General features: G+C 41.9%; 1 long non-coding RNA gene across 1 annotated transcript; it reads left to right on the top strand.

Moving 5' to 3' along the window:
• The first annotated feature begins 7606 nt into the window (after positions 1-7606).
• Positions 7607-105463, top strand: LOC143842772 (uncharacterized). The gene is made up of 5 exons (XR_013233355.1): positions 7607-7659; positions 15023-15140; positions 19067-19134; positions 21035-21133; positions 105332-105463. It is a non-coding gene; the product is annotated as an uncharacterized LOC143842772 (long non-coding RNA).
• The last annotated feature ends 17452 nt before the right edge of the window (positions 105464-122915 follow it).

Raw genomic sequence — 122915 nt, 5'->3', positions numbered from 1 at the left:
GAAAGAGAAGGATGATAAGAGTTGAATGAGAAGGTTTGCCCCATTTGGATGATTTTGGAGGGCATTTGGAGCATAAGGGAATGACCTTTATAGAAGAAAGAATATTCAGAGGCATTTTAGAAAGCTGGAGGCAGTGAATTGGCTGTTGTTGCTGAGCTGAAAAGAAGGTTCTCATTGTAGTCTGGAAAAAACATAAGAGTCTTGCTGGATTAGAGCAGTGGCCCATCTAGTTCATCATCCTGTTTCATACCTTTATTCCAAGGGGCCAACAACAAGGCATTGTGGCCAGGGTCTTTCCCTGACATAGGCTCCTAACAATGGTATTCAGAAGTTTCCTGTCTCTGAATGGGAAAGTTTCCTCAAGACACCCTGTCTTGTAGCCACTGATGGACCTGTCTCTGAATTGATCAAACATCCTTTTAAACCCACCTAGGCTTGTGGGCATCACTACATCCTCTGACAGTGAATCCTCTGACATTTTAATCAGAAATTGAATAAAGAAGTCTTTCTTTTTTAATCCATCTTGATACTTACCAGCTTCATTAGGTTCCTTGAGTTCTAGTATTTTGAGAGAGGGAAAGTTCTCTCTATCCTTTCTCTGTCCCATGCATCATTTTATAAAATGTCCAGAGCCTCAAGGAATGGGCAGTATAGAAATCCAAATAAATAAAATAAATAAAATATTGTCCCCACTTTTTTTTTTTTTTTTGCAAATTGAAAAGTCCCAGTCTCTTTTATCTGGGCATTACAATACCAGCAATTTTATTTTCAAACCCTTTCTTAATAATTCCTACTATGAAGTTTTTGTTTTTTTATAACTAATGCCCACTTAATATACATTCCCACTTAATTTACATTTCCACTTCCATTATGACCCTCTCAGCAATTCCAAACCCCACCAGCATATGCATACAGTTGGGATTTTTTTGTCCCATTGCAAGTTGCATTAGACTTACATTGAACTTCATTTACCACATTGTTTTCCACTTACCCAATCTAAATAAATCCTTCTGGAGCTCTTAATAGTCAGCAAAGGTTTTTACCATCCTGAATAATTTTGTGTCATGATCAGATTTGTCCACCACACAGCCCAGACCCAATGTCAATCATTATTCTGAAGAACATTCCCAAGAAAGGTTTCATTATCCTTTGTATGTGTACACATATTTGACAAAAGAAGAGTTGGCCCTGGGACCACCATTCCCAGCCGGGAAGGCTGTTCCCTTGCCTCTGCAGTTCTCCATGCAGGAAGCGACGTATATGAGGAACCAACAGACGCCCATCTCATTTGACTCTCCAGGTCACTCGGCTTTGAGCTCCTGGCCACCCAGCAAGATCAATCACACTCATATTAGCTGGTCCTTCAATGGGAACCCCAACATCTCGGGAGTCCAGTGTACAAACCGGCTCCCTGCCAAATGGGCTCCTCCTCATGTCCCCTAATCTGCAGCTGTGACAATAGAGGTTCCAAACAGTAACATAACCCATCGCACACTGTTTAAAACAGTAACACAAACTCATAACAAACATTCACCCAACAACCTACAGCCAGGGAGGGTGGGTGGGATGCTGTCCCATCGGCATCTCAGGTGAAGAGGCTGAGCCCACAGCACATGTTGCCTTTTAAGGCACCCCACGGCCCCACTCCCCAATTAATGCTGTTCATGCAAGCATTTGCCTGGCTGTCACATCCTGTTTGATGGCCCGCTGCAGTGTCAATCTGTGGCCACCCTTAATGGCGGCCACTCTTTATCTAATTGTTACTGGACTTTAACCTAAGTCTTTTACTGCAGACCAACGTAATCACCCTCTGAAACTAACACATCAAGTCTTCCTTTCACATGAGTAGTCCATTTCCTCTCAAAATAATTGGGCTAATTATGGTTGGAATACTGCTTTGGCTACAATTGAATATTCTATGGTGACCTGATGTTCTAGAAATGCTTGTGGTTTGTTGTTGATCAGAGATCATAGGAAAGCCTAGTCACACAGCTAAGTGACATATTAGACCCACAACCTTTTTCTGAGGACTTTCTAGGTTTGGAGGGCAAAGTTTTGCTACTGGGGATTTTGCTTCTTTTCCTTGACTATATATAATCATGACCACACTGCTTAACTTGATCACCTGTTTAGTCAGTTGTTCTTATTGTTAATATAGGGGCCTCCTTGGTGTCAAGAAGTTTAGTTTTGAATACAATCAAATTGTTTTGATTGAGGCAACTGGGGAAGGAGAAATGAAATAATATAAAGTTGACAGATAACTCTTACTTTTGCTTTCCTCTAACTCACCGATAGAGCCTCTTGTGGCGCAGAGTGGTAAGGCAGCCACCTGAAAGCTTTGCCCATGAGGTTGGGAGTTCGATCCCAGCAGCCGGCTCAAGGTTGACTCAGCCTTCCATCCTTCCGAGGTCGGTAAAATGAGTACCCAGCTTGCTGCTGGGGGGTAAACGGTCATGACTGGGGAAGGCACTGGCAAACCACCCCGTATTGAGTCTGCCATGAAAATGCTAGAGGGCGTCACCCCAAGGGTCAGACATGACTCGGTGCTTGCACAGGGGATACCTTTACCTTTACCTTTTTAACTCACCGATGCTTTCAGGCAAAAAAAGGGGGGGGCATTCAGGCACTGTAAAGATTAATGGGTTTATGATGATATAAGCTTATGTGGGTTGAGCCATCTTGTTCAGACTGGAGGGAAGTGCTGAGATGGGTGTGCAGTTGAATATTGCCAGTTCTAAAAGTCATCTCACTTACCTGGCACTGGATTGGGTAGGCTATATCCAAGGCAGTCAAACCCTTTGCAGAACAGCTCATAGATCTGTTAGAATCATGGATTGTCAGGAATTGAATGGAGCCTACCTGCCTGCATGCCTCCTGTTCCTCAGGAAACAGGATTTCTTTCAGCCTGTTTTCATCCTGGAACCATTCAGAACAGCTGCCTTGGAGGGCAGGGAAATTCTAAATGGTAGTCATCAGTTATATTAGCCAGTTTGTGCTCTGTATCAACAGCACTGATCCTCATGTCCTGAAAGAGACATTTTGCTTGGCTGGATGGATCCCACTTTTACTATATCAGACTCTTTTTCTGAACAAGCTGTTTGATTCATTCTGATTATTGATTTATCACTATTAGCTCATTTTTCCTCTGTCTTTTCCCTCCCCCAGAGAAGTAAGGGGGTGGGGGAGGAATAACAGTTGGGTGATGTATTTTCTGTTGTTTTGGGTTCTGTGAAATTAATCTCTTGTTTGTTTTGATACCTTCTCTTGCCTTTTCTGTGCCTCTGAGAAGTTTGTTTCTTTTTGCTATTATGGTTCATTATCAGTAGTTTTCCAGCTTTTCAGCCCTCAGTTCTACCTTTTCCACATGCGGAAATAGGCCTGGGCCTTTGCTCATCTGTTGGCGGGCTAATCCCTGCTTCCACGTGATGTCAGCAATGGCCCAGACCTGGCTTGGGCCTGGCCTGATTCAGGCCCTCTTGTGGAAAGGAAATGTGGATATTTCTGCATTCCCTTTTCTGCCCCAGGTGCCAACAGGGTCCATGCCAGAGCCAGGCTCCTCCCCCACTCTGGGCTGACTACAGTATTGCTACTGCATTCCTAACAGAAAAATAACATCCCCTGCCACTCCTCCATGCAGCAGAAACTTTCCACCCCAGCTGCCTTGTGTGGAGGCAGAAATCTGAGGCAGATGGGGATATGCCACCAAAAATGGTCCCCTGTGGGGACACAGGAAGTGGCAGGGCAAATTGCCCTGTTGCAGACACCCAACGGCAGCCCGGCATGGCACCACCAGTGCAGAAAAGTTATTAGTGAGTTATCCCTTTCCCCACATTTTTGTAGATTAGTTACTTTTTTCTTGCTTATGTTTGGATATGTTTACTTCATGTCCTTTTCTTAGATTACTTTGCAAAGAGAGCTCAAGGGATCTATTCCCCCCTTCCACGACAAATCAATTGCAATGCAACATGCACATTCCTCAGTTTTAAGAAATGCTTCCATTTCAATGCAAAATGATTGGTGGAGTGGGTGTGCACCTCATAAACTGACCCTCTGGAAGGACTATTTGTACTTGTGCCAGTCCAAAACTTATATCCAAATAAATATGTTAATCTTTAAAATGACACAAGATACTAAGTACAATATAATTGATTGTCTACACTCTAGATCATTCAGTCAGATGTCTGAAAAGATACCTGACTTCTATTCTGTTGTTAGCTTTGGAGAAAAGATTAATACATTGCTATTTACCGGAAGAGCCTCCTAAGAGTAGCTAACAACTACAATAGTAACACCATGTATTTATTCCTTCTAAGGTCATCCATATTCCATTCTCATGTTATAGGATGAAGTCACAATTTCTTGCATCCAGCTTTTTGTGTCCCACAAAATACATGTAGTAAAAATAGATCAAAGCAGCACCTTTAGATTTAGAAAGGAATGGAAGAAGCATTTGATATGTCATCCACTAAAATAAACCTCTTGTTCCACAAGCAAAACATCAGAGCAATGAGAGTGTATTGTGACGTAAAGTTAATGAAAAGGAATTGTTAATTTAGTCTTTGTCCTTGATTACCAGAATGAGATATTTTTATTGCTTCTCAGAACCCTCCTATTTCTTATTCCAAGCTTTTTGCTTAAGATGTAAGTGATATTATGAAAGCAGAATAACAAATAGGTGTTTCAGTAAACTGAAACAAATTAGCTTTTACTTACCAAAGAAATTCAGCTCTTCCTCTAAAGCTAATCCACTGATAGAGAAGTCATTGAATCTTTTCTGTCTCCCACACACACATTCTCTCTTTCCCCCTTTTGACAATTGCACACAGATGGGTTGCAGGACAAAGATGACAAATGAGTTGTGTTTGCCTAGATTAATGGGTATTATCATGTTAATAGATGTTTATGGTGTAGTTTGTGAGGATCACGTGTTTGTGCAGACATGCTGGTCTTTCTGCAGACCAGAGAGAGAGAGAAAGAGAGAGAGAGAGAGAGAGAGAGAGAGAGAGAGAGAGAGAGAATATGTACATATGTTATTAATCTTTTATGATGAGTGTCTTTTTAGCCTTTGTAATGAGTTACAATTAAACTGAGGGAGGGGGACATCCTAGACACCAGCTGAGATTTTGGAGATTTCTTTGGCATACAAAGTATAGTATTTCTGCTTCCTTTTATTGCTGCTACTTATAATGTAGAATTGACACTCTGGCCATCACTTTGGAAACCTGACGTATTGATCAAGAGTTTAGCCTTCCTAACTACCACACATATATCAGCTGCTGTTGATGATGTCAGTCCACATTTGATGGAAAGATCCTACAGCCCGCCAGGATAGCTTCTGCCTCTTGCAAGGCACAATTATTCTTCAATTTCAGTGAAATTAACACATGCTGAAGATTATATGACCCTAAGATTTTGTGTTAATTAAGGTAAAGAATGCTAAACAACTGAAAGATAAGCGTCTTCAAAGATCTTCAAATATATCCTCCAGCATTAGAACATATGTTTTAAGGCTGCTTCTACACAGGGACTTTTCCATGCATAGAACCCTCCAAAGTTATTGGGAACTGCCAAATGTTGTGCTCATTGTGAGCAGGACCTAGGGGCCTCCTGAGGCAGTTCAAAGGAAGACCTCCCTTGATCCAGCTCAAAGGAGAAACCGCTGTATAGTGATCTTCAAAGTGACCTTATGGAATAACCTGTAGCCAAATACAGGGCAGGAGCAAAGCAAAGGTCCACATTCAGAATTGCAGAGATAAGCTTTGCATTTCTTTCCCTGTCCTTTGGCCCTTCCAAAGTTGTTATTTTGTTTTTGTTTTTTCTTTTTCCAGTGAGCCACAAAGCATGATCTCCCTCATGCATGTACCTTTATACAGATGCTACAGAGAGAAAGGGAGAAGGGCAAAGACAGGCATATGAACACACTTGGATCCACCTCTATGCAATTTGCTACTGTTGCCATTGAGTAAGAGACCATTTTCACTCCTTTGGACAGAAGTAGTTTGAGTGAACTAAGAATGTCCCAAATGATGCTGAAGTTGCCATGTGACTAATTTAATTCCACAGGACTTGAAATATTGATTTTTTTTAGAAATCTGATTCCCTGCAATGTTTTCACACAGACAGCAATTCTATTACTGTTATATCTGGTGCCATGAAATTATTGGTAGATAGTTGATGCTTCATTCATTGGAGCATTCTGTGAAAGAAAATGGTGTAAAGTCACATAGCAGTGTTTCACTTGCTTTTAATAACCCCTGCAATCTTTCTTGTTACACTGTTTTGCCAACACAAAGTCAAACCTGTGCTTGAGGATGATGCTGTTCTCAGTCACTTAAAGTGAAATACAAAGGGCTTCTTGGCACACAACACAGCCATGATACATCTTCAGACAGAATGTTGGACCATGACATGAAACCGGAAGCATGAGTTTTTTCTCTTGCACTTGCCCTGTGACTGGAGCATAGCAGTAGGTCTGATCCTACACTGTCACAACAGTGTGGAACATTTCAGAGCATTTTCACATGCACCAGACTCAAAACCTTGTTGTTAAAGGTAAAGGTAAAGGTATCCCCTGTGCAAGCACCGAGTCATGTCTGACCCTTGGGGTGACGCCCTCTAGCGTTTTCTTGGCAGACTCAATACGGGGTGGTTTGCCAGTGCCTTCCCCAGTCATCACCGTTTACCCCCCAGCAAGCTGGGTACTCATTTTACCGACCTCGGAAGGATGGAAGGCTGAGTCAACCTTGAGCCGGCTGCTGGGATTGAACTCCCAACCTCATGGGCAGACAGATTCAGACAGCATATCGCTGCCTTACCACTCTGCGCCATGTTAATGTAGCACAATTAATTTCCTAAGCATTCATAATGGAAACTGATATTAAAGGAAAGTGTATAGTTAGTTTTTCAGTGATTCTTAGGATCACTGCAAATTAATGCATTTGGTTCATTTGGCTTGATGCAAAGTTAAACAAAATACTGTTATTAGTCATCTCCAGGGAGGGATGGCCAAGAAACAACAACAACAACAACATGTTATATTGTATTTATCAATAATCGATACCTTTAAAAGGGAGACTTGCTAGGCCTTGTTGGGGGAATCTCATTTCCCCCTCTTCTATTGTTTTCTCTTTCCTTCCCCTAAAGCTCCCATTAGCCTTTCTCCCCCTTTCCTGTTTTTTAAATCTCCTTCCCACCCACCAGCCAAACTACAATTATTTAGCTCCCTGTTTTGGAGCTTTTCCTTGTTCCTTCCCCAGGCAGCTTTTCCCTTAAAAAACTGTGACCCAGTTGTGTGATGATGACCACTAGGCTGGTCCCAGTTTTACAGGGATGAACATGCAAGGATTTGTGAGGAGCACCTCACTTTCTCCTGTATTTATCCACCCATGTTCTTTCTTCCTTCCCTTTTTCTGACAAACTTCCCCTACTTTCTTTTCTTCTTCCTACTCACCCACCTTTTATTTGACCTTCCATCAAGTCATCTAGTGGTTGCTGCTAGGCCTGGCCTCAATGAGTCCACTCTCAAAAGTCAAAACATCTCTATGATATTCCTCTTCCCATTTTTTCTGACAGAAACCAAGGTGTGAATGCTGGTAATGCTGTCATGGTTGCTTAGCAACCCCCATAATGACCACTAGAAAGGAAATTGGTTTCTTAAAGGTATGTATGTTGCTTCTATTATTAAGATAAAGGTATCTCCTATGCAAGCACTGGGTCATGTCTGTCCCTTGGGGTGATGCCCTCCAGCATTTTCATGGCAGACTCAATACGGGGTGGTTTGCCAGTGCCTTCCCCAGTCATTACCCTTTACCCCCCAGCAAGCTGGGTACTCATTTTACCGACCTTGGAAGGATGGAAGGCTGAGTCAACCTTGAGCCGGCTGCTGGGTTTGAACTCCCAGCCTCATGGACAGAGCTTTCAGACTGCATGTCTGCTGCCTTACCACTCTGCGCCACAAGAGGCTCTTCTATTATTGGGGAGGTATTAATTCCATGAGGGGGTAGTCACTGACCTGGAGCCAGACATCCTGGAATGTGAAGTAAAATGGGCCTTAGGAAGTCAACAATAAAACTAGTGGAGGTGACTAGTTGAACTATTCAAAATCTTAAAAGACAATGCAGTAAAAGTGCTACACTCAATATGCCAGGAAATTTGGAAAACTTAAAAGTGGCCACAGGATTGGAAAAGGTCATTTTACATTACAATCCAAATGAAGGGCAATGCCAAAGAATGCGGAGCACATCATGAGAAAGGCGGGATTAGAGGAGACACAAATTGGGATCAATATTGCAGGGAGAAATATCAACAACCTCAGATATGCAGATGATACCAGCCTAATGACAGAAAGCAAAGAGGAACTAAAGAGCCTGTTGATGTGGGTGAAGGAGGAGAGTGCAAAAGTTGGCTTGAAACTCAATATCAAGAAAACAAAGATCATGGCATCCAGCCCTCTCAATTCCTGGCAAATAGATGGGGAAGAAATGGAGGTAGTGACAGATTTTATTTTCCTGGGCTCCAAGATCACTGCAGATGGGGACTGCAGCAAAGAAATTAAAAGACGCTTGCTCCTGGGGAGGAAAGCTATGGCAAATCTAGACAGCATCCTAAGAAGCAGAGACATCACCCTGGCAACAAAAGTGCATCTAGTCAAGGCTATGGTATTCCCAGTTGCAATGTATGGCTGCGAAAGTTGGACCATAAGGAAGGCCGAGCGTCAAAGAATTGAGGCTTTTGAACTCTGGTGCTGGAGAAGACTCTTGCGAGTCCCTTGGACTGCAAGGCGAACAAAACTGGTCAGTCCTAGAGGAGATCAGCCCTGACTGCTCCTTAGAAGGCCAGATCCTGAAGATGAAACTCAAATACTTTGGCCACCTCATGAGAAGGAAGGACTCCCTGGAGAAGAGCCTAATGCTGGGAGCGATTGAGGGCAAAAGAAGAAGGGGACAACAGAGAATGAGGTGGCTGGATGGAGTCACTGAAGCATTAGGTGCAAACTTAAATGGACTCCGGGGAATGGTAGAGGACAGGAAGGCCTGGAGGATCATTGTCGATGGGGTTGCAATGGGTCGGACACGACTTCGCACCTAAGAACAACAACAAAGTTTTTCCTACAAACCTGGGGCTTTTCCAGATATGTTTCAACATCTGCCCTGTCTGTTTGTGGCTCCAATAGCTGTCTTTATGTATCCACAGACTTAGCCATGTTGAGAATTAGGTGTATTGAACAGTTACTTATGATACTAATAATTTGGATCATTTCATGTCCAAAGACTGCTTTGGACATCTTGATATAATATTTTATATCTAGATATTTTTGAAGGAAAGAGCAAAACATCCATGAAACAGCAAAACTACTACACAAATAATGTAACAAATGACTTTAAAAAATGGACTTTCCCTCTAAAAATGAAAGAAATGGAGGAAAAGCACTTTGACGTTTGCTGCTTAACAAAGAAGAAACTTTGCTTGAAGTTGATGAGCTCATAATTATTTTTCAGTTCTCTTTTGCATAATGTTTAGGATTTCGAGTTTCTGTACCCAAAATGACATTATTTTAGATTGTACAATGAAAAGGCATATCTGATCTGAAATCATTACTTGAGGGAATTTCAATGAACAGCAGATGACTACTCTATTTAGTTAGCATTCATCCACCATGAAATGTAACAGAATCCCTTCATTTCTCCTCTTTTTTCAAGAACTCATCATGCATATGTGGACCTCATAGGCACAGTTTTAATTGAAAGTACTGTAAAAAATCTGTTTTGATTGACTGTACTTTACAGCTCCTCTTCCAGGGGCTTCAGGGATATCTATTGCGTGTGTATTTCTTGTTCAGGAATTCATTTGGAAATGTGCATATTTTAAAGATTCTCTGCTCATGCAACTGAAGATAATAGTGTAAGCTACACACATACTCACAGGAACATAAGGGGGATATCAATTTTATGATGACATATTTGGGAAAGTGTCTGTGTGTGTTTGTGTTTGTATTAAGTCCATTTATTAGCTGTAGATGCTGTTGAAAGTACACAACCTGTTTCAGAACTGTGAAATACTCAACAATGTCCATTCCTTACATTTGATTACAACTTAAGTATAAAACTAATTTTAAGAGCATTAAGCTAACAGTCATTATTAGTAAAATAGAAGTAGACAAATTTATTTATTTATTTATTTATTACATTTCTAGAAAGGAAACTTGTGGCAGGTTGCATAACAGATAACCCGCCCCCCCTGAATAAAACCAATAAACTCCCTTTAAAACAGACATAAGAAAGTGGCATAATCCCCCCTCCCCCTTCCCAGCCAGCCAGCTGCCTTGAGGGGTGGGTTTGCAAGATGTTACAGTGTGGTCTGAGGAGGGGGCCCCAGTTGTTCCTAGCTCTAGCCTCAACCGAAGACCTGATGGAAGAGCTGCAGAACTTAGACTTCTCCATCAGGGCCTGCAGGTCTTCCAGGAGCTCATTCCACCAGTTAGGGCCAGGACTGAAAAGGCCCTGGCCTGTGTTGAGGCCAGGTGTACATCCCTGGGGCCAGGGACCATGAGAAGATTAGCACCCACAGAGTGCCTCACCTCTCCCCCATGCAACTATAAGTCCAATCATTGACTGAATATGATGTTTTAAACTTGATGAACATTATAAGTGAGCAGAAGACTTCATTTTCATGCTTAATTGTTGACCTTTTATTTTCCCCTAGTAATGTTCAAATTCTGCAAGTTGCTGTAAGCAGCCCTTCTTCCTGAAAGGGACCTCTTGAAACCAGAAGCATCCTGTTGGGGTTCTTCAAATCTTGCATTTTCCCCATCTGCAGCTAGGACTGCTCTAACACAGTAGCAGTTGGAAATTATCTGTTTATTTATGAGGATAGAGAATGAACTTCATTTTGAGAACAAAATGAGTTTTCCCCTGCCCTTTAATCTCTTAGTATTGCAAAATATGTGATGTGATATCATTGTGTGAAGCATTTCACTGTTCCTGTTCCATTTGATTGACTTCCATGATATCACATCACATACTTTGCATTGCTAAATATTATGGGAGAGGTGGTACAGGAGAAACTCTTTTTCCTCATGAACTGTAACATGTAGTTTCAGGCACGTTTGACTCTAACTAAATTGACAAGACAGAAAATTGCCAACAATATAATCAGTTTCTAGCTTTAGACTTAAGGCTACTTCATATGTATGAAGTGCAAACCTGTATCCTTCTACACTGAAGTGATAAAACTTTTATTTATTTTTAGACTTCTAGGCTGCCCCTCGCCAAAACTGTCTTGGGTTACAACAATTCAGATCCTGAAACAATAAAATATAATTTCAATGAATACTAAAATTAATTGGTTTAAAATTAATCAGACTAAGAACATGCTCTGTCATTTTCCTCCCAATAAGCCTGGGATCGCATAGGTGGAACTTGAATTTCCAAACCAGGCTCAGATGGAGGAAAGGAGATTTAGGAGGGGGAACGCATTCTGCTGGCAAAGAGTGCAGCCCTTGACCTCAACTAAATGCCTGGTGGAAGGGCACCATTTTGCAGGCCCTTTGGAACTTTGGCAGTTCCATAAGGGACCAGGTCTCTGCTGGCAGCTCATTCCTCCATGCTAGAACAAAGACAAAAAGGCTCTGGATGAGGTCAAGCACCATTCAGTGGGGCTGAGGACAACCTAGCAAGTTGGAATTTGCTGGGCAAAGTGCTCTTTGGGGAGTGTATTCAAAGAGGTGGTCCCACAGGCACGCAGGTCCCAGATTGCATAAGGCCTTAATACGGGATATGACTACATACTATGGAGAACTCTCAGTTGGTTGAATATTACTATAATGTTTACAGGAATATATAATTTTTCCCTTGCTACACATAAAATTCATTCATTCATTCATATAATCATAGAATTATCGAATCATAGAATCTTAGAGTTGGAAGGGGCCATACAGGCCATCTAGTCCAACCCCCTGCTCAATGCAGGATCAGCCCTAAGCATCCTAAAGCATCCAAGAAAAGTGTGTATCCAGCCTTTGCTTGAAGACTGCCAGTGAGGGCGAGTTCACCACCTCCTTAGGCAGCCTATTCCACTGCTGAACTACTCTGACTGTGAAAAATTGTTTCCTGATATCTAGCCTATATCGTTGTACTTGAAGTTTAAACCCATTACTGCATGTCCTCTCCTCTGCAGCCAACAGAAACAGCATCCTGCCCTCCTCCAAGTGACAACCTTTCAAATACTTAGAGGGCTATCATGTCCCCTCTCAACCTCCTTTTCTCCAGGCTGAACATTCCCAAGTCCCTTAACCTATCTTCATAGGGCTTGGTCCCTTGGCCCCAGATCATCTTCATCGCTCTGCTCTGTACCCTTTCAATTTTATCTACGTCCTTCTTGAAGTGAGGCCTCCAGAACTGCACACAGTACTCCAGGTGTGGTCTGACCAGTGCCGTATACAATGGGACTATGACATCTTGTGATTTTGATGTGATGCCCCTGTTGATACAGCCCAAAATGGCATTCGCCTTTTTTACTGACGCATCACACTGCCTGCTCATGTTTAGTTTACAATCCACAAGTACTCCAAGGTCTCGTTCACACACAGTGTTACCTAGAAGCGTATCCCCCATCCAGTAGGCATGCTTTTCATTTTTCTGACCCAGATGCAGAACTTTACACTTATCTTTATTAAATTGCATCATGTTCTCATTTGCCCATTTTTCCATTGTGTTCAGATCTTGTTGAACTCTGTCTCTATCATCCGGAGTATTTGCCAGTCCTCCCAACTTGGTGTCATCTGCAAACTTGATGAGTAGTCCCTCCACCCCCTCATCTAGATCATTAATAAATATGTTAAAAAGTACCAGGGTGAGCACTGAGCCCTGAGGTACCCCGCTACTCACCTCTCTCCAGTCTGATGAAACACCATTGACAACCACTCTTTGAGTGCGGTTCTCTAACCAATGCCCTATCCACCTATCTGAAAATCCAGATTGCAGTCCTTCAACTTATCCATCAGAACATCATGGGGAACCTTGTCAAAAGCTTTACTAAAATCCAAGTAAATGACATCAACCGAATTTCCACGATCCAGCAAATCTGTTACTTGGTGAAAAAAGGAAACCAGGTTGGTCTGGCAAGACCTGTTGGAGACAAATCCATGCTGACTTCCTTGGATCACCAAATTGTCCTCCAGATGTTTGTAGATCGCTCCCTTTAATATCTCCTCCATTATCTTCCCCACAACAGAGGTCAGACTCACTGGTCTGTAGTTTTCCGGGTCATCCTTCCTCCCTTTTTTGAGGATCGGAATAACGTTTGCTCTCTTCCAGCCCTCCGGGACATCTCCAGTCCTTAAAGAGGTCCCGAAGATGATGGACAAGGGCTGTGCAAGTTCTCTGGAAAGTTCTTTGAGTACTCTCGGGTGCATTTCATCTGGACCAGGGGATTTGAACTCATCCAGTGCAGCTAAATGCCTCTCAACAACCTCTCTATCCATGTTAACCTGCCACCCAGACAGTATCCTTTGGCTACTGCCATCTCTAGATTTGCCTAAATCCTTTGACCTGTGGGGAAAAAACAGATGTAAAATAGGCACTAAGCCTTTCTGCTTTCTCTGCATCTTCCGTTAGAGTTTGTCCATCCACACCCAACAGTGGGCCTATTGCCCCCTTTACTTTACGTTTGCTCCTCACATAAGTGAAAAATCTTTTCTTGTTACAATGGGCTTCCTTGACCAATCTTAGCTCACTCTCAGCTTTGGCCTTTCTGATGATTGATCTACAGTGCCTAGTAAAATGTAGGTACTCTTCTTTAGAGCTCTGTCCTTCCCTCCATTTCCTGAACATTTTCCTTTTCTTTCTTAGTTCCTCTTGAAGTTCTCTGTTTACTAAAATTTCTGTTTACTAAAATCTGTTCATCCAAATTAATTAATTAATTAATTAATTAATTCATTCATCTTTTATCCTGCCACTCCAATGCCGGCTAGCTTGTGATGGCTCACATCAGGAATAAAATATAGTAAAATAATAAAACATAATTCAGAACCTCCTCCCACCGTCCCCAACCACCCCAAAAGATCTCTTCCTACAACCACCACCAAGCCTCCAAATGGCTGTTATCTGTATCAGAGATAACTGAGTAGGTCATTGGAACATCAGGGGAGGAAGATCTCTTTTAATCTAGCCTCAACCAAAATGCCTGGTGGAAAAGCTCCATTTTATAGGTCCTACAGAACTGTGATAGGTCCCATCAAGGCTCTCAGCTTGTCTGTGAGCGCATTCCACCAGGTGGGTTCCAGTGCTGAGAAAGCCAGGTACACCTCATGAGGAACAGGGGTTACCAACCTATTTGACCCCACAGACTGCATGGCTGCAGAATACTTATAAGTTAATTCCTGTTTCAATTAATATTTAAACTATATATAATATAGGGTTTTTTAAATTAGATTTATTTCCCACCATTCACAGCAAGCTGTCTTGTTGTATAATGAATGAATTAGCTATCAATTCCACAGTTCTGTTATGATGTCACCTACCCATCATTCTATATCTTATTTTTTATTCTATTGTTAGTAAGTATCATAACTTACTTTACCATCACATGGAAAGTGGAATTATAAACAAAGCTAACCTTTAAAAGATCAAATGAAATCCATGAGATTAGAAAGATGGGCTTGAGTTTAGCATTGCACTCTTAAATCTTTTAATTGTTGTTCCAAACCTTTAAAATGTGTGTTAATGTTTTTCAAGAATAGTTTTCCCCAATAGCTTGTCTTGCTCAGTCTTGCATGTTATAAGAATGTGTTATGTTTTACTGGTGGTGATTTCATTTCTCTTTTGATATAAGGCAACTATTAATTTCTATGCTGTCAGCTTCATTACTATTAGTTTTCAATTCAGAGAGGCCTGTAGTATAGTACATCCAGCTTCCTCTAGATAAAATTAGGTTTGATCTTAGCTGTACTGTTTTGACCTGTTTTATATTTCCAATTTTTGGAAGATTATGGCACATGTGAGTTTAATGCCTTTTGCTTCCCCAGATCCATTCCAGACACTCCTGAACATGCACCTGTCAAAATGACTGCCTGTTGCAGGGAACCTCCACTGAATTCTCCTCAACATGTCTTCCAAGTTCTGCCACCATTGCTTTGAAGTTTGGTAAATATTTAGACTGAGCATAGATTGAGCATAGAATGTCAACAGTGGAAGGGGGGAGGTTTGGGTTGGGAGGGTATTGGGGTGGGTGGGTTAGATTTGTTACGGCTAGAATTAGATATAGAGTAGTTAAGGCTGGGGATAGGAACACTGCTATTCTGTGTGATAGGCTGCTAGGGGTGAGATATTATAGGGGATCTTAGGATAGTGACTTCTGTGTTGTGGATTGGTTGTTGACACCCTGTGTCATAGATTTGCCATCTGGAAGGTATCGGCTGAGAAGGGAGGGAGGAGGGGGGTAAGACTGTGCCTGGTGACACGATTGGCACAATTCTGGGTGAAGGGAGGTATAGTGGTTGGGGAGGTTCAATAATAGGGGGCAACATTGCACGTAGGTCCTAGAGGGCCTCAACCATGGAGTTTCCATGGTCAGTGGCCTGGTCGATGCGATCGTCACCCTTCAAACCTCTGTCCCTGCCCTAGATTTGTAGAAGAGAGGGCTAGGGTGGAACAGGTGCTGCTTCTATGCAATGCCAGGTCGATCAAGAACAAGTTCTTGACCCTTTGGGATTATTTCACAGGTAATGCAAGCCAGGGGTATTATAGGGGATCTTAGGATAGTGACTTCTGTGTTGTGGATTGGTTGTTGGTGCCCTGTGGCATAGATTGCCATGTGGAAGGTATCGGCTGAGAAGGGAGGGGGGAGGTTTTTCAGAAACCAAGCATGATTGCTCCAGCTTATCCAGCTACATTGCCAGAGGACTCATTATTTACCCACACCAATAACCAATAACACAAACCAGTACTTATATTAAGTACCAAATGTTAAACTCTGTACAATAGCTGTACTTAAATACAATCAATTGCTGCAGCCCCTTCTCCCATTTCTTTTCAGAGTCAGCCAAGAAGACATGTAGGAGCTCTAAGAGACAAATTAGAGCATAGGAGACAACCATTCTGGGAGTCTTGTTAATTCGCCAAGAGTAATAATTCACCAGATGCAAATATACTTCAGTCCTCTATGAGATTGTATTGAAAGATAATGTGGCCCCCTCTACAGAACCCCATGCTAGGACTAGACACAACTGACCTTTCAGCCACCCTTACTTCTCTGCCAGCCCTTGCATGAGAAAAAAATGTATACATAGGCAAGCTTAGAAACAGAGCTGATCTGTTTAGCTCTGTGATTAGGCTACATCCATGGGTGTGTGCATATGGCTATTGTACTCTTGACATCTGATGTTTTTTAAATGGATCTCTGTGTTCTGATCAGCCAAGAAGTTTTTAAAAAAGTAGGAGTTAAGGGAGTCCCCGCTTCCACAACTGGATGCTGTGAGACAATACCGTCACAGTAGAGGTCAGAAATAGACGACTCCTCTCTGTATTCTACAGCTATCCTGGCTAGCTGTCATGGTTAATCCACTGCAGGTGTTGTCCTCATTCCCATCCACTTTTTTAATGCTCTGTTGGTAGATGTGGGAAGAGGCTGTGTTTTGTGAAGGACACAGCATACTGTAAAAAAATAAAAAGGTCTTTTGCCAGGCTGGTTAAATGCTTGCGAGTAACGCAAACTATATATTTTAAAGGAATGTTCACTCTACAGTCTACAGTGAGCTTTATGTACTTTCCAACCCCCATTTTTCTCAGACAAGTGTTGTTCAATATTTTATTATATTAGCAATAGACGGTACATAATGAAATCATATCACTGTTTCATCCGAGACAGGTTCAGCTGTTGTCAGAATGATATACTTTGCCATAGATTTATTATTAAACTGTTGGTGTAATGGAGTCGAACAGAATTACAACAATGGAAATCTAACAAAGTTTTAATGGAGCAAAGTGGATTACTCCTCTGACAGACTGTTATTACCTGCATGGCTCCCAAAGCCAAATACACACACACCCCAGAGCAATACTTGGTGTTGCCCCGCTCAGCTATATTATTGTCTCTTTTTATTGTATTAGTAATTTGGAGTGCTGTAGAGCAGATCTTTAGCTGTTCGTGGAATGACCGGTGGCACCCTGTGTCGGGGATAGTGGCTTTCTTGTCTGACTTGAGGAATATAGAGTTCAAAGCAAAACTTGCCATCATTTTCTTAACTGGGATAATAAAACAGGGAACAATTCTGCATAAAAGCCCGTATCTTTTTCTTTCATGCCTTCCCCCTCTTTTCAGAAGGCTGCCTAAGGGTTTAAGCAATTTAGTTGTCTGACCTGCATCCTTTCTCTGCAGTCTGCAGTTCTTTTGTTTAACATTAGTATGTGGGCAAACAGCATTCAAAGCTGTGTGGAGCTTATCAGCCCGTGTTCAGTCAACCAGAACCCCCATTCTGTGTATCTAAGAGGGGCCACGTTTAATGCTTCACAGTAGGAGTTTCTGCTGGCTTCCAAAAATGACTTGTTTTTTCAGATCAACTCTGTCCTTGCACTGACACACAGTGGCTCTTCTTGCCTACACGAGAATTGGAAAGCAGAGTATGTGCAATGCATAATGAACAATGTCTGTGCATACAGCATGGTAACAATAGCAGTCTGCAACATTAGAGATGTTGCACTAAGTATACTTATATGGTGAAAGTAAGAGAATGTTGGGGTATCTTGTAGAGACAACGAAGAATGGGGAGGGACCTCACCCCCCCCACCCCCCACCCTCTGTCATATTTCTAGATTTCCCCTCCCTGCTTAGGCTGTTCAAGTAAAGTGAAAATAGTTTTTTTTTTAAATCTCACTAAGCATGCAGTCCAGAATTTCTAATATTAATACCAAGACAATTCCCAGAAGTATTCTACATCCCCGCCCCCACCAGTGCCAAGTCATCTATCTGCAAAATATGCCTGGCAAACTAAATCAAGGATAAATCTATTTTAAGAGATAGAAGAACATTCATAGGATCTGGAATTGCATTGTACTGCTTAAAACATGGGATTCTGATGTTTACCCATCCCTACCTTCCCCAGATTGCACTCCCAAAGTCTCCAGGAATTGCAAGTCTATCATGGTCAGTACCATTTAAAAAAAATCAGTGACTTCTATCTCATGGGGACCAAATCCTTATACATTCATCTTAATGGTCTCACTGGTTTGGAGGTTTGCTGGAGAGATTGAATATGTGACTAATTTTTAAGGGAAATATTTAATGTTGTAATCGTAAGGTTACAATTTCTTTTGAAAGAAGAATACAGACAATTATGAGTGTAGCACATTTGGAATCCCACCAACAAATGGTCAAATCAACATACAGGATGGGAGGGAGGAGGAGGAGGAGTGGGACCAAAAAAGCGAGTTAGTGTGTTCAAAGATTTTGATTAAGGTCCAATCTTAAGCAAAGTTACTTTGAATTTAATCCCATTATACACAGAAAGTAAACATGAATTAGAGTGGGCTATAGCAGCATTTGTATGGTGCAGGAGCACATGAACAATGCCTGGGGTTATGGGATTTTTTTTCTCTACACACAGTGTGAGTTCCTCTTCTGGAAACCTATTTCCATTACATGAACCCCCCCCCCCCATTGAACTGTAGAAAAAATTTCCAGATTAGATTTGGTATTAGCAATCAACATGATCAGGTATCTACTCTCAGACCACATTTTTTGTCAACTGCCTAGAGGGACTAAAAATGTTGGATGCAACATTTGCTCCTCCTCATCATTGTTTTTGCTAGTATACATAGTGGGGATTAGGCCCAGAGAGAGAAGGTAGGCATCCCTTTTCTTCAACATTTCTGCAGCCACCCTTATGGGTGATGAAAAGGGGGACAGTAAATGTTCTAGCTATTCCCCAGAATCAGGATGGGATGAGTTATGTACACTTTCCCATACTTCAGCATATGACTGCTTTAGGAAAGGAGCATCCAGGTGGACCTTTCAAAAGAATGATGCAGGGCTTCCATGGATCTAATGCCAAGACCTGTTTGTTTACTTCCAGAATGCAGCTATGGAACATACAAACTGATAAAACAAAGACTACCTCTGACCTTGTGCTAAGTACCAGAGGTAAGTTCTTCATCACTTAATAACACAATGATGCCAGCTGCTTGACTCCCCCCCCCCGCCCCATACACACCTCTGACATGAGACAGCAAGTGACATCCAGATCAGAGGGGGCAAATTTCAGGCAGGCATTATACCTGGCTGCCTTCTTTGCTAAAAAAAATAAAATGAAAACTCTGAACCAATAAGCGGAAGAGAAGACAACAGCTAATTACAAATAAATTCAGTGAATGACGCAAAAAGAGGACCCAGTAATGAACAGGTTACTAAAATTCAGAGAATTTTCTTCTAGAAGCTATAAAATGTTCACTGTAAAGACATGAAATCCAGTTCCACTTGCAAAATGGTCACTGGACAGCAGCCAGCTACCAGGGCTTTTAAGTGGTTGTGAAAATTCTCTGTATTATCCCCCCCCCCCTAAAAGAGAGAGAGAGAGAGAGAGAGAGAGAGAGAGAGAGAGAGAGAGAGAAGAATCCTGTTTTGAATCTGACCTGGCAATTGATTTACAGAAGGATCAATTATGATCTGAGATTGTGAAATCAAACCTACTGTGCTGCCTTGACAGTAAAATTAAAAAGTTTCTTTTGACCTTCCTTAATGATGATGATTCTTTTCTATTAAATTGATATGGTGGAATCCATGGTAGTATCCCAGAAGGAACATGCTATAATTAACTTATCTCAATAATTAGAGCTTTCAATATTTTTAAAAAGGTTGAATAATAGCAAGATACTCCCTCCCACAACTGTTTTTTTTTACATAGAAAGGTTGACTTGAAAACCACACATGACTACAAAGGCCTTACACCAGTTTAGTAGATGGTTGCCTCCCCCCCCCCCGCACACACACACCATATTCAAAGAATTCAGAAAGAATGTGTAGGTATTAATGGAGGTTAAACATTGTTCCCAAATGCCCTTTAGGATCAAATACTGTATTTATTCCCTAAACTTGCTCATTCCCACCTAAACGCTTTTATTCAAATTCTTACTCTTTTCTCCAATGACTAGATCTTTTTGCCTATTCAAATATGTTTTGCATTAGCTATACAGCTCACTATTTTCTTGAAACAACAACAACAACAAAAGTGCCATGTCATATACTTTAAATTGATGGAATGTTTTGGCCTTTTTAAACCTGCAGCTTTGGTTGGCCTTAGATGTGAAGAAAGGGACGTGAAAAAAGAGGAAGAGGGAAGGAGGGAGGTGAAGTTGGGAATCCTGAAAGGGGAGGGGGGGGGAGAAGGCAAGTGTTTTTAGCGTTTTCATCTAGACATGTGTCCCCTCACTCCGTGACATGGCTGCTCCAATGTTGCCATGGTGAGGATTTCTAATCATCCCTACACATGACAGGCTCCTATTTGTCTGCACTCCCTTGGGTGTAAATTTCTAGGCTTTAGAAAAAAAAAATCCATGTGAGCGTATCATCCGCCGTGCAGATGTTTCACTGCTTTAGAATACCAGGCAGCTGCTTGTGCCACCGTCGACAGCTAATTGGAGACTGCATCACAGGAACAGAGGCGTAATTATGGCATAAATACACATCCTCTGGTGCATCATTGTATCTCTATTAACAGAAAATTTTAAACAGTGTTCAGAGTGTAATTAGTGTAGTTGATAAAGTTGTAAAACATGTAAATAAGGGAAATAGCAGGTACGTGGCCAATCCACTACCCAGCGCTAGGGGATGCAGATTATTGCCTATTTAGAAATAATTAGCAAAGCTGCATTAGCAAAGCCTGTGTCCAACAGAAGCAATGCAAACATTTATTCTGGTAACAGCTCTTTCTGTGCTAGCCATGAAAATCTACTAATATTGGTAATTTAGCCCTCATTACCAGAGGATAAAGCATGAAAAGAGCTCAGACATGAAATATGACAAGTAATATTAATTTTTATTCCAGGGGAAAGGATGCTTTCTTGGGTTGCATGCTGATTTCTCGGCAGGGTCTCGGCTGTGCGCATGGAAGAGGCAGTGGGCTGCTGGGTAGTAGTGAATGCAGGTAATGGAGCTAGCTCCCTGCTGGAGCTTTATACCCTGGGGTGGCTATGACGGCGGCTGATGAGGCAGGCATGCTGCGGTTGGTGCCCAGTCAAAGCTGGGGTCACAGTTCAGAACAAGATTTCAAGCGTGAAACTTTTTTTGTCCTCATGGATGGGGGGAGGGGTCATTTTGCATTCTCCCACCACTCTCACATCACCTCTTCCCTTTTCCTCAGAAATGGTCTATATGGGAAAATGAACTTCTTTTGTCTTCTTTCAAAAGCATTTATCAGCATATCTTTGGCAATGTACTTTGCTAGATCTGTTGGAGATTTGAAGAACATCTGTGTGTGTGTGTGTTCTCTTGCTCATGGACTAGTCTTTGAAGAAGAATATATTGTAATTAATTTTATATTCCTTAAAACTACAAATTGCTTTACCAATATTACTTCCTGATCAGAAGCAAAGGGCAAATATTTGCAACTTTGATCTAGTGTTGAAATGCAAGAGGGAAATGAGCTGAAAGTCCACCAAGAAAGGGTAGTTTTTCTCAATTTTACTGTTTACCGTTTTTCTTTCTGTAAAGTAAAAATTGGAACCTCTGTTTACCTGTGAACACCAGGTGTTGTGTGGCTCAAGAGAAAGAAGCAACCACTGTGAAATATGAGTCACTGCACTAGATCTAGGGTTGCCATCACAAAGTTGGGAAATTTCTGGAGATTTGGGGTTCAGTCTGGGGAGGGAACTCAGTGGGGCATAATGTCATAGAGTCCACCCTCTGATGCATCCTGGGGACCAGATCTCTTTAGTCTGGAGATCAGTTGTAATTCTGGGAGAATTCCAGGTCCTAACTTGAGATTGGCAGCAGAAACTTGCCTCTTGTTTTAGGATGAAAGATGAAGTAACTTCACATTTATTTTACCAACTGAAAGGTGCATCTTGGAAAATTATCTATCTTCTTAATAATCACAGAGTTTGACATCTGTGCACAAAGAAAAGAGGATTCTTCCAGATCTAGTGGCAGTACAAAATGAGGCCTTCGGCAGGCCTTAATCTTAGCTAGATTCAATTGAGCAGAAAACAACCAACACAGTGAACTCCATGCCCTTCAGCAACTCTCCAAAATGACAGGAGTTGAAGTGGTTGCCATGTTATTCTCTCTTTTTTATTTTGTTTGCATGTTGTGACTGAACACAAATAAATGCTCACTCCAAATTAGCGGTATATTTCTTGGAAGTTTAATATTCCAACATAGGTTGACGCCCTTGGGGCTTTTCTTGGTTTCTCTTCCCAAGGTCCAGCAGGCCTGATGGTTACGGGAGCTTGACCAGATGGCTGTTCATCCACAAGGGCGGGCCTCCTGATGGTTCACTTCCCATGGGGCTGAGGTCTGCTGGCTGCAGCAGGGGAAGAGTGGTTGGTGGGATCTGCCCCCATTGCTGAGAAGTGTGCCTATATTCATCAAAGAAAATTGCTAGTAAAGTTGTGGTCCTATTCATGCCAAAATACCAATACTGTTGTTCTTGAAGTGCCAGAATTGCCCTCCTACCAAACAATTTCTATTGCCACTGATGAACCAGGAATATGAAACATGTTGATGGTTAGCATTCTCAAAAGTTGATTGTCACTATACTTACATTTTCTTCCATTAATATAACATTTTGTTGTTACTAATAATTTGACTGAATTTCCTTTCCTCTCAAAGGCTTTGTTTACATGACTCTATTCACTCATATTTATGATTTGCTTACAATTTAAAACAAGCACTATTTTGAGCATTTTAAAACAATCTGTGCAATTGGTGGCATTGAGAAAGGCAGGGGTCTGATTAGCTGCTGTTGATAAGTGATCCTAGTTTACTATTTTCCTTGAATTAGTTATACGTCAAAGTCATGGAGATCAAGCCATGATCACTTCCACACATAGGCAGCCATGCTCTGCCTGTCTATAATGAATTATTAGCTCCAACCGTGGAATGCTTGCAGTATATTATCTATAATAAGAAAGGAAATTCAGATGCATGAAGGAGAGAGTCCTAAACCTGGAATAGCTTTAAGCAAAAGGGAGATCAGAAAATCTCAGAGAAACTTGGGAAGTCCTTGGAGAGACCCAGAGACTAAGTAAGTCTACTTTGTCTCTGGTAGCTTGGGATGCCTTGGATACTCTTCAAAGGCCTCTGAAGGTCTCAGCAGCTTCTGCAGCCCTAAAGAGCTCTTCAGAGGCCCTGGTAACTTAACAATTTTGGAAGCCTTAAGAAATCATGATAGCCCCCAGGAAACCCTGACAAAGCATAGCGGCCTTTGGTAGCCTGGGTGACCTTTGAGGACCAATTACTTTCAATTAACCCCAGGAGAACCTGGGAACCACTGTAAATTGCAGGCAGCTGGGAAGATCTTGACTTGTGACAGCTAGTGAGTCATCAGATGATGCAGGACTTCTGGTAGCCCTCCAGAGATTTTAGGTGGCCTCAGCAGCTTTGGATAACCTTAGATACACTGGGGAGCCTTGGGTTGCTGCCAAAGCCATGTTTGGCTGTTCTACTGTTACTGGATCTCCTTTGTCTCAAGGTGACCTGGTGGCTTGGATGATCTTTGGGGTTGCCTGAGTGATTCCTGTTATGGTTGGATGATGCTCACTATCAGTTTGTTTCCATCTGTGGGACCTGAATTGCCACCAGACTTTGTCTCTAAATGACATCTCCACAGAGTTCGGAGCTGTTAGGCCACCTACCACTCTGATGCCCACAAAAGACCATTCATACCCCTACAGCAGTGGTCCCAAGCTTTACATCCCCCAAAGAGACTTGAGATCCTGTGAACAAAACTTAGCTGGATGCCCGGACCCAGAGAGATTAGACTGGCCTCACCCAGTGCCAGGGCATTTTAAAATTCTGCCCCCAGATTAGTGGAATGCAAATCTGCCCTAAAGGTAAGGGTAAAGGTATCCCCTGTGCAAGCACCGAGTCATGTCTGACCCTTGGGGTGACGCCCTCTAGCGTTTTCATGGCAGACTCAATACGGGGTGGTTTGCCAGTGCCTTCCCCAGTCATGACCGTTTACCCCCCAGCAAGCTGGGTACTCATTTTACCGACCTCGGAAGGATGGAAGGCTGAGTCAACCTTGAGCCGGCTGCTGGGATTGAACTCCCAGCCTTATGGGCAAAGCTTTCAGACGGCTGCCTTACCACTCTGCGCCACAAGAGGCTCTAAAATCTGCCCTACAGGACCTTAAATGGTTCTAAAGGACTTGCAAAACAGAGACATTTTGCTGAGCCTATGGTTGAGTCTTGAAACAACATCTCAGATCTGCTGGCCTCCCTGTCAGGATCCACCAAATTATACTTCAACTAAGGGGTTCTGTGTAACCCCCCCCCCCCGCTCCCCCCCATATAACAGAGATAACTGGGGAAATTCTCTGTTTTTAATATTTTAAAATATTATGCTTTGCATATTTTACTTAACTCTTATTTTTGTATTCTATTTTTATATGTAATTTCATCCTTCTTGTGATCTGTCATGAAAATACAGGAGAAAGGGCTCAAAATAAACAAATAAATAAGCAACACTTAATTATATTTGCTCTTTTAGGCCTCCATAGAGTAACATTCTGCAGCTAGTAGTAGTCATTATGTTGTTGACTGCTCAGAAGTAACCTTATTAAACTATAGTTCTCAGTGGCAGTTCAAGAATGTGCAAAGTATTTGCAATCCAATTTGAAATCCTCAATGAACACAAACAAACTCTATTTCAAGAGCCAGGGAATAAAATGGATAAACCTGGGATGCTAGAGAAACAAAGACATCACACAATTCTCCTGTTCTAGTCATCTGGAGACAATCAAGGAAACAACCTTGTTTGTAAGTTAATATTTTTGTTGGTTGGCAGGGAGGGGGGTAGAATAGCAGATATAGGGAAACAGCCAGTTGTGGGAAACCAGTGCAGGAATATATATGCCATAAACATTTGAAATACGCTTTAAAATGATTTTGAATGAAAAGTAAACACTTTTGAGTGTGTATGGAAATGCAGTCAAATTTTAATGTGAATGAAGCAGTAATTGTACATCAGTGATAGGAATAGAGAGATTTACTTTTCAATTGTCTCATCTTTTTGCATTTAAACCTATATTAATATTCTAGTAAAAAAACGGTGTCCAGCTCACTTTGTTTGCTGGCTAGAAGCCTACAGTAAATAGATATATTTTGTTCTGTGTTTTAGCTGCTCAGCTTTCTAGAATCTTGATTCCTGATAGGAAGCCTACCAAAGTCTAAGGGATAATTTCTTTTCCTAGACATAATAAAGATAAAGGAAAAGGTATCCCCTGTGCAAGCACCGGGTCATGTCTGACCCTTGGGGTGATGCCCTCTAGCGTTTTCATGGCAGACTCAATATGGGGTGGTTTGCCAGTGTCTTCCCCAGTCATTACCGTTTACCCCCCAGCAAGCTGGGTACTCATTATACCGACCTCGGAAGGATGGAAAGCTGAGTCAGCCTTGAGCTGGCTGCTGGGTTTGAACTCCCAGCCTCATGGGCAGACAGCTTCAGACAGCATTTCTGCTGCTGCTTACCACTCTATGCCACAAGAGGCAAAAGGAAATCCATAAGGTAAAAGGAAATCCAGCATCTGATTCAAATGAGATTAGTTAATTATGAGTTTTAAAAGCTCTGTTATAACTCCAAGAGATATCTAAAAGTTGCTTATTCCCCTCCCCGTGGAGAGAGGGAAGAACTAAATTTCATTTCAGCCCAAAATGAGCTAAATCTTAAACCTATTTTGTAAAGTACATCTATCTGCTTGCCTGCTTAGCTACTCGCCTTGCTTAACTTTGATCAGTAGGTCACATTTGTACTTGTATATTATTGAACAGTTCTGTCATTAATCTGGTGCTGGCTTTAAGTGTGTCTTCTCTGAGCAGGGCTATAAATCAGATTCACAGAGGGTGGTATATGGTATATATTTTCCTGGGTCAGAAACTTTATCATTTCTGAGAAGCATACCGCAGGTTCAGAAACCTCCTTCTTATTGTCCATCTGTTAGAGGGGAACCAAGGATTAGGAAGGGGAATATGATTCCAAAGCAATACACAAATTCTCCTCTTGTATTCTTCACTGAACTGAGTGCCTAGTTTTGTATGTGTGTCCAATTACACTCTCGTAATGGAATAGTATGTGGTAGGGTGGCTCAGCATGCAATTGGAGAACTCCATAAAATATTTATTTGATTTCCATCTTCAAACAACTTACTCTAGTTAATCTCTTTGATTTTAATCGGTTCAGCATTCCAAAACAAGTAGATCAAAGCTAGCCAGCTCAATGATTACTGTAAAGTGAATACATTCACTTTTTAAAATGTACTTTTAAGAAACATTCTAGTCAATGATAAGTATTATGAATCTAGGGTGCTGAAATACCAACAAGGGCAGGGATCCTACATCCTTAATAGGAGTGCAGAAGGTGGAATTTTGGTAGTAGCAGGTTTTCTTAAGGCTAACATGATTCAAATGGTTCAAGCATTGGAGTTTAATAAGGATTAAGGATAATTTAACCTGAAAAGTAAAAACATGTTTTACCACTAAAATCAAAAGTACCTAGATTTTAATTGTGTGTGCAAATACATGTATAATTTTTTTTAAGTTTACCGTATATACTTGTGTATAAGCCAAGCTTTTCAGCACAGTTTTTAACACTAAAAAAGCCCTCCTCGGCTTATACGCTGGTAATTGAAATAACAGCCTACTCCCAGCCAGCCATTCATAGCATAGCCTTTTGCGAAGGCAAGCTGAGCTTGTTACTCCCAGCCAGGCATTTGTAGAATTGCCTTCTTGAAAGCTGAATTTGCTCTGGCAGCTTGTAGGACATTAACAGTTTGACTGAGGGATTCTGATCTCCCCCCCCCTTCTTTTCCTAATCACTTCTTCCAAACTATTCTTTTGGTTTCTGTGGGTGTGGATGATTTTGGGGGTGCTTTGAGATTTACTGTTTCTTTCTCCTCGTGTTTCTTTCTTCTTTTATCTGAGGGCCAGCATTGTTTGCATATGAAAATTTCGAGTATTTAAAAGGCTGCCATACAGAGGATGGAGCAGAGTTGTTCTCTCTTGCCCCAGAGGGATGGACCAGAACCAATAGGATGAAATTAATGCAAAAGAAATTCCGTCTAAACATCAGGAAGAAGTTCATGACAGAGCGGTTTCTCAGTGGAACAGGCTTCCTTGGGATTTGGTGCGTTCTTTGGAACTTTTTAAACAGAGGCTGGATAGCCATCTGATGGAGAGGCTGATTTTGTGAAGGTTCAAGGAGGTGGTAGGTTACAGTGGCTGAGCGATAGGCTTGTGAGTGTCCTGCATAGTTGGACTAGATGACCCAGAAGGCCCCTTCCAACTCTGTTATTCTATGATTCTATGGTTCTATGAAAATGTTTGGCAGCAACGCATCCTTTAGTTCTCCCTTAACCCTGTGCCACTTCTAACAATCAAGGTATAGTCTGCATGGGGGTTTTTACCCACTCCCAGTCCAAATGAATTCCTGCCATCTACACTGAATTCTATTTCCACTTTGATTTTGGCTTCTTTAAATTTTCCCTCTGCAACATGCATGATTGATCCGGATTGACCCTACCTTTTCCCCGTAATATCCAGAAGTGGATATAACCCTTGATATTTGCTAAATCAGCATCAGGTAGTGTGCAGTTTCCTGCTTTTTGCGAATTAACTTCCTGCCTCGTGCCTTCAACACTTTGGTAAAACTGTTTTCCCTAATTGGCCAGGGCATCAGTTCAAAGATTTCCTGGTTCCCGGTTGCAAGGTTTGTCTTAAAGTGACTGTGCACCAGAAGCTCAGCAGAGATTTTCCTCTTGGATTTATTTTCCCTCCTCTTCTGTCCTCAATCCTCTCCTTCCCACTCATTCAAGAAAAGAAAGAGACTCCTACTGTGCTTGGCTTCCCCCCTTCTGAGCTTCCCCAATCAAGGGCAGAACACTTTCTGTTTCAATTCAGGGTGGGATAGAGGAAGACCTGAGTTCAAATAGATCTGAATTCTGCAGGATCCACAATGGTACGTGCGGAATCAGCCCAGTCATCCTTTAGGGATTATGTGACACATAGTGATACAGTACAGGTGTTTACAGTTAGAAGGGGGGAAGTACTCTGCTATCATGTACAACTGGTAGTAGATTATAAAACAGGTAGGGATGGGGATGAAATTTCTGTTGATTCTTCCTTAAGGTTGCAGTCATTCATTCTGGTATTCTACTGTTTTCCCATGGAACCCCTTTCCCCTAAGACAGGGGTAGTCAACCTGTGGTCCTCCAGATGTTCATTGACTTCAATTCCTATGAGCCCCTGCCAGCAAACACTGGCAGAGACTCGTGGGAATTGTAGTCCATGGACATCTGGAGGACCACAGGTTGACTACCCCTGCCCTAAGAGATGTTTTTCAGAGGAATACAGTGGAAAGGGGGAAATGGCAAAAAAGAAAATAAATCTGTTAACTTTTTTCATTCATGGTTCAGTAGAACTTAGCCCATTACCTCTAATTTCCTACATCTATAGTGTTATCTGGAGTCTCTTCCAATAATTAATCTAATTAAAATTGATTGTGTAAAAGGCTGTATCATGGTTATTTTAAATCATTTTTTCTGGGATTGATTGTTGATATTTCTATGTGCCATCACAGTTCAGATTACATCAACAGGGTCACATCAGGCCCAGAAATCTCTCTGAGACTTGTACGAATCATACATCTCCATATACACCTACTTTGTGTCACTTATCAGTGGAGGTCAATATCTTCTCTGTGTACCTCCCACAATCTTAGTGGCCTGTGATTCAATGTTCATCTATGATAAATTCTTAGAATTTTCAGTCCTGAATAAGGTTGTTACTATTTCCTCATCTTACAATTAGTAACAAAAAGAGTGCAGCAACATGGAGATTTTTATCCAGACCCTGAGGAAATGAAGAATTTTTAACAAGGATAAGTTCAGGAACATTTCCATTACATCATGTCATCTAGGCCAGTGGTCCCCAACCTTTTTATCTCCAGGGACTGGTCAACACTTGACAATTTTACTGAGGCCGGGGGGGTAGTGTTTTGCCGAGGGACATTGCTATCTAAGCCCCTGCTCCACTTGCTCTCCCGCCGGTGCCCCTGACTTCCTGCCTCCCACTGGGGGGCTCTGCCAGCAGCAGCAGCGCAGTGCCACGCCAAGGGGGAGCCCCAGCCATGGCGGCCGCTAGAGAGCACCAAAGGTGAGCAAGCGGCAGAGTGGCAGGGCAGCCCCTGAGGCAGCAGCCAGGGAGGAGGACAAGGAGGGGGTTGGGGACCACTGATCTAGGCCCAAGAATCCATTTTTCCTCATTTTGGAGTCCAGCTGTGAACTCAGAGATGTGGCTCCAAAGAACAAGCATTCCAAATCCAATAGACTGTTTATTCCCATCATAAATTTAAGCACTAGCTGAAATGTAAGCACTAGCTAGGGTTTCAGAGGCCTTTGTATAGTCAATGGAATATCCACACAGAAGTTTTATGGGCATTTTCTTCTGTCAGCTGCCATTTGTTGATACTTTTAGCCCATTATTCCACTGGAGGGCTTTTCAGGCTTAAAAAAGAAGTAATTGTTATTGCATTAGAGTGTTATACTGATCTATTGCCAGTTATAACACTATAGCTATCTGACAAGTACAATTTTAATACTTGAAAAGAAAAGCCCTCATGTGGCATGTAGGGTGGAAGTGGCAGCCACAGCGATTGAGGCATCAGAGGAAGAGGTCTTTATACCCCGCTTTTTACTAAGCAAAGGGGTCTCCAAGCAGCTTACAACCACCTTCCCTTCCTCTCTCCACAACAGACATCCTGTGAGGGGGGTGGGGCTGAGAGAACTCTGATAGGACTGCTGTGTAAAAACAGCTCTAACAGGACTGTGATTAGCCCAAGGTCACCCAGCTGGCTGCCTGTGGAGGAGGAGTGGGGAATCAAACCCACCTTGCCAGATTAGAGGTTGTTGCTTTTATTACCCCAAGGTGGCTCAATGTGAGTGGGATCTTCAAAATGTGTACGTTTCGGTTCACATGGCATGCAAATATACATAGACTGCTATCTTTAAAAAAATGTTTCAAACCAAGTTTTGGAATGATTGGAACAAAGCGAGGGGAATGTGGATGTTAGAGGATGTTAGTGGATGTATGAATGCCAAACTGGAGCTAAAACGCCATGTAGAAGCAACTTATTTTTGATTACTAAAATAATATATTTTATTAATCCAGTTGCATTTACACCGAGCTGTTTGACAAATACAGTTGTTTCCAGAAGAAATGCAACAGTTACAAAAATTCATGTATATCTAATGACTGGATTTGGTGTTTATGCTTGTGCACTTACACTTCGACTAATAAAAAATTGCTGAAATGTGACATAAGTCAATTCTACCCCTCAGATCTTTCTTGATAGTCAGGATGATGTGATTAAGCTATGCCAGTTCCTCAAATACAGAGAAAAAGCTATAGACAGAAATACATTTGGCTACCTTTGATTTCCCATTAGTTCCTATTATAGCCCTAAGGTCAGGAAGAAGGGGCAGGGAGAATGCAGGGTAGAAAAAAACACACATGCTACAACCAAAATGCTTTATTGATTACAGCTACTGCAGCACTAGCTTGACATATGGCATGGATCCAGTCATCAGGTGATTCACCTGCCAGCTGATGAAACCCACCCCTGGCTCACCTCCTGAGGGTAAACCTGGAATGGCAAGACCTTTGTGTGGCTGCCTTGCCACCTGTGCATAGAACTATGTGTCAGCCCCCAATCTTGGCATAACACAACCTAGCTCTACCCCTCAAGATATCTTGAGGTGGTCCTCACCTAGGGAAGGCTGCCTCCCTCAAAATGCACATGTACTGTCTCCCTCAAAATGGATTTCGCCCAGTACCTAAACCACCCAAAGCTGTGAAAAGAAAGAAATTTCAAGTACAGTCACACTACAAAACCAGAAAACGTAGGGATGGATGAATGGTCAAAACCAACACTTGGAATGCTTGGCAGCTACATGGCCTGAAAAGGGGGAAGAGCAGACCTGGGTGAGCAAGATATGGCTGCGCTTTGATGATGGAGAAGCAAGCAATCTGCTGTTTTTGGGCCCTCTCAGACTGTTGTGGTCACATCCATGTACCATGACACTGCATGGGCACAAAACCTACCCTCTAATCCTGTCCCCCATTTTGCTGCAAAATGGCCCTGGGTAAGTCTGGGTATGTGGCTTTATGGCTAGGCTGTTATAATTGTGCAGGAAATCACAGGAGTCGTCATCTGTGCATCTTTGGAGTTCAGTTGGTGGTGGGAGGGACAAAAACCTTTGGGGGTTTTTGTTGGAGTTATTTCATTGCCCTTCACTGAAATCTTGGTGGAAAAGCTCCATTTTGCAGGCCCTGTTGAATTGTTTTAGCTTTGGCAGGGCCCTGATCTCTTCTGGGAGCTCATTCCACCAAATGGGGGCCAGGAAAGAAAAAGCCCGGACTCTGGTGGAGGCCAGATCAGCCTCCCTGGGGCCAGGGATCACCAGCTTGTTGTAACTTGTTGTAACTTGTAGAGTGTAATGCTCTCTGAGGGGTGTAGGCAGAGAGGTGGTCCCTCAGATACTCAGGGCCCAGGCTGCACATGGCCTTGAAGGTAATTATCAAAATCATAAGTTTGTTCCAGTAACAGCTGTTTCCAGTTGTGTTACAGCTAAGCCTATTCTAACCAGGGTACACCCAAAGAACAATAAAGGTAAAGGTAAAGGTATCCCCTGTGCAAGCACCGAGTCATGTCTGACCCTTGGGGTGACGCCCTCTAGCGTTTTCATGGCAGACTCAATACGGGGTGGTTTGCCAGTGCCTTCCCCAGTCATGACCGTTTACCCCCCAGCAGCAAGCCGGGTACTCATTTTACCGACCTCGGAAGGATGGAAGGCTGAGTCAACCTTGAGCCGGCTGCTGGGATCGAACTCCCAACCTCATGAGCAAAGCTTTCAGGCGGCTGCCTTACCACTCTGCGCCACAAGAGGCTCTTTCCAAAGAACAATACTTTCCAAAGAACAATACTTGAGGGTTAAACAGAAGCCTTTCCTTCAAGAGCCTTTTGCTTGTTATTAGACTAACTTTCCTGGGATTTGAGAGGTGCCCTTTTCTTGATTGTGATTCCCTAGCAACCTCGTGCTCAGATGATGTCTAGCCAACAAGCTTTGACCATAGCTCATTTGAAATTCTTCATGAACCTTAGAATACATGTCATAGAACTGGCAATAAACTTAGCCAGCATTATATAACACCAAGCCAAGCATCTATTCCTTTACATTTTATAACACAGTAGCTGGGGTACAACCTGAATTGATCTAGCCCCAAAGTCTTTGTTCATGGAAGTGATCAAAGCTGATTCTCTGAAGCTTTTTTCTATAAAAGTCTGAAAGGCCAATGAATGTGTCCTTTCCCCCCCTCCCCCATTCCCCCGTAGGCGTTTTCTCTTCATTGTTTCTGGGGCTAGTATTTTACTGAACTGTTCACATTAAACTTGGTCTTTAAAGACGTGAACCTTGTCTAATGTTACATCCACTTTTTAAAAAGAAAACTATGTAGATGTAGTTGTAAAGTCAGCCATGCCTCAGCTACATCATCTTTTCATGGCTGTAAGTAATACTAAAAGTATAACATTTTTTAATGACCACCATAGACACTGGTGATTGGCTGAATGCCACTTAATATGGATATAAATAATTTTTGGCAGATTTCAGTTAAGTTAAGAGAGATGAGAACAGATAGTGAACATAAGAAGCAGCCTGCTGGATCAGATCAGTGGTCTATCTAGTCCAGCATCCTGTCTCACACAGTGGCCAACCAGCTTTTTTGGAGGGCCAACAACAGGGCATAGAAGCTGAGGCCTTTCCCTGACATTGCCTCCTGGCTCTGGGATTCAGAAGTTGACCATATCAGAATATGGAGGTTCCATTTTAGTCACCATGGATAGTAGCCACTGGTTGACTTGTCCTCCATTAATCCATCTTGGTTGCCCTCTTCTGCATCTCTCCTTTCTATGGTCAGGTTTCATCATCTATGGTCAGGTGTAGCTGATTCTGTACAATGGCCCCAGCATGCAGATTAAAATATAGAAAAACTCATCAAACCCAGACTTACAGGAAGAGGATGAGATCTTGGCTGATATTTTGAGAATTGCTTAGCAACCCTACAAATACATGATGGCAGTGGCTAGTTCTGGTTGGGTAAGGTAGGATGCAGTGGGGCTGTGAGTAGGTGAAGCAGGCAGCAGTACAGGCGAGTAAACTAGGCAGGCAGCAAAGGAGATACCAGTAGGTTGCAACTGTGAGATCAGCCTGTTTCCAGACCTACAAACTAGGATATTAAATAAATTTAAATTTTCACACTTTACAAAACCCTTTTTTGACACATTTATTTTTATAATTGAGGCTTTTGTATCCAAATTTGAGGCTTTTATGGTTAGGTGGCCAAGGCAGACCAAACTGAAGCTGACTCCAGAATAGATAGAGCTAAACCTGGTTGGAAAGGCTGATATTCTAGGGGGACTGAATCCATTTGAGCTAGAGGGAGTGATGTTGCTATTTCAGAGCTTGGAGATGCTCCTAGACTCTGCCTTCCTGTTGGAAAAGCAGGTTGTCATGGTGGCCAGGAATGACTTCTATCAGCTGCATTTGATTCACTAACTCTCTCATTGTCTAGACTCAAATGACCTGTTCGTGCTTCTGTAATCATATGGTTTAATTACTGCAATGTATTCTATGTGTGGCTACACTTGAAAACAACCCAGAAAGTGCTACTGGTCCAGAAGGCAGCAGCACAACTATTGCCAGGGTTTGACCATCAGGAACATTTGAAAAAAGCTATACTGGTTTCCTGTTTCTGAGTTCAATTAAAGCCCCGCACAGCCTTAGATCTACATGTTTGAAGGACAATATCCATCCATATGTCCCTGGACAACAGACAGCAATCTGTTGTGGCTCTCCCACCACTTAGAGTGGCCAGTCTGCTATCAACCAGAGTACAGACCTTTTCCATCATTGCCCTAACTCTGTGGAATGGGCTCTCTGAACAGATGAGGGAGATATCACTTTTTGGAGATCTTCAGTTGGTGCTGATTTACAGGGCTTTTGAGGGAGCTTAAATTGGCAGGCATTTTAAGGGGTGGTGGAAGAGATTTAGGTTTGTTAGTTTATCTGTTGTTTTAAAGCTGAAAATGTTTTAAACTATTATTGTAAGCTGATTGGATCATAAGGATAGGCAGATATAAATGTATGCATTCATGTATGCATGCATGCATGCATGCGTGCATGCATGTATGAGAAGAGAGACAATTCTTGTCAAGTCCTGCATCTTGCTGCAATTCCCTGTGCTGCAAGAGATTCTAGAGAATCCCTTGAAACTCAGCAACAACTCGAGGTGTGTGTGCGTGTGGAGGGGTTGTATATGTGAGCGGGGTCAGTAGGGGAAAGCAAATGTATCCAGTCATGGAAATACTGAATCTGGCTTTTACTCAGTACAGAATGGGGAAAATATAATTATTTTACTAGAGCAGTATTTTAATGAAACATTCTTTTAAAAGCTTAAAACACACAAACCAACTTCTGCTCACATTTTGAAAAATTGAACTTGCTTTTTAAAAGGGGCACATTGCTATAGGAAATGCTCCTATTAATATTCACTGTGCTTATGCACTGACACTGCAAAGGGCTATTTATCCTGAAAGGTTAGTGGCTTTTTCACTGTCTGACTAATGGTGACTAAGGGACAATGTCGGATTTCAAATGTCCACTGGTGTGTATCTTGGAAAATGTATTGAAGTGCAGAGGCATATTTTTTTTTCTGTGTTTGCATTCTGTAGAGTCTATAAACAGAGTAAACAAAACCTGAACGCTTCTCCCAAATTCTCATTGTTTGTTTACCAAAGATACAACTTAGAAAAGCAGCTCATTAGCTCAGGCTCTAATCCTAAAGGAGCTTTCCCAGGAATAAGCCCCATTGAATAACATGGAACTAACTTGCTCAGGCTTATTCTGTTACTCTCACATGCATAGAGTATAGCTTAGATGTGAAGTGACCTGGTGTCACAAACTCATGGCATTTGTTCAATCTAAAAAGAAAATTGGTTTTAAAAGCAAGAAAATACTGTTAAAATGGCAAATCATACAATAATACATCCTTTAGGATGATCCTATATGTCGTGACTTGTGATTTGGGTTCTATGTTTCCGGAATTTCCAACATTGAATGATTACTGAAGCAAAAAAACTACAGAAAAGTAGAACATTTACTTCACAATAAGTTCCAGTTGGAAATTTCCCACGAATACCCCAGATCTTGCCCTTCTATAGACAGAAATGATGGTCTGATGGGGAGACGTGATAGCCAAAAACACAATCTATATTCTTTTTTTCTTTTTTTGCATCCAGGTTTGTAAAATCCAGTAGGAGAAGCTAACATTATCTGCAGGGTTCCTCGTGCAAAATAAAATTATATTTGAACTATGAGCTGTTAAATTTTGAGTGATTATCCTGAATAAAGTGTGCTAAAGGTGCTCTTCAGAGTAATCTGACAGGAATTAGGAAATGCCCATATACTGGTCTTTGGGTGTTCACTTTGCTAACCACGTCCCTGCACAGTGCTTATCCCCGCTTCTATTGTAGGCTTTCCTTTGAGATAGTACCAAGTACAGTGAGAACTCTGGTGTGATTTGAAAGTTTAAGCTTCTTTCACCATGTCCCTGGACTTGAAAGTAAACTGCAATCTTCATTTCCCATGACCTTATTAATAAAATATTTGATAGAAATAATGCCATTAAAATGGATACCTCAGGAGGAGGGCATCAGTTGTGCTTAAATGGCATAAAATTGTTTCCAACATAAAAGTGTTATTTTTAAAAAGTGTAACTTTGATATAAACAAAAATGGAAATTGCTAATGATGGTAAATAGGCAAGACAAAACTAATCTTCCCAACCTTGTATGAATATTAAAAAAAGAAAATCATCATTATCTGTATATTCCTCACTCTTTTCCTCTGAGTCATTGCTTAATGGCAATCTCCGTGTCTCAAATTTTTGAATATCATTTTGCCATCTACCATAGCTGGTAGATCCCCCCCCACCTCACACAGACACCTTCTTTTCAGCAGATCTGCTCAAGAAACAAGCTATTTTTATTGTTGCATTTTAAAATGAATAGATTTCAGTGTGGTATTTGTTTATATGTTGTGTGTGTAAAATTTGAAATGTGGAATGTCCATATGATTGAGTTAATGCTTATTTTTATCACATTTTCTCAAGTCTTTTTTCATCCAGGAATGCAGCTATAATTCTTGGAGAATATTAAAAACAAGCTTTATTCTTAAACCTGGGAAACTGTCATCCCCTGATCTCTGCTCACTATTTATTACATACATAAGACTTGTTTTCAAGCTTTCATTTAAGGAAGGTATATTAACCCTTTGCATGACCTTAGTGCAAGTACACATATCATGGTTCACTATAAATCCACATTTATCAAAAATTATACGAAAACAAACAAAGGAACCATCAAACTCCTAAACTTCTAAAAACTAGGCAAGACTATATATAAAAGAACCATGTAACACATGGTTTACACTATGTTACATGGTTCTTTTATTTTCTTAAAATTGATGGCTTCATGGTTGCTAATTAATCACTGCCAACAAAAAGGTTGCCATTTCTTCCAGTCTGGTATTCTTATGCCAGTGGTTACATATATATATATTCCATATATAAAAAATGAATTATTACTACTAAAAGGATCAAAAACTCCTTCCGTTATTTCCTAAATGAACTGGAAATAGTAACCCTGTCAAATATAATACCAAAAATAGTGTTATCGGGCCATAGCACCAATTTATTACTGGGAACAAAAGCCTTCATCCATTTCCTTTAGAGAATGACATTTTTTTAATTCACTGCCCATTTCATTTGATCTAAAAAGGATGGCGTCGGTTGACAAATATCCCAGTGAAATGGCTTCTGATGTTTGATAGGATAATGTGCAGCCCCTTAGGACAAGGGCAAAGGCAGCAAACTTATCATCCTTTAGTTTAGCTTAGCATGGGTCAGTAACAGCGCCAGGGGTGACAGAGGATGTTAAAGTGTGGGAAGCAAGAACTAAGAGCTGTAGGAGGGTGGAGGGTTTAAAAAAAAATAGTCCGTCTTTTCTTTTACTATGAAGCTGCACAGACAGCCTGAATCACATTGTTGATCTGGTTCATTGCACGCCACACTAACTGCTCCTGTAGGAGGAGAAAAAGAAAAGAAAACACTTATGGGTCATTCTCACTAATAGCATGTGTCTCTTCATCACTTCTTCTGTGAAGGAAACATGCATGTTTCATAGTTCAGCCCAAGTTTATATTTGTGAAGAACTATTATCTCAGGCAAGAGTTCAGCTGCGGAAAAGCTATAGCTTATCACTCTTCTCTCAATATACAATATCTCAGAAAGCAGAAAGGAAGGGAAGTCTAAACACTCAACAGAATTTCTCTGTTGTGACCTGAAAGAATCGAGTGGGCAAAGAGGAAAACTGAACACGGGAACACAGACTCCATTGCACTAAATATGTTTTTGTAAACATGCATGCTAGTTATTATGTCTAAGTCCTCAAAGGCTGACAGGGAATTTTAGAAAAGTTCTTTTAGAAATGGGTATCACGTCCTGAGCTGTACAGTATTGTTTATAGCAATGCCTCTTTCAAACTTTCAGGCTACTCTTTTGATCTGACTGATTCACGAGGCCTCCCTTCTGATCTGTTATTAATAATGACAAAGTATGTAGGATTAAGTTATTCATTTTTATTTGAAGAAATTTAGACTTGCATCCAAACCATTTCTGTCAGCTATAAAATAAAATTGTGTGTGTGCAGACTTTGGGATCTTTCCAGATGCCCCTATGGAAGCCAATCAGAACTTCAAGGCTGTGGCCAGTCATAGTGTTCTGTTGGCTGAAGGGCAGTTCCATTGATGAAAAGGGTGGTTGGACACAATCCATTGTACAATACTGGATCAAGAATAGGATTTACAAATAAGGGCCAGCAGGGGATGCTCTGGTCACTTGTTCATCTCTTTTCATATTTCACATTTAATACACAATGCTGTTACTTGGTCACCTTACCTGGAAAGAAATGAAACTTTAATCATACCCTGTGTATGTGTGTGTTGCCATTTTACACATTAAACCAAAAGTGTAAAAAGTGGAGCAAATTACCGGTAGAGGTTTTGGCATTTCCATAAATGGAACGGTTTGCCACAAATATATCCACTGTATGCTAATAACATACACTTAACTTCACTGCAGTAATACTTCGGTTAAAATTATAACCATTTTGTAACAATCACTTATTTTCTATCTATCATGGGGGGGGGGGCTACATACAACATTTGATTTGAATTGATGTAATTTTAATGATCAAATTATACTGATAGGAGATCCCCTAAAGGGAATGATGTAGTGCACTAGGATTGAAAGTTTTGACATAGTTTAATGAGCTGTATGCTAACTCCACCTGAGTAATTAACAGTCTTGACAGTCCTTGTGAATAATACATCTTCTACAAGGACACTTAATGTTCTGAGGATCAGCAGTGTCTCCAACAAGGGTATGGACATATCTGGTTAAGGATTCCCCCCCCCCCCCAATTTTTCTCTGAAAAAGGAAAAGCTCGCATTCTCAGGCAACTAAATGATGTGAGCCCCATTCATCTAAATTAAGGTGACCAGATTTTAAGATTGATAAAGAGAGACACCATTGACCGGGGGTTGCCATGCCTCCTTCTCCCGGTCTCCGGTCCTCCCTCCAGCTTGGTATAGTGGTTAGGAGTGCGGACTTCTAATCTGGCATGCCGGATTCGATTCTGCACTCCTCCACATGCAGCCAGCTGGGTGACCTTGGGCTTGCCATGGCACTGATAAAACTGTTCTGACCAAGCTGTGATATCAGGGCTCTCTCAGTTTCACCCACCTTACAGGGTGTCTGTTGTGGGCAGAGGAAAGGGAAGGTGACTGGAAGCCGCTTGGAGCCTCCTTTGGGTAGAGATAAGCGGCATATAAGGACCAACCTTCTTCCTCCTCTTCTCTCCCCCCCCCCAGTCCCCAGCCCAAAAAAGATTGGGGACCACTGTCTAGACTCCAGTCAGTTCCGAGGTCTAGTTTGGTACAGTGTCACTAGAAGGAGAAACCTCAAAAATATTGCCAAATTCCATTTATTACCAGAATTAAGTGATAACTATGAATGACCAGAAACAGCTCCCCTCCCCTGTATAATATTATCTTTGATGTTCCCCTGAATATCCTGATATAGCTTCACTGGTGTCACATTTTTTCACCTGACTGACATTCTCCACTTCCTTGACATTTCCCAGGCATGTGGCCATGAGCTGTCCCTTTGGATGAGGTGGCTACCAGTCTCCCCCAGGTGCTGTAGATACAGGAGTACAGGACTGATTTCCTCATATTGCTGGACTGAGGTATCATCCTCTTCTTCTGGCTGTGGTATTTGTTGACAGAAGGCAGCAAATTCTTCAGGGTGCTGCAAATATTGTAGCATGGGACTAACCTTTTCTCATGTGCTTGCTGGGCCGCGGGGAAGTCTTCCCCTCCCCCCCACCGCCAGAGCCACTTCCCCACGATGTCATGGCCGGCCTCCCTTCTTCCTGCCTCCTCTCTCCTGGCCCCACCACTCCAGATCGTTCTTCTTTGTCTGGCTAGCTGTGAGTTGGCTGGCATGGGGCCCTGCTGCTCCCCTGCTTGAGAGACAGCGGGACTTCTGAAGAGTCCAGCGGGACACGGGACTTTCCAAAAATAGATGGGGCTGCCCTGCCAGAGTTGGGATGCCTGGTTAGTATAATCTAAATGCTCTGTCATAATCATAGTATAGGACTTTCTCTTACTTCAGTAATTTGTGATTCCTTAAAATTAGTTCTACACAATTTGAAATTAGTCATCAGTACTTAGGAATACTCCTGTACCATAATAAGCTTGGGGGGGAGGGGGAAAAAATCTTAATGGCATTATTTCTAGAAGAAATGTCTTGTTGGCTTAATCTTCCCAAAATATTATACACATGAATCTGCCGTATACTGACTCAGACCACTGGATCATTAGGATCAGTGTTATCTACTCTAACTGGAAGGAACACTTGTAGATTCAAGTTAAAGAATGATGTGGCTGCTTCATGTACTAGAGATTTGTGGATGCAATGACAGATGGATTACAGATTTTCTCCTTTTCTCGGTTTGTTGAATGGGAACTTGATAAACACTAGATAGAAACAATAGTTAGCAAGTCATTGCTTGGAATGATGCCTGTTTGGCAGTAATGTGAAAAAAAAACCTGGGGAAATGTAAATGTAAAATCACATCTCAAGTGAAAAATTACTTAGCAAGCTTGGCCCATGTTCAGGCCTTTGATATTATTTGTAGGGAAAAGCTGAATTGTTTCCTACCATCCCCCTGCAGGGATATTGCTAGGTCTTCCTAAAGTTTCAAACACCAACATTATCATCATGAAAGGGGAACTTTCCAAGGAACTAGATATTCCTTGAAAGACCATGCCTTGCCCACCCACTCCTTTTGGGAACTCTTGCATTTTCATTCCACAATAAGAACTTGGCTTCCTATAGCTGGGAAAATCTAATCACGGCCAGTCAAAATGAGAATTACCACAAGTCAAAATCATATCTGACAGTCTCCACAATGGAGGCTCCACACTGCACTGCAGGCTGGAGTCTGAACCAGGGCAAGTTGTCCCGCCTCTTCCTGCTCCTGCTTGGTGGAGTGTTTGGCCTGGTGCACCTCATCTGCCCTGGGTTTGTGTTCCTACATGGGAGCTGGGGCAGCTACATTCCCAGTGCGGAACAATGATGACAATGTTGATGTCACATAGCCAGTCAGATTTGGCTATATGATGATATTACAAAGTCATTCAATATAAAAGCAGGCCTCCAATCTTTAGTCTGAATGGGGTTGACATTGTTTTTGTCTTCACAAGCTCCTTCAAAACAGTTTGAAGAGTGGGCATTTTGTACAGGGCGTGAACCTTTTTGTTAAAATAGGCAAAAACAGGTCTCCCTGTTTAAACTCTGTTTATACAGGCATACCTAGGCTTCTGGATCACAGGATATTTTTTCCAAGCTTGAAAATGAGTACATACTTGGGCAATATCAGGGAAGACAGTGAGGGCAAAAATGCCTTATCTTTATTGAGCATGCAAAATTAATTGAAGAAAAAGTAGGAAAAAGCATATAGACAAAAAGAGCAATATAAAATAACAAATTTAGGGGATTCATGAACTGCAATTACCTAAATGGCATATTAAAAAGACAAGGATTTGTGGAGTAAGCAAAAACAAGCAAAATCAGGCGATTCCTATTTGAACCTGTCCTAAGTACATTAAATATTCCTCCCTCAGGCTGGCCACAAAGTCAGAACTCATCTTCAATGGTCCCAGGCTCAAAGGCCATGGAGAAATAAGACGGTGAAGGATTCAGGCTTTCTTTGAGTAATGCTTTGAGTGGTGGGATGAGATATGAGAAGGAAGGAAGCGTGTGCAGGGCTTAAAGAGCAGAAATATTTGTATGTTGCCTTATTCAACAGTCTTAGGAAGGCTCATAATATCAAAGAGGAGGGGTCTAGGTGGAAGCAGGATGCCACTGCTATTTTTACTCTGGGCATCTACTTTGGGCATTTACTATCAGGTCCATATCCAATTGATAGCATTTGTAAATCCCTTGTGTCCTTGGGCCAAAGTTCTGTCCATGATTTAAGAGCTTTTGCCTGATCTCTGATTGGAAGAATATCAGAATTCATTCTTTGACTTGCCCTGGGTGTATGCATCAGAATCCTGACTGTTTGGTTTGGATTTTTGTAAAGATAAAGCAGAGGACACCCAAAAAGGGTCATAATGAAAGAGGGAGGAATGATAGAGGCTAGGTAAGGTAATAGAAAAGAATGATTACATCTTCTGAGTTTTGATGACTGAATTGTCTGAGTAGCAAATCTGAATAATAAAAGCTAGAAGATGCCTGATAACCCTGGCTTCACTCATGATTAGGTTTCAGGTCAGTCTGCATTGTAAGATAGATACTTGAATGGGAGGGAGATGCATTAAAGGTAAAGGTAAAGGTGTCCCCTGTGCAAGCACCGGGTCATGTCTGACCCTTGGAGTGACGCCCTCTAGCGTTTTCATGGCAGACTCAATACAGGGTGGTTAGCCAGTGTCTTCCCCAGTCATTAATGTTTACCCCCCCCCCCCCGACAAACTGGGTACTCATTTTACCGACCTCGGAAGGATGGAAGGCCTTAGTCAACCTTGAGCCGGCTGCTGGGATTGAACTCCCAGCCTCATGGGCAGACAGCTTCAGACAGCATTTCTGCTGCCTTACCACCCTGCACCACAAGAGTGTCCTTTACACCTCTAACATTACCTAGGGCCCAAATGTTGATGAACCCTAAGGAAATTTTAATTTAATTTCTCTGCTTTAATGTAAAACATGAATTATCTTCCACAATCCCAGGCAGCATAAAGCAGTTGATCAGGGCAGCTTTTGGGATTACACTACTGTAACTATTATTAAGAAGATATTGTAATGGTAACAGAAGATGCATCAGGATTGATACTAGGAACTGAGGAAACTCACTTTATGGCAATAATAGCAGACTATTCCAGCATGAAGAATAATTATTTTGTTACTGAAAAGAAATTCTAAGGAAATGTCTTCATTGTTTATTTTAGAACAGGGGTAGTCAACCTGTGGTCCTCCAGATGTTTATGGACTACAATTCCCATAATTCCCAGCATTTGCTGGCAGGGGCTCATGGGAATTGCTGGCAGGGGCTCATGGGAATTGTAGTCCATGAACATCTGGAGGACCACAGGTTGACTACCCCTGTTTTAGAAGAAGAAAAGGAAGAGTTGGTTCTCATATAAGTTTTTAAAAACTTATTGTGTGAAGAAGAAAGGCGTTGTGTGGGAAAGGGGTTACTTAGTTCTCAAGGTCCACACATGTTAGGTGACAGAAGGAAAACAAATAAGCCAATAACATAAAAAAGGAAGGAGAGAAAGTAAGGATAATGTGGAGTTATGTCTGCTTTTATTGCTCTGAAAAGCAAGAATTTCTTTATGATCATATACATTTTGAATGTAAAAAACCCAAACAAAATGACTAATATGGGGCAGAGATAGTATGACATTCTTTATTATTCATTTTAATGTTTCAATTCTATAGTATTCTTTTTAATGCTCTCAACTGTTTGGAATATTGTTTTTCCGTATTTAATAACAATTTGCAAATAATGTTTCCTGCGCAAAAATAGTTGTGCCAGTATTTAAAAAAAATGTTATTAGGAAGGAACGCAACATAGCATTACAGGATAACTCTTTCTGCCATTGGCCCTCATAAAACTTCCCCTGGGAGTGGAGAAGTGATCAGATACACCCAAATTGAGAAATACACACACATTCACACACACACAAACAGAGCAAAGACTAAAGTTGCCAAAGAGCAGGTGAAAAAGCTCTAGCAGTTGTGTGAGGGGGAGGGGGGATACACTTCTCTCTTTTTTTAAAGGCCAATAACTTACATTGTATATTTATGTATAACAACAACATTTTATTCTACCAATAGCTGCAGTACAGCTCTTGCGTTCACAGTTTAACTCCTCACGAAGATTCCTATCTCCTGTATTTGAATCTTAACTCATCCAATATAGTTTGAATCTAACTATTCCCATAGCCAACAGCATAGGAGGCAAGGGTTAGGTTCAGGCCTAATCTCTGTTTTCCCTTTTGCTTGTGCTTTAGAAATAAGAGAGGGCCACTGCTTAGGTTGTAATGCTGGTCAATGCTGGAAGCCGAGAAATATATTTTATGTTATTGTGAAGCCTCTTGTTGCTTTCATTGGCAATTATTAATTGAAATTTAAATTTTTTCTTATATCTTTGCTGGTCTGATTGGACCTCAATAATCCAGGCAGCTTAATCTCCTGTAGGGAAGAAGTTTCATAATTAAACATCTACCTTAATATTTACACGGAAAAAAATGTGTTCAGGTAATTGTCAATTTTTTCCACTTATCAAGAGCTTAATAAATGTGATTCTTCTGATATGATCAGAGAGCAAATTTCAGGTCTTATAAGTAGAACAAAAGACAACTGGAATCCTTATTGTATACTTTTTAAAAGAAACAAGATTCAGTCACCTGTTTTGTTACTTAATTTCAGCTGGTCTTTATGTGAACAGCTGATTCCCCTTTGTCAAGACAGTCTCAGGGAAAAAAATGAGTGTTGTGGGAGATGGTTATGTTGTGTTTGATTTCCCTTTTGTTAGTGCTTTGGCTTTCCATTTCTGGAGAAAATGTGGAGTGTGATGCAGAGTCCCTTGATGAGGCCCAGTCCCAAGCATCAAACATCTCAATGCAACACAGCCCTCAAGAGCAATATATAACCAGCCCTGCCAGCCATAGCAATTTAGCACAGATAGCCTAGAATTACTTACTCATCTTGGTATTGCATTTTGTTTGTAATTTCTGTTCAGACCTCTGGCAGCTGTTCTTTCTGCTCCGAATACTTGCCTGCCATCCTAAAAAAAAAAAAAAAAAGCCAAGTACTTCCTTCTCTGATTGCAGCTGCAGCTATTCTAGTTGTTTTATGTGCCTTTACTCTCCTTTACATCCCCTCAATGCTGCTTTGGGTTTCTTTGGATGCTAATTTTAGCTGGAAGCCCCCCAAAATGCAGGAGGAACAATTCAGTCCCAAATGAAGGATCCTTAGTCCCTCTGCTTCAATAGGAGATATTTAAACACACATTTAATTCTCCACTGCAATCAAAGGGACTTAAAAGTGCTTAATTCTGCTGGGTCGGGCCTATGCTTTGTCATGCGAACAAAAATTAACTGGCTGAGTTTGTAATTGTTTCTCTCTTCATAATTGCAGCTCTTCCCTGATTGCTTGGTGCTTACTCACATGAACCTGCAAAGCATACTCCAAACACATTTTCTATTTTGCTCTGCTTGATTTCCCTCTCCCTTGTCCTTCATGGTGCTGTGTCGTGGTCTATTTGATCATCATCTTGGGGGAGGGAATGGATGCCTCACTGTAGAAATACATATTTTGGATATGCGTGCATGTCTTTATTCATATATGTCGTTGCCAATTTATCATGCCCGTATTTAACTATTTACTTAATTATTCTATTTATTGACAAAATGTATACCCTGCCTTTCTGTTATCATCAGGGCCACCAATATGGCTGACAAATTACAAGCACACATAACTGAAACACACCTCAAAAACCATTAAAGCAAATGGAAAATAAAATCTTCGCAGTAATGGAATCAAAGCTAAAATACACATCCAGAGACATTAAAAAAAACAATTAAAACATAGGGTGAGAATGCCAGATGAAATTTTAAAAGAATTTAAAATTCACTGGACAAGTTAGCAACAGAAGGGCACTGATGAGTTGCCCTGGAGAGGCAGTTTTTGTCCCATCGCTGAGAAGGCAACTTGTCTAATTACAGAAGGTAGGGAACACCCAGACCATTTCTGCATGAGTCATATGCCCCTGCCTGACCTCTTGGTGTTCATGGGTTTTAATGCTGCTTTCTCATGACATCGGCAGCAACCTGTATCTCTCCAGTCCACTTCTTTCCTTTCCTGCTGCTTGCTGGGTAGAAGAGGTGCTGGTCTCTCCAAAAGGTCCAGCTGCCGGTAAGGTGCCCTATTGTCAACCTCTTCCGTTTCACCCAGAGAAGGGAGGGAATCCAGTTGCTTCCTTTGCCCTCCTGTATTGGTCTCATGTTTCAGGAATACAATGGCCACTAGCACATATGCATACACTATGACCTTCCTGGGTTCTGGCCCTCCTCCTGCTCCCCACTCAGTCTTGAGATCTAATGTGTGGTTAGAGTGGTTAGAGAACAGTAGAATCTAATCTCAAGAGCTGAGTTTGAATTCTGACTCCACCTCCATATGCAGCCAGCTGGGTTGCCAAATTCCATATGGGGGCCTGGAAGTCTTTAAGAGAAAGAGACAGAGAAAAAAAAAGACAAAGAAAGAGGGGGAGAGGGAGGGGGAAGTGTAGGAATGTAGGAAAGTGTAGGAAAGTGTAGGAAGACAGCTGCTTAGGAGGGGCACTGGCTTTCCTAACTCAACCCCCATATAACAGTATCTATATAGCCCCCCCCCTTCCCATCCAACCCCACATCTTTCAAAGGCCAGGCCAGGGAGGCTGTGGAGGGGTGGGCTGCCACCCTCCCAGCCCCACATTTTCAAAAGGCCAGGCCAGAAAACCTGCAGGAGGTGGACCTGCCAACTTCTTGCACCCCCTCCCCCCCACACATTTCCAAAGGTTGTGCCAGGCAAGGAAGGCTGTAGGGGGGCTGCTTCCTACCTACCACTCCCTCCACATCTCCCAAAGGCCAGTTTAAAAACAGGTTGAAAAATAGATCATACTGCACGGGTAGTCAAACTGCAGCCCTCCAGATGTCCATGGACTACAATTCCCATGAGAATTGGGAATTGGCTCATGGGAATTGTAGTCCATGGACATCTGGAGGGCCGCAGTTTGACTACCTCTGCCATATTGAATCAGAAGCCCTGAAATGAATTAGTTGGGGTTCAGGCTGGTCTGTTTCACTTCTCCCTACTTAGAAGCAGGGGAAGTGAAGGGGACTGCTGAAATGAGCAGGCATGCATGAGAGGGAGCAAAATAGATCCCCTCCAAGTGAGAGGGAGCAAAATAGATCACAACAATGCCTGGCAGTTTAATTTAAACCTCTCCACTTTCCTGGTTCACCCATCAGCTGTAAGGTTTAAAGGGTAAGCAGCCATTTAAAACCTCGATTTCATCCCACCCCTCTTCCAAAGGGAGGGAAGTAAAAGGGCCCCCTGAAATGGCTTGCAGACATTCCAGCCTTACAATTGGTGGGCAGCTCTGATACAGTCCAAATATATTTTTAAATAATAAGTTCTGTAGTTCATTGCAGCAAATGTGCCTTTTCACCCAGGGGATGGAGTTGGGGGGAGGATTACATTTTAAAACATGATTTCAATGTTCCTTTTTTTTTAATGGCAAGTGACTTTCTTTGCAATATACTTCTAGCCATTCATGAGGCAACTGGTGTCTGAGCCTCCTATCTTCTTGACAAATGCGTTCAGGTTTCTACGGTTGAACTGATAATGGGCTTTTATTATACTAACATGAGGACAGTTTCACCAAATCTATCAAGAGTCAAATATGTAAGTACAGTGCAAACTGTTTTATTGGCACATTTCCCAGGAATCTGATTTATCCCTTCCAATAATGAATAACAACACTACTGCTTAATCGGACAACATTTGTAAAATGTTCTCTTAATGGGAATGCATTCAGCCACTGCCAAGTGGTTAAGTGGTTCTAAGTGTGAAATTCTGAGCCACGGGTGTTAAATGGGTGAGACTTTTGGTTGTAGTATCTGGAGTCAGCTCCCCTTGAAGACTGTCAAAAGATTCCCACTCATCTGGAAAAGATCTGGGTCAGGCAACCATCATGTTCTTGGAATTATATTTGTTTTGCCAGATGGAAGTCCGAATGCCACGTGGGATGATTTCTAGAATAACAGGGAATCAAAATAAAATAAAGCACAATCCCACAGTAAGTATTGGATTTATTCATGTTCCAGTGTTATAGTTCTGATGCATTCAAATGCCGGATGCCAAAATAAAATGTACTCTGCCGTAACTGAGTAGTTTAAGACTCTGTTGGGAAACACCAACTGTGGTGATTCGTCTGCTTTCGGTAATGCATTTAATTGCTTCCTTGCCCAGTTCACTACTAATGCAACCAGTGGAGACTCTTGCAAGTGAAGGGAGGAGACAAAGGACACATTGCTAACATGAAAGAGAACTGGCAAAGGAGCAAGAGACATCGAATCAAGAAAAGAAAAGAAAGGAATGACGTAGCAGTAATTGTCTCAGTGCCCACCTTACTAAGGAACTGATCATTCAAACTTTCTTAGAACAATAAAAAAGACAACAATTTTTATGCATCGTAATTAATAAATTATCAAATATTTACCACTTCCCTGTGAGTAGAGGAAAATATTTCCATCCATCTACAATTGAGCAGAAAGCTAAGGAATGATTCCCCCCCACCACCACATGAGGGGATGCCATAGAATAATATGGTGAATTAATCCGTAATTCACAATCAAAAACCAGGATTAAGACCACTATTGCATTTGACGTGCCTTTCTTCACACAAACATTTCACACTTCATACTGTATATATGCAGGCCACAGCCACCTATCAAAGCTCTTTTTGTGTAATCTGTATTCATTTCAGTGGAATTTACGTGTTAGGAACTTAGTTGCATCGAGATGGCTTTTCATTCATATTCTGTCTTTATTCAATGTTTTCATTCTTCCAAGCATTAGCATTCTATAATCATTGTATTTTTGCATCAAGACACTTCTCTCTCTCTCTCTCTCTCTCTCTCTCTCTCGCACACACATTTTTATTATAGGAGATACATTTTCCCCTTACACAGAAAGTTGATTGCTTTTGCGGAAAGAATGCCCATTTGTTTATTTCAAAAGTGGATATTAAAGGCAGGAAATTGATATAGCTTTGTGATGCTCACTCCAAATAGCTATAAGTAATCTTTTTATCCAAACTATACTACACACAATTAAAATCTTCTAGCTTTTTACAATTCCTCTTAAAGCAGAAATTCCCCATAAAAATGCCATCAGCAAAAACAGACCGGACTCTAAATCATTCTGTAAAATAGAGTAAAAGAATGGATTATTTATTAGGATATTTCTGTGTGTATCTTCTTTTGCTTCTTAGGACTGCTAAGATGTATAGGGACTAATTTCGAAGTATGTAGTCTAATGCCAGTAGTGTGATAATTGTGTTATTGCTGGTATGAGCAACCAATTAAAAATTAAATAAGATTTTAGATCATACCTGAAACTTGATCTGTTGCAGTCTGATAGAGATAGCCGATAAGATATTTGTACATGACACAGTAACAATTTCCATCTAGAATTTAAAGGATTGTTCACAAATTACTATTCAGGGAGAATGAATGAGAATAAGGCAGAGTGGGGAATGTGCTGGATCAGACCAGTGATTAATCTAGTCCAGCATCCTGTTTTATGCAGTGTCCAAAAATTGTCCCCTGGAGGACAACAAACAAGGCTTAAAGGACTTCTCCCAGTACTGTCTCCTAGTACCAGTATCCATAGGTTTTCTGTCTTTGCATATTGAGGTTCCCTTTGTTCATCATGAGTAGTAGTCACTAAGCATGCCTTGTATAACCTGTAGACCTATTCCATTAACATCGAGATGTACAATATTTCATATGCACATTGACCTGTTTAGACTCAATCTGCATTGGAGCTTTGAACATTGCAAACTGGGACTAAACAGATCCATGGGCATAGGAAATATTGTACATCTTGTTGAGTTGCTCATGTTGCACTTCAAGAATATTTATCACCACTTAGTCCATGGGTGAACAATCCTCTGGTCTGCATATAAGTGCCTATTCCATGTATTCCATGGGGTTAGAAGAAGAAGCAGAAGAGTTGGTTCTTATATTCTTATATGCCACTTTTCTCTACCCAAAAGAGTCTCAAACTGGCTTACAGTCACCTTTCCCTTTCCTCTCCCCACAACAGGCACCCTGTGAGGTGGGTGAGGCTGATGGAGCCCTGATGTTACTGCTGGTCAGAAATGTTTTATCAGTGCTGTGGCAAGCCCAAGGTCACCCAGCTGGCTACATGTGGGGGAATTGGGAATCAAACCTGGCTCGCCAGATTAGAAGTCTGCGCTTTTAACCACTATACCAAGCTGGCTTTCATTTACATTTTGAAGCAGTCCAATGAGAATGCAATGCAAAAGGTTAATTGCTCTACCCCATGAATGTCCCCATCTATGAGCCGCAGCATAGAACAAGATTTTTACTATAGCTGTAGCCAATAAGCTCTTTCTCCGGAAGCACCACAATCCTATCCCCTGCACCAATCACAGCCACTCCCAGCATTACATAAGCCCCTGCCAGGATGCTCCATAGTTCAATAAATAGGGTGTGCAGCATGGGAATATGTCCGCAGCTTTGCTGGGAGATGGGAGAACCACAGATAGGGCACAACACTAGCACCCTAGAGGAGATCAAGACCCATACTGTGTGGCTACAGTCTTGTTTCAGAATCCTTACAGGAACCCCAACTCAAGGGACACAAACTTAAGGGGCAAACACACACTGACAGGTGAGTAGGCGTGAGAATCCTGGGCTGAGAGTCTGTCTCCACCCCCCTTGTACCCCTCACAGAAGCCTAGCACCACCTTAACAATGCTAGCTCCTACATCAGAGGCTAGTGGTATGTCTGTATGGGGTGGGGTGACCAAAGACAGGCCCACATAGCAATGTCATACAATGAAGTGTATCTAGGACACTTGCCTGTTATGGGGAAAGGAACCCTGGCAGCCTTATACTGAGCCAATAGCAAACGCCTTTGCCAGGGCACGCACAAACACACACAGGTTATTTTCCTTCTTAGCTCTAGTTATAAACACCTTGAGAAGCTAATCCTCAGCAGAATTAGTGACAGAAATAGTGAACATGTTATAGGCGTGAAGACCACTTTTCAGCTTAACAATTTTCATTGAGGGAGGGTATCAGAAGTATCTTAAGACATCAGCAGATTTTGTTGATCTGACTTCTGCTTAGGACACAGTATGGGAGGGGATGACATGTTGTACAGGTTTTTACATATCTGTGGGACTGCCTACCTCCTTATGCCCCTGCAGGGTATTTCACTGGGTATTTCAACGTTTCCCACCTGCAATTGAGTGCGTTGAAAATTTAGACAGTAGTATTTAGTGGGATTGTTCAGCCTATATGTATACCCATTGTATCAACTTCATTATATATTTTATATAATTACTAGATTTAAAGCCCATTTTACAGGCTTTGCGCACCTCCCCATTGCCTCCTTGGTCCAGGATTGACACTCGGAGGAGCGAATCAGGAGCCGCTTCGCGGCTCCTGATTCGCTCCTCTGAGTTTTTATATCGGACAGAGCCCGCCCTAACTCCTCCCCCACCAGCCCTTAGCATTTTATTTAGTCTGTGGCGCCACCCGCGGCGCCATGGGCGGTTTAAAAATGTGCTTCCTGCGTGTAATTCTGCCATATATGATCTTTAACCGCTCCTCACGGAGCGGATACAAAAAAAGAGTAAGGGCTCCATCGGAGGGCCCTGTCCAGGATGAGGAAGGGTGCCGATAGGCCCCTTCCCCCGGACTGACAACTGGAGGGCCCAATCGCCAGACGCAAAGCGCCTGCTGATTGGGCCCTCCAGTTGTCAGTCCGCCGGCAAGGGACCAATTGCGAGCCGCGCAGAGCGCAGCTCGCAATTGGTCCCTTGCCGGCGGACTGACCAATCGGGAGGCGCAAAGCACCTCCCGATCCGCCCCCTCCACTGTCACCAGCATGCGGCCGACCGCCACCATTTCCACCCTCACTGTGCACAGGCCAGGTCGCCGCCTGGCCGTGCGCTCCAGTGGACCCAACGGTGCCAGCGGCTGGACCTGCGCCCACTAACACGCCACCGCGCCACCGCCCCTCATGCCCATGACTGCCCGCCGCCACCAGCCGGCCCTGGAACATGCGCGAGCGGCATCCGCCCCGCCCGCGACAACAGCACCTTGCCTGCCGGAGACCGCAGCGTCCATGGTTGTGCCCACAGCCGCCAGGTACAGACATGGCAGCAGTCGCTACAGTGATGCCAGCGCCGCCCCTCAACAGGCCAGGTCACCCGCCGGCCCACGCCACCAGGAGCGCCCACTTCCGGACCCTCCAGGCCCGGCACGGCCTCACCTGCCACCAGCCTCGCCCGCCACGATGGCGGAGCTGCTGGCCGCTGAAGACGGCTGCTTTCTTCCGAGGTAGGCACGCGTCCGGGGGGGGGGGACTGCAAGCGACGGCGCCCCACCGCGATCACAAGGCCCGCTAGTGCCCACTGTATTTGGGCTGCAGCGGGCTTAGTTTCTAGTAAATTAATAATGAATCAAGCACAGTTTTGCCTTAGCTGTTGCTGCTCTTCTGCTCCTCTTCTTATCCAGCTCCATCTGCCTGTCTTTATTGTCTCAGTTCATTTGCCAAACTCCTGTTTTCAGATCTCAACCGCACAGGCTGAATATCCTGATCATCTCTGGCTTTACCCATGATGATTTTTAGCCCTGATGAGTTGTATGGGCTGACTCAGTCTTTCAGTATTGTTTGGTTCCTGCAGAGTAGTTGCAGAAGTTGCAATCCCTTTCATATTCTAAAAGGGAGTTCAAGGATTTCATTCTGGATCTTGAGGGCAGGTATTGCCCAGTCTGGCATTTTCTTTTTTTAAGCTTTGAGATTGTCCTAAACTTTGTAGTTAATAAATTTGCCTTTTGCCCTGAAACACCCTTTATTCTGAATTCCTTTGTTACTCCTTACGATGGTTCTAGTCATCAATCTAATTAGCACTGCTTCAAACATCAATAGAATTTTTGACTCATTTATTATTAGTCAATGAACACATACAATAACTAATAAAAAAGGACTGGCTGTTTGGCTTGCAGCAGCCAAGTTCAGGGATCAAGAGCTGTTTGAAAAGGCTGTGTGTGGTTGTTTCTCATTTCTTCTCCTCCACAGGCATAAGACACTGCCCTGAACTAACAACAGATGAGGGTCTTCTGTTACATAGAATGACATCAGAACCCACATGGAAGTTTGAGAACATCCTTGATGAACCCTCAAAAATGCTTAAAAGGCATTTGTGAATTTTCAAAGAAAACTATTGTAAAATGAGTGCATGGGCATATGCAGATGAACAGGTGCTTGTCTTGCCATTTTGCCCCCTCTCTAAGCCACAAGCATGACTTCCAGGAACTTACTAGCCATGGGGGTGGTTCTCTACATATAAGACGGACCCCAAACCAAACCCTATCATTCTTGAAAATGACTCTTCCCAAATCCTCTCATCATGCCTCTCTTGAAAATGGGGCACATTTTCATGTGACAGAAGTTAATTTGATAAGGTTTCAAAGTTCATCGGTATCACTAAGGCCACAAAAGTATAAGGGGCAGCCAAAGAAATTGTGCTTGAGAACTATTAAAAGGCATGACTGGATTCAAATCCTGTTGGTTGTTCTGAGCTAGACAGAACAGTGATCTGCATTTGTCATCTAATGTTTATACTCAGAACTCTCATAAATCATACATACCTGATAAAATATTTATTGTTCATACTTAGACTGCTGTTTCATTTCTCAAGTTCTCCACATACTGTGTATGCATCATGGTAGCAATTATGACTACCTTGTAAGATAAGCCTAGAATTTTCTTATTCATCTTCTTTCTTCCATTCAGTCTCACAATGGGACATCACAGGTGCAGGCCAGATGTCTGCTTGCATGGAAGACATTCAATGAATGACAGTTGCAGGTAAGTGCAACTGTATTTTATCCCAAGAATACAAATGAATGAGGAAAGGTAGCTGAAAGAGGGACTTGCCTAAAACCAGCGAATGTTTCAGTAGTTTTGATAGTGCTTGAACATTCAAGCCCATGATTCATTCCCTTGAATACTGCAGTATTCCTGCTCTTTTTGTAGTCATTAGAATTGGATTTAGATATGGATGAGCCCAGTTCAGTTGCTCGCTCAACATATTGTATGACTCAAAGGCAAGTTACTCTATATAAGCTGAATCTGTCTGACAGGGTTTATGAAACTAAAAAAAATGTAGTGACAGCCCAACTCTCACAGGTATATGGAACACATACCTTCTCCAGGACTTCTTGGTCCCTCCCTCTCTGTCAGACAGACAAACACACAAATGCAGACTCTTTCACACCCAATTCCCCCTCTCCTCTCCCTCCTTCCCTCTTGTTTCCCCAACCTGCTCCCTGGTCCCTCCCCCTCATCTCAGATACACACACATACACAGACAGATTCCTTCCCCCCTCCCCTTCCATCCATACCTTTTTGAGGCAGGAGGACCCCGGTCTCCTCTGACTGTGTGGGTGGCACCCCACCCCACAGAGGCTGCGTGGCCATGGCCCATGGAGGCTATGTGGCTGTTGCCCAGGCCCCCAGTAGCTTCATGGGCACCACCCCAGCTCACAGAGGCTGTGTGGGCAGCGGCCCAGCCTGCATAGGCTGCATGACCACCACCCTGGCCCCCAAAGTCTTTATGACTACCGCCTTGACCGCAGTTTTGGCCTCCTTTGCCAGCCACTTCCTGGCCTCTTCTGGCATGCTGTCTGGGGCAGGACTATGGACTTCATGTCCATAGTGACATTTGTTTCAGGGGGTGCATCAGAAGATGTGTTCCACATCAACAAGACGACATGTGCAGCTGATGCTGACAAGTTTGGTAATTGTAATAATACATTTGTACAAATTGCAAACATCTTATAATCAGTTTATCCTTTAACAATGCTGACTGTGAGTCCTTACAGATAGTGCTATTAAAATCACTAATTCATTAGAACTGTATTTACTGGCTTGCAAAGCATTTATTAAAAATGAAGCAAAGTGATGGAAATCACTCACAATTCAACTACCACTGCCCTTCATGTATGACACAGTTTTGTAGTCTTCCTTAGAATGAATTACACAGATATTAAGCAAAGCATCTAAACCTCTATGACACTAGAGCAAATGCAAACACATAGTCATAGTAGTAGTAATTGTTGTTATTTACAGGCTATTTCTCTTAGCTTTTTTTCCTCAGGGAGGTTGAATGGGATATTACTTATGTAAGATTATGGGCTTTACATCTGCTCAGACTTTGGAACCTCCTGGTGCTTCTTGTTAGGCATGAGGAGTCAGTGACACAACTCATTTCCTTTTCTGAGCTCTCTTGGTTGCCTAGCACAACACTTAGAACAGTAGTGATCCCCATTAATATAAAATCATTGACCTCTGCTCCCGCTGGTGCAGCTAAATTACATTGTGTAGCTCAACAGCCTCTGTGCATGGGGCCAGCTCTCTTAGTCATGGCCAGTTGCCTTGAGGTCAGTTCAGCCCCTCACACACTCAAGGTGTGTGTTTAAATGAGGATTATGCACCTTCAAATGTATCTGAGTAACCCCTCCCAAGGATGGAAGCCTTTGCAATGACAAGTATGTGCTACTAGATGACAGGCTCTTTAGGCTTATCACTCATTGATGACTGTTTTAAAAATTGTTTTCTAAGAGCTCTCCTTCCTTGCTCTGATTATTTTTTCTGTTCTAATTTTTCTTCCTAGTACAAATCAAGGAATTATGTGCTTGCTAATACCATGTTTTTAAGATGCTTTATAGCAGTGGTCCCCAACCTTTCTGAGGCTGGGGACCGGCAGGGCAACTGCCCCGCCCGTGCATCGCGCATGTGCAGGCCATGCCCACGCATGCGCGCACGCGCCATGCACGGCCAAAATCGCGCATGTACGCCACTTCCGTGCATGAGCGCATGCGCAAAAGTGCAGTGCACGCGCGATTTTGGCCGCACATGGTGCATGTGCGCATGCGCGGCCACACATGCGCAGTGCGCGGCACGGCCCTGATTCCCTCTCCCCGCCCTCCCACAGTAAGAAGCTTCCCGGCCCGCAAGCTTGCGGCCTAGGAAGTTTTTTACTGCCAGGGGGGCAGGGAAAGGGAGCCGCGGCCTGGCGCCATGGCCTTCGTGGCCCGGCACCGGGCTGCGGCCCACAGGTTGGGGACCACTGCTTTATAGCATAGCATGTGATATGTCTTCTGACACATCAGCCGCCAAGTGTGAACACTGTTTCTGCCATGAGATGTATGCAGGAATAAAGTAAAGCACACCTAGACCTTTTCCACACTGGAGATTCTGCACCAGGCTGCAGGCTGAAGTATGCGCCAGGACAGGTTGCCCCGCCTCTTCCTGCTTCCGCATGGGGGAGCATTTGGCCCAGTGCACCTCATTCACCCTGGATTTGTACTTCTACACAGGAGGCAGGACAGCAAAGTTCCCCGTGCAGAAGTGGTGCTAGAGTAGATTGGTAGCCTGCAGTGTGATTTCATTGGCCTCAACATGCATGAATTATTTTATTAAACAGATACAATTTCCTTTGGTATAGCCATATCTGTGTAGACCTGCCATCACTTTTTCCCTTACAGGGTGTCTGTTGTGGGGAGAGGAATGGGAAGGCGACTGTAAGCCGCTTTGAGCCTCCTTCGGGTAGGGAAAAGCGGCATATAAGAACCAGCTCTTCTTCTTCTTCTTCTTCTTCTTCTTCTTCTTCTTCTTCTTCTTCTTCTTCTTCTTCTTCTTCTTCTACACGGCAGAGTGGAAGAACTTGGTACTGCTGAAAACCAGTGCAGTTCTACTCTTTTTATAAAACAGTCTGGGGGACAAAGTACACAATATGCACAAACTTTATAGAATGCTCAGGAGAAGGCAATCCTGAAAGAGGAACAGATGGGAATGAGAAGAAGGAAGTACTTGACTCTTTCCCTACCAACTGGTCTTTTATTGGGAACTGTGCCCTCAACCTGTTTTTCACTCCGTTTCTTGAAGTGTGTTTACAGTCACATCTGTAACCTGGAAGGAGTTAAACCATTTAGGGGCAATCTTCTGCAGAAAGTCAGTGAAGAAAAGGTTAAGCGCCTTTTCTATCCACCACTTCAAAATCACTCCCATTTTTAAACAAACACTTTCACTCACATGTTTGCATTTTTGTAACTTATTTTTCTATGAATATAGTAACCACTACATACAGTAGTTCTCCAGCTGCAGCTGCATAGGTATATAAAAACGCAGAAAGAATGCAAAGTCTATGAAACATGACTTCCATGGAAGAAAGGTGATAGGTTTTTTTTCTCAATTTCCTCTCCTCCATGGTGGACATGCCCCCTGACACTGTTCTTGGGAATTCTGCATCCCCCAGGAGTGGTGTTTCAGGAGCATTTGGGGCCATAATAAGTCAGGAAAGTCACACTATGTGGATGGAAATTCTTCCACCTGTGAAATTTTTAGGCATGGCACATGTCCATGTGTTTGTGTATATGTTACACAAGTACTATTGCTTGTGTTGTATATCAGTTTTATATTCATTTTATTCTGGCTTCAAATATTTGCATTTTTCCCTCTTCAAACAAAACTGGACTGGATAACAATTGCCTTGGAACACGCTAGCAAAAATAATGAACTGGGAGGGGTGGGTCCCAGTGAAGAAACAAATATAGAACAATACAGACGCACTGGGAAACCAATATGGCAATAAAATATCCAAATTGGACTTATATAGAGTCGTCTCTCTTCAATGATTCTTTTATTCTTATTTCACACAAGTCCTGACTCATTTCGCCTTATAGCTTTTTCAAGGGATGGTTTTTATATTTAAGGACCAACTTCAACTTATTAAGGAATCTCTTGATATAAGGTCATACAAAAGCTAAACTTAGATTGTGGTGCTTCAGATGCAAGTTGCCCCGCCGGGTCATGTCTGACCCTTGGGGTGACGCCCTCCAGCGTTTTCATGGCAGACTCAATACGGGGTGGTTTGCCAGTGCCTTCCCCAGTCTTTACTGTTTACCCCCCACCAAGCTGGGTACTCATTTTGCCGACCTCGGAAGGATGGAAGGCTGAGTCAACCTTGAGCCGGCTGCTGGGATTGAACTCCCAGCCTCATGGGCAGAGCTTCAGACTGCATGTCTGCTGCCTTACCACTCTGCGCCACAAGAGGCCCTTTATTACAGAGACACTAATCTTTGAGCTGGATCTAACATGCACCCAACCTTCCTGTATGGATCGAGGTGTCTCTGGGCTTCTAATCACACCATCTGCCTCCTTTCTAGCACGTCCTGTTGAACCCTCTTCTGACTACCTGTTCTGGAGATGGAGGAGGTGAGGTAGTGGGTGTGATTCTTCCTGATTCTGAGCTATGGGGAACAGCTGGGATGCTGATGTCAGGCTGTGAATCACTATTTATCAGCCCAAATGTAACTTTCTGTAGCAGGCTGTGACTGGCTGTAAACTGGGACCTTCTTCACATGCCATTCCAATTCTGAAGTGTCCTCTGTCTCTTCAGGGTTAAATGTGCCCAGATAACCCAGGACAACAATCTTCAAAGAGATTATCAGACTTCTCATGTCTGATCCACACACAAACTTGCAAATTGGCCAGGAGGACCTGGAATTGATTGGTTTGAAAGTTAATATTTTCAGCTTGGTGTAGTGTAGGAATGGCAACTTCTAATCTGGTGAGTCGGGTTTGATTCCGTGCTTCCCCACGTACAGCCAGCTGGGTGACTTTGGCCTCACCAGAGTACTGATAAAGCTGTTCCGATAGAGCAGTAATATCAGGCCTCTCTCAGCCTCACCCACCTCACAGGGTGTCTGTTGTGAGGAGAGGATAGGGAAGACGAATGGAAGCTGCTCTGAGACTCCTTCGAGTAGAGAAAAGTGGTACATAAGAAGCAACTCTTCTTCAATGATTTTTGAAAAGTTTATGCTCTCAATTAATTATCAGGTTTCAAAGTTCTCAAGAATCTCTACAGGAGAAACTGTATGGTCCTCTGGTTGCTATGCGTGGGTGGTGAGAGTGATAGAGCTGTCCTGCTGTCTGCTCCAGAGGGCTGCCATTTAGTATATGGTCTTGCCTTCTGCTCTGGAGGCCTCAACTTTGACCATTTCCACTGTGGAGCAGAGCATGGCAGGCAAGACTCATCAGCTTATGGTCCTCTGTGAGGAGATGGAATACCATAGAGCCAGTTGTTACAGCAGCTGGTGAAAGGCTACATCTTCCACAACACAGAAGGGTTGCTGAGTGCCAGCTCCAGTTTGCTTTGGACCCTCAGTAGGTCCTATTCTTGTCGTTATGGTGCCCATTTATTTGCCTTCTGAGTCCAGTTTATACTGCTGCATAGTGGAAGAATTGCTTTCCAAACTTTATTCTAGCCTTACTAGGGATATCAGACCCCAGGTGGGACATGGGGATCCCCTGGAATTGCAGCTCATCTCCAGACTAAAGAGATCAGTTCCCCTGGAGGAAATTGATGTTTTGGAAGGTAGACCCCATAGCATTATATTCCACTGAGGTCCCTCTCCCCTCCCCCCCCCCCCAATTCCACCTAGTCCTGGCTCTGCCTTCAATGTCTCCAGGCTTTTCCCAATTCAGACTGTTTACTCTTTCAAAGTGTCTGGAAGGAGGCTGAGGCAACATAAAGAAGCAGAAACATGATGAGGATACAGGAGTTAGTAGAAGACCTCCTTCTCAGTTTGGTACTTAGGTGCCAAGCCAGCCCTTGACAACAATTCTAACAGGATATGGTAGATGCACTTAAATTGAATATAAATTCTAATTGCACATTGCCTTGTAAGATGAATGTTTGGCACTGGCTTTAGGTGCTCCAGGTGGTCTGTTATTTTCTAAATCAATGGAAGCTTCCAAGTTTTACGTTCAGCAAATATGACAAGGAGGTAGAGTTAAGGTTGCCAGTCTACGTTAAACAATAATGGGAGCTTTGGGGGAGGAGCCTGGGAGGGCAGGATCTGCTGAGGGGAGGGACCTCAGTAGGGTATATGCTGTACTCTCTGGCCAGCCGTTTTTCACCGGGGGGGGGGTGGATCTCTGTTACCTGGAGTTAAATTATGATTTCAGAAGAACACCAGGCCCTACCTGGGGGTGGAAAAACCTAGGCAAGGTGGACTTGGATTCCCACTTAATGTTACCCAGCATATGATGTCTATATCAGGAGAAAGTTAAAACTTATGGGTGAAAATTCCTGCTACTTATTTAAAATGTCTGTGATTTATTTGAACAGCAACCTTCTATTTATTAGTGACATATCATGCAGATTCATTTATACCTGACTCTCACTTTTTCTACCCATTTACAAGTTTTTGTATCTATTGATTTTTGTGAGCCTGTGGGAAAGGGGCAGTTCTGTATGCTTATTGGCAGGCCCTACAAGAGGAGGGAAGCATGTACAATAATCAAAAGCTTTGTGGATGATCAAATGTGATAATCAAACAGTGCATGTGGCATATTGCCATCTGTTCTGTCTACCTGTCTGTCAAAGACACTGCTTACTAAAAGAAAGTATAGAAAACAGGGACAGGTGTGTCCGAGTACAATGGCTCAAATTTTATAAAATAAACCACTTCATAAGAAAGTGGTTGCAATCGACCCACTCCCTTCATATGCTCCCCTTCCTACTTCTGAGAGTTTCTGTCAGCAAAAGAAAAAGGAAGACAGTTTTAATTGTGTTTTGTGAAATCTAATTTCAGGATTAACAACTCACTTCTGAAAGCTGGCCGCCAAGTGGAGGGACTCCTTTTACACAAAGATGTCCTAACCCTAGTCGTATGACTGCTAATTTGGCTTCTCTCTTAATCTCTTGCAAAATGCGCAGAACAGAAGAGAAGCTATGCGCATGCTAATGGCTCACTTTCTTCGTGCTTCCTCTCGCTCCCCAAGAGTGTGCAGTGTGTGTAGAGCTGAGCTGGAACAAAGATACACTAATTATTCTCCATTAATTTGTCTGCTTGAATGGTCCTAAATACCAGAGTGATTAATTAGCGCAAGGCAGCGAGGGCAGGATGTCACACCCTTCTCTGCGCTTAAGTGTCGGCAAGGTTATGCTCAAGTGTTGACAACAGCATATCTTTAATTTTCTTCAAGAAGAAAAGTTTAGTCAGTACAATTAATTTGAGCTTGGCTGGCTTTCAGGAATAAATGTAACATAAGGAATAATATTACTGCTGTGCACATACATTTCCCCTTGCATCCTTAGGGTACAGTAAAACTTTTTTTTTGGGGGGGTAGGCAAACTCACTTATTGAATATTGTTTTTCTATAATTGTTTCAAATTGGCTTAATTACCTTTGTGAGTTCTGCGATTAAAAGAAATCGGATCGTAAAACAGAAATTATTCTCCATAATGACTTCAGATGGGGGGGGGGAGAGAGTTATAGATGTGTTGCTAGACACGCACAATGAACTGAGAGACGCAGACAGACAATGTCAGTACAGTTTTGTATCCTTTTATTTTTAAGCTCTCACACTGGGACTTGCTGATAAATGTGTGCCAATGTCATTTTATAAAATTATGGACTCCTTAAAACGACACCCCCCCTCACTCCAGTAAGCCAGGCAAATTACATCAAAGTAACCTGAAATTAACATAGAGCTATTCATGTCATATTTCACCTGAGATCATGATTCATTCATCTTCATTGTTCCAGCACTTGCTTTACACATACGCCACGCTTAACAGACAGTTGTTAAAGGAATAGCTAGCTGTAATGCAGTGCAGTTCCCTGCAATTACTTTAATAATAATAGTAAAGCTTTTGTATAAATTTGCGGAGTGAATTTGGTTTTCTCTCCTGTATCCTCAGTACAAAAGAGCTTCTGTTCTTCCAGGTGTTACGCTGCTTCAGAAATGGAATGTTTGTACTTGGAAAGCAGCTAACAAATACTTTTATTCCACTCAGAATTTTTACCCTAACTTTCCTCTTGATTTTGTGCTTTGTAGTACTTAACATAGGCTTTGAAAGGAAGGGATGAGGAAGGAAGAATGGAATTCCAAGGCAACAGCATTGGAAGCCTTTGGATAACCATGCTTAATAAGTCTTCAGGTAATACCAAAAGGCGCTTCCCACTAAGTGGGAAATCTGTCAGTTGACTGCTCCATTGACTGACAACCATGTGACCACACCCAATTTTGTTAAAATAATTAACAAAGCTGCTGAACAGATGGCCTATTGACAACAGTCTAGTGAATTTTTTCCTACAATTCTTCCACTGTAATTTCCAGGGTCTGAAAAGAAGAAGAAATAACAAGGGATACCTGTGGGTTTTTAAAAAAATATATGATGCCACCAGAGATCTGGTAGTTAGGACCTTTCATTTGAACATGGGACTAAATGTAGTGAGAACTCTGTTTTTCTTCAAAAGATCAAGCTTCTTTTATGGTTTTCCTTACCACATTAAGGGTAAGACAGGTAGCCATGTTAGTCAGTCTGTAGAAGAAGAAAGGAGCAAGAATATAGTAGCACATTAAAGACTAACAAAATGTGTGGCAGGGTATGAAGAAGTGAGCAGTGACTCAAGAAAACTGATTCCCTGCCACATATTTTGTTAGCGTTTATGGTGCTTCTAGACTCTTGCTCTTTTCTGCTGCTACAGATTAAGGCCATTTGGTAGAAATATTGCTGTTAAAATTGGTGTGAATTTTTGCATCTGATTCTTTTAACTCAGTAATCCATTCAAACCAAGGTCATGGAACTTCTCTATTTCCCCCATAGCCATTCCTAACCCCAGGAAAGTTGATTTCTGTTTCTACAAGTCCTACATGAAGTAACAGCCAAATAGGTTGGTGGGCTGTATCAGGAAAAGAGGCAGGCAGAGTGAGATCATCCTCCCTGCAGGCCACTGACCCTCAGAAGGGTTCCTGGGGTCAGAAATAGCTGCTGGGAGGAGAGAAAAGATTCCTGGTGTTCAGCACCTTCTGTAAAATGCCTCAGAAAACTTATAAACATTGAAAAGGGAAATTTGTCAAAATGTATAGGTGAGAATGATCATCCATAGAATGAACCCCCTGGCTACTATATAAAATAGTTTTAAATGCATTTGATTTCATTTAAGACCTTTTTTTAAAAGGAGAAATAAAGAGAATAGAAAAAAATAGGATAAGGCAAACCAGCTATGGATCATCTATAACCATCTGGTGAATTAAGAAGCCGATTATCTGGAGGGGAAAAGAGATCCATACCGTAGAACTTGCAAAAGCCCTTCTGCTTGTCTTCAATGCGAATGAGATCTCCATAGGGCTTATTTTTAAAAAGTCTAAACATAGATAGCCACTAGGCTAATATCTTAAACAATAATATCTCAGATTACACAAAGCAGTTGAAGAAAGCTGTTTTCAGCCTTGGGGATTCTATATTGGGTGGGAAAGCACCATAAAATATTTTAAATAAAGACATAAATAAAAGTAAGCTTACCATTTCAAAATGTGTGGCCTTAAAGCAAAATATCAGTTTCCCTGGATGGACAACTCTATTCCCCACCCACCCACAAGTCTCAGCCCCCATGTGGAACACAGAAAAACAAAGAAGGGAAAACAAAGAGGGAACGTATAAGAGAAGGGATGAAAGCTAGCTTTTCTTCCATGAAGTTTACTGGATGACCTTGGCCCAGTTTCTCCCAGCTTTTCCTACCCCACAGGGTTGTTATAAAGATGACATGAAGGTGAAGATACCAATATTGTAAGGTGCTTTATGTCCCCATCAGGGACTGCAGAGAAAAATCTCATATATTTTTCAAACCATAAGCAAGTCTGTATGCTTGCCTCTGCATTTACATGGTTGAATCATGAATCTAAAAGACAACTCCGGATACATTTACAACCCATTTGCTAATATTTATTATCGAACTAGAGTTTTATCTGACATGAATCCACTACTTCTAATGCACTGTACACTTATTTACATTCATTGGATAAATGATGATATGGAGCTTGGGCAGTATCAGAATTGTCCTGTCCAGCTCAGCAGTTTTTTCCAGTTTAAAAGTTGGGGCCCAGTCCTCTAATGTATTAAGTTTATTTGAGAGAATTCCCACTGAGTAGATATGCTGAGTGTTTTTCATTCCATTTTTGAAGAATACTTTTGAAGCCTAAGTGAAGCAATTACTTTTTTCTTCCCTTTCCCTTCTGCACAATTCACATTTTCTCATTGTGAACGTACATTAATTACCCAGAAATTAAACAGATATTTTTGTGCTGCTATTTGAATGGCAGGATGGCATTTTGTCCCAATAGGACATGACACATGATTTGGCAGTAAATATGGCCACAGCTTTTTTTTTACCCTCCCTCCAGAGGGTTGGTTTGGCACAGGGAAGGGAGCCTGGCCCACAGGTGTCAGGCTGTACCATACACAGGAACCAGTGGCGCCCTGGAAACTGCCCCATTCCCAGCCAGGTGCGTGGATCCCTTGCCACCTGGATTCCTTTTCCTGAGAAGGGACTGAATGGGGGCCAACGGGCACCCTCTCTCATTTGGCTACCCTGGCCGCCTGGCTGCAAGCCCCTGACCTCCTAGCCAGGTAGGCTGCACTCATTCCCAACTTCAGGGAGGCCAGTGCACAAACTGGGCTCCCTGCCAACAGGCTTGCCTCCCAGCTGGCTTGCCATTAGTGACATGTGTACTGGGAAACTGGAATTTCTCTCCTCAATAAATGCATGCAGTAGAATCATGTGATAGTGGACATTGGGTAGCAAATGAATAGTCATTATGTATTTTCTGTAAAACCACATTCTGTGAAAAGGCCCTAAGCCCAAAGTTTTTTCAAATCTTTATAAAATAAGCTACAAGCATCATGATATGAACTTGATATTCACTTTAGGATGTGAATTATTAAAAAGGAATGTAAAGGAAGTTCAGTTTTGACAAACAGACATCACAGGGGGGCAGTAGAAATGTCAAATAAAATAGGTGTGAGGTCTGCAGAATGGAGTCGTCTATGTATTTTGCACTGCTATATCAGGGTCACAGAAGGTGTTTTATTAGCACAGTCAACAATAATATCGTGATTTTTATTGCTAGGGAAAGAGTGAGAGACTACTAATTATTTTTCAGCCTGAGGGGCATTTTTCCCCCTGAAATGACTGTTAATTTGATCATTGTCGTGCAGTTCACAGATTTACATGAACTTATTTCGGTGTGACACATGGTTAAGAATCAGACTATGACTGTTGCTTTATTAATGGCTTTCAGCGAATGTATTAAAAAGTGCTAACTGTGTGGGTGTAAGGGTTGATATTGATAGTATACTGAAGGTCGAATCCTTTTGGAAGGAGCCTGCCTGGAGCCCTTTCTGTCTGATATTTTCTTTGTTCGTGCAATGGGATGTTAAGCCTGCAAAAGTGAAATAAAATCCTAGAGAAATAAGAAAGGCTGCAATTGACGACAGTCTAATGACTGAAGCTTATACATAATTCTTACCATGCTCTGTTCTGTGGGTGCTTTAATTTGGAGCCAGGAAAAGATAATGATCTTTCTATAAACTTGAGAAAAGTCCCAGGTTTGGAGAAAAATCCAATATCTTAATGTACAATACATTAAGGGGTTAAAACGCCCCAAAATAATAGAAGTAAAGTCTGTTGCTTTAAGAAACAAATGTGCCATTGTATGGGTTACTAGACAACCAAAAAATACTGCCAGCCTGCAATCCTTAATATCTTTCACAAAAAGGCAAGGGGGAAGGCTCTTTCCAGGGTTAATTTGGCCTCCCAATCTCTTATCCTCCCCTCTCTCTGGATGGAGGACTCATTTGGGCCAAGCCTGGAAGCAACCAACAAGTGACTCACTACCACAAGACTTTTATAACTCACACAGGCCTAGTAACACCCATCTGGCGACCTACCACTGTTCCATAGCAGCCAGTGCATAAAAGACAGTGACCCATTATGCACAGCATCAGCCACGCCAGCATGCCTCGGGGCTTCCCGTGTATGCATGGGGGGGAATCCTTCAGTGTACGTGGACTGCTCCAGCACAGTACGCGTGCATGCCAGGGCGGGAAATCCCAATGCACTGCTCAGCAGTGGCAGCAGCAGGAGGGAGCAGGGAGGCATGGGTAGAGCTACCAAGGGCAGGCAAGCAGTGAGAAGTAAAAACAGGATACAGATGAAAGTAGGTTGGATGATACGTATGAAGGGAAAAAGTGTTTTCAGGGAAGGAAAAGAAGAAATAGTGGGGAGGGCAAATGTACCCCTTAAATTCTTGCAGCTTCCCCATTTGTATAAGCATAGACAATCTCCTCTGTAAAATTTTAAGAGCTTAAAATTACTTAGATAAATGCTTAATCAACATATTTCTGAATTTAGTTGGTACATACTGTATATGACAAACCAAATAAAATCTTAATTACCTGTTGATTAGAGCAAAATTCTTAGAAATGTGACTCAGCTGCTCATATATCTTTTAAATGTGTTGCCTGTAGTATCCTTGGTCTCAATGCATATGCCATATTTTATTTCTATACTTTACTTTTATCTGTGCAGAATCCTCATGATTTTATGAGTGAGAGTGAAAAGACGTGCAAATTTATCTTTCACCTCATCCTGTTATATTGTCTTCCCTTCATCTTTTCGTCATTTTCTCTCTCCTTCCTTTTTATAACTAATAAATAGAAACTGAAAGGTCCATCAATAATTAACAAGGGCGACTAGCTGAAAAAAAAAAGGTGAAAGTCATAAGAAAGGCCAACTGAAACAGCTAAAAGAACAAAAGCTGCTGACTTAAAAGACCAAACCAGGCAATGTAAGAAGTCTGTAAGGACCACAGGGTAAGTTTGGTTTTAAAATGTGAGACTTGGAGCAGTCACCATCAACTGGGGAATGATGACTGAGTTTGCTGATATAAATCAGGTTGTGTTGACTTACTAGTGACTGCTTCAGTAGAAAACACTACTGTAACATCAGGATTTTTGGAAAGCATTCACTGAAGTACCACAAATGAGGCTGGCTTTCTGATGTTCTCCATTTTGTTAATCAGGTAATTTAGTTGTTGGCACTGGGCTAAACAGACCACATATTTGACCTTATACAACACATTTTTATATGTTTATATCCATATTTCTCTTTGTGACACCCCCACCCATGCTGTTCTTCCTGTCATGCCAGAAAACATCTGTTTTCCTCCATCCCCCCCCGGTCTCTAGTTAACCTGATTCCCCTCTCCTAAGTATTATACTAGTTCAAAAACCTTCCAAAAAGGCATGAAAATCTGAAGCTGAACATGTTCATGATTCACATGACTTTCAACCTCAGTTTTATTTTTATCTATGACAGAAAATGGCCAGCTTGAATTAATAGCCGGTGAATAATCATGTACATGTGTGTGAGGGTGAGAGACATAGAGGAAGAGCATCTGCTTACTCTTATGACAATACTGAGGCTACAGTGGCATTGTTTGATAGACACAACTGCCACAGGAATAATTTTGGAGTGACTGTGTTTGCTGTGTATAGAAGAATCCCATTTCTTTGTATAGGATTCTACGTTTTGGAAGCTGCTGTTAACCATGCAGTCTTAACCTTGGGATGTGTCTTCCTGTTTGGACTAGTTTTGGTAAAGCATAAGTCCAGATGCAAGGATTATAAGCACTAGGACTGAATTTCTCCACCCTAACGACAAAGAAATGCATATTTCATGATAAAAGTTTTTACATATTTCACATTGCATTGTCCAAAATGTAGATATTTTATGATTAAACATAAAATATTTATTAATGTAGAGAAATAGCTGTGTCACATTAAAAAATAAATCATGAAGCCTGTGATGACTGTGAGAAAAAATATAGCCCTAGTTGTCACTATTTATTAGGAGATTCAGTGCCAAGTTCTTGGCCCTGGTCCACTCCACTTGCTATACTCAGGTGCTACATGGGCAAACCGTCCTCTCCTCAGTTCCTACGTGGTCCATCCCTTTGGTACCTAAGAGGAACTGTAAATGAAAAAGAAAGCTTAATTATAGAGCTCATGGAATAAAGTGGCCCACAAATGTATTTGCTTCAGCTCCAGAGTTGCATTGTTTGTAGTTCTAAAGTAGAACAGCTTACTAATATAATTACTAGTGAAGTATCTTGTTAGAATCCTGTGACAGGATAGTAATTATCTGTTGTGGGACAGTTCTCTATAGATTTTTAAGGTGATGCTTAACCAACTTGATCTACTGACAGATGCTGTTTTCAGAGTTAACCCACAATGCAATCCTACACAGAGTTACATTTTTTTTGTTCCACTCATCATGCCCATTGTTTGTCCATTGGTTATTGGACTTAGAAGAATGTAATGTTACTTAGGATTATAATGCTGATTTCTTGGTTTCCCCATACTTATCAGTAAGTGGTTTCCTCCTGATAAGAAGAGTTGGTTCTTATATGCCCCTTTTCTCTACCCGAAGGAGTCTCAAAGTGGCTTACAATCACCTTCCCATTCCTCTTCCCACAACAGATGCTCTGTGAGGGAGGTGAGGCTGAGAGAGCCCTGATATTACTGCTTGGACTATGACTAGCCCAAGGTCACCCAGCCGGCCGCATGTGGGGGAGTGGGGATTCAAACCCAGATCACCAGATTAGAGGCTGCCGCTCTTAACCACTACACCAAGCTGACTCTCAGTGGTTCTCAAAAAGTTATCTGGGCCTCCATCAGAAATAGAGTGGTTTGGATCGTGCCAACACTGTTCTCTTTTAGCATTTTATTAACACCATGTATGGAATGTCAGCATATAACAGAGAGGAAAAGACTGAAGGAAGCCTAATGTTGTGACAAGCTGTGTGCACATAAGGTATGCAGTTCTGAATTTATCCCAGGCTTCTTTCATTTCCAGGTGTGACTGATCTGCAGCTTGAACAAGTGTCTTATGCTCAGTCAGGCCATTAGTTCATAGTTCCTGATTCTATTGCTCTTTCTTTCTGTCCTTCTCCAAGGACTAGCATATGTGATTCCCCCTACCTGCTGCTAAGAGGAAATGTGACTGATGCAAAACTACCTGTTGAGTTTCATGGCTGAATTGGGATCTGTGTTGTCCTAGTTGAATCACTACACAACACTGATGTCAGACAGAGATGTTTCGGTTGAGTTCTTTTAACTGGGACTGCAAGGGAATAGATTGATTCTGGAGCTTTCTTTCGGAAATGCATAAGTTATGGATCCACTGGTTAGCCTTTTAATTGCTTTATGGCTATGTAGGTACAGTGACAACTTCTGTGTGTCAACCATCCACCATGGGCCCTGTCTCTACAATTTGCTGTATCTTTTTGAGAAAATACATTCCAGGATCATTTTCCCCTCACAAGTGCTTCCTGGGACTACTACCATTCTCACCATTACCATCTTAGCAGCAATGGAAATATCACAGCATTTTTTAAAGATATAAAAGTCATATTCAATACGTTTTTCCTAAAAATTTTAATTTGCAAACCTTGTCTATAACTCCATAGCTAATTGGTTTACTCATTTGGAAAGATCAGCTCCCCTGCCTGTCAAAGTATTCCAGAGGACAAAGTGTGCACAGGACTCCAAAGGAGTATCCTGCTTATGGTGAGAATTACAAAATACAACTTCTTCCTCCAAGCACACCTAGTGGAGATCATTGTGCCCAGATGCACCCGCTATGCCTACTGTTCCCCTTTAGAGGGTGCACTGCAGCCTTCATGGTTTCAGTAGCCAGAGAGTGAGATGAAAACCCCAGGTGCAGTTTTTAAAGAATGGGCTCAATAGAATGATAAATACAATAGAACTGGGAAGAATTAGCCAAATATCTGCAAAACATATTTTTACATTTTGTTGAATGGATAAGTGTAACATAGTTTTGAAATGCACATCATATACAAGACAGAATCTCATATGATTGTGTGATTTGACCTCAGTGTGTAGATATGGGGTGTGTGTGCTTAATTACTACCAACCAGCTTCTTTCCCAGCATTTACTAGAAATAAGTTAAACAATGTTTGTACTTTCAGAACTCTCTAGAAATATGGTTATTTCATTATACCACCTAACAGCACAATGCACAAAATCTTAATTAGACCTCAGTTAAACTGCCCTGCAGAATGAATTAGATAAACAGCACTGTTCCCTCAGAAAAGAAGAGCAAGGACATCTCTAACATTCCAGACCACGTGCTGCTATGCTTTTATGTCTTCACGTTATATTTAACAGGCACAGCCCTGTAACTCCCCAAACAACTTCTTCAGAGGACTGGTTTTCAACGTAGACTCCCCTTTCTTTTAATAACTTTCTTTTTAGGGTCTATTTCTTGTGAGCGAACTGACTTCTATAACCAGCACTTCCAATTGTTGTAGAATTGTTTTTTACATCTTGAACACCACACAACCGCTCAGCACTGGATATTTCTACACCTAAATAAGAATGCCTAACGACTGTGTCCCCCACTCTAGAGTGCTCTTTACAAAAACACATAGAGCTTGATAATGAACACAGTAATATGGTATCCTCTTTGATATCTGCTGCTTGAAGTGACTATTACACATTGCTTCATGTAAGGCTGGCCCCATATCATGGCTCAATCCCTGATCTTGCTCTCCCTCCCATCCCATTTTGTTTATTATTAGTACATTTTTGTTTCGAACTCGTTCACAGCTGCTCTAGTAATAATGTAGAATCACTTTGAGATTTTGAAGTAATTTTCAAAGCGCTACCTAGCTTTCATCCTGCCTAGGAGGCACAATGAGTCTGAACCTCCAACTTTGTTTGATCAGCTACTGGTAAGTAAAGAGGGAATGTACATTTCTGTTAGAGGGCTGTATCCAAATTCTGCCATTGTTTCCCTGATGGAAATAAACACAAGTGTCCTTTTTACAAGTGAAAAGCTGAGAACTGCCATCCACCACCACTGAGAGCAATCTGCAGTCTGCCTTCGATGGCTTGCTTAAATGAAGAAATAATAGCATCTCGGCAAATGTTTAGGTAGAGTACGTGAAATAATTATTGGTTTGGTTTATGTTAACCTTTTTTTGTTGCTGTTGTTTAGACAACATTAAGTCAATCCACCTGGAGCTTAATACTGGGTGTTACTATAGTAACTTTACAGCCTGTTTGACTGGGACAAAGGGTCTCCATCTCGTCCATTTCATGCTCCTGTCTCGACCTATTCCCTCCCAGGGTTTTATTATACTGCCCTTTAAGAGTATCTGCAGGAGCCACAGCTGCTGCGCTTTTGTGGTAGAAAACAGCTTTTGCTGTGTGAAAAGCGCTGCTCTGAGAGGACTTGTAGGTTACTGGCCTTGTTTTGTAGTGAAACAACCCAAAACAATATTTAATTGTATAAAATGTTTAATTGTTTAAAGCAAAGATGTTGTTGTACTGTGCCCTGTTATCCGTGTTATGAGTAACAGAACAGCTTATCCTCTCTGTCTGATGGCACTTCAGAATGAGCAGCAGGAAGACAGCACCACAAGCAGCCCAAAAAACATTTCAGCAAACTTAATTTCAGGGACTGTTTGAAAAATCAGGCAGCATAGTTAGTAAGCAACAAGGGAGCAGGATCTAAGACGAGCCTACAGCAAAATTAAGTCTTACTGGAAGCTATGATTTGACTGATGGTTTTCTTTTAGGGCACCCCCCACCCCTCACCCCAGTTTGGCATTGTTTGAATAAATACAAAACGAAGACTTCTCCTCACGTTCTAATATTTAATGCCCCAGCAGTGCATCCTAAGCAGACTGACCATTGTCTAAGACCATAAGAAGTCAACGGGCTCTGAAGGGTGAAGCTATGTTTAGGACTGCACTGTATATGTACCAGATATGCAAAACAAGAAGGAAAGCAGCTGGTGCCCCACAGCACATGTTTCGACTTCAGTGATTTTAATCAATAATATTCTAGATATAAGAATTTATTTGAAATGGGTAAATAACAGCACTGTGAGAGATGTTTACATTTTTAGAATCCTGTCTGTAGTTCCCATTAGCATGGCTGTTAGTAGCCAGTGGGTCTGTAAGTGGCCCACAGCCCAGAAGATCAACTGCCCTCCGTAATGATTTGTCTTTGTAATGCCTCCAATTTTGCTTCTGCATAGGATCATTACCGACAGCAGTTTCTGTTGTTCCAAATCTCAGCAGTGCTGACCTGTGAAAGCATTTTTGTTGCCCTCATTTTCTCATGGTATCGACCACATTCTGAATGTTTTTCTTTTTTTTTTAAGAATAAAATTTAGATTTTCATTTAACTTGCTCAGCTATTGCCATTCAGTCCTTTCCTCCTTCTCCTGAACTGCATCTATCTTCCTTAAAATTTTTTTCCTTCTGTCTATAATAAGTAGAGAGGCTTGGCAAAGCTTATTCATAAGGATTTGAGCCGAGTCACTCTCCAGTTGTGTTAATTGTTGCACTGGGAGGCCAGTGAATGCTAGCTTGTTAACTTGCTAAGCAGCTGGTCAGCAGGGTAGTTTGATTCCAGCAAGGCTCTTGACACCTCTGCCAAGGGTTATTGATACCTCACACACCCCAGCTGAGACAGATTGTTTTAGTCCTGCTTCATATCCATAGCACAGTCTGTAGTTAGAGAAATAGTGATTGACAGCTCACACCTCCTGGGCCCTTCTTACTACCAGACACAACATCTGCTATGCCCTGTGGAGCAGTGAACCAACACACACTGAAGAACTGTTTCGACTATTGTCAGGGTTGATTTTATTTAACCCTTTCGGGATGCTCTCTGGAGATGCATGTAAGGGTTTTTTTATTATTATTTCCAGCTACTCTTTCACAGTTTCTCCCAAAGCAATATTTCACCGAACACAAGAATGGGGGAGATGATACAAAATAAACTCTTTTGATGCTACTCATTGGTGACATTGCTAGGGTGCATTCATTAGCTCCACAGTGAAGCTTTGTTTAAACCTATTGTTGCGAGGATTCCTGACAGCACCAGAAAGCAGAGAGTTTCCCAGTGGTACAATATTGGGGTGGGAGGGATATTTTGAGTGACTGAATCAAGGGGGATTTAATTGCATTTTAGATGGTCAATATTATTTACTATGGGGAGGTGATCAAGGGGGTTATGGTATGTTTGTAAATTCAAGATATGGGTCAAGATTTGTTAAAGAGTATCAAGAGGTGACACAATCATAATTTCTGAACATGCAAGATTGAAAATTGGAATACGCTTGCAAACTATGTTGACTCATCTAAGGATATATATTTTATGTCTGATTATATTTCATTTCAGAGACACATAAGAAGTTTTTGTAAACTGTTTTGATAGGTGATGTTTAAAAGGGTTCCCAATAGCAGCTGGTGGATTAAATGTATATATTGACTCTTTTTTTTGGAAAGATTGCTCTCTCGTGCAGATGTTTATAAAGTGACTGACAACTGTTATTGTGGAACAGTTGTGACTGTGGAACGGGTCTGTTACTGTATGGTGATGTGATGGATTTACATTCATGGCAAACATTTCATTAGAAAATACAAAGAACAAAACAAAAAGTAAGCCTTTAGAACCACCTTGCTATGTATTAGGCCTTCCTTCTTTCCAGCATCTGAGACTGGCTGCTCACCACATTGTTATATGTCCCAAAAGAAACTTGCTGGGCTGTATGTGTGTTTACAGTGCCATAAGTATGAGCTGTCCCAGAGAGCCAGAGAGGAACGAATACTGTTGTTTATTGTAGCAGTATAATTGCTAAGCATCACTCTACTCCTTGTCAGCATCATGTAACTCCACCATAAGTCACAGTATATTTTATATCCCAAGAGGAGTTTTCCTATGAAATCCTATGGGATGACCATAAGTCAGCTGTGACTTGGCGGTACTTTCCAACACTATGAAAGTAGAACTTTAGCAGATTGTCTGTAGGCCAGCACAGGAGTTCAGTTGTCTATGTCTTTGATTGGCAGGAGGGCATATGGGCCAAGCAAGACGCAACTCAGTTTGGCAGTAACAAGGCCACAGCTTTATTATGTAACCACAAGCCTCCAGCCAGAGGGTTGGCCTGGCACAAAAAAATAGAGCCCTCCCCATTCAGCTGTCTGGGTGCTAATTGCTGGCTCTGGGGGTCGCTTGGGACCTGACACCCTCCCAGCGAGGAGGGCAGGTTCCTTACCCCCAGAGGCCTGCTCCCAGGAGGAAGCTTGCGGATGGCTGACGGGCGCCTTATTCGGCTACCGAGCCGCCTGGCTCCGAACCCCTGGCCTACCCAGCTGGATAGGCCGAGCTGGTCTCTTATAGAAACCCACTGCCCTCAGGGCTCCAGTATGCAAACTGCAATCCTGACAACAGGCTCTTTTCTTGTGCCCCCTTAAACCACTGTGATGAAAAAAATTATAAGTATTTAAAAGCCTGCCATGTAGAGGATGGAGCAGAATTGTTCTCTCTTGCCCCGGAGGGACAGACCAGAACCAATGGGATAAAATTAATTCAAAAGAAATTCTGTCTAAACAACTGGAAAAAGTTCCTGACAATTAAAGCAGTTTCTCAGTGGAACAGGCTTCCTCGAGAGGTGGTGGGTTCTCCATCTTTGGAAATTTTTAAACAGAGGCTGGATAGTCATCTGATGGAAAGACTGATTCTGTGAAGGCTCAAGAGGGTGGCAGGTTACGGTGGATGAGCGATAGGGTTGTGAATGTGCTGCATAGTGCAGGGGGTTGGACTAGATGACCCAGGAGTTCGCTTCCAATTCTATTATGATTCTATAACATAACCAATAACCAGAACATAGGGTGTGTGGGTGGGTAGGAAACTCTTTGTGTGGCATCCAGCAGCAGAGAAGCAGGGCCTTTACATGGGGTACATTAAATAGGCACCCGATGGCCCCACCTCTGCCACCACCATGATGCACCCGCTGCCACTAGGGCCACTGTGCAGCTGCACCCAGCTGGCCCGCCCTCTGCAAAATCAACTAGCAGCTGCAGTTTTTCATGACCTCGCTTATCCCTAGGTATTTTCTGGCAATTTCTGTGATTCTCTTAAACCATCAAAGTTGTCACCACAGGGTGAGACCTAATTAACTATATCTATTTAAGATAGGTGCCTTTTGTCACTGACAAAGTGAGCAAATCTAGGCTACTCTTAGCTGAGGTGGGGAACTCCACAAGCATACAGAAAAAAAATACAATGTTGTAAATGTTGTAAACTGGCTAAAATATTTTTTAAAAAAACCAACAACAGATTTTATGAGGTCCTAATAAGTTACACTGGGCATGGGATGTCAAAAGCCCTGAGAGTTAGTTAAATGTGAGGAAAGGAGAGTGAGATGGAGAAAGTGGCTTTCTCAAGCCTCTGAGAGTTTATAGTATTGAGAAAGGGGGGAGGGTTTGTGAAGTTTCCAAATGTTCCCGCTACACAGAATTCCTTGCTGCCCCAGGTTGTTCCCTCTAATAGCAACCTTCAGAGCATGGTGTATCAGTGTACATCTATCTTATGCAACACAAGGGCAAGACAAATTCCTTTCCAGTCAGGTTTGAGCTAAGCGAGTAGTTTTGAACTGCAGCAAGCAGTGCAAAATGATAATTGTACTATAGCACTAGATCACTGAGTTTCAGGACTAGGACCCTTTCTTCACGGGGGGAAAAGACCAGGCCAGCACTTATATGACAGTGGGGTTAAACCATGCTTCCACATGACATCAATGTCGGCCCAGCCCTATCCTGGCCTTGGCCCACTTCATACCCTCCATTGCCCCATGGCAATGTGCACCAATGGGGCCTATCCCAGGGCATGCCTGTGTGGAAGGGAATGAGTCATGCTTTCAAGGCCCAGCTCCACTCCTTCCTATGGCATCCTGGAAGGGACAAAAAATGCCCCAGTCAGCACTTTGCTGGGACATGGAGCTGATTGAGGAATTTTTAATATTTCCACAAATCCCACAATCCCACCTTTTTGTGTTTGTGGAGGAACTCACCACCACAAAGTGCAACAGAACCCCTTCACCCTGGCTGCCTCGTGTGGAGACAGTAACCCAGAGTGGACCAGATCCGGGGGGGGGGGAGAGAATCTACTCTTGTGAGGACCTGGGAAACAGTAGGGCTAATTGCCTCTTTGCAAGGAACTGCTGGCAGCTTGGCATGCCTCTCACTGTGCAGAAAAGGGCTAGGTGAGCAAGAAGCTCTTCATCTGTCCCTGGAGTTCAGCAGCCTTGTACTGTCATACTCCTGGGAAAACTCCCCAAGTTGCTTATCCTCAACCACTCATAATTTCTGTCATCAGCATCTGTTCCCTATGAACTGCAGAACAAAAATCCTCCCCAAAAGAGAACCTGACTAAGCAGCAGTCAAGATTAATATACAGTAAAAGGTACTGTCTCATTACGACTGTTTATGCACTGGGAACTTCACCACCCCCGCTCTCATGCAGGAGTACAAAACAGGGTGCACCAGGAGTACAAATGAGGTGCACCAGGCCAAATGCTCTCCCATGTGAGTTCAGGAAGAGGTGGGACAACCTACCACGATTAAAATTCCAGCCTGCAGCCCGGCATGAAACCTTCAGTGCATAAACGGTCTACCAAAGAGTACATAAGTGCGATTGCCCAACTCAATGAAGCTCAAAGCATGAGAAAATGCATTAGAAAATACAAGCTTTATTAGTAACTGGCTAGAAAACCAATTGTCTTTTCAGAACTACATACTTTGTGTTCAATGGGACTTACTCTTATAGGTTTGCTGTCTTGATATAAATGTGAATAATTCTAATATTATGATACTAAACATACTATTGACCGTTTACGCACTGGAGGTTTCATGCTGGGCTGTAGGCTGGAGTTTTAGTCATGGCAGGTTGCCCCACCTCTTCCTGCACCCACACGGGGGAGCATTTGGCCCGGTGCTCCTCATCTGCCCCCAATTTTTGCTCCTGCACGGGAGCTGGGGCAGTGAAATTCCCAGTGCATAAACGGTCATTAAAGAAAAAAATGGTGGATAATAAATTCATGGGATTTCTGTTCCTTGCTAAACACTAAAACACAGTTCTGATGGACTGTATTTTTAAGAGCTGAGAAGTACTGTACAAACAGAGGAAAGAACTGTGAAGGCTTAATTCTTCACAGAAAGGCTCTTTGTGGTGGGACAGTTAGCCCTACCTCTTCCCAGATACAGACGGGGGAAGATTTTCCCTGCTGGACCCAATTCACTATGGATTATTGTCTCCAGATGAGGCAACAGGGCAGAGAGGTTCTGATGCACTTTGTGGTGGTGGTGGTGGTGTGTGTTTATATTCACTAAGGTGGAATTGCATAATAACACAATCCTACCATTGTTAAAAATTTTTTAAATGCCCCAGTCAGCTCCACACCACCGCAGAACACTATGGAGCTAAAGTCTAAAGAACTAAGAACTAAAGTCTGTGCATGTCCATATAAACACACACATAGATACATAGTATGGACATCCGGCAGCCACTGGGAGCACATTTACACAATCAGGAAAAACATAGATGTAGGATCATTGCTTGTGCAAATGCCTCCTCAACCTTCATATGGCAAAGGTGAACATGGTTACCATGGGCATGGGGTCCCTAACAAGAACAGCATTCTAATATGTGGTCTTGCTGGCATTTCATGGCTTTCTCATGGCTTTTCCCCCCTGAAGATATAAGGGACTGCAGTTGGAGGTTGGTGACCCCTCATCAGTAATGTTCCTTGAGTTTTGGAGGTGGGTCCTCAAGTGTCCAGGGGTGGGCAGGAGCTTTTGCCATGTAGCCACCCCCCAGGAAGGCCACAGTGCAGGTATTCATCCTAGTGCTTGTTGTTTCCTTTGGTGCAACAGGCTTTGCCTCTTGTATAGATATAATATAGAAGAGTAACTGATGGGGGAGCAGGGATCTTTTATGATCTTACTGAGTCTGCCATAAGAATACTGTTTAGGTTCTTCCCCTTCTCACTCTCCTCCTCCTAGGAGGTGGGATTAAGTCCTCACCACAGGTTAATTCCTGATCTATTCCCTGCTCCCCATGGGGGAGAAGACAGTGAGGATTGTGTTCCCACCAAGCTGAATCTCCACTAGAAGCAGTTCTTGGCACATGCCCCCACCAATGAGAATAACTGCACATTATGTGTGCTGTTAGTTTTCTTGAGGCAGAACTGTTACTTTTAACACACATACATATCCCAGCTCACATTTTTGGTACAGGTCTTTAGCCTCATACTACACTATAAACTGGGTCTTTGTGTGTGTGTGGCAATTATCCTTTTGCATTGATTAATATTGTGTGGACTTCTGAGAGAGGATTGTTAGTAGATGTCTAAGCCTGACTCTTGATAAGCGCATTGCTGAGCAAAGGCTTATTTAATTTACATAGCAGAATCTTCATCTGAAGCTGGCTAGTTATCAGTTTAATCTAGCCTCTTTTGATGACCCAGCTGCTTTAGAAAGGAGTGCAAAAAACCCTGCCTTAGGCAATTACGCAGTAACCCACCCGTAGCTAAGTTCCTTTTTAACTCACATTAAGTTAGGTTTTTGCTAGTGCCCTGAAGGTTAAAACGCTTCGATGCAAGGAAAGTGTCAGAAGTTTTTGATAAGCAAAATCATGTGCTTTTCACTTTCTCTAGGTTACAATTATGTTTGGGTTGATATTCTTAAAGACAATTCAGCTTTTGTTAATATACAGTATTGAATATTTAAAAATTCTGTATATAACTTTATGCTAAGTAAAAATGCTATTTTATTTTTCAGCTGAAGAAGCAAACATTTGCAAGACCAATACATAATACTGGTACTGGTAATAAAGAAACAGAGTAAGAAGACGTAGCAAAAATTTCTTCATTGACCTTACATGTTTTTTTTCCCCCTTATATTATCTTTACCATGTGCTCCTTTTCTTTTTCTGCTCAATTTTGTAGTTACCATCAACTGAACTGAGTGCTCTGAAGGGAGACTTTTCATCACACAACAAATTTTACTTTGACTTAAACAATGCAAAAACAGAATATCCTCATTAAAAGAAATACAAATGTTAAATCTAAGGCCCATTTCGCACAAGGATCAATGTTGCCAATTGGTTCCTGAAAGCGGAAACACTATTTTTAAAAGTGCAATCTCAGTGTTACACATACCTGCCTTTGTAGTGGAATCCAGTAGCGTTTCAATCGTTTCCCACGGGTTTCCGGTCTCGCAAAAATCACTAGAAAGGAAGCAATTTTTTCTGTGCTTTGTCCCATCCCTAGCCGTCAATCAAACGAACAGCCAATGGGCGGCTGTTATCATGCTCCCGAAAAGCCCCTTTCCCTTTAAGAACAGTTTAAAAAAAGAAAAAGAAAAACACACGTTGCAACGAATATGCCTTGAATATGCCTTGATTCCTCCTAACGTAGAGACCCATCTAGCTGGCATGTGAGCTGGTGAGTCATCGTTACCACAATCCCCTGAGTGAAAAAAAAATCCCCCCCACTGCACTGGTGCAATTTTCAGCCGAAAATAAAGGGAACTTGCAAACGGGGCTGTGTTGTGCTTGGGGACTTAGGGGAGCCTTAAAGCAGTTCTGTGGAGGGAATGTAGCCGGAGAAGAAGCCTTGCTGGGTGAATGAAGGCTCGCCGGTTCGTTGCTTTCTGCTCGCTCTGAGAAAAAAAAATGGCGATCGCTTCGCCGGAAGTTCGGAGGAGAGAGCCAGGGGGAAGGACTTGGCTGAAACCGCAACAATGGGAATGCACAGGTCTTTTTCGCTAGTGTTGCAGATTGTTTGCAAGAGTGTAGCACTTTTCGGAGGGTGAATCCACTTTTCTGGATTTCCCTTTAAGCGCTACAACAAATCGCTTTTTGCGGGACTGTTTCAGGAGTGTAGCTGATTGTGTGCGACGTCTCGGGGAACTGCAAATTAGTAGCATTTACAATTTGCAAGCCTTTGGCAACATTGAAGTCATGCGGAATGGACCTAAGTCTGCCTGTACATCAAGAGCTTGGCATTTCGACAGATATGCCCTAAAGGTACTCTGCATGATGTGCTCATAGTAGTCACTGACTACTAGACAGGCAAATACAGTGGTTCCTTTTATGGGCATTCAGTGACAGGGACAGCTCTATCTGTAAACCAGTGGTTTGTCGATGTAGTTTGCAAAGGCACAGAAGCCTTGCTGAAGAAAGACAGTTGGCAACTCTATTCATCTGCCTTGCTTTCAGAAGTCAATTTCCAAGACTATTCAGAACGTGTGGGGATTGTTCACTCTGGCTCTGTTTGGCTAAGGCTTGGTAGGCTGGGATCAAGTCTCATTCCCTGCTCCCAAACTGACCTCAGCTGCATTCAACCTAGAAATACAAATACCCCAATTCCAGCCAATGTACCATACCCACATTCTTTCATGGGCTTGGAGTAGCATTTTAGTTACAACAGATTAAGGTTGTATATTCAGATATTTCCAGTCTGAATATTGTCGGGCTCCTGCCAGCCTGACTGGGTTGGAGTGCCTCCAGCCCAGAAGACCCTCAGCCCCCTCCCCACCCCACCCAATAAAAGGGCCACAAGAAAGGGCACAGACAGCGTATCTGTTGCCACTGAAGGACAGTGACATAATGAAGATATGAGCAGAGATGCCAGGGTCAGAGGGGTGACCCAACAACCAGTCTAGAAGCCCATCTGTGTGCAAATACCCACCCTGCGCCCAGGCAGCAGAACTGTTCCACCCTGGCTGCATCTTTAAGGAGGCAGTAATCTGGGTGGTGACCTGGTCCACCACCAAAAAACATCCCTCGTAGGGATACAAGATGCACACCAGTGCAGCCTGTGCAGAATCAGTACGAGCTTTTCATAGTATATACATGGGCTAAAAGGGTATGCATTGATGGCATAAAAAGAAACAAGAACAGCAATGAAAATGAGGCAAACGTTACAATTAAAGCATATGAAATTCAACAAAGAAACTCTTCACATCCTTGAAGATAGGCACTGCTGATCATCCCTAAATTTAGCCACCAGAGGCTATGAGATCTCATAACACACACAAAAGCAAAATGGGCTGAATCCCTGGATTGTTGACCATACTTTTTCTACACTTGTGTCTGTCGAATGGGATTCAGCTTCTTTCTTAACTGCGGAAAGGAAATTCATCATCCTTTGCGATACTGAGTTTCATACATTTCACTGCTTTTCTTTGGCTTTCTGTGTTGGTTGGTTGGTAATATTCTCTGTATAACTGTCTTGCATAGTAGCGTTTAATAGGCACTTCAAAAAGTGCCGACATCCTTTAAAGATTATATATAATCATCTATTGTGGTAAGCCAAGTTATATTCAAACTCAAAATAAGAAAAATCTTCCTCCATCTAGCCAATCCAGGATTGCATCTCCAACCAGGACCAGGTTCTTTAAAAGAGATATTTAAAAGATTATAGTGTGAACAGGCTGTCTTACTCCCTAATCATTTCCTGCAATTTTAATCAGTGTAATGTTTCAGTAGCTTCCAGAAGTACAGTGACCATGTTAAAGACAATATAAAAGTATGTTAAGAAAATGAGATTGTGAATGGTTGTGACAATGGGCTGCATTAGTATAGCTTTTAAATCAACCATGGTCCATTTTAAGCCAGACTTTAAAACTGTGTTATATCCATTAGCTAACATTTTCTAATACATCTTATACCCTTAGTTCAATCTTTCATAGCTCATTCCACCTGGAATTAACTGGATAAGCATCTGGAAATGAGACTTAGTTCAGCACTAATCTCCAATCCTTAACAAAGAAGACTAGTAAGAGGGCTATAACCATTTGGCCTCAGGATGCTACTTTCTCCCCCCCCCCCAATCAGTCCATCAACAGGCCTTTGACTAGCCTAGCACAACATATTTGATGTATTTTATGACTTCTTTTGTAGTCTGCCTTTCTCATTGAGACTATGCGGAAATCACAGCAAAACATTGCAGTGTAAAACTGTTTACTCTGCGACCATCAGTGTTGCCATATCATGGTCTCCTAAATCTTTCTCCTAAGGGCCGCACCCGATGTGACCAAGAATTTGGGACTCTCTAACATTTAGAAAGGAAGCCCATGTAATTCGGATTAGAACTGCATCCAAACTCGGTTTCCTGCAATTGCTTTTGGAACACTTTCACACTACTATGTTTTTCTCCATTGCTCTCCTATCTTTCACTGAATGAGACTGGAGAAGGGGAAGAGTAAACCAACGCCATATAAAGGGGCCATTTTGGCAGTCAGCCAACAGATATATCCCATCAAAGAGAAAGATGGTTTGGAGCACCATGGGGAAGGGGAGGAGATGGAGATCTCACAAAAGGATTAGGCTTGTATGAGAAAGATGCCAAAAAAACCTTGCTGTATTTTGAGTGAAACTACATGAAAAATATTACTTCAAAGGGACCTTAGTATTTTAAAGGAGTGGGGAGTTTTTTTTTTAAAGGACATATCGATTGTACTAGCACCATCAGATGAATACAGGAGATAACAATATATGGATTAAACTGGATCTTATTAAAACTATATTCATTCAACTTTTAAGTACAGGCTGAAACTTGGACAGCCAATAACTTAGAGCTACCAGCATTTGGAGTAGCTTCACTCTGCCAGTAAACTTGGCCAGATGACTGCTGCCATTGCTTCTCCTAGCCTGCACATTAAGTGCACTGAGAGGGAGCAAGGCTCGTCCTCCGCCCTCTACCTTGGTTAAAACAGCCAGCAGAAGTACAATTCAGAGGCTGCTGTCTTATGCACACTCTGGTTTTTATCAATGAAGTTTCACTGGTTTCAATGGCACTCCAAATTAAATGCAGACAGAATTCCTCCCCAGAGCCGTTTGCTTAGCATCTTTTCCCTCCCTCTTCAGTGCTAAGTTAAATCTGTTTTGTTTGCATGAGGTTTTTGGTGGGAGTTATTTCAGAATTGTTTTCTCCCTTATTATCTTTGCTTTCTATTTAATTCTGCTGCTGCTTTATCTGTTTTTGCTCATCATGTTTTGTTTTTGAATTTTATAATTGTGTCTTATTTTAAAGTCTGCTGGCTGCCTTGAAAGACTGCATTGTCAAAAGTGGGATAAAAGTACCTTAAATAAATGAATGAAAATATTCTAGCAGAGAGCCAGTTCAGTGGTGTAGTTTCAAACGATTTCAGGTTTAAAGTGTAATCCTGAGCAGACTTAGACCATTCTGAATCCATTTCCGTTTCTGCACTGTTCAGCCCTTATATTATGGAATAATTTCTCTTAGATAGAAATGAATGAACATGTCAGTCTAAAGCTAGTCAGTTTCATAACAAGCAGTTCTATCACAGTATTTATTAACAGTTTGGGATTAGACGGAGAGGGAAGACTAAGGTGACCAGATTTTAAGATTGGTAAAGAGGGACACCACTGACAAGCGGGGTTGCCTACCTCAAAGTGTTGTCTGGAGGTCTGGAATCACCTCAGGCCTGCACAGCTTGGAGACACTGGGGGTTGCCAACCTCCAGCCACAGCCTGGAGATCCAGAATCACCACGTTCTCCTTTATCACTAAATGACAAATATGGCAAGGAAGACAGTATACTTCTGCTGTATTCTGCCACATATCTAACAACATAGGGATAATTGAGGTGCCCTAGCCAAAATGCTAGTTGTTAGGGAAGGCCAAGGGCACAATTTGCATGCAAAAACAAACAAAAAAACAAAACATGTTTAATTCTGGCCAAATCACTGCTGAGGCAACATTACAATGGGCGCAGCAGGAAACTACTGTATATTGCAATTGTGGAACAGCAAACTGCTAGGCATTTGCTGTCAATAATACAAATACAAAAAAGAAAAAGAAAATTTTGTTTCAAGGTGTTTCATTGCCGTTTTAAAAGCACATTTGGATTTAAAGTTTAAGAAACCAGTTTTGAGTCAGAAGGACAAGTTAATCTAATGCACCATTTTAAAGCATTTCAAATTTGAAGTTTGGCAATTTTGCTAGAAGAAACTGTTATATCCACCCTCTTTGGAAATAGAAGTTCCTCTGCTGGCTTTACAAGTTGTCTAATTAATTTATTATTTTCTGAAGACATTCCCAAAGTTGTTAGGACGACGCATAGAAAATGGTTACACATTCCACATCAGTGCCAGTCACTTGGAATCAGAGGCCATGCGGAGCACAGGCTTCTCAGGCGATGCACCTCGGTCTGGCGGTGGGAGGCTGGGGGGGGGGGGGAAGCTCACCAGGCCAGGCAGAAGAAAGAAGCCGTGGTAAGATTCAGCTCCTGGGTCCCGGGCATGTGTGTTTTTCCTCCCTCGCAGTCGCACAACTCACCTCACCCTCCTCCACGTGCTGCCATTCCTCCTCTCTGGACCTGCCAAACAAAGAAGATGGAGTCCAGGCGGCAGCCTATGAAGACGCATGGCAGAACGTGTGTGGGCAGCACTGTGACATGAGCTCAGCACAGGAGGGTAGTGCTTGAGCTCAGGGCCACCAGGGCCACACAAAGACAACAAAGGACGCCAGACAAGCTCAGTGCGACCGGGTGAACGTCAGACACCATCTTGGGCTTGGCGGGGCCAGGGTTGGGCACAGAGAATGCTGGATGCTGCGGGATATTCCGCCAATGGCTCGGGATGCAGGAAATTTGGCGAAAACTCAGGACCGTTCCGCTGTTTTCGTGACACATGGTCACTATAGGCAAGACCAAGCAAGTTGTAAACTTGTCCTTGTTGATAGCCAGAAAAGGGGCATTTACAAATTGTCTTTAACCTTTCTTACAGGTAGTGCTAGATCTGGAAGGGCAAAATGTCTTTCTATCCAAGCCACAGGTTACCTCAGTGTTCAGATTTATAAAAAAAACAGCCCCATTATAAATACATACCTTCATATTCTTAGTATTTAAGAAATATATATACACTAGATATTAAGCCCACTGTGAACAAAATACAGTGGGCACTAGCATGATGGGTGGGTGAAGGGATGGGGCGAAGGAAGGAGGAAAGGGAGAAAGAGAGACAGAGAGTAAGACAGAAAAAAAGGGAGGAATATAGAGACAGAAGAAGAGGGAGAAAAACAAAGAGACAGATAGGAGAGAGGGAGGAAGGAAGGAAGGAAGGAAGGAAGGAAGGAAGGAAGGAAGGAAGGGAGGGAGGGAGGGAGGGAGGGAGGGAAGAAGGAAGGAAGGAAGGAAGGAAGGAAGGAAGGAAGGAAGGAAGGAAGGAAGGAAGGAAGGAAGGAAGGGAAGGACAAAGGGAATGCTCAGAGGAAGGGAAGGACAAAGGGAATGCTTAGAGGAAGGCAGGAAGGGAGTCAGGTAGGTGGCATGAAAGGGGGCTTTGCGGCCTTCTGCCGGGGCCAGGGGCAGGCTTACCTGCCCCAGGGCCCGGCAGAAGGCTCCGTGGGTGAGGGGAAGCCAGCCTGAGGACTTACCACTGGGGAAGGCTTCTTTCTCTGAGCGGTGACTCCTTGGCTGGCCCAGGCGAAGCCGGGCCAATGAGCCAATGGGGAGCCGCGTGAATTGGCTGCTTGGCCCTCGAGTGACACTCGGAGGGCCCAATCAGGAACCACTTTGTGGCTCCTGATTGGGCCCTCCAAGTTTTTATCTCCTCCCCTTTAGCCCTTACTGCTTTATTTTATCCACACCGTAGGAGCGGTTAAATATATGTGTGTGTGTGTGTGTGTTTCCATGGTTATAAGAAACGTGTTGCTATAATTTAAGAAAGCCCCCCCCTTTTGTGATGATGAAAATTCCTAAAATGTAAACAGAATTTAATGTAGGTTTCCAAATGTGCATGTTACATATTTTTATGACTAACCAGCTTGTTTACCTATGGTTTAGAAATTACAGAGATACACAACAGCAGTTTGATGTCTATTGCATACACTGCTGGTTGTATCAAATATTTAATACCAGCTATTCTTTGGGATTTGTTAGCATCTCCTTTAAAACTTGCCTGCGGCAGTTACAAGATGGAATGTAAAAAGTGGTTTTGATTATCGTTTTGGATTGTCACCTTGACAGTTTGGGTTAGGTTTTATAGACAGAGAAAGAGAACACACACACGCACATCTACTTGTTTCCATTTTGCATCTTTTCCCCTACAGACAATGCTCTACAGAAGTGGTATCAGGAGCTGAATAGACATGAAAAGATTACCAGGTGGAATTATTTGAGGGGAACTGGTTTGTTATCATTTGGACACAGGAATGCTAAAGTTTCCATTTACTCCAAGCATAAAATATGGAGATGTCATCAAGTATGGCACTGTAAGACAGAGTGGGGAGAAGTTCGAGAAAACGATGCCCAGTTTTTACAGGAGTTAGAATAAAAATTTTTTAAATGAATTGAGCATCAGGGGCTTCAGGTGAAGGATATTTATTTCCCTCTTTCACCTTTCCCTTTACTTATTTTGTTTTGCTAATTAGTGAAATAACCATCATTAATAGTAAACCTGTAATCAGCCATTATGATAATAAAGTGTACATCGTTCCATTGAGGAACTCACAGTAAACCCTTTCAGAGAATCTGGGTCGCTACTGTCAGAAACTGAATTCAGGCCCAAGATTTCACTAGGCTATGCACACCCACCCCCTTCAAGGATCGCTGCCTTGTTGTGGCAAGGGGGCTTGCGTAGTTCAGTGAAGCTATGAGCTATGCCGTGCAGGGCCACCCAAGACGGACAGGTCATAGCTGAGAGCTCTGACAAAAGGTGATCCACTGGAGAAGGCAATGGCAAACCACTCCAGTATCTTTGCCATGAAAACTCTATGGACAGTTCCAATAGACATAACGATATGACGCTGGAAGATGAGCCCCTCAGGTCGGAAGGTGTCCAATATGCTACTGGGGATGAGCAGACGGCTAGTACGAGTAGCGCCAGAATGAATGAAGCGGCTGGGCCAAAGCCGAAAGGACGCTCAGTTGTGGAAGTAACTGGTGGCGAAAAGACAGTCCGATGCTGTAAAGATTTTTATTCCATAGGAACCTGGAACGTCAGATCCATGAATCAAGGCAAGCTGGACGTGGTTAAACAAGAAATGAGAAGACTGAACATTGACATTTTAGGAATCAGTGAACTAAAATGGACAGGAATGGGTGAATTTAATTCAGATGACCATCAGGTATACTACTGTGGACAAGAATCTCGCAGAAGAAATGGAGTAGCATTCATAATCAATAAGAGAGTAGGAAAAGCAGTCTTGGGATACAATCCCCAAAATGACAGAATGATCTCAGTTCGAATCCAAGGCAAACCATTCAACATCACAGTGATCCAGGTCTACGCCCCAACCACTGCTGCTGAAGAGGATGAAGTTGATCAGTTCTATGAAGCCCTACAACACCTTCTAGAAGCAACGCCAAAAAATGATGTGCTTATCATCATGGGGGATTGGAATGCTAAAGTAGGAAGCCAAAAGATAACTGGGATAACAGGCAAGTTTGGCCTTGGAGTACAAAATGAAGCAGGGCACAGGCTGGTAGAATTTTGTCAAGAGAATACAATGGTCATAGCAAACACTCTTTTCCAGCAACCCAAGAGACGACTCTACACATGGACATCACCAGACGGTCAACACAGAAATCAGATTGACTATGTGCTCTGCAGCCAAAGATGGAAAAGTTCTATCCAGTCAATAAAAACAAGACCAGGAGCTGATTGTGGTTCAGATCATGAGCTTCTTGTTGCAAAATTTAGGCTTAAATTGAAGAAAGTAGGGAAAAGCACTAGGCCACTCAGGTATGAACTAAATCATATCCCTGACGAATATACAGTGGAGGTGACAAATAGATTTAAGGAATTAGATCTGATAGACAGAGTGCCTGAAGAACTATGGACGGAGGTTCGCAACATTGTACAAGAGGTAGCAACTAAAACCATCCCAAAGAAAAAGAAATGCAAGAAATCAAAATGGCTGTCTGAGGAAGCTTTACAAATAGCTAAGGAGAGAAGGGAAGTGAAAGGCAAGGGAGAAAGAGAAAGATACACCCAATTGAATGCAGAATTCCAGAGAAAAGCTAGAAGAGATAAGAATGCCTTCTTAAATGAACAGTGCAAACAAATAGAAGAAAACAATAGAATGGGGAGGACCAGAGATCTTTTCAAGAAAATTGGAGATATGAAGAGAACGTTTCATGCAAAGATGGGTATGATAAGGGACCAAAATGGTAGGGACCTCACAGAAGCAGAAGAGATCAAACAAAGGTGGCAAAATTATACAGAAGAACTATACAAGAGCGAGCTTAACATCCCTGATGACCACAATGGGGTAGTTACTGACCTGGAGCCAGACATCCTGGAATGTGAAGTCAAATGGGCCTTAGGAAGTCTGAGCAACAATAAAGCTAGTGGTAGTGACAGCATTCCAGTTGAACTATTCAAAATCTTAAAGGACGATGCAATAAAAGTGCTACACTCAATATGCCAGCAAATTTGGAAAACTCAACAATGGCCACAGGATTGGAAAAGGTCAGTTTACATTCCAATCCCAAAGAAGGGCAATGCCAAAGAATGTTCAAACTACCGCACCATCGCACTAATTTCTCATGCTAGCAAAGTTATGCTCAAAATCCTACAAGCTAGGCTCCAGCAATATGTGGACCGAGAACTTCCAGAAGTACAGGCAGGATTTCGAAGAGGCAGAGGAACTAGAGATCAAATTGCCAACATACGCTGGATCATGGAGAAAGCTAGGGAGTACCAGAAGAACGTCTACTTCTGCTTCATTGACTATGCTAAAGCCTTTGATTGTGTGGAGCACAACAAATTGTGGCAAGTTCTTAAAGAGATGGGAATACCAGAGCATCTTATTTGTCTCTTGAGAAATTTATATGCAGGTCAAGAAGCAACAGTGAGAACTGAACATGGAATCACTGACTGGTTCAAAATTGAGAAAGGAGTTCGGCAAGGCTGTATACTGTCGCCTTGCCTATTTAACTTGTATGCAGAGCACATCATGAGAAATGCGGGATTAGAGGAGTCACAAATTGGGATCAAGATTGCAGGGAGAAATATCAACAACCTCAGATATGCAGATGATACCACTCTAATGGCAGAAAGTGAAGAGGAACTAAAGAGCCTGTTGATGCGGGTGAAGGAGGAGAGTGCCAAAGTTGGCTTGAAACTCAACATCAAGAAAACAAAGATCATGGCATCCGGCCCTCTCAATTACTGGCAAATAGAAGGGGAAGAAATGGAGATAGTGACAGATTTTATTTTCCTGGGCTCCAAGATCACTGCAGATGGGGACTGCAGCAAAGAAATTAAAAGACGCTTGCTCCTGGGGAGGAAAGCTATGGCAAATCTAGACAGCATCCTAAAAAGCAGAGACATCACCCTGCCAACAAAAGTGCGTTTAGTCAAGGCTATAGTCTTCCCAGTTGCAATGTATGGCTGCGAAAGTTGGACCATAAGGAAGGCCGAGCGTCAAAGAATTGAGGCTTTTGAACTCTGGTGCTGGAGAAGACTCTTGCGAGTCCCTTGGACTGCAAGGCGAACAAACCAGTCAGTCCTAGAGGAGATCAGCCCTGACTGCTCTTTAGAAGGCCAGATCCTGAAGATGAAACTCAAATATTTTGGCCACCTCTTGAGAAGGAAGGACTCCCTGGAGAAGAGCCTAATGCTGGGAGAGATCGAGGGCAAAAGAAGAAGGGGACGACAGAGAATGAGGTGGATGGATGGAGTCACTGAAGCAGTAGGTGCAAACTTAAATGGACTCCGGGGAATGGTAGAGGACAGGAAGGCCTGGAGGATCATTGTCCATGGGGTCGCGATGGGTCGGACACGACTTCGCACATAACAACAACAACAACAACATGCACACCCAAATATACTATCTGTATAGCCTGGTTGTGGTCACTTGTTCAGTTGACTGGCTGTGTATGACTTATAGATTTCCAGATTTCAGTGCCCTAGGCAGTAATTCAGTATTCCAAGAGGGAAAAGAAAATCTTAGAGTGAACTCCCCCCCCCCCCGTAGGCTTCTGACATAGTGCAAGGACAGAAGCCAAAAGTTAAACTATAATTACTGGAATTTTTGGTTGATTTATGACACTAGCAATTACTTCAACAAATCTGGAATAATGAATACGAAGTAGAAGTTCATTGACGGAGGTGGCATTTCAATGCACTGTGGGTGCAATCCAGCTAAAGTTATGTACTGTTGCTGTATTGATTTCAATGGAAGGGTTGAATACATTCTTGAATTTCTTCCATTTTAAGTCTCAAATCAATGAGACTTAAAAATGTTTTACTTTTGGCTAGATTGCATCCTTTGTATTTCCCCTTTAAATTCATTCCCATTTGTCTGAAACACTTACCTACTAGATATTTTTTTTGCAGCTTCCATCCACTGCATCATAATAACTCAGATACATTATCATCATGTGTCTTTACATTGATTTTGCATATAGCTTTACCCTGGAATCCACATGCTTTTGTGAAGCGTACTTTCTTTTCACATAAGACCTTTTATTACAGCAATGCCTGCCTATTTCTGCCTTCCTTAAATGTCTGTCTGCATTTCTTTTCTAAACCTTATTTCCAGGGGATTTATTTCCTAGACATTCTAAGGCAAGTTCTTGATTTAATATAAATTCACAACATAAAATATATGTCAATTTTATTTTACTCTCCCTGCCAATGTTCATTCTGCCTAGTATGGCCACACAAAACCATAAAGCAGCATTCATAGAGCTTTTCCCCCCCTTTAGTCCCAGGAGGTTTTTGGAGGGTACATCTTACACACAGGATAAATCTGTATCTCAGGGGGGGGGGGATGTGAAAGGGATGCTCATTAATTTCAAGTCAACATTTAAAGATCACAACCTTTAAAGCCCTAGATGGTTTGGGAGCATCATATCTGCAAGGCCACCTCCTCATGTATATTCCGGAGAGAGATTTAAGATCTAGCAAGCAAAACTTGCTTGGGATCCCCAGGCCCAAGGATATTAGATTGGCCTTAGTTTGGTGGAACTCCTTTCCAAATGTGATCAGAGCCCTGCAGGGACTTGAACAGTTCCACAGGGCTTGTAAAACAGCGATTATTTCAGGCCTATGGTTGAGGCCCAAAGTAACATCTGAATTATGCTGGCCTCCCACCAAAGCCTTATTATATGTCAACTAAGGCTGGGAAGACCCTCCCAATTCCCGTGTTCTTCTTTCCTAATATGACAAGAACAACTAGATTAACAAGTTAATTTATTTTGGATCTTAATGTATGCAATCAAATAATTTATATTTTACTGCTGTATTTTACCTCCATGAGTGGCATGAGATCCAGTGGATAATAAGTATGATTAACAACAACTGGATTTTTAAAAATGATTTCTACTCTTTGAGAACATAGTGGAACAAGACAAAAACAAAGTGAGTGCCTTTTTTGATCTGTGTATTCAGATTGTAGCCTTTCTTTTTGGATTGCTCTCCTAGATGGGTCCTTCCTTAATTTGTCATCCAAGGCCTCAAAAGGAAGAGAAAGAGTTGAGAAGGATGGCCCTGACTTACTGGGAGACGTACCGTCGTGGCCGCAAGAAGCCACCGGGAATAGTTGGCCCAAGCAGTCCGCTAATTGCAATAGGACATCTCCCCCCATTCTGCGCCCTGATCCTGTAAAGAAATAAATCTGTGGCTTCATTTACTCCATTTACTGTGTCCGAGTGCTCTTTCGGCCCAAACCTACCCACCTACTCCGCAAGGAGTCACATTCCTCCTTCCCCATAATTCCCCTGGAAGCCTGAAGTGGTATAATTCAGGATTTGATGCTTGTATAGTCTGAGGGTTGAAATTATTTTTAATGAGCAGCAGACTGACTTAGAATTGAAATGCAAGGAAAGGGGATATCCATTTAGGATCAGAAAGTCATTCTCCACTGACGTTCCAGGGCCACTCTTTGGTCAATGTGACCTCTTGTGCTCTTATTTTCTGTACAAATTCTTCTTCTCCATATTCTCCACATCTTCTTCTCTATATTACATATTACAAAATATTTAAGCCTATATTTTCCATCTGCTTTGGAGCTTCATTTGATGCTTTGTGAAAAGTTGATTTCTATTTGCAGAATCGTGTTGGCATCTCCACACCAAATACTGATTGCCTTTCAGTACTTAACATGAAGATGTAAGGAATATGAACTATCATCACCTATGCTTGCTCTTAATATGTATAGTAGGATGAAAAAATCAGCCTTACCCTTTATATCTAGTACTTAAATTTGTATGATAGATCACAACTTTAAGCAGGATGGGGAAAAGAAGTTAGTATTTTCATTTGAAGTTAGGTAAAGGTAAAGGTATCCCCTGTGCAAGCACCGAGTCATGTCTGACCCTTGGGGTGACGCCCTCTAGCGTGTTCTTGGCAGACTAAATACGGGGTGGTTTGCCAGTGCCTTCCCCAGTCATTACCGTTTTACCCCCCAGCAAACTGGGTACTCATTTTACTGACCACGGAAGGATGGAAGGCTGAGTCAACCTTGAGCCGGCTGCTGGGATTGAACATCCAGCCTCATGGGCAGAGCTTTCAGACTGCATGTCTGCTGCCTTACCACTCTGCGCCACAAGAGGCTCTTTCGTTTGAAGTTAGAGGTTCCTAAAGTATTTTTTTTTTAAAGAAAATTGTCTCAGTTATTTATATTTTCATGAGTCAAGGCATTTTAAATCAAAGACAAAAGTCAATACATGTCTTATTACTAGTTTTAAACCAGACAGTTCTAAAGAATGAGTTCATTTCTATGCTGCATGCCCTAAGTTGCTCCATGTCCAATAACACTTGTAAATTATGTACAACAGAAGCTGGTGGTTGCAATATAACATTATGATAAATAGATTACATAATAATCTGTTTGATGACACCATCCTAAAGAAATTGTTCACAAACTGTGAGTAGCATAGACAATTTCTGGAATTTTTCTCACCCCATCTCAGATATTTTTATATATTATTTGAGTGGGAATCTGTAAAATAAGTGTGATCTAATTCTGGGGAAATAATTTAGAGATTTCATGAACACAACATATCAATACAAAAGTCCCAGATTTCAACATAAGTAGCCACTGTGATGTCTGAAATCAATCCCTTTCTCAATGCCACTTGTGAAAAATATTATACAGTGAATAAGGAGTGTCTGTGACTTACCGCGGCCGCCATTGATGCGGCGGGGTGTGTCCAGGAAGATGTGGCGAGCTGGGGATGATGTTGGCACACTGCAGCATGGAATGCTTGGGAAGCAGGGCATGGGAGCCTTTAAAGGCAACACGTGCACCTGCCTCACCCTCTTTCTTGTCCTGGGCAGCCGGAGAGCTACCCTCCCTCCCTATGTTTCGGTTTTGGTTACGGGTATGGTTCTTTCTACAAATTTTGGTTTGGTTCATTGCAGCAGCAGTTTAGGCATGGTAGGAACCTGTTGGCAGGGGTCCAGTTTGCACACTGGACTCCCTGAAGGTTGGGGGTCTCATTAAGGAGACTGGCAGATATACAAGTGTGGCCTATTCAGCTGGGTGGTCAGGGGCTCATAGCCAGGTGACCTAAGGGGTGCCAAAGTGAGGTGGATGCCTAGTGGGCCCCGATAAGTTAACTTCCCTGGTGAGAGATTCCGGGCACAGGAGATCTGCTCTCCCAGCTGGGATGGAGTGGGTCCCAAGGTGTCCTGGACCCTTGGGATGAGCAGCCTGACAGCTGGGGCTCCTTACTGTGCTGGGTTAACCCCCTTTGGAGGGTGGCAGAATAATAAACGGCCATGTTAATGCCAAAAAGCGATTTGTGTCTTCCTTGGCAATACTGCCACCCTGCTAATCAAATGGTGTAAAAAGTCATAAAAGAAGGAAACAAACAGGAAGCACAGCAAAAGGCAGGAAATGACAACACATGAACACACACACATGAGAAGGCATATTCATACATTCTGGAGGGAATTACATACACCGAGTCCTGCACAGAAAATACTAACATGTCAGTGAAAAGGTTGAGGTTAGCCTTCTTGATGTACTTGTTTTGTATATGAAAACAGATTTGTATATAACTAAATGTAAATCCCCCCCACTTGCACTGTGTGATGATTGATCATAGGGGGAAATCATTTGTATTGGTTTTATTGATCATATATACTCAAACAGGAGGAAAGACAGCATGGTATAGTTCAGTTTCCTTAGAACTCTGAAGCTAAACATGTTTGGTCCTTGGAGGTGAGGCCACAAAGGAAGATTCTGCAGAGGAAGGCAGTGGCAAACCACCTTTGCTTCTCACTTACCTTGAAAACACCTTGCTGGGGTCTCCATAAGTTGGCCAGGACTTGACAGTGCTCTACACACACACATAAACTCAAACAATAACCTTTTGGGAGCCAAACTAGAGGTGATGGGTAGGCTCTTCCTAGAATTTTCTAAATTAAAATTGCAGCAACATGTGTCCTCAGTTTCAGATTAGAGTTGGTAGTGTGGGGAAACAAGGGGGGGGGTTAATCGTTTAATGGCAAAAGTCTTTTTACATCTTCTATGTCAACTAACAGTCCAACAAAGAAGTATATATGGGTGAGCATAAACCATGTAGGGAGAAGGATTAAATTCACTCTTTGCATTCCAGGACCCTGTTCCCAGTCACAATAGATTCCCCATATGTCTGGTTCTCTCGTTTATATAGAAGTCTAATCTTTCATAGCCTACTTTGGCCCTGACAGCTGAAGGAAGAATGCAAAGACTTGTCCTTTGGTCACCTCACCATGGTCTGTCAGAGCAGTGGCCATCTTCTAGGGCACAATGGCTGCCTTAGATCACTGGGCCTTTAAAAATATGTTTGAAGAGCCATTTTTGCCTCTGACATGGTATCAGTTTCATCACAAATGAATAGAATGATTGATTGATTAAAGAATCAATCACCTTTTTAGACTATGAAAACAACCTCCCTCCTTAAACATGTTGGTGGGAGGTTGGGCCCTGACTATATGTGGGGAGGATGTGTCAAGATACTCTATAAGTCTGTAGCTAAACGGCTGCTGATCATAAAACAAAAATGTAACTCGGCTGGATAATCCAATGGATAACTACTATTCAAACCTGACAAAAGCTTTCCCCCCCCCCCTTTTCTTCCATATAAATTAGTTGTGGCCAGGTCCCTACTCTTATATTCTATCGTGAACAGAGTACATTGACTTTGCATATGTGGATGAATGAATAACTTGATTTTCAGTCTGATAAACCTGCCCGTTTGTGGATTCAAAGTGATTAATTGACTGACTGGATTACAGAGAGTGTGTGAGACAAAGGAGAGAGAATATAAAGATTAAATCTTTTGTTAGAACAGTACAAAATAATTAAAATGTTCCGTGAGCCCTTGAAACATGAAGAATGCTTCTTTGATCATAGATGTTAAGAAACCAAAACAAAATTACATTGTATTAAATGTTCAGGATTGGTCATCACTTGTTCTATTGCTCTGTGAGCAAAGGAAGTTTTAAGACAAGCTATGTTAATTGCGTCACCATTCACACAGACTTGCCCAGAAAATAAAAAGTTTGTGGCTAAGATTTTAATTATTTTAGCAATGAAAACCAAAAACAGTAATGACAGTTTTGACTATATATGTGTTTTTTTGACAAGGGACCATGCAACAGATTGAAATGGTTGCCAATGTACTTCTCATTCTTCTGGCTTCACACAAGTTTTACTAGTTTGCTCTAGGTGACATCCACAGGTTTCTTAGGCATGTGAAAAGACCTCAAGAAATCCCACTCCATCATGGATTTACTGAAATTTGTTTTGGACTATGCAGGAATTCCTCATATATGCTAAGGAAAGCCCTAAAATGCACTTTTAATTTTGCATTAGGTGACATTTCAGTGGCAACTCATTTCAATTCCAATTTATTTCTACTCATTTACCATTGCTTATTTGGCCATCCCTAAAATGTATATTACATACATTGTTCTATATCTAACAATCTATTGATGTAAACAAAAGCCCTTCACATTGGAAACAGCTTATTTGGCCATCCCTAAAATGTATATTACATACATTGTTCTATATCTAACAATCTATTGATGTAAACAAAAGCCCTTCACATTGGAAACAGCTTATTTTTGTTATTGAATCCATGCCAAAAGTGTCTTCATTGGCAAACTGCCACCCTGCTAATCAATAAATACATATACAGTAAAAGTAATAGATACTAATTTATTCAATTAATATCTACCTTGCCTTGCTTGCCGGTGAGGATCCAAGGCAGCATACATTATTTTCTTCTCCTCTGTTTTAATCTCACCATAACCCTATAAGGTAGGCTAGCCTGAGAGAGTGTGACTGGCTCAAGGTCACCCAGAGAACTTCCATGGTACAAGTGGGGATTCAAACCTGTTTCTCCCATACACTAGTCCAACTACACTGACTCCTGGCATGCAGTAGAAATGCCTGTACATTTAAACATACGCAGATAAAGACAATTTTAACTGCTAGAACAAATTGAAAGAACCAGAAGATTCTCTTGCCAACTGCCCGGGAGAATAACAGTCTCACAACTTTCCCAGAAAGTTAAAAGAGAAGTGGCCTTTGTTCCTCATTCCTAGAAGGAATTCTATAAAACTGGAGCTATTATAGAAATGGCCCACATCCTCACTGCCAGAAGAATTTACATTTGTAGACTCGACATAGGTTGTAATTCTGGGCTGAGGATAAGGTTGGTTACTCTTGGCAGACAGCAGATTAGGGATGGCATGAATTTTCTCACAAACCTTTGTTCATTACAAATTTTGGATGGTTTGGGGTTCACAAAAAGCATCAGGCAGCAGAAACCAGGGTTTATTAACTCATATGCACCAGTTTAGTTCATGAACCAACCTTCTGAATATGGTTCATGCCCACCCCTAATTGCTGATACACTCACTCCAATGGACTAGATATCACATCCCAGGATGAAAAGACATATATGTGAAGGAATTAGCTTTAGGGTATATCACCCCCAGGTTGTGAAGACTTTAACATTTTAAATCAGGATCCGAAGTTGAACGTGTTGTCCAACAACAAACTTTTGACCATATTCTGTACTAATAACAGCTTGTTCGTTATCCTCAAAATATACTGATCCATTTTCATTCTTTAAACTTTTAATAGGTTACTTACTAAACATAATAAATATGCTGTTCTTTGTATCAGGGCAGTTTGTTAATTCTGTTTAATGCTATTTCTACTGAAAAATCAGTAGTGTAAGTAATTTATGTTTTTGTCACCTATATAAGTGGTGTCAAATAATCAAATTGGTCTGAAGATTGGATATAACTTGTAAAATGACTATGATGTTATGAACTATTGATGATGTTGCTTCTGACATTTTCCGTTTACAGATTATTAATTTACCATTCACACAAGAATTTAATGATATGTGCATTAAAAATTACATAAAAGTACCTAGTTTCTAAAACTGTGGGAAACTACCTGTGTGAGAACATAGGTCACCAGAAGGAAATAAAAAATACAGGGAAGTAGAAAATATGAAAGCAAGTCACGTTTCCTTCCCTGCCTCCCAACAGAAAGCGGCCATGAGTCAGCAAAGGTTGCAGCTGGTGTGGCAGATGGGCAGGACAGGAAGGATGCAGTGGCATCTAGGATGCTGGGAGGTGCCCGCTGGTGGCTCGCATGAGGTAGCAGTGTGAAGGGTGGGGCTGCGAGGTGCTCATTTATGGCACCTCTTAGCTGAACTCGGCCTCTCTGCTGCTGCGAGCCATTCAACAGCATCCCACATACCCTATGTTTATGCTTTTGTGTTTTGTGTTTTATCATCACATCTGCGGAATAAGAGGGGTACAAGGTTCAGTTTTGGTCAGGGACCAGTTTGCATACTGGGACCCTGGGGTTGGGAGCCTCAGTATGAGACCAGCTAATACTGAGCGTGACCTTACCCAGCTGGGAGGGGACCCAGGGTGCCTCTAGATGTCAGCAGCCGGATGTCAGCAGCCGGACATGTCCCATGTCAGCAGCCGGATGGCTGTGTGAGGGATGTTCTAACCTTGTGCTATGCCAACCCTATGTTTATGTGGGTAATAAAGCTGTGGCCTTTATTTTGCCAAAGAAGCATGACTCACATCTTGAAAGGCCAAATACCCCCCTGCCAGTCAAAGCAATGGGTGGTTAGAATTACCTCAGATGGAATATTGTGGTTAATTTTGATTGGATTTGCTAGTGCTAATTGCTCCATCCTGAGCTTCTGCTTTACTATGATGAAGTTTCCCTTCATCATATAGTGGGTTCAATAGGGAATAAGCGAGGAGCAGTCATACATTACAGCTCTTTATTAGTTCTTATAGAAATTCCAGGTTGAAAGTAACCACACTGACTGGGGACTTGCCTGGACAAGCCTCCAATATATACATATGGCAGAGGTGGACACACCCTTAGTTGAGTCTTGATTGGATCAGCGGAGCCTGATTGATTCAAACTCATTGCCCCCCGTGGTTGGGAAACTGGCAGTTCATTGGTTGTCCAAGGCTCAAGTTCATTGGGTCCTGTGGTTGGAATCCGGCAGTTCATTGTCTGTCCTTCGGGGCTGCTTGGATCCTGCTCCAGACCCCAAGCTCAGCCCTCTGCTGCCCTCTACACAACAGATTAAGCTTGGGAGGGGGGTTCAGAAAGTTTAAGAAACGGCATGTATATGGGTGTGTGTTTCTGTGTTTGTGCTGTGAATAGTGTAACCTCATCCTTTGACCTGGAAGACTTGTAAAACATATGTAGAAAAAGGGATATTTTGGTAATCACAATTGACATTCAGGTTACTTTTCCCAATGTAAAGCTAATGAACTAGGAAGTCAGCAGAGATGTGATTATTGTATGCAACAGTGTACATCATTTAAAATACTGATGTGGCTTACAGAGAACTAAGGAAAAGAGACATTAGGAAGGAGTGTTTAATTTCCAAGATGAAAGTACCAGAACTGAAGCTTGACTCAGATCGTTGGCACTGTCCTAGCTGGAAAATTCTTTCATCTCATTCTAAGTGTGCATTGCCTGGCTTTTATGAATGCAACTACAGCAGTGTATGTCTCCTTCTTTGTAACCCCAAAGAGATATTTGAAAGTGTGCAAGTACAGATTCAGGTGACCAGATGAACAGTGGTCTGTGTTGTTGAGATGCTGCTGTTAAAGGACTGGGTATAGAAAGTAGGGAATGAGAATAATGAAGGAGAGAGAAAGAGAGGGGGGGGAACCCCTGTCAGATTTGCTATTCTGCCACCATCATCAGGTATGATTGGAGCCACCAAGATCAGGTAAAATTGGAGGGGGGAGAATGGGGAAATGTGATATGATAGGAGAAGCTTTTGGAATGGGAAGGGGCCTAATTTGGATGTTGTCATCTGTAGAAATATGATAGAAACCAAATTTTGGAATTGTATTTCAAATAAATGTGATCACAGTCAGTGTATGTGCCAAGGGACAAAGTGACACTAAGGTGCATTGAGCAAAGCAGGAAGCTTCATTTCCCTGACTTGGCTACTTCTCTGACTAGGAGAAATACTGTCATTTTGACCGACTCATTACAAACATAGACTGAAATGAAAAGTATTGTTCTCCTTGCTGTTCTATCTAACCCCCTTGCACAAAGAATTGCACCAATTTAAAAAAATTAATACCTCCAAGAACTTGAGTTACAATTATATTAAGACAATATTGATTATTTAAATATGTTTTCCTCTGTGGGAAGATTTAGAATCAGCCACACAATCCTATTAAAGTAAATTCTTGTTTCTTAATTATATCCATGCTAGTAAATTATGTAATTTCCTGTGGGGATACAATTAAGGAACTGACTGTTGACACTTCAGTTTGCTACTCACTGACTGAACCTTTCCAGTGCCCAGTCCTGAATGCAATGTGCTGAGGTTAGTTCCACTGAAATACAGGCCATGCTTTCATACAGTATATTTATGAAGAGGGCATACCTCTACTTGCATTTGCCTTCATGGGTTCATGTGACAGTTCACCCAGAAATCCTTTGGTTTAACTATGTCTGATCCTGGTGTGACTGAAGGTCTTAAGTATAAGGGAGCCATGGTGACTGCGCCAGTAGAGATAACAGAGCAACCAAGGTAAAACTGAAACCTGGGAGTAGCACAAATAGTGGCCGTGACTTGGCGCAGTTGCCGTTGATACTGCGGGGGGCCCGGCGATGATGTGACTCCCAGTGGCGTCATCAGGCCACGCCAACGCGCAGCTGGAGAGGAGCGGGGTGCCCAACCTTGAATACACTGGGCGCAGGTGCATCCGCCTTCTTCACGTCGGCCACTGCCAGAAACAAACACCCTCCCACCCTCCCTGTTTTGGTTATGAGAATTTCATTGTCACAGCTGTGGTTATGCTTGGTAGGGAGCCTGTTAGCAGGGAGGCCCATCTGTGTCCGGGACTCCCTGAGTTGGGGGTCTCAATAAGGAGACCGGTAGTTACCCGGGAGCAGCCTACCCAGCTGGGAGGCCAGGGGCCTGGGGGGCCAAGCGGAAGGGGGACACCAATGGAGGTGGACACCCTTTGGGTCCCTTGCAGCCGCTTCCCTGGAGATTCCATGGCGGAAGGCGCCCCATCCTCCCAGCTGGGAGTGAGGCATGGAGCTGGAGCTCCATGGTTCATATCATGCAGCCGGATGACTGATGGGGTCAGGCTCCATTACCTGCATAGGGCCAACCCTCCGTTGGGGTTGTTAGTTAATAAACAGCTGCAGCCAATTTATCTGCCAAAAAAATGGAGTTGCATTGTCGCTGGGATAGTCGCCATCTGCTAGTCAACTGGGTTGGCTACATATTGGGATGGATGGATTTCTAGTTTCTGGACATCCCAAAAGCCAGATACCAAATCATACCAACTAGCATAGCAATGTAAGGCAAAAGGCAAAGAACTTGTTAATGTACCATTTCTTAAGAGGAAGAAAGTACCCAAGAAGGGTTGAGAATTGAATGTCAGTGGTTTGTGCTTTACAAGAGGACCCAGAAATCACTAGCACAAATACTTTGTGCAATAATGAAGCCTATTGGTGTAATCTGCTCTGGCAGTAATACTAAGGCTTATCTGTTGACCCATGTGCTTGCTACTTCCATTTTCCATTCACTCCCTTTCTTTCCTCCACTCCTTCCACACCCACTGCTATGTCATGCTCCTCAAGGGACTGGAGAGGCATCAGCCAGGCAACAGAGTATAGAAGATTAAGAGCATTCCCTTATTATAATCTGACATTGTTAACTTTCGAATTCTGTTTAACTACAATTATGATATTGAAGAGTGGCATTTCAATTATTTTCTATCCAGATATGCGCTGCTTGTTCTTTCCATGTTTTCTGCTCTACGCATGAAATAAGCCAGGCTAAGCAAGCTGTGGCTCTAAGGCAGGGGATGGTCAGTTTTGCTTCTGTCCCAAACATCACAATCTCCTCCTTTTGTCCTGCCATTCTTATGTAGACCCCATGAAACTGTCGTTACACTGAAGATAAAAAGCCAGATTGCTGTGTGAGGAGTGAATGTAACTTTCTGATCTTTGGTTGAGGACAGAATGCTGGCACAATGAACAGTGATCTCAGCAGTGGAGGCATTACAGCTCATTGCAATCATGGGGAGTTCAATAGGGGATCAAGCTGGAATTTAACAAGCTTCACATTGCGACTATTAGCATCCATTTTGGGCAGGAACTCGCAAGTTTTCTATAGTAGTCTGTTTTTGGTTCCCTGCATACGAATCCATTTCCCCCGCGAATCTGATATTGAAGAAGATTTCCCCCCCAAATATCATTTTCTTTCCTTGAAGTTTTGCAAATGGCATGGCCACTGATACTCTTCAGGCATTCTGGATAACTGTCATGCAAACATAGTTTCAGGATGAGCTGTGTATGAGAGCAGAGTCAAAGAACAGCTTTGTAATCTTTGCTTGGATTACAGGAAGATGTGTGGCCTACATACATATATCTTCTCTTTATAGTTTCTTTACCTAAGATACAGTAAAATGTTGTTTGAAATGTCAAGCCATAAAGCATTTCTTTTTCTAATTTTACAACCACTTTTTCTAATTTTACAACATGAGAACCTGAAAAGCTGTGCAATCCCTCCATTAATTGTGTTTCTAAAATATTTTTGCCTCCCAATACGCACAGAAACACACCCAACACTACTATGAGAGCATGATTGCTTATCTCTATTATTACATTTATCTTCACTTGTGAGAAGAGATATAATAATTCACTTGTGGCTACGACACTTGTGAATTATCTGTCTTCACAAGAGGAGATATATGTCATATGAGAGATCAGTTTCTATGTGGTTTTTTCCATGCACACAGGGAATTTATTACAGGGTTATTGGTATTTATCTTGATGAGATACAGATTACTTCCTCATGGGTAATGAGGGGATCCTGTTGTGTGCAGATAAATTCCATGTTGTTAGTACAGCTTTGAAATTTCGTATATGTTTTCTCTGTAAAATCAATGTTTGATTTTAAATCAAAATATGGGCTGTAATTGTAAACAGGTTTTACTAAGAAGAAAGTCCCATGTTGTTCAGCAAGGATTACTCAACGGAAAGTGTCCTTAGGATGACACAGATAGTCTCCTAGACTCTGAGATATGGGCAGTAACCATGAGCCATACAGAGTTAAAGCAAAATATGTGCTGCAGTTGTCACGGGCACACAAATAATGTGACTATTTTGAAGAACTCACTTTTTCCTCCCACTGTGGCCCATGGACCTGCCCCCACCCCATTTTGTTTTTTTTGGGGGGGGGGTCAGTAGTCAACAGCAAGGGGAAGTCTACTTTGGAAGAGGAAATCAGTGGAGTTTGCTACTTCTTCTTCAAAAGACTTCAGTGCCCTACAGAGCTGTATGATTAAAAAGTGAGAAAGCCAGTGTTCCTGAATATTATGGAAAAGGGGCTGCCTAACACATTTGCAAGAGATTGTGGAAATAAGGTACCAGCCAGCTCCAGCAGATCCCAGTGATGCAGACAACTCCTCTGAAGAAGAGGCAGCCAGCAGATCTGACCCAAACTCAGTTCCATTCCGCACAAGTTTAATGTAGCAGGAATGTGGCAAATTGTAATCGCTACTAAAATGCAGTTATGCACAACGTCGTACACAATCTGCCACACTCCTGAAACAGTCCCGCTAGAAGTGCTTCATTGTAGTGCTTCCAGGGAAATCCCAAAAAGTGGATTCACCCTCTGGAAAGCGCTACACTCTTGCAACCAATCTGCAACACTAGCAAAAACGTTCAGTGTGTTACCGTTGTTGCGGATTCAGCAGAGTCCCTCCCCCTGGCTCTCTCCTCTGATCTTCCGGCGAAGCGATCGCCATTGTTTTTTTCTCAGAGCAAGCAGAGAGCAACGAACCGGCGAGCCTTCATTCACCCAATGAGGCTTCTCCGGCTGCAGTCCCTCCACAGAGCTGCTTTAAAGCTCACCTCACCTCACCACAGCCCCGTTTGCAAGTTCCCTTTATTTTCGGCCGAAAATCGCGCCCATGCATGGGGGGGGTTCACTCGGGGGAGTGTGGCAACGATGAATCAGCAGCTCACAGGCCAGCAGCCAGCTAGATGGGTCTCTACGTTAGGAGGAAGCAAGGAATCAAGGAATCAAGGCATATTCGTTGCAACGTGTTTTTCTTTTTTTTTAAAAAAAACCATGTTCTTAAAGGCAAAGAGACTTTTTTGGAGCATGGTAACAACTGCCCATTGGCTGCTCGTTTGATTGATGGCCAGGGGCGGGACAAAGCACGGCAAATATTGCTTCCTTTCTAGCGATTTTTGCCGAGACCGGAAACCTGTGGGAAACGATTGAAACGCAACTGGATTCTACTACAAAGGCAGGTATGCGTTACACCGAATTACACTATTTAAAATTCCATTTTTTCTTTCCGTAATCAATTTGCCACATTGATCCTGGTGCGGAATGGACCTCACAGTCAGTAACAGAGGCATTGTAGGAGAAGGCAGTCTCTGAGGAGCCAGACATGGATCCACAGCAGGTACTAGTACAATGGCCTCTCGGGCTCCCAATCCTGAGTTGGCAATAGAGGGCCGTTTGCTGGCCAGTTCACCTCCCTTGTCACCAGAACTGTGGTAACAGCATAGAAGGGAGGGAGCTACAAGACAAAAGGTGCACAGCTAGATTGGTAGCACAACACAAGCTACACATCAGCAATAAGGATGAGTGTTTGCAGGAGCAAGACTGAGGTGGCTGGCAAGTGTTTAGCCTGATGTATAAAAGGAGCAAACAAGAGAATGACTATGTGGAAGCAATATGTTTGATAGTTCCTGACTTTGCAGTTTGTATTCTTGATTGATTCCCTCATCTCTGACCATAGTCTGTGTTCTAGAATTCTGCTTTTGGATTTCCCTTTAGATTTGAAGCTATGAGTGTCTTTTAGCTAGTATCTGGACTTTCTGAATTATATTTTTGATTACCTTTTTCTGCCAGCTATGTGTCTGCAATCACCCAATTTGTGGGGATCCTCTTGGAGTTCTTCATAGTCCACCTTTGTTTTACCATCTTGAATAATTTGGTGTCATCTGCAAACTTGGGCTCTATGTTACTAACCCCTAGTTAAAGATCATTTATGAATATATGAAATAATATTAGCCCCAATACTGATCCTTGTGGAACCCCACTGTGTACTTCTTTCCTTTGAAGATCTTGTATAACACCATGAGAAGAATAATAGTGTGGGTAGCTGGGGCAGGTGGGCCATCCTTTCCATTATTATCTAAGCTGGTAAGCTGCGCAACAACTAAGGATTCATGGATTTTCACATCTTTTTGATTCTACATGCTATCGCTCTGTTTTGGAATCCCTCTTTTTTGTTGCTATTGTTGATGATTCTTTTGGATTTTTAGAACTGTTTTAATGCCAGTTATAGACAATGTATATGCCATTTGTACACAAATAACACAAATCATTGTGAAAAAAATGCTGTAAGGAAAAAAAAAACAGTTTGAAAATAAAGATGCTCAAGTTCATTTTTCACAAGGGAGATGCAAACAGAAATATAGGTATTCAAATAAAACAGTGTACTTGTAAAATTCGGTCTCCTTCCAAGTACTTATATTTCAGAGCATTCTGTAGGGGCATCTGTGATGCAGACTAAGCTGAATTTCTGAGTTTCCAAACCATCCTCCACCCTTGAGAATTGCTAACATTTTTATAGTTCTTGCTGGGGAGTTTCAGCAGCAGAAACAAAGGACGGAATGGATGTTCACAGGGGTGAAGCATGCATAGATGGGCAGATTTGGAGGTTGTGTCCGTTGACACTTTCTGAGTCCCTTTGCTTAATCAGGCACCAGTGTCATGTCTTTTTCTTTCTTTTTTTTTTGGTTTGCATAAATTTTATACTGCAGATAGCTAGCTATATTATCAGATAGCTGTAGTATATTGATGCTCTTGATTTTATCAATTTGCTTTCTCATTATTTCTGTTGTGTTCAACCGGGAGATCCCAACAGTCTAATGTAATAACACAGACAAGAGCAGGAAAGCTAATTAATTTGCATACAGAAATATTCAGTAGCGCAGAAGCCACCATAGCAGGGCATAAGTGAAAAACGATAAACCATAATATTTTGCTCTTAGTGTTGGTGGAAGAATTCCTGTGGATTTTTAATCTAGCAGAAAAGATTCTGGGCTGATGTACAGCCGAAACAAGTAAAAAAAACCCCAACCCTATTATAGATTCTTTAGGTATCAGCATTGCATAATGCTGTAATGTATCATGCTTCATTGTGGCACTTTCTCCCATTTGTCACTTTGCGTCACATTGCTATATCTCAAAAATCACAGCATCTCCTCTTTTTTTCCTCCTCTTTAGGAAGGCAAATGGACACAAAAGATCTGGCATTGAAAACAAGGATATTTCAAGGATCAGGATCTCAGAATCAGTAATTTAATATTTCAAGGATCTGCTATCCGTGAGAGAGGATTATTATTTAAACTGATGTTCCCAACATTTATATATTCAAAATAAAGCATTTGGGGTTTTTAAAAAATCAGTTTGTTTGTTTTCTTTATCTGTATTTCTTTTCACTAGCTTCAGTGGGGTTATCCAAAAACATTTGTTTTCAATCCTAATAGGATTTACTTTGGTAAAAAAATATAGTTAGTTCTAAATAAAATTTTCTAAGTAACCTAACTTCCGTGGAAACAAATGTTACTTAAGGGATTGGGACTAATTTCCAAATTCATGCAGGAAGGTCTGAATTTTCATTAGGAGTCATGGAAGAGTTGGTTGTGAAGAAACCAGATGATTGAACAGTAGTGCCAATGAACAAGTGTGTCATCTAGGGAAGGCCAGGTCACATAGGATTAAGGATCATCTTTTTTTCTTATTTACTCAATTGTTCTTGCTATTGTGATAAACAATTAAACAATTATTATAAACAATTAAAATGTATGAATGAAAGCCACTGCCCTCCCCCCCAAATATTGCTTTGGACCGTTTATGCACTGGAGGTTTCATGCCGGGTTGCAGGCTAGAGTTTTAGTCGTGGCAAGTTGCCCCACCTCTTCCTGCACCCACACAGGGGAGCATTTGGCCCGGTGCACCTCATCTGCCCCCGATTTTTGCTCCTGCATGGGAGGTGGGGCAGTGAAGTTCCCAGTGCATAAATGGTGTTGGGGAGCCAACATGGTGTAGTAGTTAAAGAACAGTAGACTCATCTGGAGAACTGGGCTTGGTTCCCCACTCCTCCACATGCATCTATCTGGGTAACTTTATGAAAGTCACAGTTCTCTTAAAGCCATTCTCACAGAGAGCTCTCACAGCCCCACCTACCTCATAGGGTTTCAGTTGTGGAGAAAGAAAGGGAAAGGTGTTTATAAACTATTTTGGGACTCCATAGGGTAGTGAAAAGTGGGGTATAAAAAAACAGTTCATCTCTTTTACCTCTGTTAACTTTCTTACAGTTACTTTCATATTGCATTTCTACCTATCCTGGGAATCTCAAGAAATGATCCGAGGAGTAATATTTTTAAAAAGGGATGTAGCCTAACCCACCATCTAATTGAGCCCAAATATTCAGGACTGAAATGTACATGACTTTATGTACAGCAAATTTAAATTGCTTTTGGACATTTCTCAGTGCATGTTGGGCACATTTGCTATTGTGTCAGAAGCATTTTCATTAAGCCCTGATGGTTAATGTATATAAGCATCTTTATCTGCATACACATTTTTTTATATACTTATGAGTTTGCATTTGAGTTGAGACTAATAAACTGCCACCTTGAGCACAGTGGGAGTGACAAGAATCGTGGGAGTCATCAACTATCTTGATTAGACTGCCCACTAAGCATGAGCGATATCAAAACAAGCTCGCTCTGGCCAGTGTGGAGGTGTGGGGAGGGGAGATGTCACTACATGATGCAGGATGAATTGTTAGGTGGCATTTATAAAATAACAGGTTGATGCAGAGAAGGACCAATCTCCCTGGAACACTGTCCTAGATTATCAGTGGGTCTCCTGAGAGCAGAAGGGAGGGAAGGAATTCACAGCCTATGGAATCGAAAGCTTAGATCAAAGACTTTATTGTGCACACATTTATGGAGACATTTATCTAGATATAATCTGTTCTATAACCCCAGGGACCCTTGTTGAGAAGACTGCAGCATAAAAAGAAATGGTTGTGGTTTTGGGATGACATGCAGTTCCAGATTTGAAATTACAAGGATAATATTCAAAAGCATTAGAAGAGTTTCTCTATCCAGATGATATACAACCGATGTCTGACATGATTATTTTGGAAAGAAAAAATATGAAAAGTGAATCCAATTTTTCAATACTGTATCCATTAGTAAGTTGCCCTGTCTGCTCATATTAAGTGAAGTGAATGTAAACTGGAGCAAACATACTGGATTACCCAATCCAGTCTTCTTGTCATGCAGAATTAGATTATTCTGGATCTGGTTAGCATTGCTGTATTCCACATGTGCTAAGTAAGCCATGTACCTTTGCTGAGGCTAATATTTTTATGGTGTTATATCATGATCAAAGAATGCTTTAGTTGAAAGGATATCTTGTAAAACAGTATATCTATGAGGCCAAGCAAGGACTGGGGGAGGGCAGTTATAGTGAGCCTTCAATGAATTCCCCTGGGAATGTTTTAACATTCTCCATATCTTTTGTTGGTATAATATTATTATTGAGTTATTTTTTTTTTAATTGCCTCGTAAGCACATACGTTTTACAAAGTATCTGCAGCCCTCCACATTTCCTGGTTAAGGGAGGAAGGTTGTTCCAGCAAATTACAAAGACGATCTGATTGCAATGGCAACAAGAAAAAGAAATTTTACTTACAGAAATAAAAGCACATCTTACATGACATATTCATACGGGTACATTTTACTTATTGTGAACAGACTAACTTCAAATAGGCACCAAGCCCAGGTAAGAGATAGAAGAAGAGTTGGCTCTTATATGCTGCATTTCTCATTTCTTCTTGAACACCATTGACCTCCTTCTCCTCCATCCCCCTTTTTTAGGAAGGGGGGTAGGGAGGGGATTTTATTATTGTGCCACCATGCTGTGATATTTTTAAGTCTTTTAATGGGAGTTTTAAGGGGGTTTTAAGACACTGTAACCCACCATGAGCCATTTGGGAGTGGCGGGAAATAAATTGAAATAACAACAACAACAACAACAACAACAACTCTGGAGAAAAACTGCAAGTCTAAACAGAGACACTAACAACCCTTGATATGCCCATAATCTGACTCAGTATACCACAGCATGTGTCTTCAAACATTTTTGAGGTTTTAAAAACATTATTCATAGCTGCATTTTAATTATTCAATTTCTGCTTTTAAAATGAATATATGATGTGCATTAATCAATAACATGTCCCTCGCCCCCACTGCCATTCCTAAACCATTGTCTCATTTTCTTCATATAAATTTTGATTCTCAATAAAAGTTCCACAATGTCTGCATATATGGCTAAGTGTGACTTTTGATATTCTGAAAAATAAACCTGCTGTGATGGAGACAGGTACATTTTATGGAATCAAAATGCAGGTGTCCTTTGGTCCAAGTAATAAAATCACTTCTTACATAGAAACAAACTGTGCTGTTAAGGCTTTAAACATCATCATAAACTATCATGACTCACTCGGTACATCATCTTCAGGTACAAGATCTTTCAGTCCTTTTCCCCAGCAACCATCAATCAAACTTTATAGACCCACAAATGGCTTGGCCAACACTCCATGGTAATATTTTTAGCTGTATTTACACAACAAATAAAGTCTATGCAGAAGTTATAAGGTAAACACATATGCTCCAGCCCATCAAGGGTATCCATACACAGAAACACATTTCTGCACGTTACCTTTTTGGGTTGACCAAATGCGAAAAACCATAATGTTTAATTTTGCTTTGATTCACCAGTATCAGGACAATAAAATTGTTACTTTTTTTGCATTCGTGTTTAACTGACATGTTAATATTTACATCAGCATCAGGATTTTCCCACTGGAGTTTATCTGATCATGTAAATTATATTATTTATATGTAAGTGACCAAGTGACTGCTTGGTCAGAACAGCTTTATCAGTGCTGTGGCGAGCCCAAGGTCACCCAGCTGGCTAATTGTGAAGGAGCGGTGAATCAAACCCAGCTCACCAGATTAGAAGCCAACTCTCTTAAGCACTACACCAAGCTGGCTCTTAATGAGGCGAGAGGGCCTGAAAGTGTAGCAAGGATCGGGGCCTGGGAGGGAAGGGAGGTGAGCCTTGCCCTCACCAGCATGTGGGGGGCCCAGGAAGGCCATGACCCCCACCAGTGCTCCCCCACCCCAAAAAGGCCGAACATAGCCTCTCCAGGCCTCTCTACTACAAAACCTCCAGGAATTTTCCAACCTGGAGCTGGCACCTCTATTTGGTTTGTCTGGTATCTCTATTGGGTATGAAGGATGGGAGAGCAAACATCTTCCCAGTTGGGGCCTGCCAATCCCCTGGTTTCTAGCCTCTCTCTCTCTCTCTCCCTCCCTCTCTCTCTCTTTCCCCCCTCTCCCCCATTTTAGGGCTCTTAGAAAATGGAAGAACTTACCAAGTGACCTTCAAATTAGGACAAGAATAGCTAAGAACAGCAATGCCACTTTCCACCCACAAATCATAGCGTGTAGAATTGATAGGGTTATCAGGTCCATGGGACCAGTTGGAGGGGAATTGGGGGAACTCATTGGGAGGAGGGAGGGAAAATGAGGAAGTAAATGTGATTTCCCTGCATCACCTGTGACATTGGGGAATGCTCTGGTTTTGGGTTGAAGCTCTATGATAAGAAGCTAATTCTACCATAGAGATTTTGTCCAAAAACCAGAGAATCATCCCTGATGTTCATGATATACTATGTCACATGCAGTGATGTCACATTTACTTCCTGGTTTTCCCTCTCTGCTCCTGATAAGTTCCCCCCCCCCAATTACCCACCAGTGGTCCCATTAGCTTGGCAACCTTATCCATTCCACACATCAAGATTTGTGAGTGGAAAGTGGCATTGCTGCTCTTAGCTACTCTCTTCCTAATTAGAAGATCACTTAGAGTGGCCAAATACTAAGAATCTGGTGTCCAAATCATTTACCCTTTCCATGAAATTAGACTGGAACCCTGAGTTCAAAGCCCACTCCTGTTGAACAGTCACTAATGACAACAGTTCTTATTAAAGATTCATGCCCAAATACCTTTGTGAATCCTTATTCTCTATTGCCCTATATTGACAGTGTCAATTTGCTTTATTGTTAATATTTCTCTCTTGCCTGCCTACCCCACTCACCATTCCCTCATAAACTTTCAGAGAAAAATCAAAATTTCTATTCTTTAAACAACCACAGCACCCTGCATAAAACCTGTGGCTCAGTTCTAAGGGACAGTTAAGACAGTAAAGTCATATTGGAATTTAACTTTCTCAGACAAAGCTTATAGGGGGATTTTTATTCTGCTGGAGTCAATACATCTTAAATGCTGCAAGTCCTCAAAGTTAAGAAGTAAAATTGCTATCTTAAGATTGCAGGTTCATTTTGAACACTTTTCTTCTCTGCATTATAACTAAATATCATTTTATTATTGGCTATTCTTTCTTCTTAACTTACAATTGCTTTGAACATGAATATCTGCTATGCCATATATTACATTTTATTCCACTCCTTGCAATGGAAATGGCTTTTTCATTGTACACATCAATATTTGACAAATTCTGAGTTTCATTGCAGATGTGGGAAGTTTCCTAATAGATGCTGCTACATAATGAGATGGTAATGAGGTCTGGAAACATATATTTTCTTAACAATCGTTAATGGTTGAGAAAACAGATGATAAAATAGAGAGTATTCATGTTGGTCACAAAGCCTGAAAAAGAAGGGAAAATGGCGGCACAATGAGTATCTTCTCTCATTTGCAGATCCTCAATTATTCCAAAGGAGGCTTGCCTAATAATATCACTCACTAATTGTACTATTGTCTTTGTAATGTCAAGAATGCAATAGGAATATTTATTGGAAGGGTATGAATAAAAGAATGTGTTTGAAATAAAAAACATTATGGAAAGCACAGTGACCCTTTCAGCGGTTCTCAAGCTTCCTAATGCCACAACCCTTTAATACAATTCTTCATGTTGTGGTGACCCCAACCATAAAATTATGCAAGTGTTCTTTCACAGAAATTAAACTGAAACTGACCAATGGCATGAAGATCCATTGTTCATGATTGTATATAATTTTTTTCCCCCAGGGATTCTTAGTTCAGTTCTGCCTCTTGTCCCACCATGCTGATCCTGCTCTTTTCGACTGCTCCAGACAGACGAACGATCTATCTTGATATACCTTGCAAGGCTGTTGTGTGGATGGTGCCCCCCCCCCAGCCAAGCTGTTTGCTCTGCCACGATCCCTGTGAAACGGTCATTCGACCCCCAAAGAGGTCTCGACCCCCAGGTTGAGAACCACTGCTTTACAGGATGGGTGGACTGAAGTAGCTCCTTAAGTTAAAAGCTGGAATATTGCTTTGCCTCTTGCAAATCTTCAAACATGTTAATATCCATCAGAAATTGGACCAGTTCATTTTTGTTAGATTATTAGAGACAGATGATATTCATATATGAGGCAATATACTGTTGCCTGTTTCACACCTCTTGTATTACTCCCCAACCAATGATACCTGAATTTTAATTTTAATTTTTTATTTATAACCCTTTCTCCCCCTCCCCCATGAGAACACAAAGTGACTTATGGCATTGTTCTCCTCCACTTTATCCTTGCAACATCCATCCTGTGCTATGGGTTAGATTGAGAAAGACAGGCCCAAGGTCATCTGGTGAGTTTACATGGCAGAGTATGAATTCAAATATGCTTTTCCCAAATACTAGACATGATAACCACTATATAACATAACCTTTCAAAAAGTTTGGACTGAAAATATATAAGCACATTTTCATGTTTATTGTACTATGTATCATATCATCATACCTTTATTTTAAAAGCAACATCTTTACAGATGTGTATCTTAATGTTAGCATTCATATCAACAATATGGAACTTTAATACATATGTCCATAAATGCTGTTTCTGTGTAGAAAATTGCTTGTTCTCCTTGTGTACATTATCAGTTTCTACCAGAATTATGTGGAGTAAAATAGGCGTGTGGCAGTGTATATGAGCTGCACCAAACTTTCCTGTGTAGAAATGGTTGTGTATAAAATGAATCAGGTAATAAATGCTAAATCATGATGGCCAATAATTATTAATGTTACAGCATTGATTTACACTGGTTCTTTATTCGACCCTTCATAGTCTAATAAAAGTCTATGTTTGTGATAATTTCTGTTTGCTGAAACAATTTGGCATTTTGAAAATTTGATGAGTTCACATTTCCTACTGGAACCAGCAGTGTATGATTAAGTGTATAAGTTTGGCTTGCCTGTACCATATACTAATCCAAAATACGTTTATGCAGAAAGAAGTTCCAAACTGCATCGGAATTTACTTCAAGATAAAAAGTGCTGAGATTTTTAATTTTAGCATGGCAGTGTACTGCAAATCACAGGTATTTTTAACAGAGCCATAATTTAAAATAATGTATTGTGAAAATAATGTCATGTATGCGTATCTTCTAGTTTGGTTTATTAAATGGTTTACATCAAAATCCTGAGTGCTCGTTTTTATTTTTATTTTGCCACTATGAAACCGGAAAAAGTTTTTAAAAAACTACAGGTATTAACACTTGTAGTACTATATTGCTTTTTAAAAATATATCAATATATGAAGAATAATTCATATTTATACTGTGAATCGCCAACCTAGTGGTGCTATCCTGGTGGTAGCTGTGGTGGTGCACAAAAGGGCACGACTCCACAAATCATTTGTCATGCCCCTGTAGTCAGCATTAGGGGTTGTGAAGTCTGTCACAAATCTTCTGTGAATGAGAGAGGTCATTTCCTTCCCTCCTTTTCCTTCCCTCCCAGGCTTTGCCAAGGAGGGGAATATTCTCTTTCTCTTCTCCCTCATCCCACCCAGGCTATGACAATGAGGAAAAGATTCTCCTCTCCTCCTTCCCTGGCTTTGCCTATGAGGGATAGATTCTCCTTCTCTCCTTCTGCCTCCCTTCGAGGCTTTACCAATTAGGGCAACAATTTTCCTTTCTCAGCAAAGAGTTCAGTCTTTGTGTCTGTAGACATGTATGTGAAGAAGGGAATGTTTCCAGCTTCTCTTCCAACCTCTGTGAAGCATTCCAGTATATTGACATTATGGAAGAGAAACTGTGATTTTGAGGAGTCAATAACACGTCTATCTTCCCTTCTATCTTGTTGAATTACAATGATATATATTATATGAGAAATATGTGTTTGTAAATTCCTTGTGTAGTGATTTTATGGAAGCTATAGGTTTGCCTGTCCTACAGAAATCTTAACTGCTTCATTAGAGAAATGCTGACCTTGGCACAGAGCCAAGGGGTTTGCAGGTGTTTTCTCTGGGCAAAAGGCTTGGCAGCTTTCCATGAGATACTGAAGCAAGTTGCTTTCTCAGACACCTGTGTCATGGGGGGGGGGGGGGTGGAGAGATAGATAGATAGGGCAGCTAATGGCAAAATGCCAGCATTAACTACCAGTCAGGAACCTCAGTTCATCCAGCCTTATTTAAATGCTAAAAATCACACCCAGTTTCAAAACTCAACCTCCAGAGGGAGAAGGACACATTATGTTAATTGTTGAAATCTAATCTGCATGGATCTGATAGGGCAGAGATCATCAGGCCCAATAAGGATCTAGGTAAAGAGTAGACAGTTGGAGATATTTTGTAGTTCAGGGTAGTGCTGCACAGCTGTATATAAGCAGCTGCCCAAGGTCAGTCAGGGTCAGAGAGAGATCCTGCCAGCTGGGGATGGCATCACATCTGGGAAATCTGTCAAAAATGAGGAGAGCAGAAGAAGCCCCCCAGCCACAGGAAGGAGAGCTAAAAACTTAGCTGGGTCTATTAGAATGTGAAGGAGCTTCTGATAGGCTGCACTGGATGATAGCAACCTTACTTAGTAAGAGTTATTTATGCTAATACTTGTAATTTGCCCACTAACTGGGGCTAATTGAAAGTCCAAGATATCTTTGCTCACCTGCTAACTGGGGTGAATATATACTCATCTATGCTATTCTTGCCAGCCTAATAAAAGTGTAATCTCTCTTTTCCATCAAGTGTATTATTGCATCCAGATCCAATAAAGAACCTTGCTAGAAAATCTTTGGCAAAACAGCCAGATAGGCTGTAGAAGTGAAGGAAAAGTGTGTGTGCACATACTCATTATGGTTGCCAACTCTATGTAGGGAAATTCCTGAGGATTTATAGGCTGGAGCCTGGGAAAGGTGGGGGAGGATCATTAATCTACTACCTTCTGAAGTAGCCATTTTATCCATGGGAAGTGATCTCTCTAGTTTGATGATCACTTGTAATTCTGGGAGATCTCCAAGCACCACCTAGATGTTGGAAACCCTCTTGCATTCCAGCCTGACTACCTATAATTAACCTTCAATCCTTATAGCCTTAAATCCTTGGGGGCGGGGAGTTCAATGGAAAGTGGTGTTGTGTATTATGAAAGAGTCTATCTATCTTCCCAAAAACATACAATTTCCTATTATCTCTGTTAATGAAACTCCATTTCATGCTCAGAAGAAGAAAAAGACCCTTTTGTGGTGATACATTGGGGGGGGGGAGGCTCCCATTTGGCACACTGCAACCCAGGAAAGCAGAATTGGGACAGTATGGCAGTGGGAAGCTTCTTGCAGTTTCAAGACTCTGTTAACCATGTCTAAATAAAGGAAGGGAATATTTAGTTTAAAATAGAATGGATTCTCATTTAACCTTCTTTGTAGAATGATCCCTTGCAGAGTCTTTGCACTACATAAAAGCTCATTCATAATAAAGTAAATAAATAATTATGTGCTCACCACCACTATAATAATTTTCTCCCCCAACAAGAATGTTTTGCCTATGCCAATGGCTTAAATCTTCCAATTGTTTGCCTTTTGAACATTCAAAATCCTTCATAATTGGACTGAATGTTTATGCATATGCGCGATTACAATACTTTCCCTAGTCTCCCATCCCTGGTTCACCATTTTTGTTACATGATTTTACAGAAATGTGTTTTAATACTGCTGGGGTTGCATGCAAGTTGTGTGGTATGTCTCTCTGTCCTAGCCTTGTCCATTTTGCCTGGATGATTAATGAATTAAAACAAGTGTTTGGATACAGATTGCAAATGCTCTGTGCCTATGCATTCTTGCATTGCTTTGCCACAGCTTTCTCTGTCTTGTAAACCCAAAGCACTTCACAGTAAAGGTATCATTTATGTGGTTTGTACCTCTAATATTACAGCATCACATTCTTTACCTGGCCAACTTCTACCAATGTTGAATATGCTCAATTGTATAATATTGACTCATTCTCATACTGCCACCTGGGGACTGTTGTTCATTCCTGTATATTATAAGCATGTACAAACATGTATAATGTCACCAACTGGTTATGCTCTCAACTGCACAGGTGTAAAAGCAGCACATGAATTCTAATTATTTTAGATGATGCATGACCTGATGACCTCGGGGTTATCCAGTCGGATTGTGGATAAGTGTCAATAATTTCTACATAGCCAGCTGCCTTGCTGAATGCCACCACTGTGCAAGTACAAAGGCACTCAGATTTACAGCCAACAGATATTGTCAGCCAGATAATTTCAATTTTCAAATGGCTGTTTTCCAAACATTGAATTATCCTTGCAAAATACTATAACACCCAACCCTTTTCTCTTTAATAAAAGAGCAGCCATTTTACAGCTATTCTACTAGCCAAGCACCTGGCCAGAAATCTGATTTGTAAAAGTTTTTAGTTTGATTTTTTTTTCTAACAGCATGATGCATTAATTATTCACACCAGTTTAGCAAGGTGATTTGTCCTATAGCTGCATCTAAAACATTGCTTTTCTGTTACTGCAGGACACAAGCGTCCCCACCCCCATTGCCTTACAGCTGTCTGAATCTCAAGGCTAGATCTCTGCAGCCAGCGTCTGAGTACCTGGGAGTGGTTTCCAACATTGGATCAGAAACCATAGATGCAGAACTAAACAGGTAGTAGATGCTGCCAGCTTTTGTAACCATTTGCTAAGGGTAGAATCCAAACCTTCACTCTCTATTACTCTCTCACTCTCTCTCATTTTCACTCTCCCTCCCTCCCTCCCTCCCTCCCTCTCATTCTCAAAGAGAGGATGACATGGATTTAGCTTTCTGATCCCTCCAGCAAGTTATTGGTACCTACAACATTGGCTGCAGTCCATCCCTTAGAGTTTTTGCAGAATATTTATTGAAATTGTTTGTGGCTGTTTTATAACTTTTAATAATGAGCTATTTCCTAGTTACTGAAATAATATTCAAATATATCTTAAGAGGCTGTACTGTTGCAAACTTAGCGGATCCTCTGCACCTCATCCCCATGGACTGTGTTTCTGTACTGTCACTTTTGAAACAACAATCGGTGGCTGGAGTAAGAGTTGTACGCCGGTTGAGAAAAACAGTAGGGGACTTTGTGATTGATGATCTCTGCGCTCTCCAGGAGCTCACTGCATTAATGGAAATGATTGCATAGGATCTGGGAGATAAAAGGATAATCTCAGTTGCACAAACTAAAATAAGGCTGAAAAATTCAGGCATAACTTTACAGTTTTCTTTTAGCCATTTGTTTAAAAAGTCTGCTTTCTTCTTCTTTAGGAAAACAGAACAAGTTGGCTCTGGATACTGGATGGAGTAAAACAGTTATTGTGAAGAACTGTTCATTTGTCTATAGCGACTATGTATCCATAGCTGCTTTTACTTTAGCAGCTTCTAAAGGCTCATTTTGTTGTGAGTAGCTTGTGAATGCTGTCTTAGGGTGCTATAGTATATCCATGTTATGATATGAAAAGCATGAAACAGTTGTGCCTTCATCTGAGAAAGCAAACAAACAACAAATAATCGTGGAGGTAAGTAAAGATCCTCGAGATCCCCCAGAGGCTATCCAGGTGTCTGTAGATTAGGTTGTCTAGAGATCAGGTAATTCTGCCTGATCAGAGGGCCAATTGCACCTTCCAAAGTTTTTGCAAAGGTAACAGATGGTACTGTTGTGAATCAGAAGAATTCACATAATAGCTTTAAAAACCATTTTTGTTCCAGCTAACTGAATGAGTGAAGAGAAGAGACCTAGATGCTAGACTATAGATCTTACCCTTGTTATGTAAATAGCTAGTAAGTACTATGCAGGGATGTCATCACCTGGAATATATTATACAAGAAACAGTCATATGCAATACTGGCAGATGGTTGTGGGCTGCTTGAGGACTACTGGATGAATCTCTTTAGTTAAGCTAGCACTATGAGGCAAACGATGCCTTGTGTTTTCTTATACATTTATTTCTTCTCCAAATACAATTGCTGGGGTTGCTCTTTAATGGACAACAATGGTGTGGGAGAGAGCACTGTGTATGTGGACTTCTTCTTTTCACTGCTTTCCTGTTGAAATAAACCCCTACTAAGTTACTTTTACCTCCCTCCAGGAGAGAGATACCCCAGCTGTGGTAAAAGCACTTGTGGTTTTTTTTCCAAACGGAAATAAGAAGGGAAAAAAAGAGTTAGAGATGGTTTCTCCCCACATTAGGCTCCTCTATTAAAAGGCAGTATAGCAGCTCAGTTGGAAAAAGAGCGGGGGGGGGGGATAAATTTGAACAAATAAGATAATGTGCTATCCAGTTGACCCTCTGTATCTGTCTTTTGACAAGGGGTATATCATTTATTTATTTGATTTATATACCGCCATTCTAAGAAATTCTGCCTTATGGCAGTTCACAACACACACACACACACACACACACACACACACACACATATATATATATATGTTGTGAACTGCCATAAGGCAGAATAATAAAACAGTAAAATCACACTACATAAAAACAACATATTTAAAACAACAACAAGATATTAAATAGTAATTAGGTGACTAATAAAAAAACATGTGGGGACATGCAAGGATTTTACCTATTTCCCACCTCCTCACAGCTGCTCCCCAGGAAAACTTTGATGCAGTGATATGGTGGGAAACCCAAAGGACCTATGAGGGGCAACTCACTTTCTCCTGTACCCCTTCTCCAAATGATTTTCTTTCCCTTTTCCTGCCATCCGTCTCCTTACCCTGCTTCCTTCTCACCTTCCCAGCCACCAACTACTATCTGCCCCAATTCAGCTATACTTATCACTTACTTAATTGGTATCCTGCTTTTTTCTACAATGATTCCCCAAAGCAGCTTGCATAATTCCTTTTATTAATTTTATCTTCCCAACAATCCTGTGAGTAAGGTAGGCTAAAAGTATGTGACCAACCCAAGGTCACACATTGAACTTCCATGACAGAATGGGGATTTGAACCAGGTGTCCCAGATGTTCCTTCCAAACATTAATCACTACACAACACTGGCTTTTATGAAGTAAATGCAGTTGACCAGTAATAAGCAGCCAGACCTTGGTGAGTTGTGCAAGTTACATGGTAGCAAGTTGCCTGGTGGTTGTTGCCAATTTTGTCCTCAGTGAGTCCTTCCTTAAAGGCCATAACTGCCCGAGAAAGCACCCTGGCTGAATCTGCACTTACTTTGTTTATTCCATAGTCAATCCTGTTGAATTCGGCTTGATTTGAACCTGGGACTTCCTCAGTACTTTCCCCCAACTTGAAATATAAAGTGTTCTGCACTTGATTTGGTGAGCTGAGAGGGGGGAGGAAATCCAGCTGACATTTTTTTATTTCTCCTCTTTTGACTGCTGGTGGAGAAGCAGCATGAGTCTCTTTCTTTAACGAGTGGGAGGGGGGGCAGCCAGCGGCAGCAGCCTCTCAAAAAACAAGGCAAATCTCTGCTGCTTCTGGAACACAGTCACTTTAAAACAGATTCCAGAGGGAAACAAAGAGAAAAAAATAAATATTGGAAGAAAAGTTTTGCAACCAGGAAGCTTTGAACTGGCACCTTGGTCAATCAGGGCTTTTGTACAGCATTGGAGGCTCGGCGGCAAGTTAGTTCGGGGAAAAGCAGAGAGCTGCATTTTTACAATTTTTCAAATATTGGGGGTTGCAAACACTCCAGGATATCATGGGGAAAAGGTAGGGTCACTCTGGATAAATCATGCTTGTTGCAGATGAGAAATTTAAATCGCCCAAAATCAAAATGGAAATCGCATTCCGTGTAGACGGCAGGGACTGAATCACCCTCGATTGCAATAAAAGCTCCATGCAGATTCAGCCCCTGTCTTCTATCCAGCATATTACTGACAGAAACAAAGGCTCAAAAGTGGGCAATGTTGTTGTGGTTGCCTAGCAATAACCACTGAGGTCTTAGAGGACATTCAATTTTTTTAAACCTACTATTATTTGGGAGTGTTAACACACATACACACACACCATGTCTGGGTTTTTTTGTTTTTATTTTTGCAAACTGTGGCTTTTCTCAAGTTTGTAGAAAGCTCTGTCTAGTCTCTTCATTGCATAAGGACTTAAGTATACACAGATGGTGATGTGTTCTGAATTGTTGTTGTTAGGTGCGAAGTCGTGTCCGACCCATCGCGACCCCATGGACAATGATCCTCCAGGCCTTCCTGTCCTCTACCATTCCCTGGAGTCCATTTAAGTTTGCACCTACTGCTTCAGTGGATCCATCCAGCCACCTCATTCTCTGTCGTCCCCTTCTTCTTTTGTCCTCAATCGCTCCCAGCATTAGGCTTTCAGCATTAGGCTTTTCTCCAGGGAGTGTTCTGAATTAGATATCTGGTAAATGGAGGAACTGCAAATACTTGCAGGGAATATCTCATTTAACCCCTCCCCCCCCCCAAAAAAAACACACACATATTATTTCCTATTATAATTACCTGGAATCTCCTATAACATCTACTTTTTCCCTAGTTCTTCCTCTTTCACAACCACCAGCAAGCACACCTTTATCTGCTCTCCTATCTCCACTTTTCTTCCTTCCCCTCCCCTAGTAATCTCTTTGTAGGAAAATTCTGGCCCAGTTGTATGAGGGGGACCAGAAAGAACTACTGGGAATACCATTTTTCTCCTCTATTCCTATCCACACTATTTCCTCTTCTTTACTTCCAGGCAGTTAGTCTTTGACTAACATTCCCTGGTACCTTTGAGCTAACGGCCTATTGATATTAAAACATTAATATAAGGAAATGGTCTGGGATTTTCCCACTATTGTTACAATAATATTTTTGGGAGGACACAACCACTGAAGAAATTATTGAAAATGGAAATTATCTAGAAACTGTTATGGTTGATTCTTCATGTATTAAAAAATTGTATTAGAATTGAATTACAAGAATATTGCCGTGGAAAGTTTCATTGTTTTTCTTTTGATATTCTGTTGTGAACCTTTCTTTTTTTGTGTGTTGCTGTTCAACAGTAGCAAGCAGACAGTCCTTGGTAAGTCATGCAGGTAAGATGGTTCCTGCCAGACCTTGTTAAATAGCATGTAACAAATAAACATCATATAACAGATGAATTATATTGAATGTTGGTGTAAAGTTTCCTGGCTATTAGGTCGATTATGGGGGCCCTCATTGCTGGTCTTATCTAGAAGCCTGGTGGAAGAGCTCTGTATTTGAGGCCCTATGGAACTGCTTGAGTTCCAGTAAGGCCTTGATCTCATTGTGGAGCTTGTTCCCCCAAATTGGGAATACAAAGGAGAAGGCCTTGATTCTGGTCAAGGTTAGGCAAATATCCTTGGAGCCAGGGATCATCAGTCTATTTGATTGGATAGAGCAGGGTGCTCTTCGGAAAGTACAGGCAAGTAGATGGTTCTTGAGTTATGCATAACCCTGACTGTGTATGGTCTTGAAGGTGAGTACCAGCTCCTTAAACTTGATCTGGTATTCAATTAGTAACCAGTGCAACTTCTGGAGGATCAGGGTGATATGGGCTCTTCATGGTATTTGGAAGAAACGTGAGCAGCTGCATTTTGGACCAATTGTAGTTTCTGGAACAGGGATAAGGAAAGTTGCAGTATTCCAGTCTAGAGATGACCATGCATGAATCACTGGGGTTAGATGTTCTGGGGTTAGATAGGGTGCTAGTAGTTTTGGAGTTGACAGAGATGGAAAAATGCCAGCTGTGCTACTCTCATGATTTGAGCTTCCATTCTTAAGGAAGAGTCAAGGATCATGACCAGGTTTCTGATTGATTTTGTTGTTGTATGTTGTGCCCCATTTAGGCTGAGGAGACGTGCTTCCTGGTCTGACCATTTTTCACCTATTCAAAGGAACTCCATCTTTGTGGAGTTGAGTTTCATGCAATTATGCGGACACCATGAAGAATATCTATCAGGGCATCAGAGGGGATGTGTATTATAGTTAGAACTAGAACTGTCTGATATTTCTCAAATAATCTCCTCCAGAATCTTGATTGGATCATTGGAAGATTTCCTGTTCCTTTGAACTACAGTTCCTCCTGCTTGCCTCCACAATAGTCTGAAGACAGATATCTCTTTCTATATAAAGTTTGTCTCTTTTCTAAAATAAACTATTGTATTCTTGTAAGCAGCTTGTTGCCTGGCTCTCTTTGCATATTTGTTGTTGTTTTCAACCATTCAGTCAAGTCCGACTCTTGGTGATCCCATGGCACAGCTGTTGCCATGATCCCCAGTCCTGAACTGCTTCCCTCAGCCACCCAATGTTCTGGCCAGTGTCCATCTTGATTGTGTCTGGTTGGTCTGGTTTTCTTTTTCCACTGACCAATTCTAGCATAATTGCTTTCTCCATTGAGTTGGATCTCATGGTATAGCCAAAGTAAGTGAGATGGAATTTCATTATTTTCCTGCAAATGATATATCAGGCTTCATGTGCTGTAGCATTTCCTTGTTTGTGACTTTTGTTCTCCATGGAACCCACAGAAGTCTTCTCCAACATAAGAGTTCAAATGAATTGATTCTTCTCTTGTCCGATTTTTTCATCATCCAACTTAACAGCCATAAAGGGCTATTGGAAATATGATAGATCTAACTAATCTACATTTGGTAGTCAGGCTTATGTCCTTGCTTTTCCAAGTTTGATTCAAGCTTGTCATTGCTGAGTGACCCAGAGCCATCCAATGTTTTATTTCCATACTGCAATCACCATTCATCAATTTGTGATCCAAGAAAAATGAATTCTTGAATGCCTTCAATCTCTTCACCATCAATTGTCATTGTGACATATCTGTTTTTTCAGTGGTCGTTATTTTTGTCTTTTTAGTTTTTAAGAAAAGGACTTGTCAGAAAGAATTTGGAAATCCTGTCCCAGGGGCCACTCCTGCCTCCAGAAAGAAACACCATTAAATTTCATCAGAATTGCATCCACCTTCACTCAGCCAGAGATCCGAACCACTTTTAGTTGCATCCATTATGTTTGCGGAAAGCCCTACCTGATGCAACAATCCTGCATGCAAAATTCAAGCCCCAAACATCATCTGTATTTGCTTCAGTGTGACTTTCTTACTAAAACACAGACTTCTTGCATCTCATCATCTTAGCCATGGCTTTGTCTCAGTTTCTGTGTCTGAATGCTCAATGTTATGTCAAACCTCCTGTGTTCTTTTCAGTTAAAGACCCATTATCTAGTTCGAAAGCTCCAGCATACTCCTCTCCTCCCTTGGCAAAAGCCTGCAGTGAAGGAGCAAGGCTTGATTATATAGCCTCTTCCTTCTGCCTTCCCATTGGATAGCTACTCTTCATACAGTCAATCGAGCTGCACGCCTGATTTAAAAAGGAACTGAGGTAAATTTATTCCAATTTTAACAGCTGTAAATGCTTTTTTTCTTTGATTTCATTTTTTTCCTCTTCCTGCAACATTAGATATTTTCATCAATTTAAAGAACTGCCTTAT

The sequence above is a fragment of the Paroedura picta genome, chromosome 1, assembly GCF_049243985.1.
Source record: "Paroedura picta isolate Pp20150507F chromosome 1, Ppicta_v3.0, whole genome shotgun sequence".
In the NCBI taxonomy this organism is placed as follows: Eukaryota; Metazoa; Chordata; class Lepidosauria; order Squamata; family Gekkonidae; genus Paroedura; species Paroedura picta.
The sequence above is the reverse complement of the archived record's forward strand: the minus strand, read 5'-3'. Positions and strand labels throughout refer to the sequence as shown.